We start from the raw sequence: 144179 nt of genomic DNA on the forward strand, positions 1-144179 counted from the left end.
CTATGCTTATATCGAACGTAATGCACTATATTAAATCTTATTCATTGAATAATTTATTTACTTTACATCCCAGATGCAGCTTCCCCTCTGTCCACCAAGTCCCTCTCTCTCATCTCCCCTGCTCCCAGCCATTTCTCTTCCTCTTCTTAGAAAAAGAGAGGCCTTCCATGAATATAACCTTGGCATATAAGTTGCAGTAAAGCTAAGTGCATCTTTTTTTTTTTTTTTTTTTTTATTGAGGTTAGACAAGGCAGCCCAGTCAGGGGAAATAGATCTAAAGACAGGCAACAGAGTCTGAGACAAGCCCTGTTTCTGCTTTAGGAGTCCCACATGAAGACCCAGCTACAGAGCTGTTACATATGTGTAGAGCCTAGATCTATCCCATGCATGTTCTCTGGTAGGCAGTTTAGTCTCTATGAGCCCCTTTGGGCCCAGGTTGGTTGGTTCTGTAGGTTTTCTTCTGGTGTCCTTGACTCCATTGACTCCTTCAATCCTTCCTCATGCTCTGCCACAGGATCCCACAAGCTCTACTTAATGTTTGGCTGTGGGTCTCTGTATCAGATTTTGTATCAGGTTAAGCCTCTTTGAGAACAGTTATGCTAGACTCCCGTTTTGCAAGTATAACATATATATCATTAATAGTGTCAGGCATGGGCTCCCTCTCATAGCATGGGTCTCAAGCTGGACCAGTCATCGGTTGGCTCTTCCCTCAAGTTCTGCTTCATCTTTTACTCCTGCATATCTTGTAGGCGAGACAAAAATGTGGGTTTAAGGTTTTGTGGCTAGGTGAGTGCCCCAATCTCTCTGTTGGAAGATTTGCCTGGTTACAGAAGATGTCCAGTTCAGACTCCATATTTGCCATTGCTATCAGTATTAGCTAAGGTTACCCTCAGAGATTCCTGGGAGTTTCTATTGTTCTAGTTTCCTAGCTCAGAGATGTGCCCCCGAATCCAGTTGTCTCTCCCAGCACTTTCTCCCTCTGTCCTCCACCCAGATCATCCTTCCAGTTTCCATCTCTTCCCCTCCCTCTTCAGTGCCCTCTATCCATCTACTCACCTTATGTCTAATACACTTCCCCTTCTTGTTCCCCTCGAGACACCCTGCTACTTGGGCTCTTTGGGCCTGTGGTTTACAGCATCGCTACCCTGAACTTTATGACTAATATCCACTTATAAGTGAGCACATACCGTGTTTATCTTTCTGGGTCTGGGTTACCTCACTCAGGATGATCTTTTCTAGTTCCATCTATTTGCCTGCAATTTTCATGATGTCATTGTTTTTAATAGCTGAGTAATACTCCATCGTGTAAATGTACCACATTTTCATTATCCATTCTCTGCTTGAGGGACATCTAGATTGTTTCCAGTTTATGGCTATTATGAATAAAACTACTATGAACGTAGTAGGGCCGCTGTCCTTGTGGTAAGGTGGAGCACCCTTTAGGTATATACCCAGAAGGTTGTGAGAAAGATCTAGCCTCAATTTACTGAGAAACTGTCAAACTGATTTCTAAAGTGGTTGCACTCCCACCAGAAATGGAAGAATGTTCTCCTTGCTCCACTTCCTCACCAACATGAGTTTCTTATCTTAACTATTCTGACAGGTGTAAGATGTAATCTCAGAGTTGTTTTGATTTACATTTCCCTGATGACTAAGGATGTTGAACTTTTCTTTAAGTGCTTCTTGGCCATTAGAGATCACTCTGTTGAGAATTGTTTAGATACGTACCCGTTTTTAATTAGTTTATTTGGTTTGTTAATGTCCAGTTTCTTGAGATATTTATATATTTTGGATTTCAGTCCTCTCTCAGATGGGGAGTTGCTGAAGATCTTTTTTTTTTTCCATTTTGTAGGCTGACGTTCATTCTTTTGACAGTGTTTTTTGTCTTACAGAAACGTTTCAGCTTCTTGAGGTCCCATTTATTAAGTGTAGATCTTGGTGACTGAGATGTTGATGTTCTGTTCAGTTCAGAAATATCTCCTGTGCCAAAGCACTCAAGGATATTCTCTACTTTCTTCTTCTATCAGATTTAATATATCTGGTTTTGAGTTGACGCCTTTGATCTACTTGGACTTAAGGTTTTGTGCTGGGTGATCGATGTGGCTCAATTTGTACTCTTCTACATGCTGACATCCAGTTAGACCAGCACCATTCACTGAAGGTGCTTTCTTTTTTTCATTCTATTGTTTTGGCTTCTTTGTCAAGAAGCAGGTGTCTGTAGGTGTGAGTTTATTTCTGGGTCTTTGATTTGATTCCATTGGTCAACCTTTCTGTTTCTATACCAATACCATGCAGTTTTTAGTTACTATTTTTCTGTATTACATCTTGAAATTAGGGATGATGACACTTCCAGGAATTCTTTTATTTTTCAGGATTGTTTTGGCTATCCTGGTCTTTTGTTTTTGTTTTTTTTTTTTGTTTTTGTTTTTGTTTTTTTTTTTTTTTCATATGAAGTTAAGAATTCCTCTTTCAAGGCCTGTAAAATGCTGTGTTGGAATTTTAATGGGAATTGCACTGGGCCTGTAGATTGCTTTTTCTAGACTGGCTGCTTTCACTATGTTAACTCTTCCAATCCATGAGCATCAGAGATCTTTTCATCTTCTGAGATCTTCTTAAATACCTTTCTTTAGAAATTTAAAATTTTTGCCATACAGATGTTTCACTTGCTTGGTTAGAGTTACACCAAGATATATTATTTGTGGCTGTTGTGAATGGTATTGTTTCCCTAATTTCTTTCTCAGCCTGTCTATTTTTTTTATACAGGAGGGATATTGATTTTTTGAATTAATTTTGTATCCAGGCACTTTGCTGTAGAAGTTTCCTGTTAGAATTTTTGGGTCACTTACTTATACTACCATATAATCTGTGAATACCAATATTTTAATTTCTTTCTTTCCAATTTGTATCCTCTTGATTTCCTTAGTCTTATTGCTTCAGCCAAAATGTCAAGTGCTATATTGAATTGATATGGAGAGAGTGGACAGCCTTGTATTGTCCCTGGTTATAGTGGAATTGCCTTAAGTTTCTTTCCACTTAATTTGATGTTGGCTATTGGTTTGTTGTATGTTGCCTTTATTGTGTCTCAGATCTCTGATCTTTCCAAGGATCTCTCTAACACTTTCATCATGAAGGGGTGTTGATTAATTTTGGTTGGAAGCCTATTTTATTAGATATTATAATGGTTGCTTCAGCTTGCTTCTTCCAATTGCTTGGAAATCTTTGCCAGCCCTTTTCCCTGAAGTAATGTTTATCTTTGATGATGGGGTATGTTTTTTGTATACAGCAGAATAATGAATCTTATTTTCACATCAATTTTCATAGTCTGTGTTTTTTGATTGGGGAATTGAATCAATTGGTATTGAGAGATATTGAAGACCAACTTGATGTTGGTGATGATAGTGTGTGTGTGTCTCTCTTCTTTTGGTTTTGCTAGTGTGATATTATTTATTTTCTGTGTTTTCTTGGGTATAGTTAACCTCCTTGGGTTGGAATTCTCCTTCTAGTATCTTCTATAGGGCTGTATTTATGGATAGATATTATTTACATTTCCTTTTGTCATGAAATATCTTGTTTTCTTTATGTATGGTGATTGAAAGTTTTGCTGGGTTAGTAGTCTGGGCTTGCATCTGTGGTTTCTTAAAGACTGCAAGACATCTGCTCAGACCCTTCTGTCTTTTAGAGTCTCTGTTGAGAAGTCAGGTGTAATTCTACTATGTTCTGGATTTTCCCTTGTAGCTTTTAATATTGTTTCTTTGTTCTATACATTTAGTACTTTGATTATTATGTAATGGGAAGATTTTCATTTTGGTCCAATCTATTTTGTGTTTTGTAAGATTCTTGTATGTTTAGTGGTATCTTTTTCTTTAAGTTAGAAAATTTTTCCTCTATGATTTTGTTGAAAATATTTTCTGGGCCTATGACCTGGAAATCTTTTCCTCCTTTTACTTTTGTTATTTTCTTCTTAGGTTTGGTCCTTTCATAGTGTCCCGAATTTCATGGATTTTTTTTTTTTTGTCAGAAACATTTTAGATTTAACGTTTTTTTTTTTTTTTAAATCAGTGTATCAATGTCTCCTGTTGTATCTTTTATGTCTGAGAGTCCCATTTCCATTTCTTGTATACTGTTGGTGATCCTTGTGTCTGTAGTTTCTATCTTTTTATCTTGGTTTTTTATCTCCAGGATTGACCCAGTTTATACTTACTTCATGGCTGGTGCCAGAATGTTCTCCAGGAAAGCAGGCAGAGTTGTTGGCAAGAAAATGGAATCCAGGGGGTGAGGTGCAGTTTAAGGCTGTTGGGTGTGTTTTAAGGTGATCTGGTAGGCAAGGGCTTCGGTTAAAATTTTATGGAGTCAATGATCTTTACGCCATGAAGAGCAGTAAGAGGACATTGATGGTGCCAGTTATCTGGCATAGCAGCTGCTGGATAGAGGGCATGATGGTGCCAGTGATCTGGTATAGCAGCTGCTGGATAGAAAATCTTCATAGCTGCTTTTTCTCCTAGCTTCTTCCTCTTCTTCTTCCCTCCCTCTCCTCCTCTTCTTTTTCTTCTTTTTCCTCTGCTTTACTTTTTTCCTTCTTCTTTACTTTTTAAGAAAATCATTCATCAATTTGTTTTTCTAAGGAAGTTTCTAAATAAAGGCTATTTCTCAAATTTTAAATATATTTATCAGAATATAGGCCATGCGGATAGACTATGGCGCTGAGGAATGGGTCCACACTGGTAAATGTGTAAGCTACTTCTGAGGCTGATTCTGACTCAGACAGTATACAGTTATAGGACTACATGTAGGATATTTCTCTGTTTGAGCTGCTTTTCCCATCTAAACTATGAAGGATTTGGTCCAGAACATAATTTTTAAAATAAAAATAAATTTTTAAAATAAAAATTTTAAAATAAAAATAAAATGTGTACTCAACAGGGATACTACTGTTGGGATACTGGGTGAAATAATTTTTGACTATGGGAGGACTGGTCCTAGTGTGAATTGATGCTTAGGCTCCTCAGATTCCAACATCTAAGAGCCAATGGATCTTTCACATGGTGAAATGGTTCCATTGATTTCAGACATATTCAGGCTGGCAGTACTGACAAAGTCAGACATCAGTCTTCTGGACAAAACTCAGTTTCAGTGAACCAGTAGGTTTATGATATATCTCATGAATCAAAACAGTATTGAAATCTTCTGTGTATGTATGTGTGCATGTATTCACGTGCAGATGTGTGTGTGTGTGTGTGTGTGTGTGTGTGTGCGCGCACGCGCACATGTGCTCGTGCACTGTGGAAGCTCTTTAATTGTTATTCCACAATTGGTCTTCATCTTGCTTTTGAGACAGTATCTCTCTCTGTCCTGGAGCTGGCTGCCTGCACATGTGAGGACTGTGAGCATGTGCACCACCACACATGACTTTTTAACAAGTGTTCTGGGAACTAAACTCAAGGCTCCCTGTTTGCCTAGCAAGCCCTCCATTGCCTGAGCCATCTCCCCAGCCCCAGATTTCTTTGAGTATGATTTCTCTAGAACCTTCACTGTGTGAATATACACAATGGATGATTCCTTTTTTCACTTAGTTCAACTTCTTCTCATATCCAAGCTTGAGTATTCTAAATAAGAGTCTTGTGTGTCCTAAAGAAACGATGTTTCCTACGATCAGTCTGAGCATTATAATTATGCACTCACTCTGTTAGTGTTATCAACTCACTCTGTGTTGCAACTTCACAGAACAGTCATTGTCTAAGAGAATTCAATAATATTTTCCTGTTAGAAAATCCAACAAAAGAAAACTGGCTGGCACACCACTTTTAAAAACCTGTCTACAAATAACTCGCCCACAGAGAAGAAGAGTATAGGGAGAGAAAGACAAGTGGAGAAGCCAACTGGAAGCTGCAGCTTCAGAAACATGGGCAGCCAGCTTGGGGATGCCCAGCCTCCATGTCTCATTTAGATTTTGATATTTAAACTCATTGAGGCAGCCACAACAGAAAAGCAACCCCCACCATTCCCCCACGATGACTACACTCATCTCATAGTGTACAACCAGCAAAGATAAAGCTTAATATTCCCAGGTCTCACCTGCTTATTCAAATGTAGCTTTGTTCCAAAAACACACAGCTCAGCAACCATGGAGTCCACAGCTTCATTGCAAAGACTGGATTGAAGGTTAAGAGCAAACCTTCCCTGATTACCATGACAACTTAATTAAAACAACCTCATTGGTTGGTCCTTTCCTGGCTCCTGGTTCTTCCTGTGACAGCTTGTTTAAATAGCAAAGGTGAACAGATGTGGAAGACTACCAGAAAGGTACGTCCCAACAGAAGACCTTGAGGGACTTTATGGGATCCCCAAAAAGCCAGGAGCAAGATGACAGAGCTCAGAATTGGGGCAGACTGTGACCAGTCATCTTAGTTTGCTGGGTTCTAGAAATACCTTTGGTATGTTTTCACCATATTCTTTCTTATTAGCGAATTAACTTACTTGTTTATTGAACAAATGTATTGTTTGTTGGAAATGTACTGTGTGCCAGGCACTGCTTTTGATACTAAAAAGAGTTGCAGTCCTGTTATTCAAGGTCCCTGCTATGGTGCAAATATAAATAAAGAAGCATAATACTGAAGAATGAAATGTCAGAATGGATACATGCTGTGAAGGAGAGCAGAGGAAGGGGTTAGTAGACAGCAAGATGGGGCTAGGAGTTGACTGCTTCATACAGAGTGTTTGAAAACGTCCTCCATAAGAGGGTAATGGCCACAGAGAGGCACAGACGAAAGGGAGAAAGTATGTTCTAGGCAGATGGACTCATCAGTCCAAAGGTCTTAAACAAGAGGGGTGTGCTTGTACTCAAGAAGTGCTTAAAGTCCATTGTGCTCAATGTATGGAGCGACCCAGGTTGGAAGTGATAGAAAAGGAAGTCAGAGAAGTAGGAAAAAAACCAGGTTGTCTAGAGTCCTGGATGCTCTGGGATATTGGGTTTTTTAAATAACTGGAACAAAGCAGTGTTACCATCTCTTTTGTATTGGACATGTCCATGTTAGCTGTGAGTTGGAAAGCAGACAGCAAAGTGTTGAAAATGGTGCCAAAACACACATACAGAGAGTCCTTGGCAAGATCGAGAGATTCATTGGTAGATTTATCCAGTAGAAACTGGGCTTGCTTCAAATTACAGACAATCCAAATAAAATAAAACAAATGACAAAAAACAAAACCTAGCAATTTAAACAAGATGGGAGTTTATTTCACCTTCTATATAATTAAAGCCAGAGCCAAATGCTTCAGGACAGAGATTACAGCTGTGGATACCAGGTCTAGGGACCTCCAGCTTTTCAAGTAATATGTCCAGCTTAGCCACATCCTTTGAGCTCAAGATGGCTTCTAGATTAAAATTCTTATATCAGTAACTCCAAGGGCATGATAGACTGATAGGAGGCAAGAAACAGACAAACTTTGGAAAGAAAGCCTTTCCAAAGTAGTACTAAGTATTTCAGAATATTGCTTAAAGACAAAGTAGTTGCTAAGTTGAGCTAGTTCACATAATATCTGGCTGCTAAAGAGGCAGAGACATGAATGTTTCATGTTACTCAGCCTAACAATGAGATGAGTAGGAGGAAAAAAAGCATGGGTATCAGGGTAGACATCTGGTGGTTCTTGTCATTGTATGTCATTGTATGACTGGTTATCTGAGATGAAGAGTGAAGAAATCCTGATCTCTCCAAATCTTCCATAGAACAAAGATAGAGATTTTATACCAAGATAGGCTTCAGACTGGGCATAGTGTCAGTGATGTTCCCAAATCCATAGTGAAAATATTCCCACACATCTATTCCATAGGAAGCTTCTATTTCAAGAGAATAGCAAAAACAACCTTTTGTACTGCACAGCCAGTGACTTTGGAGTTCTTAGAACTGAAATTTGGCAATGAGCTGTTACCTACTACCGCTGAGCATTCCAGACCCTCCAGATTCCCAAACCTACCAAGCCCATAAGCACAGGGTCTGCAGCTTGCTCTAGTAATGGCCATTTGAACGTAGTTACATGACATCTTATTTTCATGAATTAATAAAAGATTTAATGAACAAATTGCCTTTGTGAAGAACAGCTAGTCACAGTGGCACATATTAAGTTCAACTTGATGGTTTCAATGATTTCAGATGAGTAGAACCTTCTATCAAAGCTTCGTGTGGGCAACAGATGCAGCTGGGTACAGAGGGAAAATATTAATTTTACCTCTAAAAAAGTTAGAGACTCCCTTTAAGAGATATTTCTCGGTGCTTCACAGAACTCTACAAGTCATCGTGGAAAACTGACTAAAGGCAAATCAAAAGTTAAAGCATCAATATAGCATGATCCTAGAGATTAATAATACATGTAACATGTTTGAGGCTCAGAGACGTTCACAGCAAACTTGCAAGGAAATTAGTGCTTAAGTTGGTAGACCAGAACTCTTTTCAACATGCAATGAAATTGCTGTTATTCAGAATGCAGTTTGGGAAAAAATACCTTGAGGTTAATCATCTTATAGTTACCTTGTCAAAATGTTAGGGAATGAGGCTGGAGAGCAGATGGCTCAGTGGTTAAGACTATATCCTGGAAAGAATCCAAGTTTTACATGCCCCTGCATCTGCATGGGGCAGCTCACAACCTCTTTGACTACAACTCTAGAGAATCCAATGGCCTCTTGTGGTCTCTGGTGCCATGTGCAGTCACTCATGTGCATACTCATACACAGGGTTCTAGTTTGCTGAGTAGTTCTGTGATAAACCACCATGAATAAAAGCAACTTGGGGAAGAAGAGGTTTATTGACTTACATGTCCCAAGCACAGTCTACATTGAATGATGCAAAGGCAGGAACAGAAGCAGAAGCAATGAAGGAATGCTACTTACAGGCTTGCTTCTGTTGGCTTTGCTCAGCCTGCTTGTTCATACCATCTAGGACTACTTGCCCAGAAGTACAATTCCCTCAGTGGGCTGGGCCCTCCCACATTATTTCTTAATTAAGACAATGACCTACAGACTTGCCACAAGTAATATGATGAAGGCATTTTCTCAACTGATGTTTCTATTCCCAGGTAATGCTAGCTTGTGTGAAGCTGAGAATAAAAACTAACCAGAACACAGACACACACAGAAACATGCATGCATGCACACTCATGTATGCACACACACACATACACATGATTAAAAATAAAACAAATCTTTCAAAACTGCTAAGAACTCTTCTCACCATTAATTTTAAGGTTAAAAACTGTGTACTTCAGAGAGTTCTGTGGTAACTTCATTGTGGACAGGTAACATAGACTGATGGTGACCTGTGTTCATACAACTGCCCACCTTTCATATAACATTCGCACATTTCTGGCGCCTAATGTAGGCATGCACAGTTTCTTCCTAATCTTGCTTTAAAATGTATGCCTTGTGATTTCTAAAGTCCAATAATCCAGTGCAGTATCAAAATATAAGTTTATAACTCAGGCTGGAGCCAAATCAGAGAAACCCAAGATTAGGTTTTGGAATTTTTTTCTCTTAATATAATAGAAATATTTCTTTTTGCTTGTAAATGGGGATGAGCTGTCTTCTGGTAGGCTTACATATCCAGAGACTGAGGGGATTTTAAAAGAAGAGGCACTGTAGACAGCTCTGTCCTGGGATCAGAGTCTGTCCTGAAGTTCCTGTGGATGAGTGTGGAGCCCCTGACCACCCAGGGCCCCATCCTAAGCCATGGGGACCTTCCAGACTTTGAAGATAGTGTTAGAAGAGCACCCCAATTCCTTCTAGTTCTTTGGAATATAAAAATGCCAGCTTCATTTACTTAGAAACATAGAGCATGCAGGCTGATCACCAATCCTAAGATGGGAGGGGATGGATCTAGGAAGACTTCCAAATATCAAGGATGAGATAGACAAAGAAACTGTCTTGGAAAGAAGTTACATTTCAATGGGGGCACTCTAGGTGCCAAAGGAAAATAAATTGCAGAGATAGGCAAACAAACAGCCCTGTTGGCTATCTCTTATCCTTTGTACCACAGGCACTAATGAATGGAGTATTGTTCTGATATAGTACATATAATAAATGCAAAGACAGAAAGGTAAAAGTAATAATTCTCAAGCTTCATTCACAAAAGTTAAACAAAGGAGGTATATGTAAGGGAATAAGTGTCTCTTCTTGAAATGCATTTTTCCATATTGAGAGATTCCCACTAGGATAATACACATGGCTTAGGTACAGATGGAGAGCTTGGAATAAAAAATCCTATGTGACTTGTCTCTTCCCTTCTTTAGGGGCATAAACTGTTCTCAAACACCCAGTCCAGTTCCTAGACATCTGAGGTAGATGATGATTGTCTTCCTGGAGAAGGGGTGCACTCCCACTCAATTACTTTCTTGTAGCCACTTAACTGGGAGTTTGTGGTGTTAGGAAGTCTGTTATTGTCACAGTTCTAATCTCTGTTTCTTAAGAACTAAATAGCATAATAAAGACATCTGACTCCATAAGTGTGTGTGTGTGTGTGTATGTGTGTGTTTATGTATGTGTATGTATGTGTATGTATATGTGTATATATGTATATATATTCATTTTTTTAAATTTTATTTTTTCCCAATCTGCTTTTATACCATTTTAATTACATGCAAGTACTAAGATCAGTTCTAGGTTGAAGAACTAGCAATACAATAGATGAAAATAGTTAAAGAACAAGCAAGACAATAAACACAAATATTTAAAGAACAAGCAAGGCAATAAACAAAGTCCCATGATCACTCCTGTGATCACTATTTCTAAGGGCTTTTTCAGGATGACCAAAATATCTGAGCCTACTTCCATGTCCTAGTACAAAGTCATTTTCATGCCTGAAGCCTACTTCTTTGTTCTAGTCTAAGATTTAGATTCTTGCCTGAAATGACTTCTTTGTTCTAGCCTAATGTTAGATTCCTGCCTGAAGTCCACTTCCTTGTCCTTGGTCAATATCAGCTTTCTGCCAAGCAGCCCTTTTCCTTGTCCTTGGCCAATGTCAGCTTTCTGCCAAGCAGCTTCAAAGGCTGTCTACATCTTCCACTTTTTTATTTCATAAACAAGACTGAGCCTGTCTTAGGTCATTCTGACAAGAACGCCTTCCTTACCCATCATAGAATATGCATTATTAAAAGCAATGCACTTCTGTCTTAGGTTGGTAAGGCTCTGTGCAGAATCTTACCCATCCTTGGCTTGCCAGCCTGTTGAATTAATAATATATATTCATCTTAGGGTATGGAAATGGGAATGTTACAAACCAATCCACTGACACTCCCAAAGAAGTTGGAAACTTACTTTGTTTTTTGCTTTGCATCTTACAGAGGATGGGGTAGTATTCTTGGTATGACCAAGAAAGCCTATCTTGTAAGGATGTAAGATAATTCAATCAATGTTTATGAAGATAGTTTTTATTGCAGAATAAGATACTAATGTAAAAAATGGAGAACAGTGACAATGGGGATGACCAGATGAACAGAACTTGTTCTCCTGGTCCCTGCATTGATCCTGAGTTCTTGGTGTTCCCTATATCTTTGCATCAGCCACTGAATCAGTGATGTACTTGATGCCCTTAGGCTGAACCATTTCAAAGTCTATTATCTCTATGGGGCTCAAGTGCTCTTCTGTTTTCAGTTCTAGGAAATGTGGAACGCACTTCCTGAGAGGACATTTGGGGAACATATACAAATGACATTTGGGGCTGTGAAGATGGTGTAAGCACTCCTAACAAATTGAACTTTTAGGAAATAATAAATGGAATGCTGCTGGAGTATTTACTCGAGTTCTTAAGAGACTCCAAACACACTGGCTCTGATAATCTCAATCAAAACAAATGTCTCCATGTCTTAAACAGATCCTTGTATGCAGAACCTTTCCCTTTACTAAGAAGAAAACATGGTGGTTTGAGTGGTAAAGTTGTGTTGAAATTAATGGTGCTCAAAAGAATGAGCAATTCTATTTAGACGTTCCTTCTAAAACACATCTTCACTACCAAAATTTTCTAACCTGTAAAATAGTGGAGAGATAATAAAACAATATTTTCTTCCCCACTGCTGCTTTGAAAATTAATGAATTACAATTTATTAAGTGATGGCTGAAAGGCAATGTGTAAATTATCAGACTGCACCCCCTTTACTCTGTTCCAGTGCTCATCTGCCACTAATAAAAGTCTGAGCCTCAGGCACAGTCTTTTGTATTTTTGTCTTTAGAGAGAATTGCCCACACACTTGCCTTATCCTGATGATCAAACATCATTAATAATTCATTCTTTCTGCTATCACATACATGGGGCCAAGGATGAGCCACCATAGGTGTTGGCAATCTCTATAATGTTTTATCTTACCCCATATCCTATTATTTGCAGTATAGAGCTGAGTTCCTATGAAAGGACAATCCATGAGTTCTAAGAGTGAAAGGAGAGACTCTATTAGCTGTTGTGAACCCTGGCTTTGAGAGACCTACTTGGTACCTTCCCTGTTGAGACCTCCACCAGAGGCATCCATAGATGGAGAGGAAGGAAGAGGCAAAAGGCCAGGGGATGAGAGCAAAGGTGAACATTTTTTTCTAAATCATCTGCTCTGGTATATGGAGGACTCATTTTTGGGGTCTGAGCTTCCTGTGGCACCTGGTGGGCTCTGTGTGACTGTCACACATCTTCTTCACCCAGTAGGGACTCCATGAAGGAAATGATGGTCAGAATTTTTCTCTGTGAAACCACAGGTTGCAGGTGAGGGAGATGGTTTCCAGTCCTGAGTTCTAAACACTAGAACCCACATGGTAAAAGTAGGGAATGGAGTTTTTCAAGCAGCCCTCTTATTTTCACATGTGTGTACCCCCAAATCTACCAAAATAAATAAATGCAAAAAATGAAAGAGTGCCTCCCACCTAGAATTTAGAATATAGAATGGGAAGTCCCAGGGACTCATCATGACCTTGTTGCTACCATATCCCTGCATCTACTTTTGCCATAAGCAAGTATCTGTTCTTAGGCCAAGACTTGAAACAGTGTGTGTGGATCTAGGGAGAAGGCTCAACTGTTTAGAGCATGTACTGCTATTGCAGAGCATCCAGGTTAAGGTCTAAGCATCCACAGCAGGAGGCTCACCAAGTCTTTTAACTCCATCTCTAGGGACTCTAACTCCTCTGGCCTCTAAAGGCACCAAAATATATACACATACACTGACTGTTGTGTACACTAATTAAAACTAATAAAAAATAAATATTTAAAAAATGTCCTGAGTGTGCTAAGACAACCCCAAAAGGGAAGCACCAGGACCAAAGAAGCCACTCCCAATCCAGAACTGCAGCAAACACTGACCTAAGCTTCCTGCTAAGGGCTGGTCTGTGGCCAGACTTCAGCAGGGAGATGGCAAGTAGACATCCATGTTGATTTACAAATATCACAGTCAGAGAATCACAGGTTCTGTGGACCTCTGGAAGGCGACTTTATACAACCTCTTTATTTTATAGACAGAAACTGTTTAACTAGAATTTCATGTTTATTGGTACCAAAGACAAGACTCTCATGACATGGGGGATCCCCACTAGCCCAGTTTGTTCATCTTGTGTCCTCCCATATTGCTATAAGCTACATTGTCTCTAACTCTGTCATCATTCCACAAAGAAAAGGTCAACACCATCTTCTGTAGTCCCCCAAACCTAACCCACGATGCTTCTTTTATACTTACAATCCGCAGGTAAAGTAAGTTGTCAAATGTCTGCTTGCCTGCACTAGCCCTCCAGATAATGTCTCCTCACACAGTAGGCACTTAATGGAATCTCACATACTTGAATACCATCAGTCATGTTATGTGAAAAGAAGTCAAAAAACCCAAGCTGTGGGAAACATAAAGCCTTTGAAATATTTCCCTTCAATGGAAAATCTGGTTAAACTGCTGAATCTCAAGAGATGTGGTGAAGAAGTAACATGTTGGTAGCTGTAACATGATTAACTGCTTAGTGTTTGTGCTGTTGCATGGCATTTCCAATTTCAGTCCTCTCATGTGTGGTTTGTTTTGAGCTCATCCCCAATTTTTCTGTGTTTGGGGCCAATTTGAGAGGAGAAAATAAAATCAACTCAAGATTGACCATTTTTGCCATAGTGTGAAGTCATCTCGGCACGTACCCACCCATCACACAAACACGGAGGCAGTGTTACAGCATTGAATGAGAGCCTGGTTTTCAACATGGCGCTTAGCCACAAAGAATGTTGGTAAGAGCGGGGGGGGGGGGGGGGCAAAAGGAATGGTGGCTCTGTGGCTGGGAAGTGTAAGAGAACACAATGACGATGAGCATTAGCCAGGGTCAGGATCAGAGACAAGTGTCACTTTACCAACTTTAGACCCGTGACCTTAGAAAACTCTGGAACAACATGAAAGCCCAACTTTGCATTTTATTGGTTTCTCTTTTTTTTGAAAATACAATCCTAGCATATGGCAAACATTCAATCCATGAATGCTATGGTGGTATTGTTTGTAATGGCAGCAGACATCACAATTGAACACTTTCTTAGCAGTTCACATATCCTGTTCCATCATGCTCTTGTTCCTTTGCCCACCAAACTAGGCAAAAACCAATCTTAAACTTGCTGCTATTTTGATACCATATTAGGTCTCCAGTCTATAGCAAAACCAACAGATTTTAACTCTTGGCTCTGCCACTCATAAAGTGTAAGACCAAACAATTTGTATAACTTCTCTTGGACTTTTAGTTTCCATGTCTGAAAACAGAAATGCTGCTAAAACCTACTTTGTACTGTTGCACAGAGATCAAGTTACTGAGTGGACTAGTGAGTTTGAGCTGTTAGCTGGACACAACTCAACATCAATTTGGAAGAGCATTTTAATGAAGAATTATCTAGATATGGATACCGGTGGACATGTAAGTAGGGTGTTATCTCGACTGCTGATTGAATCAGAAGATTCGCTCTGAATGCTAGGGGTTACCTTCTCATGGACTTGTCTCTGGCATGCAGAAGGATGAAGAAAGCTAGCCATGCAGGCAGCATGGGTGCATTTGTTTCTTTCTGCTTCAGACTGTGAATATGGTATCTAACTGCTTGAGTTCAAGCTTTAACATTGCCCTAATAATGGATTGAAGCCCAGGACTGTAAACTCTTTCTTGTCCTATTGCTTTTAGTCATGATGTTTTATCAGAGCAACAGAAATAAAACTAGAACAGTTAGCACATGTTTGATTGGGGAGGGGCATGATTGAGTTAGAATAGTTTTCCCTAATAATGTTAGCTAGATCCCATTTTCTAACTTTGAGACAACACAGAACTTCCTATAGTGAGTGTTTCTGTTCTTCTCAGTTTTATCCATTATGTATAAAGATTCATGCATAAGCCATGACAAAAGTGAGTTTCCATGTGAAGCACTCACAGAAGCAAACATATATGACAGAATATATGGGGACAGTTAAACTAAGGCAAAGCTACCCAAGGGAACATATATAAGTTCTATTTTCAGAGATTTTCCAGGGCAAGGCTCCAAATAAAAGCTATGCAATCACATATAGGAGACAAAATCTATTGGTAATTTTTTCTTTTGTAGGTACTGAGAGCTTGTGAGGTACTGAAAGCACATTTAGCAGTGTGTCACATAGACAAACTCCCCTGCTTTCATGCTAGTCAATTTCTTTAAAAGATGTATTCACAAAAGAACACATTTCCAATGGTAATGTGTTCTTTACCAATGGAAAGCACAATGCCAAAGAAGAAATGAATACTGTATAATTGACTTACTCACACCTCTAACCCATGCAGTAATTTCTTTTCTGTGTGTGTATGATGGGAGGAGTAGGTTCACATGTGTGTTCATATGTGCATGTGTGTGTACATGAGTACACATAACAGAAGTCTACCTCAGGTGTCATTCCTGAGGACTATATCCACCTTGGTTTTTGAGGCAGGGTCTCTCACAGGGCTGGAACTCACTGATTAAAGTAGACTGGATAGCCAGCAAGCCCCATGGATTTAGCAAGTCTGGCTTTTTTACCCCCAGTAAAGATTCCGAGGACTGTCTTGTTTCACATCCTCATGCCTACATGGCAAGTACTTCACTGAATTATCTGAATTATCAGAAAAATGGGACATTATTTTAAATGCCACCATGAATGCTCTCCAATTTTTATCCAAAATAAACTAGTCACCATGAATAACAAAATTTTGTTTTCCAGGACATTGCCCACCAAGTTCTTACCAAAGATGAGTTTAGATACAGGGTGTCAAGTCTTTGACTATCAACACTGGCCACTCTTAGAAGATTCTGCAAGTTAAAGACCACAACCAAGACAATTCTTGTAGGTGACAAGATGCATAGGCTTAGAGGTAGTTCTGGCCCCTGCAGCATTATAGAGACTTGACATGCTTACTTTTCTTGACCTGGTCAGTATCCCCATACTCATTCCCAACTAGCTTTCCAGTATCCAGCCTGTAATTAGAAAGGGGCAAAGTCCAAGTCTGAGGCTGTTTTCTTGTATTCAGATGTCACCATTGTCCAAGAATGACCACTGGCTCCCTAGAATCTCTAAGTGATAGTGTGAGACTACTTTGGTCTTTTGTGGATTTGGTGAGAATTTCTGATTTTTCCTAGTTACTATGGAAACCCCTTTCCACAAATAAATATTTAGATAAGGATGAGAAACAAGCCTCCTTAAAGATTGTGTGTATCTTATTAAATGTTGAAACTATTTAGTTATAAGAAAGTTTAGCTTCTCTGAAAGTGGCCAAACCTTCACAGGAGTGTTCCTTCCCTGGCCAAGCAGGCACCTTACTTATCCATACTGGGACATAGGGTCTCCTCTCCACCATCCTCTCTTCTCCTTCCTTTCCCCTTCCTTTGCTCCCTCAGAAGTCTTTTCTTCATCCTTGTACCTCGTTCATCTTCTCCATTTTCCAAATTTGTCTTTTCTATCTTCAAGGCAAAATAGACAATGAAATCTGTAGCTGTTTGATCCTCTGTGGTCCTTGAGATCATGAATGACAGAAGACTGTCCCTTGGCCACCTGTCACAGGTTAGGCCTGTGGCCAAGACCCACTTCCGGTGCTTGCTGGAGATGCTGAGAAGTCCTCCTGGCACGTGGACAGATGGTGGGTGATGGAGTCCGGATGCCGAGACTTAGGGCGGGTCAAAACAATGATCACTCAAGTGTAAACTGTGCTAATTGCCTGGGACAAAGGGAGAGCCAGGTCCCAGTGGAGTACATGTGAGGGTGGAGAATCGGAAGCAAGGATGGTTGACATTGCTCACAGATTAATATCCAAGCCCCAGCCTCAGCTCTAACTGTCTTCGTTTTGTTTTCATTTTATTGATGCAGATGGGCACAGAGGTGGGTCTCTACCTTTTAACCCAGTATATAAAAAGTAATCTTGATGCTTTATAAACCCTTCTCAATGTGAAAGATACTTTCCTTAAACATCTTTGTTCAAGGTAATGTCCTTGAGTATTACAGACAGAAAGACAGATACATAGATGACAGATGCTTAATACATGCATACATACATACATATATATACAGAGACACAAACACATGCATTTATATACATATAGATTTTATTAAAATATAGATGAGAGAAATAGAAAGTATTAAGTGTATAACTTAATGAGGCACTACAAGGGAACTACTTTTGCAAGTACCTAGGCCAAGCACTCCCTGGTGAGCCAGGCTCCTGTTTGCCTTTTGCTTTCTATTAGTCTGGTGTGGATAGGTCTTATGGCCATTGGTGATTGGACCCATCTACTCTGCATTATCAATTAATTGTAGTGTAAGTATTGTTTATGCAGTTGTGCTATCTAGTTACTTTAACTCTATTCAGTGTAGAAAGTTGGGAGGGGACAGAAATTATGCGGCTGCCACTTTCATCCTTCTAAATTTCAACAATTGATTTTTTGTTACAGGTGATCAGTGAGTATGTGTGTGTGTGTGTGTGTGTGTGTGTGTGTGTGTGTATTTGTGTGTGTGTGAGAGTGCATAGGGTGTGTACATGCATGCTACTTGATGACATAATGACATACTAAGGCCTTGAGAATTTGTTCTGATGAGTTGTTTGAATTTTCTGGTTGGAATAACATTTGTATTTTTTGAGGGGGGTCTTACAGTTTAGCCCAAGTATGCAATCAGTGGTGGTCAGGTCAGAGAAACTAGCATCTCCATGTCCTCAACTGTCTCTATGTGCTGGAAAGCTTTAAGGTGTTCTCTACTTATTTTGAAATGCAGTGGAACTGTCATATGGTGCTCTACAACATAGAACTATGTCCCTACCTCCAACTGCTCTTGATTCCCAGAATCTACTCTCTAGCCTCCTTCTTGTCCCTTAGTGGCCTCTGCTCTACTCCCAACTTCTACATGATGACTTGCTGACACTTGACAATGACACATTCCTATATTCACCACCCAAAGCTCTTTCTTTGTGCTCATATCTCCCAGGCCCTTTCAAGAATTCTCACTGGCTCTGCCTCAGCTCTCACCACAGTAAGCCATTTTATGAGTTTTCTAGTCGTATATTAATTTTTACCTGTTCTTAGACTTTATAAATGGAACCATATATCTTCTACTTCTAAATTATTACTGCTTGTTTTTTTAATGCCACAAATCAATATTAAATTTTATCAGCTGCACTTCCCACATATATGAGGCAGTTATGTAATTTTTCTATCCTCTATTCCTTTAGTGCCCTGAATTATACTGATTTATTTCTCAATCCTTAACCCAATTTGTATTTCTGGAATAAATCCCACTCATCACAAGATATAGGGTTTTTTTTTCTTTATTCGTCTTTGACTTGCAAATGCATTTCTAAAAAAATTTCATTTGATTTTAAAGGATATCAGTCAGTGCCACAACTATTGAAGTATATTTCTCAGGCTGTCATGTCAATATAACTTTGTTCTCCTAAGAATGAGTCAGAAAGGAATTATTCCTGCTCTGCTCTTTGAGCTTATGTGAGGTTGGTGTCACACATTGTAAACATGTTAAACATCTTAGCTCAAATCTTATTTTGTCAAAAGAATTTTAAATTGCAGATTCAATTTATATAAAAAAGATATGACTATTCAGATGTAAACTTTTACTTTACAAAGATTTTTCTACTTTATTGTGATTTATAGATCCATAAAATTATGTATACAAAGATTCTCATTTGTGTCTTAAGTGTGCATATGACAAGAATCAGTTATAGTTTTTTTGTGATATTTGTAACTCATTATTTTTTCTATGCTTGCTATAGCTTTAGCAATAAAGTAATTTAGGGCTGGTGCTTTCTTTGGGGAAATTTTTTACTGGAATTCAATTTATTTAGTAGATTTAAATATTGTTTTATGTGTTTTTTTTTCTGTGTTAACTTTGATGGTTTCTTCCTTACATAAACTTGTCCAACTAATTCAGACTGTTTAATGTATTAACACACCATTTTCACCGAGTTCCCTTGTGCTTTTAATGTCCCTAGATCTACCCTGATGCTTCTTCCTTAATTATCTTTATTGGTAGACAATACCTTCTCTTTTTTGTTTTATTTTATGATTGTCTGGATAGTGCTTTATCAGTTTTATCAACATTTTCAAGTAACTAACTCTAGACTTATTTAATTTCTGTGCTGTCTTGTAATTTTCTTTCTGCTGCTCCTTTTTTTCTAATTGCTGCATTCTTTTTACTTGTCATTTCAACTAGTTAAAAAAACTTTATTAATTAATTAATATTATGATTCAAGGGTTTGAAAAGAAGGCCTCAAGCATGGTAGGCAAGCATGCCCTCTAACACTGGGCAACATCCCTATTTTCTATTTTCCTTTCCACTTCCTGTGTAAGCAACATGAGATTATTGACCTGGCTCTCCTTTCTTTGTATGACAGCTGTGTAGTTACAGACAGCTTGGTTTACAATGAGGCCGATGGAGGCATAGGAACTAGTGCTTGGTTCCTTGGAATAATTTGCTGGAATGATTGCTTCTCTGAATTCACTATGTCATGTGCCTATTCTGAAATCTCTAGCAGTCCATCCACATGACTTTCCATTATCTGAAACCTCTTCCAGGACACTCTTCATATGTGCCTTAATTTTGCATTTTTATTTTTCTTTTATGTACCCCCCCTTTGGATATTTCTACACATTCATTGTGCACACTAAGTCTTTAGTTATAGGAGAATGTAAAAATAATATATAAATCTACCATATAATTTCATTCTCCTCATGAGGGAAAAAAGCATCTAATCATATGGCTTTAAATTTCATATTTATAGGCTGATTGTCATACTAATACCAGGTGATGATGAGTCTTCTTTATAACATTGCAGATGGTGAGATTTATCAAACTGTTTTGAACAACTGTGGTAGACCCTTCCCCATCCTAACAATATAGTAGACTCTTGACGATGTCTCAAGTCTAGGCCATTACATGGTTAGTAAACTGTAAGCTGGACCTCTCCACAGCTCCACATTATAAGTGCAGTGCAGAGATGTCAGCAACTGACACTCAGATACTCAGGCCAATCAAGTGCTAGAAGCTGACCTGACAACAGTCAACTAAAATCCTGTCCTTCAAGGAAAGTCTCAGGAGAGCTCTGCTCTCTAGGAAAATCTCCCAAATGCAAGCTATGGCTCCAGTCTACAAGGTGGCTAAGAAGTAAGAGAGAGAACCAAGACAACATGTTGATGAGCAGGGGTGGGTTTGAATCCTGAATAAAACCTCTTAGATCTGTTGTGTCTTCAGCAATTTCTCTTGTGTTCCTTATTCTTTGTTTTCTCTGCTTGGAGATGGGGGCAGGGGTTGGTGGTGATGACAACAACCTCACAGATCTTCAGGGAACTCAGAAAATAATGAATGAGGAAGTTCCTGGTTCTTTAAAGACCCGTTGACTTTCTTTATCCACAACTCTGGCAGGTGGTCTTCCCTTTGGTCAGCTCACCATCATTGTCGATGTTCTTCATGGTGACCAGTTTACAGGAGAATTTGTAACGTTTGAACAGAACGGGTGATTATTTGGCGGCTACAGTATCTGGCATTGTTGACAAGCAGTGCTGTCCACCATTTACTTTGTGGGACTTGAGAAACAATTTTAGATCAAAGAAGTGGCTTTGGGATGTTTTTATGCTTGGAAGCAATTAAACTGGTGTTGGTCAGCCTGTGGTTACAGAGGAGTTTCCCAGTTCACACACATGCATAGGATACACAGCCTTTCTCCAGCCTCCTAAGCTCTGCTGTTGGCCTGGCATCCCTTTCTGAGAAGGGAGTGGCGAGCAGCTTACTCTCAGAATCCTTCCTTGCATCTCAGTGGAAAGCTGCATGACGTGCCAGCAGGACAGCAAGCAACTTACAGTCACACTGGTCTGCATTCGCCTAGCTGGTTATGGTTGATGAACTGGATCGAACGCATGGAAGGAGAACAAAGCAAAGCCATTTTTTTTTTTTTATGAAGGCCATTCCTGAAGCTCACTCATCTGCCAGACTCTGGCTTTTGACTATGCTCTATAAAGAAACTTTGAAACACATGTTCCAGCTATATCTGCACAGAGGCAAAAGCTGACATAATGACAAGTTCATCACCCATTTTGACCGGACCACTGAGCTAGCTGCTTCTCATGTCTTCACTGGATCATCTGTGAGATAGTGTTCCATCGCCCTTCCCACTTTTGAGCTCTAAAAGAAACAGCAAAATAGAATTATTACTATTTTTATTATGAACTTACCTCTTAGCAAGAAAAGGAGAGACATGTTATATGTAGACATATAAAGCTTGGAATAGATAGGCTTATAGCTGTGCACACTCAGGTTGCCTTTTGATGCACCTAAGATGATGCCTGGAGCCCTAAATCTACTCTTGAATTCCTTTTTGAGTTCTCACTTCTTCAGTGCCTTGAATTTGTCGTTGCATCTAATATTGATCAGTCATTATTACCACTGTAATTTTGAGTACACAGTCTGTATTACTAGTAGTTGTAGTCTCGCCACCTTCTATTCTTATCAAGAACATAGATGCATGCTAGAGAACTATGGTTGTTTATGACACCCAAATGCTAGATGGTTTTTCCCTTGACCTGGAAGGAGGACGTTCTATGAATGTTCACAGCTTTCAAGGAATTCTCAGAAGTCTTTGGAAGTTCTTTTCTTTACATTTCAAAAGTCTTTCTTGTAGTTTTACTGGTAATTGCCTTTCTACTTTACATGTTGCTTGTAACTTACTGAACAAGCCCTGACTCTATAGTGTCCTAGTTTAAAGTACTGCATTTTCCCTAACTTTCTGTCTGGTTCTCACTACCTTGCATGTAGGTTACACCGTTTTTCTTCAGCAAACACTCACAAGACAACCTCAGTACACTTGGCTGCTTCCATCATGTGCTATAAGTGGAACTCATTCATTTTTTTGGGGGGGTATTATGAAAAATAAATGAAATGGCCTTTTTATACAATTATTTGTTGGCTTGATATACAACTTTAAAATAGTTTTGAGTGGCTGGGTGGTGGTGGTGCACACCTTTAATCCCAGTACTTGGGAGGCAGAGGCAGGCAGATTTCTGAGTTTGAGGCCAGCCTGGTCTACAGAGTGAGTTCCAGGACAGCCAGGGCTACACAGAAAAACCCTGTCCGAAAAATGAAAAAAAAAAATAGTTTTGAGTGGGCCTCCATAGATCCTGTGGTCCTCAGCTTTGTGTTATGGATCCCTCTTATGACATGCATGATCTCTAGAATTCAGTATTCAGCCACTGTACCCCTACAAACACCTTCAGTGACTTTAAAAGTTGTATGATACCAAACTTTTATCCCTAGCCTCCCAAACCATATCACTCATTATCTGACACAGCTTTATTCATTTTGAAGGTGAGCATTTTGTGTCTCTGGGGAACATACTTGGCTAATAGATCCACTTGTCATTTATCAATAGCACCAAGTACTCCACTTTCCATCACAGAATCAGCCAACTGGGAAATGATGGGTGAATGAGATTGAGCATGGTGACACACACCTAGAATCCTAGAATTCAGGATTCTGGAAGCAGGCAGATCGGGAGTTAGGGTCAGCTTGTACTACATATTGAAATCTTGCTCAGATGAAAGCAAGAACAGAGGAGAGAGTGGTGTCAAAATTTTCAGACAGAATTGCATGGAAACTTGGTGGTGAAAGAAGAATACAAAGCATGATGGGAAGACAATTACTGTTCACACTGAGTAAGTCGTTGCCATTATTTTATGTCCCTGGCCCCAAACTTTAGATGGTACCTTGAATGCTATCTAGCCCCACTCTTGTTTGTAGATGAGAAACCAGTGGCTCAGGGACAGGAAACAGCTTCTGCAGAGTCACATTTACAAGGAATTTCTAGGACTCCAGTCCAGATTTGCTGTGGTCTAGATGTCGGTTTAAGGGTGAAGTCACTCATTCTCAGTTCCTGGGTCCTTCCCTAGCCATTTCTCTAAGCCAAAGAACAGCTCCCGGTGCTTTGCTACTATGCTTGTCCTTAGAGGAAGCCCCATCCAATGACTGGTGGATGAAAGACCACAAAGGCCATCTGTCCCCTGCTTTTACTTGATCATCTCTAAAGTCTCACTAAAACTCAAGAGCCCCTGTAAGGGGGACTGGTACCTCCACTGCCCCTATTTCCCCAGTTCAATTTCTGCTCCATGGGGCTCCCCTTCAGCCCCATTAGACCTCCTCCCCATAAGTCTCAGAACTTAGTTCCTGAAGAGACTCGACAAGGTGATCATTCAGCAGGATGTCCTTCAGAAATGATGGATGGACATGCACATCATACTGTACCTCTAGTTAGCAAAGTATAAGGGGTAACTTTGTTTCTTTCCTTTCCTTTCCCCATTTCCCTCTCTCCTCCAATAAGGGGTTTTCAGACTAGTTAGCCTAGTCCTACATTGGTTGTCTCTTTTTGAAATCTTCAGAAAGCATTTTTATTTGTTTTTGTGTTTTAATACTTCTGTTGTGTGTATGTGTGTGTGTGTTTACATGTAGAGGTTAGAGGGGAACTTGTAGGAGTCAGCTCTCTCTTTCCACCCTGTGGGTCCTGGAGATTGAATAGTTGTCAGGTTGACGGCAAGTGCTTTTACCTACTGACGCGGCTCACCCAGTGTTTGTATTTGTATCATTCAGAATTGCTTTTACAGGAGTGGTTTGGTCAAAGTTGGCTTATGAAATACTACTAACTACTCTATGTAATGCCAGAGTCCCACCTGCTTTCCAGGGCTGGACTGTCTCTTTTTAGTTGTCTTCCTCATTTCATTAATGTGCTGACCCCACAGAGCCAGAAGATAAAAATCAAATGTGCTGTTTTTCATCTTAATATAGGTCACTTCTGCAGAGCCTTCTGTAAGTAGCCCTTGGCCACAGTCTTCTCCCCGGGATAAGAAAAAACACAGACATTTACGAACTATAGTGCCAGGGCAAGAATTCAGGAAGCTACAAAATCATAGGTGAAATTTCTCTACTGTCCATTAAATGACTTCAGTCATCTTCTAGACATTTCAGTAGATGACCATCTTTGTCCAGAAGACTCTGGTGATTCACCTCTGGCCATTGTATAAATCTGCAATTCTATTTCTGTCTTGCAAGTTTGCTTATGCCTTTCTCACCACCTGAACAGATAGAAATAATTAGCTGTGGAGATTGCCATCTTGCACACACATGGACATGACTGCTAACTCTAAGGGCAAACTCCCAAGTTGATGGAACTAGTATTGTTTAACTGCCCAACTCACCATCCCCAAGGCTTGCAGTAACTCACCGGCCCCCCACCGCCACCCCCTCAGTGCTACTCTCATCTTAAAACTCTCCTAGCATTTTCCTCTCTCTTTCTTTTCCTCCTCTTTTCCTTTCATCCACTTCTTCTTCATAACCCCGTTTTCCTAACGAGTGTATTCCTTGGAGGGTTGGGACCAAATGAGTCACCTTTGTATCCTATCTATGCTGTCCCCACTCTGTTGTCTCATCTTTGCTACACATTGAATACATGCCCCAAGAAAGTGCTTAATGAATATTTAGAAGGCAAAAATTAAGGTCTCATTATCAGGAAAAGATTTCTCATCAGTGAACACCATGGACATTCAAAGTCATTGATCGAATAAGGTTTGCTGCTCTACTATTTACAATAGGTTAGATAGGACAAGCCTAGATGCCCATCAACAGATGAATGGATAAAGAAAATCTCACATATAAACACACACACACACATACACAAAACTTTTCAAAGATATAAGGAAGAAGGAAGTTAATACATTTTCAGGAGAATGGAACTGAAAAATTATTATGGTAAGAATAAATAAGCCAGACTCAGACAACTATTACATATTTTCACAGGGATTCTCAGTTTACATTCCTGTATATGATTTGAAAACAGGAAAGGGACGATGAATGGGAAAGTCTAAAAGGAGGAGAAGGGGAATAAGTAAAGGCAATGTCACTGAAACAGAAGGAGGGACTCTTGAAGTTGGGAAGGAGAACAACAGGAGTGGGGATAGGGGATGAGGAAGGGCAGAGAGATAGAGATAAGAATAAAGGATAATAATATATTCGGGCATGTCCAATATGAGGCCTATGGGTTAGCTATGAAGGCAGCCCGACACATCAGTAGATGACAATATCATGTTGCAGTGTCAAAGGTCAAATGTTCCTGGATGTGTATTGCAAAACCACGATGACATCCATTACTTCATACAATAACTAAAAGCAATAACTTAAACAGTGATATGTTGGAAGCTAGAAAAATGGCTCAGCATTTAAGAGTGTTAGCTTTCATACAGAAGACGTAAGTTTCGCTCCTAGCTGTGTCATTATCACCTATAACACCAGCTCTAGGGGATCCTATGTCTTCTAGCCTCCACAGGCACTGGGCTCATGTGTATACACACACACACACACACACACACACACACACACACACACACACACTTTAAATTAAATCTTTTTAAATGGCATGTCCCACGTGTGAGTTGTCACACTGCTAGACTTCAGCTCCAAGGCTTCCAAGTATAATCACATAAACCTCAGTCAGTAAAGTATGGACGCTCCCTAATGCTATGTCAAATAATCTTACCTATAACACTTCATGACCCCTCTAGGTCTTCAGATGCTTTAATTAAAAACACTGGAACGCACACCACCCAGTCTACAAGTAGTCACAGACGCCTATTTCTGAGCTCAAAACAGATGTGTGGTAATCTCCTACACAAGAGTAACATCCTCACTGGTAATCCTTTCAGAGGCTGAACTAAAAACCCTAAAAATCATTGTTCATAATAGTACACAGGCTTTGGTAGTCACTTCAAATCTGAGATATGCAACCCAGCAATTATCTTCAGAGTTTATTGCAAGGCAATAGAAAGGACAGCTATGTCTGTATTTTATCTGTCAAGTTTTCAGTTTCCATTACCTTCTCCCTGTCAAACTAATTTGCAAAGTTCTTGAACAAAGTGATCATTGCCTGTCTATTAGCTTGGGATTCTAATTAGTACGATGTTGTGTAGTGGTTTCCTCTGAGATTAAAAACTTCCATCTTGGAGTTTCTTCATTAAGACACAGAATATTTATAAGAAGAAAAACAAAACCAGCAGGATTTCTAAGTGGAAGTGAAACATTCCATCCTGTAGGAAGTGCCTTAAGCTCAGGAAGTAAACACCTCAGTAGCTTCAGGAAGGTCCTAAAATTAACAGGATTCACTAGACCTTTTCCCCAAATGTAAAAGCGGAGATACATTCTCAGATGGACTCTCAGACAGGACAATGTTTGTGGCAGAAGTGGAAAGCAGCCAAGCTTCCTGAAAGAGGCTCAGACCTACTGAGTTACCTGCAAAGACCATTCTCCAATCTATTTATGTGCCTACAGTCTGTGTGGTGCACTCCAGGTTTCCAGCTTTCACAAGCTGCCACCCATGCTTGGGTGAGCATTGGCAATACAGCAGTCTTTGAGTCTACATTGCTTCTATAAGTTACACCTCACCAATATTCCTATAAGTAACCCCAACCAAACTCACTGATTCATCAAATTGGACTTAGGTAGTATCTTGCTTTTGTCTGTTGTTGGTTCTCTATCCTGTTTGAGTAGATATTTGTATCCCCAGGAATACTCATACATTGTGAAAAAGAGTGTCTCATTTTAGATTACAGAAAAAAAAAATCCTGTAGGAGCCACAGGAGTGCAACTGTAAGCAACAGCATTGGATCTAAAAAAACAGGGATGCTGAGTCCTCAGTGCTTGTTATAAAAACATGCAGGAGATTATAGCAAAGCATAGGGGTTTTGTATCAATATTGCAATTTGCATTGGATTACATATGTTGGATACAGCCTTTTATGAAGATGTATTGAACCAATAAGGAGTTGGTGAGATTTTCTTAGTTATAACTGCCCTCTATAATAGCTTGGGCAGGTTGTTGCAACAAAACATCGCATGTTATGGACGTAGAAACAGATTTATTTTATTGTGGTTATCAAGGCTAGGACACAAAGTTAAGTGCTGTGAGGGTTCATTTCTCTGAGGCCTCTCTGCTTGGCCTGCAGAAGGCTACCTCTCTCTGCTCACATGACCTCTCTTTTGTGTGGCTGTTGGAGTCTCTTCCTCTTCTTCACCTTGTTTGACTGAGGACTTTCCTATGAGCACATTCAACCTCAGTGGCCTACTTAAAGTCTGTTTCATGCTAGAAGTTAGTGATTCCATCGAGAAATGAAGGGGAAACAGTTCAGTCCGCAGTACTTTTCATGCCTTGTATTTTGAATGAAAACCATGAAAATGAGTGGGCTAAACTGAAAACCCATGGAGTCACCACAGCATCCCTTATTCCAGAAATAGATTGCAGAAAGGATTAGACTCCACTGTCAATCAAGAAGTTGTTTGTGCCTAACCTTAGGTAGGATTTTTATTTTTCTCTTGTTTGGGACCAGGTTGAATTTTCAGATAAGTTCCCTGATCTGGCTTCCAAGTCTATATCAACTTTTCCTCTGGCCTAAATAGTCTTCTTTCTACTGTTTCCAAGATATACCTTGGTTTAACCTGGTTAATTCAAACCAAATGGGATTATAAGGCACCATGACGTTTTTTTTTTCTTGTCTCAATTCTAACAAAGCCTAAAACAGCATAATAACTCACCATGCCAAAATAACTTTCTAGCAGAAACAATCCTTGCAAAGTATGCTAAATCGTTGATGTGTTTTAATTATTCAAGCAAACCCAAACCCAGACAATCTCCCCATCAAAATAAAACTGTTCAGCAACAAAAACACCTGCTGCAAATCATATTAGATCTTTAACTTTTTCTCATAATTTTAAAGTAGAAACCAATTTATTTCCCAAATTTAAAATCTTTATTCTTTCTCTTATTATGTTTATTAATCTTTGATAATTTCTTGTCAGACATTTTGATCATATTTATTCCTCTCCCCAACATCTCCCATATCCTTCCTGACCTCTTTACCCACCCAACTTTATTTTCCCCCGACTCCTTACAGACACATCAAGTTCAGTTTGTGTTGGTTGACTATTCTTGAGCATGGAGCCTATTCTGGAGTATGGTTGATATATGAGGTGTTACACCATTAAGGAAAGCAGACTTTCCCTCTCTCGGAAACAATCAAATGCAAATAGTCCTCAGCTAGGAGTGGGAATTCAACATCACCTTGCCTCTTTGTTAGAATTTTGTCTGTCTTGAGCTTGTGCAGGCTTTGACATACCTTCATGATCGCTGTGAATTCATCTATGCATCTATGCCCTGTTGTGTCTAGAAAAGTTTCCTTGAAGTCATTCATCACCTCTGGCCCCTACAATCTTTCCACCCCTTCTTCTTCTGCATTGCTCTCTAAGCCTTGAGGGGAGAGTATGGCACAGATATCCTGTTTAGGGCCAAGCACTGCAAAGTCTCTTTTTCTCTGCAGGTTGATGAGTTGTGGGGCTTTGTGTTAATTGCCATCTACTGAAAGAAGAAAGCTTCTCTGATGAGGATTGGGTGATGTACTGATCTGTGGGTCCACCAGTAAGTCACTAGGAGTAGTTTAACTTCTGTGTCCATCTAGCAGTACAATAGTAGCAAGTGTCTTTCCCAAGCCCATGACCTACCCAGCCACATTCTCGGTCTCATTGACAGTAATGTATGGATTATGGATTCTATCTCTTGGAGAAGGCCTTGAGTCCAATCAAAATGGGTTGTTTATTTCCATAACATGTATGCCACTATCTCATCAGTGGTCAGCTCTTGTCAGGAAGGTCTTTGTTGTAGCCCACAAAGTTCACACCTGCGTGAAACTGACAGCTGGTTTTCTCCTCTGTGGTAGTGTGTGCATGGCACCTTCCAGCACTATGAAAGCTAGACAGTAGAAATGAAGCATCCATTTGAGTGGCAGCTAGATTTCTCCATGTTCATTCCTCAGGTACCTGATGTTTTCAACAATAACGTCTGTGGTGGTTTGAGTAAGAATGGCCTCTATAAACTCCTGTACTGTGTTTGAATGCTTGGTCATTGGAGAGTGGCTCTACTTAGAGGAATTAGGAGGTGTGCCTTGTTGAAGAAAGTGTGTCACTGGGGGGTGGGCTTTGAGGGTTCAGAAGCCCAAGCTAGGTCTAGAGGTTCTTTTCTGCATGCTTAGCTGATCTTCTCAAATCTGTTAGGAAATACTGCAATGGCTTGGAGAACAATCTAGAAGGGAGACGATTCACTGGACCAAATCCAGCTTTTCTGAAATACAGTCAATGCTTTTCTAAAAATTATTTATTTATTTCATGTATATGAGTACACCGTAGCTGTCTTCAGACACACCAGAAGATGGCATCAGATCTCATTACAGATGGTTGTGAGACAACACATGGTTGCTGGGAATTGAACTCAGGACCTTTGGCAGAGTGGTTGGTGCTCTTAACCACTGAGCCATCTCTCCAGCCCCAGTCAATGCTTTTGAGGTATCACACCTGGTCACCACGAGCACCAGCCTTGCAGACACGGATATGCTGCAGGGACACACAGCATGGCAGGTGATTCCTCTACTCAGCTCAGCCCTGCCTTGTCTGCACTCTCCCTGATGTGCCAGTTCTTACTTTATCTCTTCTGACTGTCTTCTCAGGAATCTGCTGGGGCACCCCTGGCATCTCCATATGTGACTAGTCACTAGGCTCACGTTGCACTTTCTGTTTCTTATATGCTGACATTCACCTTCTCCCTGCCTTATGCCACTCTTCCAGCCCGACCCATAGTTTACTTCTGGTGTCCTTTCCACTCACAGATAAGCCATTGCAATAACCCTTTGATGAACAGTCCTGTGACTCTCTAATGTGGCTACTCTATAGGAAAAGCCTGTAGTCCTCAAATGATCTACAAGGCCCAAGCCCTTTCATCATCCTACTGTGTCCAGTCAGTAGCCCTTCTAAGTCATGTTTGTTTTCTCATGCCTTGGTGTCTTTTATGTTTGCTGTTCTCTTTCTATTATATGCAACATTCTCCCACTTTCTTTATCCTGTAAGCCCTCATTTATCCTTTTAAATATCAGCTTGTCTTGGGTTGTCCTCCTTAACTCTAATTCTTACTAAGTCTTTCTTTGGTGTTTCAATAGTTGAATGTTTACATTTGCATTATTTTCTTACCTTACTTTTGGCTAGCACTGTTTTTCAAGTCTGTCTGTTTAGACTAATTTATTTTCCCCTGGTAGTAGAAAATATTAAAGATCCCGGCAAATGGTTTCTACTCTGCCTTCAGTTATTGGTTTCCTGGATAAACACACACACACACACACAGCCTTTATATTTACAGTGGGCTGTAAGCAGCACAGTAGCTGGGCAGCTGCTTACCTCCACACTGTTGAATCTACTTTCCTAACAAAATACCAGAATTATTATTTACTATATTTCATCTTGGCTGCTCCTAGCTTCAATTGTGCCACCCTCAGGGCTATGCTTTCCTCACTCTTAACCCATGGCCACTGTCCTCTCTCTTCTTCTGCATGTTCTTCCTTTATTGCATGGTGGCATCTTCCTCCTCCTTCCCTCCTTATGGTCTTCTCTCTCCCCCAAGTCTGCAAAAAAACTTAACCCACCTATTTCTTTTCTGCCCAGCTCTTGGCTGTCTGCATCTTTATTTACCAATCACAGTTAACCGGGGTGGGGGGCACAGGGCCACTCAGTGTCTTACAGGTGGATTCTCTGGTCTTTGGAGTAATCCCTCTTAGGGACCCCAATTTACCACTAGAATACAAACAGCATTAGGCCACCCTACTACATTCCTTTATTTGTTTTCTTTTCTGAGAAGTCAGATCATGGACAGGCATTTAACTTGTGTCAAAAAGAGTTTGTATAACATGAACCATATTTAGAAAGATGTACTTGGTAGTTCTATGCAAGACATTTTATAGTGAAAGTCTTCATAGAGTACCCAGAGGTGAATACCATGTCTTATACAAGGGTTACACTAGACCTAGTGGGTGTGAGATCCCAGAGCAGAGCAGCCCAAGATGATTTTGGGTAGGAGTGGTGAGAGAGAAAAACATTTAAATTGGCTCAGAAATTTCTAGTGTAGGTGTCAGGAGAATGACAGGCTAAGAACGGGAATAAGGAGGAAGTGCCCTTGAAGGAGAGCCATATTGGGTTCACAATTATCAAAGACCTACAACTTCCAAGTCTCACTGGGATGTACTCTTGGGAGCCCAGCCAGTGCTGGGGTGCAGAATGAGCAAAGAGGAAATGGAAGAGTAAGATGAGAGGCAGAGAAGGTTACTCTAGTAGAGGAGACACAGAGGAGGAACCTTCCGTGAGAAGCTACTTCATGGGACACAAAGCAATAAGGAGAGAGAGAAGAAAAGGCCAGAGAGTTGGCATGAAGCAATTTAATCATCCTGGAGCTGAACTTCAAAGAGTAAAAGGTCAAGAATATTGAAGTTGAAGTTTTTAAAATGGGCTGAAGAAACTGCTGATTTGGTCAGGAGAGGGCCTTGGTGACCTTCAAGAGAGCCATTTCTGAACAGGTTGAGGGGGCAGGGACTGCCGGATGTGAGGAGAAGGTGGGCGGGAGGAAACAGAGGGGGCAGGTGCTCTCCATTCCATGGAGAATTTGGCCTCGTGGGAAGGGTAGGCAGGCAGAGAGGCAAAAAAAATTATGCCATGTGTTATAGAGGAAACTGCCCTGCCTCTCCCTCAGCACCCAAACAGCAGACCATCCATGCCAGTTAGCACCCTCTTCTCAGCTCTGTCCCATTTTCCCTGTTCTCTGATATCCCTGAGTCTGTTACTTTTTTTTTACTCAGAGAAGACTGCTGATTCTCTGTCCCTTTTCTCTCTGTTATGGCTCCTTTGTGCTGAGAACAAATCATCTCAAAACATTTTCCTCATCTTCTATGGTCAAAGATGCAAAAATGCACAAAATTCCTCATGCACAAATCTCAAAAACTCTCAGTTTCTGTCAGGCAGCCCACCCCATCCTACCCTCGTACTCCACCAAGCTGCCCCTGTGACCACTTGTCCATTCTTACCTTTCCTCCCAGCCTTCTTCACTCCAGGAAACCACTGAGCTCCCATGTCAGGGGCCAGCTGAGCCACGCCCAACAGCCACTCTTAGCTTCACTTTCTAGACATTCTCACAGGCCCTTTACTCTCTATGCTGAAAGCTGGTCTTCCCGAATTAGTTTCTTTGACAGGGCATACTTCCTTGTTTCCTCTGTGTAATAAGCATTACCTTTCGAAATTAGGGCATGAACAGGAATCATGGAGAAATCTGCACCCTTCAGCCGGAGAGTGAACCTGATATTCATCTTTGTGTAACTGGAGCTTATCCAGAAATTCTGACTTAAACCACTATAATACTCTCTCTGTCTCTGTCTCTGTCTCTGTCTCTCTCTGTTTCTGTCTCTGTCTCTTTCTGAGTTTTTTCTATATATACACCTTATACATACACACAAAAGACAGATCATGAAGAATCAATAGAAGAAGAAGAAGAAAGAAGAAGAAGAGGAGAAGAAGAAAAAGGAGGAGGAGGAAGAGGAGGAGGAGGAAGAAGAGGAGGAGGAGGAGGAGGAGAAAGAGAAGGAGAAGAAGGAGAAGAAGGAGGAGAAGAAGAAGCTTTCTATATCCTTGTAAGCTCTGTGAGAATGTCTCTATGTGTTATCTACTTATATTCTCTGAAGCCTACTGCAGACCTATGTCTAAAGACTTAAACTTGGATTATGAAGAAAATGAACCTCCAATACAGAAGTAAGCTGAGAGGGTTGAGGACATGGGCTGACTGTGGAGACATGGAGTTTTCCATTGCCCAGACAGAGTGGCTCCACAGTAGGTGGTGGGACCTCCGTTTGCTCTGGAGTCACATAGATGATCTGTTGTTAGTATCCTCCAGCAGAGTTGGAGCCAGGTGACGCTGTCAGTGCCCAGTATTCCATAGGACATAAAACACAGTACTATCTAACCCACGGTTCATTATGCACACTTTGAATTAAATGGCAGGCAAATGTACCTTCTTGCTGCTGGGTGCAGAGGAAGAAAAACACCATTCTCTCATTCCTATCAGTGCTCGGTGCCAAGCTAAGCCCCTGCAGGTGCACGGGCAGAGCTATAAATACTTGCTGCATTGTTCTTTTTGTCAGTGCCAAACAACACCAGCTCCTTCCCCAGGGAGCTGATAAATAAATGAGAGATGCCACCCAAACAAAGGCAGGCTTTGCTCAGGGCCATGCCCAGGTGACTCTAGTTATTCTGTGGCCTTTATGGTGAAAGGAATTGGAGACCTTGACCAACCTCATCTGACTACATATACCCAGCACAGTGCCTTGGTCAAATGGAAGGTAGTGGCACTGGCAATCAACCCTGAATGCCAGTCTTCAATGGATGCCACTGAGATTGGCCTCCTTATTGTCTGAAACACCCCATAGCATCCTCTTAGCAACCTATGGAGCAGTGTGCCTTTTTTTGTTCTAGGACTGTAAAACTTCCTAATCTTTAACTAAACTCTATTGTTTGCAGAGAAGTTCCAAGATCTGTAATGAGACAACTGTTGTATACAAGTGAGAGTATGCGTGTCTGTGTATGTGTATGTGTGTGCATATGTGTGTGTGCATATGTGTTGCATGCATGTATGGGCGTGTGTGTGTGTGTGTGTGTGTGTGTGTGTGTAGTGTTGACTTTACAACAGAGTAGCCAGACTCAGGGAGAAAAATGACCCACCTAAAGACATAAAGCAAGTGAATGTGAACCTAAACCTTCATCTTCTAGCTCTAGGTCCAGACCTCTGCTTGGTTTTCCTTCAGTACCTCACGTAGGAAGAGGTTTTTGGAGTGCATTGGTAAGCTGTGCCCTTTTGATGAATCTTACTATAGAAATCCTGTACATCTCTGATCTTCCCAAGAGAATGGTGGCTACAACTGGGCCATCACCAGGAGAAGTAGACCTCTTACCACCACTCAATAAATAGAAGAAATTTGGAATTTCTGGTAGAAATTTCCATGTTTCTGGTGAAACCATGAAAGGTCTCAGGAATATCTGAGTGTCACTGAGCAAGGAAATAACTATCACTCAACTCATTTCTGAAGTTTTGGAAACCACTTAGAGGAGAAGGGTCTACACTGCCTTACAAATGGCTGCTATCACAGAACCTTCTTTAATTTCTAGGAGAAAGTAAATATCACCTGCTTTGCATATATGGACAGGGTAATAAGATCAGTATTAAAGTAATCTTTGAGGGCTGGGATTAACTTGGGCACATACCTAGCACATATGGGCCCAGAAGCTCAATCATCAGTACTGCAGAAAACAAGAAAGAGTAGGAATCCTTAAGTTTATTTTTGAGGTACTGATTTACACTTGGCCATAGTTAGCTCATGCTAAGGCAGGCAGCTTGACCTGCCTCTGCTCTCTGGTGAATTCTAGCTTAAGAGTCTTAAGGAAAGCCTCAATCCTTGGGAAACATCCTTTCTGTAAAAGGGGTGTTCTGTCCAGTACTGTGACTCCTCTTACTTACAACCAGACAACAGTAGGAGTGCTTTAGAAGTCATGTACAGGGCAGAGTCTGGCCTCAGCTGGCTCTCTCATGAGCTAATTTTGCTGCTTTTTCATGCTCATGAATCGATGCTGTCCACAAATTTCCAGTATGTCTCCTGACTCTTGGAATCAGATGTTCGGAAAGGCCGAGGTAGAGAGGGATATTAGGAAGGAAGCAGAACCTGAAGGTTTGGTGTTTAGGGGTTACTCTGTCCAAGAACACTCCCACACACTCAAACAGGCCCTTTATCCCCTACAGCAGAGAAGGGGACATCTCCACTCATTCATTTGACTGGTATTCACTCACCTTACTACTTATTTTATGTGTATCTAAGATGCTAGAATTGTTTTGTCAGTGTAAATACAGCAATGAGCTAGGCAGACAAAATCCTTCCCCTTGTAAGACTTATGTTCTATTGGGACTATCTTCTGTGTCATGCTCAGGGTCTAAATACTAAGTCTGAAAGCTAGGGAAAGGTTGTAGGCAGAAAAGCTGGAGGGACAGAGTCATCTAAGACCTTTGACATAAACATGGAGCTACAGAAATTGGAGTTTGTCCTGCTGGATTTGGGCCTTGCTTTGGTCCAGTATTTTCTCACTATGCTCTCATTCCTCCCTTTGGGAATGGGAATGTATTGTTTGTGCCATTAACTGTCAAGCATGAAATTTGCTTTTTCAAATTTTACAGGCAATCATAGCTAAGATGTTGCCTTGAGTCTCAGAATAAATGGAAATCTATTTGTCTTTAGACAAAGTCAAAAGACTTTGGACTTTTGTGCAATTTTGAGACTGCTAAAGACTATGGGGATTTTTTTTTTGAAGTTGGACTAAGTTACTTTTGTGTCATGAGATAGCCACAAGCCTATGAGGACCAGGGGGTGGAATGTGGTAGTTTTAATAAAAAATGCCCCCCCCCCCAGGCTCGGATATTTGAATATTTGGTTACTAGTTTTTCTCATTCAAACCACCTTAGAAACACAAATACAATAAGTTGTAAGGATGCTGAATGCTACAAGGTTGGGGATGCAGAACATCCTAACCAGGGCTAAGCATTTCAAGAAGAGACAGTAATCTTAAGTGCAAGAAGTTAGGATAGGTCTTTCTAGGAGGGGAATTCAAGTGAAAACTTAAACCATAGAGAGGAATAGACTTTGCAGGTATATAGGGATAACAACCCTCTAGGCATAGGCAGAAGCTGGAGGCATATTTCTAAGTTGGGAGCATACTGTGTGTTCAGGCTATGGTGTAGTGTTTGGCATGGTAGAATGGAAGAATAGTTTGGTAAAAGAGACCTGAAGCAGGTGGTCAGAGGTCTTAGAGAAAACCATCCTTTTTAGGTCATGAGAACTGTTGTCATTGGCTATACTTTTCCCTTCCAGAAAATAAAGAATCCTCTTTATTTTGAGGATGAGCTGATGGAACCCTTTTGCAGGCTATCCTTCAGGCAGGCAGTTGAGAAGCACTGTAGATGCAGAAATTTGATAATATTTTTCAGGTACTCTAGGAAAATGGAATGGAGACCTTGAACAGGGAGGGAATAATTTGAGAGATGAGTCCATGTCAGGATCAGGGAGTCTCCTGCCATACTAGATGGAGACTATGAAAGAGAGAGGGCAAAGTTTCCATTCTGAGGAGCTGCGAGGGTGGCCTCGCCATGCCTGAGACAGGGACGCCTGGAGGAGAGGCGGAACACTAGCTCCATTTGGAACTTGAGTATTGAGAGGCAATCAATGTGCAGCAGAAAAGGAGTCATGACCCCGTTACCATCTAGCTAAGTATCTGGGCAAGTCAGTTCCTTTATCAGAGCCCTACTGTCGTCATCTGCAAACAGCAGTGCTGTCTTTTGCAAGGCAAGTTGTGGGGGCTCAAAATCATCTGGAGTCTATGTAGTACCTGGAGCGAGCGTAACTGGACTAACTCAACAGCGGTTTATGGCTCCTATTGACGGCAAGGCTAGGCTCATGCTGAAGACCAGTCAGCATTTTCCAGTCTCCAGAAAGCAGGGTGTATGTGTGTCAGGCAAACACCTTCTTTGAAGTCGGAAAAGGTCAGCGCTTTGCCAGCTGCCTGCCACAGACAAAAGACAGCGTGGTTTTCTCCACCACTGTTCTTTGTGTCTTCCTCTCCTACCTCAAACAAATGACCTGGAGCCAACCCCCTTCTGGGACCATTCCAGAAAGAAGTGCCTTCTTACCAGCAGACTTGAGTCTCTCTGGTGCAAAGAGAAGTCAGCCCCTCCTGAAACCCACCCATGGGCTCCCTTAGATGATCTGCATGGAAAGGATTGTAACATTGGGGTCAAAGTCTTGGGTTCGATTCCTAGCACTCATTAGCTTTGCGGCTTTAGGAAAGGTATGCTATTGTTTCGAGCTTGTTTTTCTCTTTTGTGGAACTAAAGATAATAGAACACTTGCTCCAGGCCTGTTACAGATGTGAGTCATGCCCGGGGGCTGGAAGTTTAAATTCTAGCTCTTCATTTCCTAGATGTGTGGTCTGGTATAAGTGACTTGAAACTTATGAGCCTCAATTTCCATATTTTAAGATGGAATATATCATGCTGTACATTTCTCTGTGTGGTTGTGAGAGTCAAGTGAAATAAATAAGCAAAAAATGTTTAAAGCAACGCAACGCAACAGATTCTTTTCAAATTTTGACTATTGTAATCACAGATCAATGCATTTTATATACATGGCATTATGGTTTTATGATTGTCTTGGCCTTATGATAGTTTCTCAGTCTGGTTTTGTCGTCATGGAGTCTGTGCTCCCTAAGGTAGCTCACAGGAGCACCTAAACTCACTCAAATCAGTACGCATTTGGTTTGGAACCAGAAAATGCAGGGCATATGTAAAGTAATCTCAAGATTTTACACCCAATTTTTCAATGGAATGAAAATGAACCCCCCAAATCTTCTGCTTGTGTATACTGAGCTGTTGAATTTATTTTGTTTAGCACAGGGGAGTGCCACTCTTTGTCTCTAGACTGTCTCCACAGATTGTGATTGCTATGAAATGAGGGTGTGTGTGTGTGTGTGTGTGTGTGTGAGCTGGTAGTTTATAAATGACATGTGTTCAGGCTGAGCATTGAAAACATGTGAACATGTGTCAAAATGGATCTTGAGAACAACAGAAGAAGGATCTGAGCAGCGCCGAGATTTGCAGTCCCAAGAACACTAAAACCTCAGTAGTCAACAAGCATTGTAAACCAGGACTCATGGGTTGCCAACTATGTGTCTTGAGGCCTGATTAATCCATGCTCCAGACAGATGTATATGACATACCCCCCACAGGAGGCTGCTGAATGCAGATGCCTCTTTGCTCATCCAATTTGCTCTTCAACTACTGAATTTGCAACTTATGTAATCGGGGCCCAGGCTGGCCTAAGATAGACCCTTGGTAGGCTTAAGCTGAAGATATCTGTTTCTGTCGGTCAAGTTATGTGCACTTGGGTGGAACTTGGCCCTGCTGCCAAATACTACCATCTACCAGCTATGTGACATGGAGCCAGTTGTTCACATGGTCTGAACCTGTTGAACCTCGACTCTGCCACATATAGACTCATAATCTTACCATTTATTTCTTAGGGTAATTGAGAGGGCAGTGAATGCAATCAAATAGCCAAGCCACCATCATGGAATGTGTGGCAACCCTGATTGTCCTTTGTTGTTCCACGTTTGTTAAGATGCTGGTCTGTAGACAAATAGCTTTTTTATAATCTAGAACAAAAAGCCATCAAAGAACTTCACAGAAACCAAGGCTTGTATTTACTTGTTTTATTTAAAAAAAAATAAAACTACCTATTTAGCTTTTAGGGCTGTTTGTAAAAAGAGCCACCTGGGAAAAGAGAGAAAGCAGTTACCTACCTTTTAGCCACACCACCAGCTTCCTGTTATGATGTATCCTCTGTGACAGTGGGTTCTGACTCAGTCTATGTCACTCATTCACGTAGCCCCAGGTAGACCAATGCTCTCTGTTGGAGTTGTCAATTCCCTTTCTATGACATAAGAAAATCTTTAGAAAATCTCCAAGGTCCCTGCAAGCTGCAGCCTCTCGTTGCTACACTGTGAACTCCTGAATCACTATCTCAATGGCAAAATATTTAGTCAATCAAATCAAAATAATCAGCTGCAACTGTGACTCATTAAAATGACTAAATCCTTGGCCTCCCCAGGTCTACACGCCTTAAACACTTTGGCAGGATTTTTTTTTGTTTTTTTTTTGTTTTGTTTTGTTTTGTTTTAAGAAAATCAACCTGAGGAGTCTCCCCTCAGCCATAGAAACACTCCCAATGGCCTAGTTCGTCTGTCTGTCCCGTGGACTACCTCCACTGTCCTTCAAGCAAGAAGCACTTGGCTTAATGAAGAGAGAATGAGGAATCTAGGAAATCCAGAGACTGGCCATTTATGGAAAAACAGACATGAAGCCTTGGGCTTTCTAGTAAGCCCTGGGTCCTCCTGGAAGGCAAAGGAGATCTGCGTGTAGGAGAGCAGTGGATGCAAGAGGAAAGAAGGGCCTGAGAATTTCCTCCGCTTCCTACTCTCCTCTTTCTGAGCCTAAGCTACACAGATGAGTTTATGTTTGGAACTCAGTCCTCTGTTTTCTACTTCATGTTTCCCATGGAAAGCTTTTGTTTGTTTGTTTGTTTGTTTGTTTGTTTGTTTAAGTGAGAAACTGACTCAAATACACATCCATTATGCATTTTGTTGTCATTAACTAGTGCCTTCTTTTCATCATACTGTAGGGTTCACTATGCATGTATGTGCCTATACTACTTTAATTCAGGAAGTCTTGTCCCAGTCTCCACAAAAGTCTGGCTCAATTATGAGATTTGATGCTCCAAAGATGTATACTATCTTTGCTTATTGGGAAAGTCTAAGCCCAAACATCACACACTTGGGAGCTTGTGCTCATGTATACATGTCCACATGCACCTGCATCAACATATTCATTCAAGATTTTCATGAATGTTCCCAAGATTCCATTGGAAGTTGACGTGAGTTTGTGGGTTCCATAACATATCAATAGCCATAAGAGCTGCTCAGTTTCCCAATGGTGGGGTTCTGAACTTTATGGCCATAGAAACTTGGTGTCATATTGTAGTGGAATTTTCTCTTATTTGATTAAATAATAAAGATAAGAAGTCAATCACTGGATGAGAAGGAGGCAGACTTTCCAGATCCAAGAGAGGAAGAGGAAAGGCAGGAGAAGGGGGCCTTCTTTTGGTTGGTAGGAGCAAGGCAGACACAATGTAGACCAGGAGCTATTAGTTCAGTGGCAGAACTAGAATCTGCCACTGGAAATTTTCTAACATAGAATAGTTGTGAATATAGGATGCTACATTCCACGCCCATCGATTATGTTATCTGTTGATTCTAAACTAAGATGGTCTGGTGTTTTCCATCTCGAGGCACTTCAACCAAGCTTCAGGGAAAAGTAACCATGGCAGAGCGTGGGTTTACAAGAGTGTGTGGCAGCTAGCTGTGGAAATTTGGGAGTGCTGAGTGGGCTTGGCAGTAGCCAGCCTTGAGGAGGAGAGAGCAATCTCGGAGATGGGGAGAAGCCTTGGCAAGGGAAAACATGGGATCTTGGACTTGATACCAGGCTGGGAACAGACCAAGACCACCAGCTGGTGCATAGCCAGCAATAGCGTGGATTGCTTTTTAATATTACACACTACATATATCTAAAGCTGGAAGTGTGGTTCTTTTTGCAGTAGAATACATGAGGATTTCTGGATCTCTGATAATATACAGCAGCTTTCTGATGACAAGACCAGACCAGTCATACTGTTTTTGACAGTGATCTTCAGTGTGGAGAGCACAGGGAGCAGCTTGCAGAAGAACATAGGTTTGGCGTGCAAAAGCCAGAGGAGCCAGAGTGTGACATCAATGCATAGCAGAGAATTGCCAAGATGAGTAAATTTAAAGTGATTGCTCCCTAATCTATGACTTCTGCTAACTATTTTAGAGGCAACATGTTAGGTCCAGAGGGAACGCGATACTAGATTTTCACAATGGTAGAAATTTTACCATTTTTAACTCAGTTTTAAAAAGTACGGGTACATGTGATGAATTCTGAGCTGGCATGTAGATATATAATGAGCTGTGAGATACTAAGAGGGAAAATAATTCTTTGGATGACTTTCCCTTCATATTAGCCCAGGATTCAGTCATTTGAGGCAAAATACCTTTGGGGTGGATCTTACATGAGCTCCACTGTGTGGAGCTGAGAAGAAGCCACACAAATAACCCACCTGAAGGGGGAAAAGGACACCTAGAACACAGAGTTGAAGTCTCCTGGTTTCCTTCATCCATCCACACAAAATTGCCTGGACATAAACATTATATCAATTAGTGGCTGGACTTTCAGGAGATAGTCTACAGATAAGTAAGAGAGGTTTTTAATATTGTTCTGTTCAGAGGACCTTCCCTGTCAGAGTGTCTGTAACCAACAGACTGGCACCAGCAACACAAGATGCTATTCACAGAACCTACCTAAACCAAGCTTAGGCATGCCCAGCATGTCACTTACTTTCCTGTTCTCTCTCTGATTAGCTTTGACAATAGATCTTTTTTACAGGTCTTTTTTGGCTATGTAGTAGTAAGATCTGATAAGATCTGTAGCCATTCCTGGCTCCTGACTTAGCCAATTTTTTACTGTGATTTTTAGCTTGGGTGTTGAGTTTAGACATCTTGTGCCATACATCTCTGGACCTCACTCTACTATGTGGTAAGAGCAGTCATATAGAAGAAGCTCCACACAGGCTGGAATGACAGACACTTTGCTTGCCTGTCACCTGCAGTTGATTAGCCATGTCTGCCTAAGGCAAGCCTTGTGAGACTGGTGCCAGGCAAAGGGTGCAATGAATCCATGCTGTGCTCTCTGCTGGGGACTTATGAGGCAGAAGTGATTTTCTACATCATTAGCCACCTGTGAATCATCAAAAGACAAACTATGTGAATTGCATGAGCTTCTAGGAATCTTATGCCATATAGGACCTCGTAATTAAGAGAAGATTAATATTTCTCATTATGTCCCATCATGGCTAAGATTGGTCTCTCTTTACCTAGCACATATAACAAAGCAATCTTTCCGTGACAATGGAGAAAGCAGTGGACCTTCCATGGTTCTCATCACAATTAACCTCCTGGAGATTTTGCCTTCCAGCATGAGTGTAGGATGAGGCCTTGGCTGACTTGTTTATGTTTCTTCCAGGCTTCAGCTTGGAGCCTGGAGAGCAAGTAGCAGTAGAAGGCTTAAGGCCCCTTTCTTCCCTAAGAATACTTAATTAGAACACTCCAGCCTTCCCTAAGATGTGGTTTTGAAGTATGAGCTCCTCAGACAGTGAGCTAATGAGGAGGGAGAAATTTTTGCCTTTTCATGGGGCTGATCCAAGAACATATCAGCAGAGTTTGATGGAAGACCTCAGCCCCTTTCCTGGCTCCCTGGGTCAGGTCGTCACAGTGTAGTGACTTACTGTTAATTCTGTATGTGCCAGATGGTCCAGTGTTCAAACAGAGCCTCAGCAATAGTAAAATTGCCTTGTGGAGTAGTGGAGTATTTTACAGCACACAAAGAACTTTCATGTATTATCTCATATGAGCCATGGAAACCCCAGACATAAAACATTGCTAGTCTCATTTCATGGATGAAAAAGTCCAGAAAAGCTTCAGTGATTTTCCAATGGCTATATACTCACTTGGTGACTAACCATGACTTAGCCTTAAGTCATCTACCTTAAAAGGCCCCTTTCACTTGATGTGTACTTCTGGCCAACAAGAATTTTTTTTTTTTTTATTGTTAGGGCTCTAGAATTGTCTGAATGGGGCATAGAGCTGCTAAAGACTGTTGAGGAAAAAGAAGCACAAATGAAGTTCTGAACTTATGGAAAAGTTACCCTGAATTCTGAAAAGTACTTTGGATATTGTGTGACCTATTGAGATTAGACTGCATCCTGGATGGCGGTGCCTGTGGCTGACCTCAGTGTGGGAGGAGAGATAAGGTGGGCATCATGCTCTCATTCAATGTGGAAAGGTCAGAATTTCTTCTTGGGATTTTATGCGTTAACTCCATCATGCTCTCACTTCTCAATGGTCCCCATGGAGGTCACCATGGCCCCTTATCATGCTACAGTGTGATGTATGCTTTCCATATAAGAGGAAGGTTTGAAAAGAGAAAGAAAATATAACCTTTGCTATAAAGAAACTTACACACACACACACACACACACACACACACACACACACTCACTCACTCACTGACACAACCTGTTTGAAGTCAGTGTTAACTCCATAACATTACAAGTGGGGAAAAATGGTGTTGTATGTCTAGGCTATACAAAAATATTACACATAATTCTTTAACTTCACTCAAGAAAACACTAAAATGTAAATTTAGGCTAATTTAATTGTTTCTGTGTTCTAGGATGTGAAGTATTTGACACAAAGATAACTAAAATTAGATGTTAGAAATAATAAAAAATTTTTTTCTTTAAGAAAGAGATCCTGGGCCAGTAGGCAGAAGAACAGATGCTCCAATGTTTTGAAGTAGAGCGAGTGTCCAGGTGTTCAGAGGTCTCTATAAATTGGCTAAGTTTTAGAAGCTATGCTTTGTGCTTCCCACAATTATAGTTAACTCAGTCATTCTGGATTTCTGATGGGGTTGAAAACTTATAGCTATTTACCTTGAGAGAAAAGATTTGAGTGGATGGTTGTCAGCTGACATTCATCCTAAAGCCAGGTTCAGAACTAAATGTTTTAGTTAGGATAGATGACAGAGGTGCTGGTTAGTCAACAAAAGGATGGACTGGGTATTAGGACTATTTTGTACCTCACAGGTACAAATTGGCATAAATATGTTCTAATTGTATTTTGAGAGAAAAGTTTCTTTTTAACAGGAAGGGTGATGTGTAGGAGGAGCTAAGGTAGGAGGAGTACTGAGAGGAAGAAAAGGAGTAAGAAGAGGAGAAGAAGAAGGAGAGGAGAAGCCAGGTGATGAAAGAGAGAAAGAGGGGGGAGACAGGGAGGCAGATGTTCATGTATCTCCACCAGCCAAAAATAGTTGCTATATCTAGGTTGGGTAGTGGGTTACACCTCTGATTAAACAATACCAAACTTATAAAGCCTATGATTAACATATTTTTAAAAAATGTATAAATGCAAAAAGGAAAAGGTGGCATGGGATAGGGGTTTTCTAAGGGGGGGATGGGGAAAGGGGATGGCATCTGAAGTGTAAATAAAATATCTTAAAAAAAAAAAAAAAGAAAGAAAGAATACTTGCCAATGGCCAATAGTGAGTGAGACATTCCTTATACCCAGTAGTGTAGGAGAATTATGTTACATTTAAACACTTGAAGAAGTTAATATGAGATTGTGATGTAAGCGTTCAATATTAATTATTAGAAGTAAATGAGCAGAGGCCAGGTTCCTTAGCTACATTGACAATAGGGACTGAGGTACGGAGGGAGCAAAAACGAGAGCTCTGTTCCTTTTAGGTGTTTGGTGGCATCCTTGCAGACTGTTTATCACTAGAGCCTTTGAGATACTTTACTCCCTAGCTCCACTTTTTTTCTGGAGCCACTTTATCAAGGAGTCTTTGAATCATTGATTACTGTCTAAATGTCTTTTCTACAAAAGGAGCCTTGCTGGTCCAGAGATGCAAATGAACATCTGGTCTACCTTGAGAAAATATCTGTTGGTATGGATAAATAGACATTGTATCTTGTCCTTTATTCTCAGTGAGTTTGGGGTAAATCATTATTATCTAGTAGATTTTAGGGCCTTTCTGGGACTGAACTTCAGCACTTTCACAATTTAATGAGAGACAATAAACCTTACATTTGAAAGCTCTAAGAAACTTCTGCCTTACTGCCTTCTAATGCTTGTTTATTATGATATTCCAAGCCTGTTCAAAGTGTAGTGGGTTAAATCACAGTCATTGTGCTGACCACAATTCTACAAAGCAGAAATTCTGGCAAGAATTCTGGCAAGGCTCAGTGAGTATATAGTGTTTCTGGGGTTACTTGTATGTGATATTCATGCCTAGAATCAGGAGGATGGGGGTGACTCAGTGATCCTCCACTTGGTCTTTTTTTTTTCCTGTACAATGCTCCATGTGTCTTCCACAAATCTTCCAGATCAAAAAATTAAAAGTGTCTATATCTCTTAAGGCTTAGTCTTGGTAGTCACTTCTGCTACATACCCCTGGTTAAAGCAAGTAAGACGCCAACTTGGATTTAGTCAGATGTAAAATAAACTAAATCCTCATGGGGGGGGAACATGTAGTAGATGGGCTGGGAAGGGCTCAGTTGGTAAAGTCTTTGCCATATGAGCATGAGTACACTCTGGCCTTTCTGCTCATGCATCTAAGAGGTCTCATCTACTTTGGAACATGATAGAAATCACAAATGTACTCTATTTCGAAAGTCCGTGTTTGAAAAAGCCCTGCCTAATGGGAAGAGAGAGCACATGGGAAGGCATCGAGACATCTCAGCAGACCCATGTGTTATGGTAAAAGTTATTGTAGATGTTCTACTCCTGATGAGACCAGTTCAATACAAAGTAGGACACACTAAAAAACAAGCCATTTCTTCTGAGTTTTGCCCAAGTGAAGAGTCATTGTCATGAACAAATTGTCATTTTAAGGCACTGTGCCTTGGGACAGTTGATTACATTAAAACAAACAATATTAAAATACACACAGATGCCTTTTCCTTAATACTTTAAAAAAGCACATTTTAACTGTAAATTTGTAACTTCAAGGCAGGGCCTTGGCCAATCCATTGTTGAAATAGTGCCTTAAAAATCAGATGGGGCAATGATGCCACTGACACAATGATAGGAACTGAGCAGACCAACAAAGACAGAGACGTACAGCTGACAATAGCCTCAGATAGGCACAGAGTACTGGCAGGTTGAGATTGCTTCTCTACCCTCCATCAGGTCAAACCACAGAGATGTGATTCTTGAGGGTTCACTCCTAATCTTCCATCATTTTTTTCCACTCCAGCAAAAGACCCCTGCCCTGGTTACAATTGTTGGTGTCCTATCTATTTCTCTTTGCAGGAAGTTGTCAGAGTGTTCATCTCACAGCAAAAAAAAAAAAAAAAAAAAAAAAAAAAAAAAAAAAAAAAAAAAAAAAAGACTATCAGCTATCTTCTGGACTTGGGAAGGCTCATCGTTATAGCTCTGTGTTTACAAGAGACTTTTGAGTGTGTCTTAGCCTCTGTTGCTGCTTGTAAGGAACCAACTATGAAGTAGTATTAGGATCAGGTCACTGAAAGCCAAAAACAATTCCTGTTATATATGGTGGTATTTATTCCGTGGCAAAAGAAGGGAGTCAATGGGTGATGCGAGGGAGTTCAAACTTGTCATAAGATTAAGAGAAGTCACTATGTTGAATGGCCAGCTGATTTTTAAGTTAGGACAGAGTCTAATGTGAGCTCCTTTGTATGAGAGTTTAAATCTTTATTATAAATAGTGTTTCAAATACCCTAACTTGACATAGACTAAGGTTCAGGTCAGAAACAAAGCAGCCATTCCGTGAGGATTTCCAGACCTGTGCAGACATGGATGACTTGTTTCAGAGTCTTACAGAAAACAGAAGGACTAGAAATAAATGGTGGGGAAATATCAGTAAGACTGCAACTAACATCCCAATACAGCTATTGTCTCTCAGGAAGCTATAAACCTGAGCTTGTATCCTAGTATTTTCTAGATAGCTTCATGTCTGCTTTCATGTCAAATGTGCTTGCATTATTTCATACATGTGTATAAAATCTAGGAACCACAAATGACAGAAAACAAATAACATTTATCTTTTGCAGAGAGGCTTAATTTGCCTAACAGTATTATATTCAACTGCATCCATTTTCCTGCAAATAACAAAGAGTTGTTCACTTTATGGTTAAAAATAAATTCTGTTGTGCCTGTATCCAACATTTTCTTTATCTGTTTCTTTGTTATGTGGTCCCTAGGTTCATTCCATAACTTAGTTTTTATGAATATTGCTGTAATAATCACTGATGAGCAAACAGCTCTGTGATGGTTTGAGTCAGACCTCTTTGGGTAAATACCCAGGGATGGTATAGCTGGGTCATATGAAAAATCTGTTACCTTTTGGAAAGGTTCCTACTGACTTCCATAGCTGCTGGACCAGTTTGTATTCTCACTACAGTGTAACAGGATTTTTGTCTGCCATCTTCCCAGCCCAAGTCGGAGTCTTCCTTACTTTAACCAAGGGTATATAGCACCCAGCAGTGGCACTTGTTTGCTTAATGACTGTCCTTCTGGCCTGGGTCCTGTGGTTCTAAGCCCATCCTCTGCTCTTCCTCCAGCACTTTCCTCCAACTGATGTTTTCTTTATTTTCCATGTTTTTGTCTTTTTTTATTCTCTTGGCTCTGCCCTCTGACACAGGCAACCCTAAGTCTCTGTATTCCTCATAGAAATGTTTTGTTGTTGTTTGTCTAAATCCTCCTTCAATTACAACTACTCATCCTTGTCATGGAAAAGTAAATAATTCTCATGCTCCTGGAATAAATCACTATATTCTACTGCTCATATCCCGATCACCTTCTGATCCCTCTTGTGATTGAAAATCCTTTCTTCATTTAGTGTTGAGACCGTGGACTCCCTACTGGTCTCAGGGAGTCATTTGGTTCACCTTGCACATCTCCAGTGGTCCTCATTCACCTATGTGGGGCAGTCACCTCTGGTGTCTCCTTAAATATCCAGTCCACAGGAATCAAGTTATGATCTTATCAAGCCCTTCCTATAGCCATTCCAGAATGACTCTAATACCCACTGAACCAAGTATTCCGTGAGTGTTAAGAAGCATTATGTCTCTATTCCCAGTTCTGAGAAATCAATGTTCCCTACTTGCGTCTCAGTTTTCACTTATAAATAAGCAAGGTTGTACATGTTTATTAATAAAAAGTTTTTTTCTCCCTAAAACAGTCCTTAATTTCTGGCAGAGCAGACTTGTCTTATTATCTCCTTAAAAAAAAAATTCTATTGTCAAGCTACTTCAAAGGCTGAAACAGGACTATCTCAGTTCAATTCTTGCCTGGTCTATAAAATAAGTTAGGCCAGACTCGGCAACTTAGTGAGAATGTATATCAAAACAAAAAAGCAAAAGAAAGGGTAAAGCTACAGCTCAGTGGTAGAGTAAATGCCTAGCAACCAAGAGGCCCTATGCTCAATCTCCAGTACCACACAAAAGAAGAAAAATTAGTTCATACTATTGAATACTATTAGTACAGACACTATTGAAAACCCTTTGAATGTCCTAACACTTTTGATACCTACACTATAAGTAGGAAATCTCATTTTACATGTAGAAAAATAGAGGTACATATGTCATACAAGTAGGAAAGGGCAAAGGAAGAATGCACATAAACCCAGAGTATCTATCATGAGGGTATATGCTCCTGATCATGGCAATACAGAGCATGGATATGCAGACATACGCATTGAAGGCAAGTCTCCTAGAGAAAGGAGAGCTGAATATTGCCCCGATATCAGAAGGAAGAGGGGTGGAATTCATTCCCTGATGCCCACAGAAAGCCTGCCTTAGCTCAGTACCTGGAGAAGCAGTCACTATGTGGCATGTGAGCCTCTCAGTGTTCAAGGGTTGTGGTTAGGGATGGGGAATGGGGAGTTTGTAAGACTGCTCATTTGTGAGAGGCCTTTGAGCATAATGAATTCTTCGTGCATTTGTCATCATACCACTAATTAGGCTACATTTTGTGGGCTTTAAAGTGGCTCTGGCCAGAATTTCCTAGATATTTTATTGTAATTTAGCATTAGTCAGGCTTGAGTTAATGGACACAGGCGGCTTTATTCACCCTGGGCTGGGCCTCACCATTGCTATTATATCTTTTGATATTCATCCTCCTGACAGTAATCAGTGAGTATTGATTTGGACATGGTACATCTCCATAGGAATTCCATTTTAATTCAACATTAGCGTACCATTAAAACCTAAAGGAAAGGGCAGACGAAAGTCACCTTAAAGCATTACTGGCTGGAAAATTCAGCTGTTTTGAGTCATCTTGCTCCATTTGGGGTAAGACAAAGACCAGGACATATCAAATCACCTCTGTTTTGACTTACTGCAGGCCTGTAGCTGCTTTATGGCATAGCCTCTTGGTCAGAGTTTCAGGAGTGTTGCTGAGTAAGGATGGTGACTTAGAGTGGGGATGCTCCTTTCTAACTTGGCCCACTGAGAAGCCTTTGGAAGCCTGCACCTACTTGCAGCATCCTCGGAAAAAGATGGGAACACAGACAATATACCTAGCCTGAACTTTAGCATAGTAGGAAGAACAATGGCGTCTAACTGGGATGCTGTCACATGCCGAGAAAGTCTTGTATCCTCCTTCCTTCAGAGAAGAGTCTCTCACAGAGGCCTCTATCCTTTTGACGTCATAAATGTTGTCTTTATCTACATGTGGTTAACCACATTCATGATGATTCTAAAATACACATGACCTGTAGACTGCAGATTGGAAATCCATGCATCTGGGAAAGGAGTCTGAATAAGTCACATGAGCTACCTTCTTACTGCTCTTGATTTATTCTCTAATTCCTGTTTGACTGACTCCATATACTGTGCTCCACATTGCCAATTTCAAGCCCACATCTCTCTTTCAAGGCCCATGTTTGTGCCTGTACCCATAACATCTTCTGCATCTCTCACTTGAAGGTGTCATAGGAACTTGGAATTCATTGTGTACAAGACTGACTTGGTTATGTTTCTTGTAAATTATATTCTTGTTCATCTTGGTTAACTCCTTGTCAATTCCCCATTGACCCAGGAAAGACCCAGAGAGAGTTTCTTAGACTCCTCTCCTTCTTGTTCTATGTATTGAATCATCTCTATGCTATTGGCTCCACCCTTCAATACTCCTCCTTGTGAAGTTGCTGAGTTCAACAGGGATAAGCACTGCCAGTACATGCCCTACTTAGGGCTACAACCCATAGTTAAAGAAACATAAATTTAGGGGCTGTAAAGATGACTCAGCAGTTAAGAGCATTTCTTGATCTTCTAGAGAACTGAAGTTTCATTCCCAATATTTGTATAGGGTGGATTACAGCTGCCTGTAACTTTATCTCCAGAAGATCTAACACCCTCTTCTAGCCTCTAGGTACCTGCACACACAGACACAGACACAGACACACACACACACACAGACACAGACACACACACACACACACACACACACACACACACACGGAGAGAGAGAGAGACAGAGAGGGGGAGACGGAGAGAGAGAGAGAGAGGGAAAGAGGGATATATATATATATATATATATATATATATATATATATATATATATCTGCATCTCTCACTTGAAGGTGTCATAGGAACTTGGAATTCATTGTGTACAAGACTGACTTGGTTATGTTTCTTGTAAATTATATTCTTGTTCATCTTGGTTAACTCCTTGTCAATTCCCCATTGACCCAGGAAATATATATATATATATATAGAGAGAGAGAGAGAGAGAGAGAGAGAGAAACTGAGAAATAAAGCTTTGGTTTTGACTCCTTGTTCACTTGCTCCCAGGTGCCACATATGTAGCAGGCATTCAACACTAAATATATATGTATTACATATTTATGTATATATAAATATATATGATGTATACATACATATCAAGAGAGAGAGAAAGAGAGAGAGAGAGAGAGAGAGAGAGAGAGAGAGAGAGAGAGAGAGAATAGGGAAGAAAGGATCAGAGAGGAAATTGAATGATAGAAAAGTAGCTTGAGTTAGGTGTCAAGCATGAAAAGGCTATAGACAATTTCATCCCCAGATTCACCACCTGTCTCTATAGACCTTGACTTGAAACCTGTGGAGATGGACAGACAGAGCATTTCTCATAATTTAGCAATACACAAATCTCCAGAGTCCCGATGGCTTCAGAAACACAGATCCATTTAAAAGTTTTATTGAGAAGAAGAGTCTTAGAAAGAGAGGTACTGAGTAAGCAACTGGCTGTGTAGACGGACCTCTTAGGTAGCCACCACAGGATCAGCCTCCTTCATGTAATGTACATGAGGACAAGTATAGTACCTTTGTCATCATCAGGAAATCATCACATATCTGGGATGCAGCTGTCACTCATGTTACCATAGTGATGTTCTTTCTATCTTTGTTCTACCCTCCCAAACACCTTTGACAGAAGAATAAAAGTATTGATCTGGTGCCTTATATTGCATTATCTTGCAGTAGTAGCAGTGTGTCCCAGTAAGAGCACTGGTCTAAGCAGCACAGAGTTCTGGAGTTGAGATCTGGCTCAGCCAAACACATTCTCCATGCCTCTAGGTGAGGTCCACTCCATCTTTACTGGCTAAGAGATCCGGAAGTCTTTCAGGTTAATGGTTCTTAGTGAAAGATGTTAATGACTAAGCATTGTTCTGAAGCCCAGAGAGTTAAATATATGCATCATACTGAGCAGCAAGGAAGCCAAAGAGCTAACATGTAGCAATGTATTTGAATGCCTGGTTCAATAAATCTCAATCAAACATAATGAACTGATTAATATTAATTGCCTTCTCTTTCCTTTCCAGGCATGGGGGTAAGGGTGAGGCAGAAAGGGAAAGAGGAAGGGAAGCAGGAGCTCTAAATTACTGAGTAGTGTGATTCAATTATCTCCAAAAGATTCCCAAACAAGCATGCAATTACTACTAATTGCAAGCACTACCACTGATAATGATCACAATCAATCACCTAGCTTGGCACCATTCTAAACAAGACTGTAACCATTCTCACAGATTGGCAGCAAGAACAGTTGACATTAGGAGGCCTTGCTTTGAAGGATTTCACATTCTGAATAGTGGAGCCTACCCACAATTCACCTCTTATTCTCCCCACAATCCACTTTTTCATTCTATACCACTGCAGTCAACCTATAACCACCACTGCCATCTTCATACAACCAACCTCTTCTGTCTACCCACAACCCATCTCTTCAGTTTACCTACAAACTACCACTGCAGTCTTCCTATAATCAAAAAAAAATATTTTTGGTCTACCCACAACTCACCTCTGGAATCTATCCACAGTTGGCCTCCACAGTCTACCCAACAAAACAACAGCCTTACTTATGGTGACCTAAACAACATTTTTAACTCAGGCTTCCAGGGTAATTATATTTGAAATTTGATTTTTGGTGACCAATGCAATGATAGAGTTTATACAAGAACCGGGGCCTACAAGCTTGAAGAGCAGACACAGATGCTAGAACACACAACTCTGTTTCCATCTCTGTGTATCTAACCAGTAAGAAATGAGACCTTAATGTTCCTGCCTATGAGACAAAATGATGTTATTATCATCTCTTTCCCTATTGTTCTGTTACAGTGGAACTTACATGGGAAACCCATAATCTTTGAACACACTGATGTTCTGGAGTTGAGATCTGGGTCAGCCAAACTCATTCTCCATGCCTCTAGGTGAGGTCCACTCCACCTTTACTGGCTAAGAGATCAAAGGTTATTCTGGTATTTCTTCTGGGATTTGTAGGAAAATCTCTGACAACTATTGTTTTCAGGAGACTAATGAACTCTTCAAACTTAAAGCAATCCTATGCAGACTTTGAAATTTACACATCTGTGGACAAGGGAAAACATGTAAGCATCTTGTACCATGAAACATGCAAAGACAGAGATCCCAGAGGGCAATTTCTTCAGAAGTGTTGCCATTATCACCACAATCAAGGATGCAAACATAGAGTTATCCCCTCACCACTCACGTGTAGGGCATCCCCTCCTCTCCTCCAGGGAAGCTTCAAATACCCAACTCATTTCTTCCTACCAATGCCACATCAAACACTCACATATCATTGTAAAACTTCTAAGTGTCTACCACATATAAAAGAAATAGTCACACGAAAGCAAAGAGATACGTAGTTGCACCAAGTAGGTTCATTTCTCTTTGTTTTGGGTTTCAATTCAACATTCTGAATATCAGTGGAGTTTCACCTGATTCTATCAGTTGTGGAGCACCAATCTACCCCTGAGTACCTGAATACCTGAATACCAGGTTGTTCCTCAGTTGAATAGAAGATGATCACATCGTTTTGTCTCGTAGGTGGGAACATCAAGGTCTCATTTCTTACTGGTTAGATCCACAGAGATGGAAACAGTTTTCCTTTCTACCATCTGTGTCTGCTCTTCAAGCTTGTAGTCCCCAGTTCTTGTATAACCTCCTTGTGGGAAATAGAAAACTGTACTGGTGTGCATTATCTCAGGTGATGCTCTCCTGTGCTTTGGTCCTGAAATCTGGAAGCCTCATAAGAGGTAAGAGCCAAATGGCAGAGGAGTGTGCCAGAGCCACACCTGCAATTCTAGGGACCCAGAGAGAGTGATTTACTGTCCCATGTCACCTCGAGCTGGGCTTAGGCAACCTTTTGACATTGTGACAGGATATTGTCATCTCAAGTTCAGATTGAAGACCCATGACATGAGATTACCAAAAAGGAAAAAGAAAACAAACTCTTCCCACGTTTCAAGTAAGTATGAGATTTTGCATGAGGCCTCATCTTAGCTGCCCTGGCTTGTGTACAGGCTTCAGGTTAAATATACTTGGACCCAGATCACCATTGCTAACACTTGCCTTTGTGCACACATTTATGTGTGAATGTGATCTCCTCTTCTTCACAAAGCATCAATTGGGATAGGTGTTCTCAAGATGAAAAAAAATGAAATAATTACAGGCATACAGTATGCATGTACATGTGAGCACACGTGAATTCACATGTCTGCTTGTGAATATGTGTGCATGTGGATGCCGTGGAACACAAATGTAGATTAGAAGGGTAACCTTTGGTGGTATTCCTCATTGTCTACCCTATTTAAGATAGGATCTCTCCATTTGATTCTGTTTCTCGATTTTCAATCTTGTCTGAGCATTTTCTTGCTGTGTGTACTGGGCTGGCTTGCCTGCAGGCTTCCATGAATTCTCATGTGTTCGCAGGAAGGTTGGGATTACACATACGTCAGTTATATAACCAGCCTTTATAAGGACTCTGGGATTCTAATTCAGATCATCATGATTGCACAGCAATCTCTTTAACCCACTAAGCTATCTCCAATCCTGACCATAAATAAATAAATAAATAAATAAATAAATAAATAAATAAATCACTTTATATCTATTTCACAGGTGCTAATATAAGCACAAAAGAACATTTTAAAAGATAAAGCCTAGTATTGAAACAGTAGCCTTCTGTGGTACTCAGGAGTCCTAACAGCTAGCTATCTTGAGCTCTGGAGGTAATCCCAGAATCTGTGGATAACATTTTTCTAAGCATCCAGTCCAGTCCTCCCAAAGCCCTCACTCTTCCAACCTCAACTCAAGCCTGTGGTCAAAGCCATTGCACACAGTTGTTATTCTGAAGCCACCAGGAAAATTGTGGTGATGGAAAATATCTAAGGCTTTATTGCAGACCTGAACATAGCTTCTCATGCAACCAGGGGCTGGAAGACAGCGATTTGGTGTCTGTCTTCACCCCACCCCAGTTCCACTCAGATTGTAAACCTATTCTCCTGGCATACTCCAACACATTGCCTTCAGATCCACTGTCTACCTCAGTGAAGGTTCCCAGACTTCAGTGATCAGGAATTACCCATTGAGTCTGTATGACACATGCTAAAATCTCATCCAGAGAATCACCAGGAAGGCATGAAATGGAGAAATCTGAACTCCACCCACTTTCCCAGAGGCTTAGACACAGATGTGGGCCCTACAGTGTGGCCTCAGTTGAATCCAGCCTGAAGAGATGAGAGCTCATTCTCTTTTGTCCTTCTGTGTTCTTCCCAGGGTTTGATGCCTTTTGTTTGTAGAATGGGAGAGGCCAATCCCTCCCCTGTAGTTCCATTTATCCTGGGAATAACATGCTTGCAATGCACTGACTTTTATATCCCAGTTCCAAAAGAGTACCTGAGTATTTATGGGCAGTTAATAGACACTTGAGAGGGAGAAACATTTTCTTCAGTGGTATAATGACTGCTAGGGAGCCCATGTTCCTGCAACCAACCACTCTCCCAGGATTCTGTGCAGAATGTCAATGAAGCACACAGGTCAGAGAGGAAAATCAAAACATGAGGTAGAGAAGAAAGTAGTTGGGAAGGGGAAGAGAGGTCAGTGGGGGATGGAGAGAAAGCATAAGGATGGTGTGAATATGCATAAAAATTTTACAATGAAACCTATTATTACAGATAACAAATAAATGCTAATAAAAAGAACCAGAGCAATATGCTGGAACGCTAAGCCTCGGGAACATGGGTACCACTGTCTGATCAGCACAGTATTCACAAGAGGTCCTCAACTTCGCATGAGGTCATTGGGGTAGGAAGTTATTCAATAAGACCAATATCCTATGAAAGGAAGTGGAAAATTGGGCTCAGGTAAACATGACCCTCATAAGAACATGCTCAGCTACTGCAAACCAAGACTGTCAGAAGCCAGGAAAGGAGCCTAGAGCATGTGAATCAGCATTCCAAGCGTCCAGTTGATGAATCTCCATGACTTAGGCCACCTGGCTTGTGTCCCTGTGTTGTGTCAGACCCAGAGAAGTAATACAATGCCTACTCTCCTAGAGCAATTGGGCCTGGTGAATCTTCCTACCTGCAATGCTGAGTTGGGCTGTGGAGTCTTGTCTGGAGCCAAATGCAGTCAATAGACTATTCAAAAAAAAAAAAAAAAATGGACCAGGAATGAGTCCCTGCCTCAATCCACACAGCACGGAGATCTGTTATTAGAAGTTGCCTGAGAGTGGTTTCCTCCCAGTTCTGTTTGTTTGTTTATTTTTTTGTTTGGGTTCCTCTGAATAGAGATATCTACTCTGTTGCTCTGACGTTGACCACATGCATCAGCATCAGATCCGAGACATGACATGCATTCCTGCAGGAGCTAGGGAAGATGTGGCCAGTCAACATCACTGAGCTCCACTTTAGGCCACACCCTCACCTTGCTGTAGGCAGGTTTCAGTTTTGTGTGGAACTTACACATACTGAGGCAAAGAGAGGGGAGATAGTATGTGTAAGGTTACCTACCCCCAGTGAAGCCAATGTCAAGCAGGGGCACTTGTCATTGAGTAAGTGATAGCATGTAAAACAGGGACCCATTTATGAAAGGCTTGAACTAGTTCGTAGCAAGAAAAAAAGGTTTCTAGTGCCTAGGGAAGATGGGGCAGGTGTCTTTCAGGTGGAGGTTGGAGTGCCTTCAAGAAAATATGCCATTTGTCCTGGAGAGAGGGTAACAGGAAGCTGAAATCAAACCATATACCCCGTCCCTGTTCCTTCCTAAAGCTTGTCACCACAGGGATGAGCCAGTGTCATGTGGCAGGCTGAGTGGCATCCTAAGATGTCATTGCTAGCACCAGGATCACCACCATGTCACTCTCTGTAGCATTGATACATTGTTTTACAATCGAATAAATATTTTTCTCAAGATTTGGTTTGACTATCAAAGCACCACGAAAGAACTTTAACCCAGACCGGACCAAACAAACAAAAACAGCCTATAGAAAAGTTCACTGATTTTTTTTTCTGTTTTTGAGGACCACGTTGGCTTCTTTTAGAATATGCTCTGAAACCCAGGAGACTTGACCTGCTTTGCCTTTCCAGGTCCTTCACCAACACCCACCAAAGTTCTCGCACTCTAAGCTTGAGGCTGCTATAAACTGTCCTGCAGGGTCCTCTGTCCTGAGCCCTACCCTCTTTGCCATGTTAATTATCTCCAGGCTCCCTCTCCAGAGGAATTTAGAACATGCCAAGGTTATTTGTGGAACCTTTTGTTTCTGGGAGATGGGGGCTTACACAGCCCAGAAAGAGCAACACTTGCCTACACAGACAGTACTGCCTGTGCTATTAATATCCAAGCACAATAGCTTTAGAACGAGGTGCAATGTGGCTTACCCTGGCCGCAAGTCTTCTCAGCCCCAGAGACAGTATTATTTTACAGCAGATTTGCTAACACCCTTGTAGTAAGCCTCCTGCCCCACCTTCTGAACCAGCGTGAAAGGGAAACGGGAGGGAAGGATTCTTGGGACTGTAATTGTCTCCTCTACCATGTATATGGGAGATAAGAACAAATAGAGGTTCAAAGTCTCAAAAGAATATTTAAATAGTGCCCTCTCTTCTCTTAAGCATGCCAAGAATTCTGCATTTGCTGTCTTCCTCTGTCTTTGTTATCTTTGTACATAATGGGTAAATATTTTTAATGTTTATTCATTCATACTATGTATATTATCACCAAGTGCCTAAATGTTCAAAGCTCTGATGATGCTAAAATGAAGATGCAGTGGTCTCGTTCATTCCCAGGAGCTCAGCATTATTTGTAGAGAAAGTCTGATTACTTCTGTCAACAGGCTAAGCAGAGGGCTATAATCAGGCAAGAGGCAGGAATGCCAGCTTAGTCTTGAAAGGGCTAACTCACCGAGACTTCAAAGAGGAGAAAGTCTTAGGGAAGAACGGTTGAGTGAAGCATGAGTTACTGAAGCATGAGTCTTGGGAAAACACAGTTTAGTGAGTCAGGGAGGGTACAGCAATGTGTAGAGGGAAGGGCAAGTTTGAAAGCAGGAAGACAAGGATTCTGTTGGTGGCTCATGTAATTTCAGTCTAAATGGGCCCAACAGGCTCCTGAATTTGAACACTTGATCTCCAGTCGGTGGTATGTCTCAAGAGACTGTGGAACTTTCCAGAATCTTGGAAGCCATATGGTATCCACTGTTGGCTCTTGTCAGCTTTCTGGTCTGGCTATCATGTGAATCTCAGACATCTCTTTTTCCATGGAGCCACTCCATCATGACTGTCTCCCCCTGCCACCACAGTTGACTGTGTAATCCATGAAACAATGAGCCAAGTGAGACCTGCCCACATGGACTTCAGTTGTTTCTGTCACATACTTGATCACAGCAACCTGAAGATAAGTGGAAACCAGCTGAAGAGCTTTGAGTAAATCCCAGAGGTAGAAAGGGTGGACAGGGACTTGAAGATCACTTAATCTTTCAGGTGTCTGAAAGGATAAGATTGTCTATTGTGTGCTCTGATGTATTCTTGTAGTTCAGTACCCTAAAGCATGAAGGATCTCGTTTGCTTCTGTCTAATACACCCCAGAAACCCCGCTGCTATCTCTGCTTTCAGAAATGAGGGTGTCATAATGATGGCTGAGGCAAAACCAGTATGGGGACAGTAACAAAAAATTGCCAGTTGTGACTAATGAGTCTCCAACTGTTCATCTGCTTGGGAGTTAGAAGGCTGAGAAGGGCCCTCTAATTGGCAGACTAGCCTTGGGGGCCCACTTGGTCATTTGTGAAGTTTAGGGACCCACTGACAGACCAACATGTTATTAGTGCAAATTACCCAGTCACCTGGAACCCTGGATCTTTGTTCCAAGAAAGATAAAAGGGCCCGAGGGACCCCCCAAAAATTGAACCATGAAATGTCATTAGCTAAGTCATGGTCCTCACAGCTCCCAGAACTAATTATAGAGCTAGGAGTGGCTGGGGCCAGACCCCTCTGATATAAAAAGATTTTATGAAAGGCAAAGTGGGGGGGGGGGAGACCACAGTAATTCTCACCCTATTATATTCCTTTCAATTATTTACAGGAGTAGACACTGGTGGTGAGCCTATATAGAGCCTGGAATCCAGTGAGGTCACACGGGCATTCTGGAAGCTAAGGAGGCCATGTGGAATCTGGGACACAATGAGGCAATGATTCAGCTGCCCCTGCATTCCACACCACCCAGGGTCCTCTCTCTGTTCCCCTCCCCTAGCTCCCAAGTCAAGAGCACAGACCCCATGGCGATTATTAGCTTTACTCTTGCCCAGGAGATGCCAACATGTTCCTTCCATCAATGGTTTCAATAATATGGTCACCTTAAACTCCTAACTGAATCCAGTGGAGAAATGAATCCGAAGGTCACAGAAGGTAATGCCAGGGAGTGCCACATCCAGGTCATGTGGCTGTTGTGTGACTGCTGGGTAAAGTCAAGCAAAAAGTCTGCATTCTCAAGGATCCTTACCCAGCATGCCTTGTATTAATTAGGATGCAGCCTCAATTTACCTATTCCTGGCTAATAAAATGCAGTCTATGTTCTGAAGTGCTTGAGGCCTGCTTCATGGAAACGTACTGCATAAACCTCAGGTCTTCCTCAGCCAAAGGGGCCAATGGTGCATGTGCCAGGTGATGTAGGTACAATATAGAGAAACTTCCTAACAGACAAGTTGTCAGGCTTTGCCAACATCATGAATCCATTCCATGTTTGACTCTGTCACATGTAGCCATAGTATTGTCTCTCTCTCTCTCTCTCTCTCTCTCTCTCTCTCTCTCTCTCTCTCTCTCTCTCCTTCCTCTCACTGTGAGAGGATGTATGTGTAGGCAAGAGAACAACCTTAGGAATAGGCCCTCACCTCCTATCTTGAGACAGCAACCTTTATGGTTTGCCTCTTTAAATCCCAACTTTGTGTGTATCTGGCTCCTCATGCTTGTGTGGCAAGTGCTTTATTCATTGAAACTTTTCTGAGACCAATTATCTTTTTTTTTTAAATCAACAACACAAGTCCCTTAGAACACTGGCACTAGACACTGAGATAAATGTTTAAGAGTGTGTGTGTGTGTGTGTGTGTGTGTGTGTGTGTATAACATTAAATAATCTCTTTTAATTCCTGACCCAGTTATGCATACTTCAGAACTACCTTGACCCACAGGATGAAGGAGAAGTTATGATGAGTGGATGGTGGAGAAGGGGCAGGCCCCTGCATCATTTTCTCAGAGTAGTTTAACCCACTTATGGGTAGTAGGGACTGCAAACATCTGGTAGGCCTCCGGCATGGTCTTGAGAGTTCTATGCAGTCAGCAATGGTGGGAAAAATTACAATTAACTTTGCCAATGATTTCAAGTAGGTACACATGCATGCAAGGCACACATGCATACAGCACACATGCATACAGCATGCAAAACCTCCTTGTAGGAGTCTTGTCATGTGTGTTCATCATTGGGAAGTTATCCAATAGAAAGAGCTGGCTGGAATGAGCAGATTCCTTGGCAGTGGTAGATTGTGTCCATATTCTTACATGGCCATAGACAAAGGTCTAAAGGTCCCACAGTTATATATTTACTAATGGAATTATTTTTTTTCACCTGGCAACCCTCTTCTGTTTGTGTCTTCCTATCCTCCTTTCCTTATCTCTATCATTTATTCATCAAGCTTTCACCTCTGAAGTCCATTCACTAACTGCATTTCTGTCTCATTCACTTTGTGAGGCTCATTCTGTATGTTAGAAACAAAGATTCCCGGGATAGCAGCCTAGCAAGACAGGCAGAGCAGTTTTAGGAACCGGATGACCCTAATGGGAGTGTAGGACTTCCTTCAAGTCCAGTATTTGGATGGCATTTTATCATCGAGGTCTCAGAGGCAGAATCAACAGCAGGATAACACTGCCTGTTCTGTTCAATTTGCTCGTCTAAGCACTGGCTCGGGGTCGTTAAGCCCAGGGACCGCTGTGTAGATGACTTTCTGCCATGCTGCCTATCAACAATGTCTTCTTCCTCAACCATGGCTGCCACATTGGTGCAAGGGCCCATGTACTGTCTCTCTCCTTGACACTGCAATAGTTTTCTATCCATCCCTCTCTGGCATCACTTAATTCTTCCTTTCAGAGTATTCTGTCAAGACTCATCATTCCTTGTGCCCCTGCTTCTCAAACCCCTCTCATAGCAGAGCTTCAACCAGAAGATGAGTCTTCCGAAATCTGGTCCTTCATTCTTCTCTTTTCCTCCATAGTCCAGTTCCCCATGGAAGTGCATCTCCTGTATCTATGCCACCTCCTGAAACACTACCAAGCCCATCTCTATTTGGGAAAATTACACAAATTGTCCAATATCTATGGACATTGTCTTCTCTGACAGACTCCAAGCTCAACTCATTGCCCTGTATAAATGGTCTTTTAGTCCGAAACAGCACTACCCTTTGAGCTGCCCATGCGCATTTAGCACAATCTGACCTTGTGTTACTCATTGCAAAACACTTTGTTTTCTACCGTGTCCCTAAGCATCAGCCATGCCATGTGCATTATTCATGGTTATTTCTTTCAGGGTGCTTGCCTATCTCTTTGCAGAGAAGTTGCCCTATAAATATATGGGCCAGTGGATTGAATATAGTGCCGCCTGGCATAAAAGTTTAACCAGGCTATTATCCAAAGTGGGAATCAAGAGTCCATTGGACTTTCTTGAAACTTGATCTGGCTCATCTCTACAGAATAGGCTTTGCTGGAAAAAAAATAAAGGGGGAGAGGAAGCATGCAACTTATCTACAAAATGAACCGTCACATGGCAGATCTCCGCCAGTTTATCCACCTATTAAAAAAAAAGAAAAGGTAAATCTGAGGCACACTTTCCAGATGGCAAATTGTAAGCCTCGGGTTCAAAAAGTTGTACAGAAAGAAACAGTGCATCCTAGACTTCATTTCCCAACTGTTCTGTAACTCCTTGCACTAATCAGGAATCTCCACTAGAAAATGACACCAGGTATATGTCACAGAGGTTGGCCTACTCTCAAGCATGCTGGTGCCTCCCAGGCTCTTTGATCTTCTGTGGCCATTGTCCCCTGAAACCAATCCTTTCCATTCTGCATTTTCCCCCCTAGATCACCCGATACGTCCAAGCAGCCAGGTGTTCCTTTCAGAATCGAGACGCTGATAACCTGTGCCTTTGGAGCTGACCTTCAGCCATGTTTTTTGCCATGGATGTAGCGGGTAAGATTCTTCCCACTGTGTGCAAAAGCCAATTAAACTCATCTAACATCAAACTAAGGAGGGTCCTAGACAGGATGGACATAATAGAAGCAGCAGAAGAATAAGTAAATTAACCCAATGGTAGAATTATCATAAAGATGGAATCTCACTTTAATGGACAATTTTTAGATTGACTGGGAGGAAAAAAATGGGGGGGGGGGAAATCTAATTAGTGCTATTCCTCTGTAGATGTCATGTGAGTAGTTACCTTCACAGATTTGTCATGAATGCCTTGGGACAAAAGCTATATTTTATATGACTTTTGTGTCTCACAGTGTTTCTAGCCTTGAATTGAAAACACATCCACCTTTGTGGATCAATGGTTCCTACAACTGTTTCTGAAAGAGCCACTTTCTTAGCTTTCACAGCTGATCTCTCTCACTAATTAAAATAGCCAATTAAAAATAGTGGCTGAGAATGTGATTAGTCACTACAATCCTGTTCATTACTCAGTGGCCACGTTGGCTTGCTGCCATCATTCAGATATTTGGGATCAAAAGACTTGTGATCCAGGCCAGAGAGTATAAGTAATTCAACGGACAGCACCCAGGGATAGAAACTTCTCAGTTGGGGACAGACATGTCAGAGATATAAAAGTGTTTATCTCCATGGCTGGCAAATAAATTGATAAACATCCTTTGGGTGTGTATGTGGGGGGTGTAGATTTTGCCTAAATCCATCTTGATTCCAATTGAGTTCTTTCGATCTAAAGAGAAACAGGTATAAGAATGAACAATTGGAATTTCTTACACTGCTCCTCTGATTCAAATGGACAATCCCTAAACACCACCACCATGGATCAACACCAAGAGCTATGGTGGAGGGATAAGGCAAAAGGGAAACAGAGGGAGCTTGAGGCTTGGCTTGAATTAATGACCTGTTTGTTTTGTTGTTGTTGTTTATCTGAGCACCAACTTATTCCTCCATGTTTTACAGAACACAGGCAGTCTTCCTGTGGCTTGGGTAGGGCCTATCTTTAAATTAATCCACAGCAAGTAGACATAATCATGGGGTGGCAGTCAATGTCCTGCTAAGTCATTTTAGGCAGTAGGATTCTGTGAGTCAATATCCACATTGAAGAACACGTATTTCATTCCCACAGAGGACTGCAGAGTCCTCCAGATAGCCTCAATTAAAATCAGAGTATATCTGCATCCCTTGTTTAGCTGGTCCTTGGTCCTACTGCCCTAGGATCAGAGGCAAAAACAAACTAATGCACTAATTCAGGCATCTTTCAGTCCATGTTGCAATAAATGGGATGATGAACTCACACATTTAAAATGTCTTTGAAGTTGGTGTGCGGGCAGCAAAGCTTACTGCTACATACAACAGGACTTTCAAATTGCATCTTCGCCAGTAAGCCAAGAGGGCTGGGTTTTCCCTCCAGTAGATCCAGTGAAGAACCCAAGATAGAATTTCTCTCAAGCATGGATGAAGAGGAGGACTGAATTTGGGAACAATTGTGCTGGGTGTAGTTGTTTATTAATTGTATAATCTGGGACAGATTTGTTTCTTTATTTAAGGGATATGAACCTAATACCCACTTCACCCTGGCATGAACATTAAGTGGGAATAATGCTTGCATAAGTGCTTGGAAACTGGTAAAGAGTGCTCCCAGTGAGCTGTCCTCGCCCCAGGCCTCCTGCATCTACTTAACCCACTCTGTAAGAGCTAGAGTCAGATTCCCACCGTATGGAATTATCCTCAGCACAGCAGATGGGTTTACAAGTGTCTTGGTCTCTTCGTGTAATTAGCAGCCAAGGAGTCTAAATCTTGCATTGTTTACACGGAGAGTGTTTCTTGCCCGTTCCCACGTCATACCATCTGACACTGTTACCTTTTATAACTGGTGAGTGCAGTTTCTTAACTTTGTGGGATCCTCCGCATACAAACTCTGTTGGACCCGCTCCTTAGTGTGGATGGCTACTGTTCTATGATTTGAGCTCGGTGGCTTACAGAAGTTTCCTTATTCATACCCACTATTTGAATACAGAGGAAGCCCTCTGAAGTACGAAAGGCAGATGCCATAATTCTGTTTACAAGTGAGGAAACAGAGGCACAGCCAGTCTTACCTTTAGGTGTTGCCATAAAAATCTAAATGGCCCAAGCTGGGCCTGGTGCCTTATGGTTATAATCACTGCACTTGAGAGGCTGAGGAGAGGGGACTGCCATAAGTTTGAGACCATCCTGGGAAACACAGTGGCCAGCCTGGGCTGCAAAATGAGACCTTGTCCCAGAAAAACATGCAAGCAAACAAACAAAACTCACATGACACATAGGATTACCAGGGCAAAGCTCCTTTTCTTTGGCTCAGTTGTCCTTCCTCCAGAGAAGAATAGTGTCCCATCCCAGAAAGAGATTCAAGAGAGCTATGTACCTCACAGCAAGTTAAAAAAGAGCCAGAGGGTTAAAATGAGTTTAAAGGCCTTCCCCAAGGCAATTGTGCCTGGGCCATGATCCTATGTGTCCATACAGAGCTGTCTATATATACACCCTGAGTGCTGGTGAGTGGGTGACACAGGCATTTGAGATGCTACCTCTGATCTTAAGGAACTCATTTTTGAAGCCAGGGAGATGAGGCTAACATACAGAATACTTTAAAAAAATAAAGGTGATCCTCCAATAGTACCACAGATCTTACCCTTTGAAGGAAAGCCGGCCGGGTGGATGCCCTTACTCAAATTCCCAATAGCTTGATTTAAACCCAAGCCTCTTTTAAAACTATCCAATTCTCAACTCCCACAGCAATCACTGGAGTAGGTTTCTTTGCTTGGAGGGCCCATCCTTATTTTTCAGTGAGTAGGAGAGTGTGTTAGTAAGCCTTCCCTTACTGTGATAAATAGATGAACACTGAAACAATTGTTTCATGCCAGGAGCATGTGGCCAATCACAATTTCTGCCCCCATGGCTGGGAAGAGAAAGAAAGAAAGGAGGGGACAAACACTGAATCTCACCATCCCCTCAGTGATCTAAAGAACTCTCAGTAGCCTCCACTTTCTTAAGGTTACACCATTTTCCAACAGCACCACACTGGGGACCAAGAATTCACCACATGGGCTTTTGAGGGACACATAAAATTTGCAGTGGAACAGTGAAGAAGGAATAGGAGAATTTATGCCTTTCAGTAGTAGTGTTTGTAGGCTATACAGTCTTCTTCACAGAAGATGGCTTCTTGGAATTGCTTTCAATTCTTTCTTACTTAATTATGCAAGGACTTCTTTTAGAGGCTCTTTTCTATAGAGGAATCAGCTGTTAAGCTTGGGTGGTTGAAGGAGCCTGTGCCTTCTTTCTCTCCATCCCTGAAAAGAAGCATCCTGCCTAAGTTCTTGACTTCACAAGGTATTTGTTCTGGTCTCACAAGAATCAACCTATCAAGGCAAGGCAGCCATGTTGCCTGGTCCTACTGCCCTATTCACCTTGCTCTTAGACAATGCATAGGGAATCCATGGATTGGAATACAGAATCTCAGACATGGGACTTTCTTATGCTGCCCTGAGTGGAGTAGAACTGTCTCTCTACTGTCCTGGCTCAGCTATCCCATGTCACATGAACATATAAAAGTCCAAATAAAACAGAGAATTGCAAAGATCAATATAGAGAATAAGGTCAAATAACACAAATCATGAAGATGTAAAAGCTGAAAGTAGGCTGCCATCTGTTTTGCAGCATCATGGCTGCCCTCTGGCCTCTGGCGAAGCCCAAGATCATCAAAAAGAGAACCACGAAGTTCATCCAGCACCAGTCAGACCAATAGGTGAAAATTAAGAAAAACTGGCAGAAACCCAGAGGCGTCATCAAGAGGGTGCTGAGAAGATTCAAGATCTTGATACCTAACATTGGTTACAGGAGCAACAAGAAAACCAAGCATGTACTGCCCAGCAGCTTCTGGAAGTTTCCAGTCCACTATGTCAAGGAGCTGCAAATGCTGCTGATATGCAACAAATCTTACTGCACTGAGACTGCTCACAGTGTTTCCCTCAAGAACCAAAATGCCATCCATCATAGAAAGAGCAACACAGCTGGCCATCAGAATCACCAATCCCAACATCAGGCTCTGCAGTGACGAAAATGAATAGATGGCTTGCGTGCATGTTTTGTGTTTAAATAAAACCACAAAAACTGAGAGAAAAAAAAAAGCTGAAAGGTGAGGGTTGGCCTCACCCTTAGCTCTCCACTGCCTTGTGAGCTAACCTGGACTTTAATGTCTCTCTCAGTTCCCTCTTCTCCTGACAGTTCCTTGTCTGCTACATATAGAAGATCTGTGAGGGACAGACAACTGTTCTCATGTCCAAGAGTTCTAGGACAGGATGGAGATATGATGATTTTTACATTTTGGCGTGTTACTGTCTACACCCCCCCATAGCCCATCTCTTCACTTTTTAATTCTTTGACACACACACACAAACACACACACACACACACACACTCCCCACACACAATTGGTCATTTTCCCCATTACCCTCTCACCCTCCTCCTCTTCCTGTCTCTCCCAATGAAATTCTTCCCCTCAACAAGCCCCCTTCTTCTTTGACAATTTGGACCCTCTCAGTTAAGGTTGCTTGCAAGGGCATAAGTGGAGGGCTGCTTACTATAATACAGATACCAGTGGCAAATCACTGAAGAAAAATGACACCTCCTCTTCCAGAACCCATAGACAGCTCATTGTCCCCCAGTGACAGATGGGGCGGTCTCACCAGCCCTGCCCCCATGTGGGATGAAATGTTGACAGGGCCCAGTCTGCTGTAGGTCTTCTGAAGGTGACAACAGCTGCGGTGAGGTTCTGAGTGAGTGTGGTGTCTGTGTCATGTCTAGAAGACACTGTTTCACAACATGCACAAGCACATGCGAGCGCGCGCACACACACACACACACACACACACCCTAAAGCCTTGGCTCTTATACTCTTTCTTGTCCCTCTCCTGTGGGTCTCAGAGTGGGTGAACATTCAACTGTCACTTGTTCTGGGCACCTTGGCCAGTTGTGAGTCTTTAAACCCCACACACTGCTTCTCTGGGGATGCTGAGAGCAACCTTCACCTCCGAGTGTAAACAACCACTTTAGAGGCTGTTTCACACCTAAACACCTAAAACAACCATAGTAGGTCTTCCCTGGCAGTATGGGCATGGTTCTCCTCTTACTACCTAGACCCTCAGTGTTGTGTGGGCATTTCAACAGTATCAAACACCAGAAAGACACTTTTATCACATATGTAAGAATATAAGTCCAATCCTGTTCTGAGGGATAGAGGGGAGGCAAATTAGAAGTTTAATGACTCCTGGAAGGAGCCCACCTCGATGCACTCTGGCTGCCATGGTGTTCTGTCATTAGGCGTGCTGGAGGACTCAATGCAGCCATTGGCTTTCAGTGACTCTGCTCTGAATCTGACCACTCCCTTCTGTCTGTATTGACTCCCTTTCCTTAGGCAGATGCTGTTTCTTTTAAAGATGTTCTCAAACAGCTGCCATGTTTTTGGTTTTTTTTGTTTGTTTGATTTGGTCTGGTTTTTTGTTTGTTTGTTTTGAGGACAGAAGTCCTCGAATGTTCCTTCAGTTAGTCCAGGAATTTGCCTGTAATGGGTACTAGAGTCCTCCCTCACGCCAACCCACCAAGGAGAATGTCAGGACTGTGCTGGCAAGATGAGGGGTGTCTATAGACCACTTGGCTATTCCCCTGCAGGACTGGCTAGAGAAAGACAAGTACTCCCATCTTGAACTTAAAAGACTGTGAAAGAAGCAGCATCCCGGGGCCATGACCAAGGCATCTCCATGCCTTGGTCAGTGAGTATTTGCTACAAACATGTGACTAGAAAACAAAGGTCAAGGGTGTGGACCATAACTAATTTGGTTCTTCCAACAGCAGCCTCATCATCTTTGTGTAGGACAATTGGTCTATAGAAGTCCAGCCATGTAGGGCCCTCTTTTCATAGTCGGTCTCCCCGAGTCACCCAAAGAATCTGAAATAATTTGTGGCATGTAACAGGTTTTCAAGAACCTTCTGAAAACTAACTTTACAAAATTCTATCTTTTGGAAATCTACTTTGCATTGGGCACTAAGGTGAGAGTTGTGAATCTAGAGTCTCAACTAAGGAGTATCCTTTCCCACAAATGTGTAGAGTTTCCGTATCCAGGTTGATGCTGAGAAAATCAACACAATTTGACATGCTAACTGCTTATTGCACAGCAGAGGCTGCTGTGGCTCAAAGTAGGTGGGATGATCCAAGGTCACAGACGCGGTGATAAAGTTGTGTTCAGCCCCTGGTGTCCAGCTCATTCATGACACCACTTCTCCTCCCAGTACGCTTGAGTGCATTGGCAAAAAAAAAAAAAAAAAAAAAAAAAAAATGAGCAGCAAGTTAGAGAAGTGATGGGGTGAGTCTTGACACACCTAGGCCCTCAGGGAAAGTTCCAGAAGGAAAGGTTATATACCCAATGCCTCTTTCCCTGTTCACTTGGGGTCACACTAATCTGAGAATAAACTCTGTATCAATTGGTGACTGAAAGAAACGCTGGCTGTAGACTACAGCCAAGGATGCTGTAAACAATGGGTTTGGGGGGTGTGGGGAATGTCCAGAGAAGATGGTGGGTCTTTATGCTGATGGCATCATCTAAAATGCTCTCCTCAATAGAAGACTAAGAATTACTTGGAGAAGTAAGCAGTGGTTGAAGACATGCTCTCAGTATGCATGCACAAGAGTGGTATGAACAGGACGCTCAGCCTAACACAAACTTCATTCAAAGTGCACCTCTCCAGCCACCCCTAGATCAACCTCAACCTTCTATAAATCTGCAGAGGTTCCATGACACACAAGTACACGGAGGTCTTTCATCCTCCCTTTTTACCTTCAGACAAGAGGAAAGGAGCTGTCACCAAGATGGAGCCTATGGCAGAGGTGAGGAGTGGCTCACTGTGAATGTGGCACTGCTCCAGCCTCCCCTACACGGTGCTCTGCCTGCTAATTAACGCATCCGTCCTTCCCCACAGGTGGAGAAGTGGCCTGTGATTGCTGTCTGGCTGCCTGGGCCAGCAAGACCTGACCCTGCTACCCACTCAAGGGACACACTTGGGACTGGGTGACTCCTCAAGAAAAGACCCCTCTGGTCCAGCACCAAGCCTTTCCCCTCCCTCTTGCAGTGGGGGAAGGAGGGAGAGGGCAGGCTGTGGATGGCAGAGAAACTCAGGGGCTGGTTTACGGCAAACAGACTGAGCTGCTTACGGGCTGGTGATGCTGCCAGCAACCCCAGATGGCTCAGAACCTGCTGCTCTTGCTGAAAATTGATTTTGGAGGCAGCGAGGGAAGGAGGAGGGTGGGCAGGGGAAGGGGCTGCAGGGCAGGGGTGGGGGGTGGGAAGGGTTGCCAAATAGAGGGTGGAATGTATAAGCTCTGATAAAGCCCCTGAGCCTACACTCTCTGGGCAGAGGAAAAGACCTATGCAAGGAGGACATTTGGTTAGGATTTCTGCTTCTGTGTGTTCTGTTTCATCTCTGTGTGTGTGTGTATGTGTGTGTGTGTGTGTGTTCTGGTATGTATATGCACATGTGGAGACCACAGGTTATCTTCCTCTATATTATCATCAACAACAACATTATTATCATTATTATTTAATATTAGATAGGATCTCTATTGAACCCGTGGTTCATTCTTTTTGGCTGGCCACTGGTCCTCCAGTCACTAGGACTCAGCACTAGGACTCAGGTGTGCGTTACCACACAGAGATTGTACATGGGTGTCTAGAATCCTAACTCAGGCCCTCATCCTTGCACAGCAAGCACTCAATCCACTGAGTTGTCTCCACTTCCTTCTGTTTCCTCTTTACCTTGCTGCCTTCTCCGAATCTCTTCTGGACTTCATGGACACAGGGACAAAAAGCCATTCGTAACAGAGAGGAGAAAGGGATGATTTTATCCTTTCTAAAAGAATAAAATGTGCAGGAACCAAGTGGGGGCAATAGACTCTTCCATCCAAGTGGCCAGGAACAGTGTCACCTATCAGACAAGGGTATCAGCCAGGCAAGCAGCAGCCAGCCTTGGATTCCTATTTATCCCTACGTATACATAGGTCCAGATCTCAATGGCTCCTCCAAAGAATCTGGGAGAGAGCTGAACCCTTCTATATTAGAGGCAGAGGATGAGGGCCAGATGAAGGATCAGGAAGAGAGCTCAGCTGTATACAGTCTATGGCTTTCCCCATTTCAGATGGCATGAGGAGCAGAGCCCAGCCCTGGACATTTCTCACCACTAGGATGATTGAGTCTGCCTGAACTCTCTCAGTGGGAGGCCTCGATCCCCAGAGAAACAAGGACCATCATCCCAGATACTGGGACTGGATTGCTTGGCTCAGTGGCATGGCTTTCTTCCTTCCAGTTATTCTTGCCTAGACAAGATCCCACAGTGTTAAATAGCAAGAATCTCTGGCCCTAGCCAAGTCCCCAAGGAGGAGGATCACAACCTTTCCTTGAATAAACAGGTTTTGTGTGTGTGTGTGTGTGTGTGTGTGTGTGTGTGTGTGTGTGTGTGTGTTTATAAAAGACACAATTAAGAGTTATTAACAGTTACAGAGTTACAGTGAAGCTTCAGACAGGCCGCTTTCCCCAGAGACAGGCTGCTTTCCCCAGAGACAGGCTGCTGCTTGTCTCCAGCACTTGAATGCAGGGAACCAATTTTTAAATTTGTTCCAGGTGTCAACCTCAATCCTAACCAATAAGTTTTTCTCCCTCCCTTTGGGCTCAGCTTGATCTTCGAAAGAAAAGGGAAGAAGGAATCTACAACGATCCTTCTGCATGATTCAGCAAATATTATACTTCTTAGGTCTGAAATGACCTCCTTCTTAGCTGCTCAGAGCCCCAGAGAAGTTTCTCAGGAGCTGAGTGTACAGCCAATCTGTCACCCAGCTTGCGACACCCACCCATGCTAACTTCAGGGGCACATAGTAGAGACAGAATTAGGTGTGCAGAGACACTAGCTTGGGTAGTTTCTCATCCACTGCCCTGCCTCTGCTGAGTGTCTGACACCTGGAGAAAACATTCACACCACTGAGTGGCAACCTGACTGAACATCATCCAAACAGGACCAGTAAGACGAGTGTCTTTCTCCACTCTGGTGGAAAGCAATGTGCCAGAAGGTCACAAGCAAATGGCCTATGTACAGAACTTCACTTTCTGGACATTTTGTACCTTAATATGTTCCAGGTTATTGACTCCATCACTGATTCTATTAAAACTCTCCTCTAGAATCATTGGATGAACACACGAATGTTCGGCCATAATGCCTATGGTCATCCTGTAACTGAGAAAGGGAACACAATAGTGTTGAGTTTCCTTTGAGGAAATGGTCATCAAGAAGCTGCCTCCCAGAGTACAACAGTGAGGAGACTGGGTTCCTGAGAGGATCTGGCTTTCTAGGAAAATCAGCTATGTGCATCTCCGTTCCCTCCACGAAATAATGTGATAGGCCAACTTCCCACTTGGACTCAAAATGGAAATACGTTAAATATTTCAGACTATGCCATAGAGAAAAATGTCCATCCTGTCGACCCAAATTCACAATAAACCCCACTGTTCAGTGTAACAGCATTTGGAGATGGTGCTTTTAGACAGCATATGAGATCTAAATGGCAGAAGTCGAGCTCTTATATAAAGAGATCATGGATCTCACCTGCTCTTTCCACCACGTGAGAACACAATAGGAAACAGCCATCTATGAACTAGGAAGTGGGCTCTCACCAGACACTGCACCTCATGGCATCTTGATCAGGGCTTCCCCAGCCTTCAAAATGCAAGGAAGGGATCTCTACTGACTCTATGTTACTTCAGATGGGAGTTTTTGTGATGGAAACGGAAGCCCAGGCCCACCCACACAGCTTATCTGTCACCTCCATGTCTAGCAGGCCTTGTGCTTCCCTGACTCAGTTGCTCACAAAGCCTTCTTGCAATCTGACCTTGAATCTGAGTTCCCCCTCATGATACACCATGTTCTGCTGTTGTCCATATTTCATATTCAGCTCTTTAGAAAACTAGAACTCCTAAAGATCCAGGGTGGAGGATTTTCCTGAGGAGTGGCTGAAAAAAAAAAATTGGGGTAGAGAGGCTGAAAAGAGGGAGTTGAAGATTAATCACTTTTAGGTCTCATCCCTGAGTCATTGAAGCTGTTTTTAGCTTTTTCCAAAAAAAAAAAAAAAAAAAAAAAATGCCTCCTCAATGACCCCCTTAGGAGTGCTGCATCTACCCACACCTCAGCCTTCCAAAGGATGGAGTTCAGGAAGAGCTGGACAGCAGACATCTCAGCACTCTGCAAAAGCTACAACAGAAAAGTTGGGCAGCCTGAGGCAGTGGAAGGGGACTAAAGCCGGTTATCCTTTACCCTAGTATCCATGAAAATTTTTAAAAAGAATCACCTAGAACATCATTGGTTTCTCATTTTAAATTAGCAATGATGATGTATTAAAAACATTCATTCTAAGGCTCTGTTGTTGCTGTCAGAGGGTTTCTAAAGGTGAGATATCTTTATAGTCTTCTAGACAGACTACAAGGCACTAGCATCTCTTGGGTTTTTGTTTTTTTTTTTTGTTTGTTTGTTTTTTTTTTGACATGTAACTAGAATTGCATTTCAGATTCATTTTCAGACCCTGGCTTCCCCAGGCCAGCTTATGCCGACACTCCTCCACCCTTTCCAGATACCTGAGCAGTTGGAGAACATGGCCATCCGGCTAGGTGGATACAGAGCCTGAGTCTTTGGAGCCAGCAGAGAGGATCCCAAACAGAAATCATTAGTGGATAAACCACATCCTAAAGTCTTAGCTTTTCTTCAGATCAAAGTGTTCTTAAATTATTACTTTTCTGTAAATCTGAATTGCACTTTAAAGACCATTTTCTTCCCTAGAGTGTGTGTGTCTGCGTCTCTGTGTGTGTAGGTGCTATTTGTGTAGAGGTCAGAGGTCAACCCCAGTTCTTATTTTTTTCAGGAGCCATCTACCTTGTTTAGGAGGGACATGATCTCTCACTGGCCTGGTTAAGCTAGGTTGACTGGTCAGAAAACTATAGGGATCAGCTTGCTTCCACCTCCATAACTCTGAGATGAAAAACACACACCATCGTGAATAGGTCTCTCATGTAGGTTCTAAGGATTGAGCTTGGGTCTTTGGGCATGTACAGCAAGGACTTTACCAACCAAGCCATCATCCGGACCCTCAGACACATTTAAAAAAAAAGAAAGAAAGAAAACCAAGTAGCTTTGAGGAGAGGATGCAAGGCCACTCCATTTGCACCAAACCCATGTCTCAGCTGTCACACTATATCTAACAGTGATTTCTTTGATGTCTGAGGCTGGTCTCTTTCAGAGAAATTCTGTCACAGTGCCTGCTCCAAAGACTCTGAGATTTATAGCATCTCTCAGGTCTTCTCATTCAATTATAGCTTCAAGTTTTACTGGTGATGTAAAGTGGTTCATTTTTCTGCAAACTCTGTGCTCTGTAGCAGGGTATTGGGTTAGGGAAAGACCCACCAACAAACAAAGAGTGTGTGCTGTTATCATTGAGGATGAGCAGCCAGCAGAGGTGGCCCTGTCATGCTCTGTTCCTCTTGGGTGATTAGCATGCAGTCTGCATCCCTTAAGACAGCATGAGCTTCAGTCTATCTTTGAGTGATCTACGAGCTGTCACTTGAGCTATTAACAGACATTCTTCATTTCAGCACCCTCAGCACATTTAGTTCCTCTTTTGTGCGATCGCTGTTCTGGCCTTCATTAATAACCACTTCCAAACTCTTCCTGAGTCCTCCCACAGTTTCTCTTGTGTTATCTTCATGGCCCGCTAGGGCAAGACTCTGGCTAGGGTGATGAAGGGCCGTTTTCTGTCCTAGAAGGAAAACTGCTACCAAGTGCCTTGTGAAGCACAGGGCCTAGGGTAGTTTCTTTCTATATCAATGATTTTCCATTGACTTCTGTTATTGAGTGAATTGTTAGGAGAGAGACATGTAAGAGGATCTCGTGTTTTGGAGGGTGTCCATTGCTGAGAAAGGTGTTGTCAGTTCTTTGGAACAGACTAAAGAAGAAGAAGTAGATAGAGATGGAGCAAGCTCTGCCTTGCCGGTGCCTTTGCTTAGCAAGAATAAGGAGGCTCAAATACCAACATGTAGTAAAGGGTCCCAGAACAGGGATTAACCTGCTACTCAGGGATGATTTTAGGCGTGACAGAGCCTGTTGGAACATTTCAAAGAATGTCAACAAGTAATGATGACACCTCCTCCATTCTCCATGCTCTTGCAGTTAAATACTCTGTGTCTAGTTACTCCCTGCCTGAGTCTCCCATCATTATAGAGAGGAGCACTATGCTCCCCACAGTGGGTTTCTATCTTATTCTCCTGGTTCCATGGGCTTTTCCACTGACTACAGATGGAAGATGGGATGCAGGGGAAACATCCTTCCAAATTGTTCTTGATTAGTTAACTCTTGCATGTCCCCACAATGGCCTTGCCAGCTGCATTCTGATCCAGACCATTTCTTGGCATTTGAAACTCTCCGTTCACATTGTATTAATCCAGCCTTTGTTCTTAAGAGGCTGCCACCATGCCCACACTTGGGCGTTCCTGTCTTGGGATGCTTCCCTTTCATCCCTTCTGTATCAAGCTAACCAGAAGCCTCTCTATCTTCCCTGGGGAGCCTTCTCCCTGTATTCCATCTCACATTCTTCCTTTTGATACGTTTCTACAGCATAAATGGAGTGCCATTCTGAGTCAGACTCTTTATGTTCCTTACACTGCCCTGTCGCCATCAGTGCTGTGGTATACCTTAGCTGTCCCTAAGACAACACAAAAGGCAGGTCACTGAAAAGGGCATAAATGAGTGTTCTACTGGTGACATGGGAGAGGAGAATCTAGAAAGAGAGACAGAGAGACAGAGAAACAGAGACAGAGGCAGAGAGACAGACAGGAAGTCAGAAAGACAGTGTCAGAGACAGAGAGACACAGAGACACAGAGAGAGAACCTGAAGAAGAGAACAGAGCTTAGTCTAGTTGCATTCCTCACACCATCCATTGGGAGGCAGTGGCTGAGCCAGCTCTGGACCTCTCAGAAGCTCCAGTGGCATCAAGAACATAACTTGAGAGGGGACCTGCAGGTGAGAACTCAGTCACCCAGCTTTCCTTGTGGAAGGAATCAGAGCCACTCTACGGCACTGCATTTGATCTCCCTTTTTAACTGCCAGATATTTTTCTTGCAAACAATGTCCAAAAAAAGAGATAGATGTATCCATGGACCAGAGGAAAACAACAAGCCAATTTGGAGCCAACTTTGGTCAAGGAAATGGTACAATCTCCCTGTAATGTGATTAAGTCAAAATTACTTCCAAACGGAGATGTAATTATGACAGCAACCTCTTTGGGGGCAGACTGAGATTTATTCTTTTTTGGAGAGCCAAGACCGGATTTAGCTTTTCATGAGCCTGGGGCAGCAAAGATATGGGGCAACTTGGAATGTTTTCTTTCACAGAGAAACATTCCAAGCAAAGAAGAAAGCTGAAGATGGTCTAAGGAAAGTTGTGCTGACAGGGTAGCTTGGGAAAATGAGCTGTGGTTCCCACCCTTCAGGTGCAAGGAATGGGCAACACAGGAAGAATTCTCTTCTGTGGCCAGCCCTGAAGAGTCAATAGTTCTGAGAACAGATGCAATGATATCATCATACATAGGCTGTGTGAAGAACATCTTCAGAACCACTGTACCAGCTGGTGTGACATTATATTGATGCAAAGATATAGGGTGTCTCCAAAAGGAGCTTCTGATATGAAATGCTTATTAGGAACTTGGAACTAGACCAAACATGTATCACTTATGATCTCATCCTCAATCTCATCTCAGTGGCTATGTGCTCTATCCATTCTACAAAAGGAGAAACAACCTCAGAGAAGCAGTAGGTGACTCAGAGCAACCACTATATAAAAGACAAAGGCAGAATGCTGTGCTGCCCCGACATCCTGTTCTTGTGCCTCCTGAGCCAGTCCTTCAGACCACATGGAAATAGACCTAAAGCTCTGGGTCTTTTGTGCTATGTGTGTGCCTTTATCTCAGCATGCATTAGACTTGACTACAATTGCTTATTTGCTTGTCTTTTGTCTGCCAGACAGTGAGTGGTCTAAAGTCACTGAACCCTGGCACTTAGCAAGATGATTGCTCTCCTGTGTGAGGCTCTACAGAAACAGACCTGAAAGAATGATCTGTGTACTATTGATTTAAGAGTAACCTTGGCAATCTGTTAGTGGAAGAGGACAAGTAGGCAGAAATCCAACAGTCAGCATTAGTCAGACCATGGAGAGAAAGAAAGAAAGAAAGAAAGAAAGAAAGAAAGAAAGAAAGAAAGAAAGAAAAAAAGAAAGAAGGAAGAGAAAGAAAACTGAAAAGAAAGAAGAAAGGAAGGAAGAAAGAAAGAAGAGAGAGAGAGAAAGAAAGAAAGAAAGAAAGAAGAGAGAGAGAGAAAGAAAGAAAGAAAGAAAGAAAGAAAGGAGAGAGAGAGAGAGAGAGAGAGAGAGAGAGAGAAAGAAAGAAAGAAAGAAAGAAAGAAAGAAAGAAAGAAAGAAAGAAAGAAAGAATCTTTGGAGTGAACATTGTAACCCAGAATTCATGGCCCCTGGGGGAAGGGAGCTACAAGCTGCCCTTGGAGAAAGATAGGACGGGATTTTAAGCTTTCAGGCCTTCCCAGATCCTGCCATACAAGGGTAGCCCTATAAGGGGTGAACAAATTTTTAGTGACAAAGCAATCAGAAACCGGGAGTTGGGGATGCAGAGCTACATGAGAGGGGCACTGAGCTTCCAGGTGTGGATGAAAAGCTTGATACTGAGCATGACCACAGTCACTGTTTCTTTCCTCCTAAACTGCCTGCCCTCCCAGCAAGAGTGGCATGCCTCACCTGATTTTGTTTCCTGATCCTCTTCCTATCCATATTCTAAGATTCACATTCACACCCCGCTTGGCAGTGTAATTACTGGCCAATATATAAAGAGCCCAGGACAGTCAACTAGCAAGGAAAGTGAAAGCAATTCTCTTACCCTTGAGAAGGTGTCAGCATCCCATGGTCTAGAAACCAAGTGTGCCCTTGAGAAAACTCAAGTGCAAAATCCAGCTCTGTGGGAGTTCTGAAAATGTCCATCCATCCCCACTTTCTTCTTCTAATACGGGCTCAGAACAATGGCTCTGGAAGCAGTGACTTGTATGCAGGTAGCCTGTGTCAGGTCAATGGTCTCAAGTAATAGGTGTTGGGACTGGGGATAGAGAAACAGGATTGAGAGGAAAGCAGGACCAGAGTTTGTGGCTTTGTCCTGCAAGGACCTTCCCAGTGGAATCAAGTCGTGGAACGTTATCTGTCATTCCCTTCTCCATCATCCTGGGGGATAGCCATGCCTTAGTCTCTGAATTCTGAATAGGAATCTCAGGTCATACAGAGTATATATTTCCAGGAAATGGTTGCCATAGCAGGAGGTCTAGGTCATGTGGTCGGGGACTGGAGGCATCCAATGGACAATCTGTCGATTACTTGAGAATCTATCCATGTCTAAGCCTTTCATTTCTGTGTCTGGAGTTCACTATGAACACAGCAGAGAATTGGCCCACTGACTTGGCTGGTTTAGAGAAGCCAAAGGGGCTGCCTCACAGAAGAAGAAACCAGATGGGTTGACTGACACTCTGACACTTACCATGGAATCTGTGTTTGGAGACTCAGCCACTAAGTTTCCAGGACTCTTAAGAAAATCTTTTGCATGCCCTACCCTTCCTGAACCCCAACCCCAAGAACCAACCTTATCCTCAAATCCAGTTATCCCTAAAGCAGACCATTCAACCATTTTTTCCTCCCATCTCACTGTACTCACTGCAACAGAGTGGACCAATCTTGGGTGTGGAGGAGGCAAAGGGAGGCCTGTATCCCTGGGTGAGTTCACAGAGACTGGCTCAGCTTCCTAAAACATTGGGAATTGGGAGCAAGAGCAGGGAGGTGGCTCTGGTGAACAGAGTGGACTTGGTCAGATAAGTTACCAAAGAAGAGAACAAAGGAGTATGGAGGGTCTCCTTGGAGGAGACACTGGAGGATGCTAAAGCCAGGTCTCCCTCCTGGGGCGGTGGGGGATTACAAACCTTTTGAACTGGACAACAGCCAAGCTGCCCCCTCTGCCTAACAGCTTTGCTTCCCAGCAGGGGTTTGGCAACAGGAGTAGGCTCTTCTGCCTTTTTCCTGGCACCATTAGCCTATATCAATAGGTATCTTCCTCCAAGACAGGAATCGGGAAAGCCCCTGAAACAAAGCCACTTGTGTGTGCAAGGTCTCGGTTCTGCCAAAGTTACAGTTGATCCAACAATCCTGCAGCCTTCACCTACTCCACCTTTAGCCCCAGCATGTCCACCTGCTGGCCTTGGGAGCCTGAGAGTTTCCTTTCTTTCCTGCATCCTCCCAAGCCTTCCCTTCCAGCATCCTGCAACCGCTGTGTGACCATGCACTCTGTATCCACCAGCCAGAAGGAACTGTGTGTGCTTCCTGCCTCTCATCCCCCACCTTCCTCCCTGGCAAGATGCCTCAGAACCTACAACAGTTCATTACGATCTCTCAGTTCCAGACCCAGATACTTAGTTGTAAGGTTTTGTCTTGAGCTCTAGACTCAGAAGCTGGCCTGTCTGGAAATGGATAAAGACTAGTAGGTAGAATCAGGCTTTTGTTCACACAGAATGGAGCCATCCAGGTCTTTTTTTTTCCTGGCCAATACTTCCTAAAGTGTTTATGTTGTATTGGATATTATAGGTAATCTTTAGATGATTGGAAGTGCATATTAATAGTTTCCACCAACAAGTTTCTTGTACATCCACACTAACTGCATTACTCTTCACGACAAAGAAAGTATGGAATTGATTGGCCTAGGTGTCAGTCAACAGATGAGTGGATAAAGAAAGTGTGGCATGTATACACAATGGAGAGGTTTGGAGGGTGGGCACTAAAAGGATGTTATGTCTGTTTCTGGGAAATATATGCAGCTGGAGATCACATTAAGTAAAAAATAACGGCAGACTAAAAAAATAAATGTCACATACTTCTCTCATTTATGAATCCTGGGTTTCATGTAGATTGATAAAGCCATTTATATACTCATATATGGCCGTATATTTCTATGCCTGTATCTAAGGAAACGATTGAATAGAGGAGGCTCATAAGGAACAAGGAAGGGAAGGAAAAGAGAAATGAAAAGTGAGCAGAGGGAAAGATGGCCGATACTCATAATACACTTGAAAGAAATGACCATTACAAAGCCTATCATTAAACACAATGATTATGTATCAAGAAACATATTTTAAAATATGTAAAAGTGCATAGGAGGGTGTATGTAGCGATATGCAAACATCACACCATTTTCTATGGGGAACTTGAGTATCTATGAAGTTTGGTATTTACACAAAATCTTTAGAAGCAATGCTCACAAGATACTAAGAGGCTGCTGCCCTAACAGATGATCCAGGGGATGCCAAGGAGGTAAGAGTTATTAATGAGATGTATGTACCAGGCAAAGGATGTAAAAGAGATGGAGAAACAAGAATAAACAACTATGGCCTCAGGTATGCATGCCAAATGTAGTGTACTGGTAGAAAATCGAGGCAGGATAATAGATCAAGATATGGTTGCTATAAAAAAGAAACAAATTTATCTTTAGTTCCCAAAAGGAAGAGGGTGCCAGGGCATCAGAATCCAAAGGAAGGTTGTGGTCAGTCCAGAGACAGAGGAAGAAGAATGTTGGACAAACATTTATATTCTGTTATCTGTTATTCTGAAAAGGAGTGTGCAAGCAAGGAAAGACAAGCAGGTTCAAGATTGGCTAGTCTGAGCTCTTGGGCTTTGAGGTTGTCTTCCATTGTCTGGAAGCTAGTTTTGGCATGGTTAGAGCATGTGAATATTAGTCCACATGTAAAAAAAATATCACAAGAGAGTTGGTCGGGGTGTGGGCTATGGTTGGGTTGACAATAGGAACTTTTAAGCGTGATGTCTCCAGGGCCAACAAGATCTTGGATGTCAATATACTGAAATGTATAAAATAAAAGATATGGATAATACAGCATGGCCAGTAACGAAAACAATGAGGGCATTGCTAGAGGAAGCCATAGGAAGCAAACCATTGTGTGCTGTGTTGTGTATAGTTCTATCCCAGGATGAAAGATCACAATTCATTGAAACTGGAGGAATCAATACACCACAGGGGAGAGCAAGTGAAAGAAAGCCTTTGGAGTTCACATGCATCTGTGAACATAGAGCATAATAATGTCTGTAATTAGTACTTGCATGGATCAATACCCTTGATCCAAATGTAATTCCAGCTGTCAGAGCAATTCTAACCTATGAATAGCGAATATGCTAATAGTGTTCTCTTTTATCATAAATTGAATTGTTTAATGCGAAGGACAAGCATTCATGGGAACAGGACAAGGGGATGAACTCCCTTTTCAAAATGACAAGTGTGTTACTAGTAGTACACCCCATCTCAGGTCATAAGCAGGCTTCTCACTGATATGAACTGAATGGTGACAGCTGTCTCCATTTGATCCTTGTCTCCTGATATCCCTTCCACATAGGAACCATAAAAAAAAAGAGTGTGACCTATAGCTCGTTGAAAACTGTAATATAAACATATGGGTGAGGTCTGTGCATCATATATAAGATTGTATGACATTCTGCAGGGCCATCTTGTTCCCATAGATTAACTCACACAGTAATATTCCAGTCTTTCACCTGAATTTACATAATGCAGGAATACCATGCCTTAGGAAAGCAGCGCTGCTTCACCTTTCCTGAATTCATACTTCTCACGGGGAGATGACATATCCTCCTTCCTGCTCCTGTGCAACTCATTTTACCCTTCTGTGTGCTCCTATGTATATGCTCCTATGAATATGCATGTGTGAAGAGCTTGGGTAGAGACTGGGATGTCTTGCTCAATAACTGTCTACCTTACTATTCAAGAAAGAGTCTCTACTGACCCTGGAGCTCCCTGATTAAGCTAAGGTGGCTGACCTCTGAACTCTAAGAACTCCTATCTCTGCCTCCCTAGTACTGGAATTCCAGGCATGAGCCATTGCATCTGATTGTTTATGTATGTTCTGCAGCTCTGAACTCAGCTTCCCAGGCTTCGACAGTAGCACATTACTTCCTGAGCCATCTCTCTAGCTGCTTCTTCTTCTTCTTCTTCTTCTTCTTCTTCTTCTTCTTCTTCTTCTTCTTCTTCTTCTTCTTCTTCTTCTTCTTCTTCTTCTTATTGGAGTATATTCATTGCACTCAGTACTGGGATTCACAGTGGCAAATGCCTTAACCACATTTCATTTTCTCACATTTCTCCCTTGTCCTCTTCCCTCACTACACACGCTACTTTCTATTATTCCTCTAGCATCCTTCTGATTTCATTATACACATATTTGTGCATGTATATGAATAAAATGTGGTTTGATGTATCTATAAATGATTCTAGCTCATTTGTGGGTAGAGAACATGTTGTGATTTGGATATTGACCAAATTCTGCAGGTACCTTATGAGATTAGAATTCAGCCTACTTTGGAGAGGTAGAGTATTAAAAGTGTAGATAGAGCCAGTTTCTTCAAACCTTGTAAGAGGAATCATTGGTGGCCCAGAGCCAAGGCCATTTGGCAGCCATTGAGCCACTGCTCAGCATGCTTGACAGGGCTAGGGGTTGTTGAGGGGTGTAAGGAGTGAAGCAGGGGTGGAGCTCAGATTGTTCATGCTGGGCAGTTGGCAAAGACACTTTCCAGTCTGTGATGATGCTCCTTGATCAATACAAATAAGGAACAAGGGAGAAAACAGCTTGCCTGCTGACTGGTCCAGCCCACAGTGCTTTGGGAAGGTGATGATTGTATAAATATGTCTAGCAGGAATGGTATAACCAAAGCACTGGAAAGCACGCTTTCTGTCATTTTGTCATGCTGTATGGGCACTTACCTCTCTCTCTCTCTTTCTCCCACAGAGAAAAGAGATTTGTCTTCTGGGTACACAGGATGTGTGGATGTGTATCTAAGAATCTGCAGGTAGAGTCCAGTCATGAGATATTGCAGCCCAAGTGTTCTCCAAGATCTGGGGATCATTCTCAGCTAGACTCTAATTCTTTCTCTGTAGAAAGCTGAATGTCCATGGATGGAGCTCGAGGCAGAGTGCGTCTCCCGTGCCTGACTTTCAGTGGACAGGTTTTGCCAACAATGAACTTACAGGGATTCTAAATGCCAGGTCTTACTTTTGACAACTAAAAACATCCATCTCTAGTTCCTTTTCAAGACATGAACTTTCCATGGTACATATTAGAAAAGTCTCTGTAAAATATTTAGGAATCTTAGCTAGATCTCCACAGCATAAAATACAGAGCTGTCCCCTAATAACCAAACTCAGTTTATAATCCAAGCTGAAAACCCAGATGTTTGTCCTAATAAGGCCTAAGAGTCTCAAGGGAGGCAATGCACAGGCTGGGGAACCAGAATGGCAAGATGGGGACCCTCCAGGAGGCTCTATGGGGAGGAGCTCCTGACTGCACCCCTGGGCTCTGCCCAGCTGTCAAGTGTGGGTGTTGCTAGCAGGAGGGCCCTCCCCTCTCAGTTGATTGGCACATATAGAGTACATGGAGCCAGCTGGTCCACCCCACCCATGTGGGAAAAATTGGAAAGTGTGGTGCATGTTGAAGGAACCTGGTAATGAACAAGGATGTCTTTAAACGTTTTGCTTAGGTTTTCTCAAAAATGAGGATCTGGACTGAGCTGACAATGACCTTTGGGGCTAGGAAGAGTTTTGAAATGGGATAAAACAATATCTCAGGGATGGAGATTTGCCTACATACTGTTAAGCCTAAAGTTCACAGATTTCTCTTACTCATTCCTTTCTCTGTGGGAGTGAAAAAGATAAGAGACATTGTGGCTGGTCTGATGGCATCACCTATGTAGATATACCAGGTAAATATCACATCCATTTCCTCAGGTTCCCCACTTTTCAACTGAGGTGCTTTGACATGTATTTTCCTGTCATAGGACATATCCTCAACATTTCTACTCACAGCGCCTCTGCTAGGCCAGAAGCCATGAGAGCACACTCTTCCCCCATATGCTCTTATCATCTCTGTTCTCCTATCCTTGAACCTCGTCTTCCTATCAAATTCCATGAAAGCCTCCCCATCCTGTACTTCTGTGGCATTTGTATAAATCATTTATTAAAATCAAAACTAATGAACCACTCTCTTCCAAGGAGCTGTCCCAGTTCTACCCCCAGAAGAATAGGAAAAAAAACCTGAAATGTCTCACCCTTGCTCAAGGAGCCTGGCATTTGTATGTCTTTAGCTCTGAGTTCCTGTCTTCTATGTTGACAGCTGGCTGTACATACTTTTTCTGGGTAGTTAGTATAATGAAAGAAAGCACCAGTTACAGCGGTCTCAATAAGATGTCTCCCTAAGTTTGGAACATTTGAATACTTAGTTGCCAGTTGGTGGCTGTTTAGAGAGGATTGGGAGGTGTGGCTGTGCCCAAGGAAGTAATGTCACTATTGGTAGGCTTTGAAGTTTCAACAGACTCTTGCCATTTTGTATTATCTCTCTGTGTTTCCTATTTGTGTTCTAAGAAATGAGCTCTGAGCTGCTACTTCAGCTGTCCGCTGCCTGCTACCTTCACTTGGCTGTCATGAACTCCTACCCATAAACTCTTCCTTTTAAAGCTTCCTTGGTCATGATGTTTTATCATAGCAATAGAAAAGTAATTCATAGAGAAGTTGGCACCAGAGAATGAGATATTACTGTGAAGAACCTGACCATGCTGAGTTTTGGGGGAGATGATAAAACTTTGGAACTAGAAAAGTGGTTGAACACTGTATGTAGAGCCTAAGTCAATGTTCTAGTAGGATCCTGGAGGAGAGCAGTGCTGGAGGCAGTGTGGGCTATGGAAACCAGGCTCAAGAGGTTTCATAAGGGAATAGTTTTAAGAGGTAGGCTAGAAACTGGTCCTGTGATGTTTTGGAAAAAACACAACAGCTTTCTCTCCTTGTCCTAAGAACTTGCCTGAGGTTACAGCATAGGGAATTTCAATTAGCTTGATGTTGACACTATTGAATGCTTGCTAATGATAACTCTTATGCAGGCTTACAGTGTAAAGGAGCAAGTAAGGAAAAATAAATACAAAATGTACAGTTTGGCGAGATAAATGACACTGGTAAGGTTAATGCTAAAGCCAAGGCTTAATGCTGGAAGAGAGGCTGTATCTCTTAAGGATATTAGAAGATACCAAATCCGAAGTGCAGCAAAGAGAAGAATACCTCCAGGGAAAGACCCCATTCAGCTAAGCTTCAAGCTTGTAAAAGTAAAAGGACTATGGAATTGTCTACTTTTAGGAAGGAACAACAAACTAAAGCTAATGCAGTTGTGATTCAAGATAGATACAGTCCATTTCAAATTGGCAGACAAACTTGTAACAGTAGTCATGACATTCAGACTCACGAAAGATATAAGAGTAAAGGTATCTTCCTAGGTTTCAGAGAGTTGCTGAAGTCAAACAAAGTGTTATAGAGAAGACCCTGTGTGAAGGCCATGAAAGGGGAAGAGACCAAGATAAGCCATTGCATGAAACTATAAAAGTGAACCCTGGATTGTGTAGAAACCCTAAGATGCTGGGCATGACAGGGTTGTAGGATATCTGCTGAGGAGAGCTGTAGACAGGGAGTGGAATAATCCCAAGAAAGAGAATGTGGTAGGTACCAAAAGTGGAAGGGCAGATTTCTCAGCCCTTTGATATTGGACATGGAGTTGGAGGAGGATTTGGAGTCTGCCCTGCTGGGTTTCAGTCCAGGATCTCCTCGCTGTGTCCCCATTGTCCCTTTGGAAATGATAATAAGTATTCTGTACCAATGTGTGTTGAAAGTATGCAATTTACTCATTACTTTCACAGGCAGTTCCAATTAAGAGACTGCCCTGAGTCTCAGTAGAGACTTTCAACTTTGAAATGGTGTTGAGACTTTGAAAGACCACGGGGACTTCCGAAATTGGACTAAATGCAGTTTGCATTATGATATGACCATGAGACTTTGGGAACCAGGAAGTAGAATATGGCGGTTTGAGAGAGATACCACTTATAAGCCTCAAGCATTTGATGACTTGGTCTACATTTGGTGGCTGTTTGGGGAGGATTAGGAGGTGTGGCCTTGCTGGAGGAACTATGTCACTTGGAGGCAGGTGTTGAGGGTCCTAAAGACTTATGCCATTTAGAGTTAGCTCTCTGTGTCCTGATAGTAGTTTGAGATGTTAGTTCAAATGCTTCTGGTTCAGAAACCAGAAGTTTACAAGGAAAGAACAGAAGCTTCAGGTAAAAGGTAAAAGATCGGGGATAAAAGGTAGGGGACAGAGAAGGCTCTACTGAACAAATAAATCAGAGTCCTTCAGTGACCTGTTTTGTTTGCATGCCAAAACAGGACAAAGAGACTGTGACACCTGAACAAAGAAATAGCTCTTTTTTGAGGGTACTGCAGAATGGACTGGAGAAGAAGTTGAGGAGAAAACTAGAGCACTTAGCACTCATAAGCTTTTGGCAAACTCCAATAATTTCAAAACATTCATAAGACTGCCAGTGAGAGTTTTCCCCTGCTGTCTAGAGATGTGTAGGCTGGGGAAGCATCATTTCCTTAAATGCTTACCAAAACTCAAGCCATGGCCCTGTCTCTTCCTTAGACGGGTTGCAAGGAAAGGAGATAACTGTTGTCTCAGTACTCAGAAAGCCCCATCTGAGAAGCAGCTAAATCTTTCAACATACACACGCACTGCAGGCACAGGAGAATGAACGGCCAAGACATTGTAGCGGAGTGTTGAGTCACCCATATCTCTCTTTGTCTATGAGGTTTTCCCTGCACTCTCCCATTTAAAACATGGTAGAAAGTCACTCTTTTCCTGCCTGCGGGACTGTGGATGAGAAAATCCGAGGACGTGAAGTGGAAATAAGAAACAGACAAACACAGGAGATTACGGTTCCCTAAAGGATGACACAGGGCCTTCCCCTCATCCTGACAGCAGGGCCTGAGTCTGCACCTCCCACAGTCGCTTGATTTAGAGATCCTGTGGAGGAGTCCTTGCTGATCCCTCGAGACCCACGGGGCTATTTACAGCCCTCCGGTTGTCTCTCCCAAGGCCAGGGCTTGAGCATCAAAGCAAACAGGGAGCCTTGCTTGCTTTTTTCTATGTTCCCTTTGGAGCTTAGGAGCCAGTTCCCGCTCCCAAAGCCTCTTCCCTCAGACAGTGGCTCAGAGATGCATGGATATTCAGAGACCAGTGGCCTCACGGGTCATTTCTGATCTCCACCCAAGCCCAGATAATAGGGTCTCTCAGCAACTTACTCAAGGTAACACGACAGACTGATGGCCAAGGCCACAGACAGGTGGCAAAGCACTACATAGTGCACCGGTTCGCATGAGAAATGTCCTCCATGGGCTCAGATATCTTGAACCCTTGGTCCCCAGTTAGTGATGCTGTTTGGAGAGGTTGTGGAACCTTTGGGAAGTGAAGCCTTGCTGGAGGAAAAAAATACACTACTGGGGTAGCCTCATTTCCCTGACTGGTCCATTCTCTTTGCTTCAGGTACATCCTCAGCCTCCTGCTCTGGCCATCATGCCTGCCACTTGCTCTTATGATTTCCTTCCATGATATACTCTTACACCTTTGGAACCATAAGCCAAAATAAACTCCTTCTTCTATAAGTTGCTTTCGGACAGTGTTTATCCCAGCAATAGGGAAACCTAGCTAAGACAAATATACGTGTGTGTGTGTGTGTGTGTGTGTGTGGGTGGGTGTGTGTGGGTGTGTGTGGGTGTGTGTGTGTGTCCACCCATTGGTAAATAACCTACCAACCCCAGGCAAGCTTACAACTGTGTTCCAGAGACCTTCTGCATTCCAAGTAAGCACTAGAACTGACTTTGGACTCTTCCATTGTTGCTCAAGTAGTCTATTGTTTTGTTTTGTTTTGTTTTGTTTTGTTTTGTTTTGTTTTGTTTTGTTTTTTTCTTATTTCCCCTGTTTCATAAACCAATTCATCCCTACCCGTGGCCTACTACACGTTACAAGTAAAGCTTGTGATGAACTCCTCGGAAATGGCTAGGATATAGGATTTGACATCAGAAAAGCCAAGGCTTCCTTGGCTGTGTGAGTGACTACAATTAACTTAAATTGCTCAGGAAAACAAAATAACAAGAGACCTTGTGCTTGTGCAGACTGCACCTGTAAATCGGTTGTGCAGAGAAGTGTTAGAGACTACAGCGTCATGATTGACACTTCTGTTTTTCTTTTACCTTGTCCGCCAAAGGCTAGTTTCACCCAAATGTTGAGATTTCTTGTAGAAATGAGAACACGAAGGCAGTGGTATCTGGATGGCGGCGGCATTGCTCATTAACAGATAGATGTTGCTGTTCCATCCATATTATTTGTGGAGCTTTGACCCTAGGAGAATAGAAGGAGACAGTTTTCCATTGTTCTCAGGAGAATATAAGCTGGAGAGTTGGCACGGCCTTGGAGGACCTCAGAATATCTGCTTTCTGTTGGCCACTCGCTCTTGGCTTCCCCATCAAGGTCTTGTTTGCTTTGTTTCTGGCTGCAGTTCTAGATGCCTGGGTCAAACCCACTCTGTTATTTTATGGCAGGAAATTATTGATGCATAGCACAAGAGCATAATAAATAGCTTCGCATCCTAAAACACAAGTCCACCACAGCCACTCCTGCATTTGGAAAACCCGGAGGCATTTGGGACTTGCTGTCCAGAATATATTTGGTATCTTGCTGTTGCCTCCCCTTCTTGAACAGCACAGGACACAATCCAGGCAGGATAGCCTACCACCTGGCAGGAACCTGGTCATGTCACCCACAGACTACCCACTCAGGGAGGCCCAGCAGATTGATTTTGCATTGTATGCTCACTACCTTTTGATGAGATGCTGAAACTAGTATATTTGAAAAACCATGTCACGCAAACAAAAAGGGGCAGCTTTCAACAAACCGAGTTGCAAGTTTCCCAAGCAATCAAGATTGCAAATAGATCCCTCACCATTATCAACCAGGGCAAGAAAGTCAATGTTTCCCCCGTGCCAGTGTGCCCTGTGGAATTTTCTTATCTTAGTCTCCAGCCCCAATCTCTAAAGCTGTGTTCACGGGATGAGAGACAGACCGGTGCATGAGGAGACAGAGCTGCAGGGGAAATGGACATGCACCTCAGACCCAAGCTCAGCACTGGCCATGTACCCTCCTCCTACCAGTGTGACATGTGTCTTGGGGATGCTTTCTAAGAAAGCCTGCTTCAGAGGTCAGTCAGTCACATGGACTTTTGTACAGTCATTGTCTTAATTAGGGTCTCTATTGCTTCAAGGAGACACCATGACAAAAACCAACTTGGAGAGGAAAGGACTCATTGGGCTTGCACTTCCATCATTATAGGAGTCAGGAACTCGATTAGGGCAGGATCCTGGAGGCAGGAGCTGATACAGAGGCCATGGAGGGGTGCTGTTCACAGGCTTGCTTCCCATGACTTGCTCAGCCTTCTTTCTTATAGAACCCAGCACCACCAGCCCTGGGATGCCACCACCCGCCATGGGCTGGACCCTCCCCCTCTTTATCAGGAATTGAGAAAATGCCTTACAGCTGAGGTTCTTTTCTCTAATGAAGCTAGCTTGTGTCACGCTGACACACAAAACCAGCCAGTACAGGCACCATCTGAAGTCTCCCAAAGTCTCTCCTGAGATACTGGCCAGTTTCACTTTGCAGCCTTAAGTCCTTTTCTAGTCAAAGATTTTTGGTCATACTCTTCTCTTTGTTTGGTTCTGATGGCAATGGAGAGGGGCTTCTTCCCATTGTCATTGTCATGGTAAGCACTCTGGGTCAGCACTTACTCTAGGGCATGGCATGCCATGCAAGGAAGCAAGTGACTCTGTTCCCTCAGAAACCTGATTTCACACAACCTGAATCCTCTCATGAGCACTGCAATCTCTTTCCGGAAGGCTTGCTGTCTGCTGGTTGTGATACAAATCCTTCCGAACAGCATAACATTGCCAGAGTATGCACATTTCTAGTATGGATCCTGGCAGCAGGGAAGGAAGGGGGCAAGACAGGGAAAGCCCTAGGGCCTCTTGTTGGGGGAAATGTGAGTTTCAAGTAAAAGAAGACTGCTTAGGGGAAAGTATTGGAAAAGTAGGAGAGAAATTTTGCATGGTTTGGAGTGAATATTCAATTCCAATTAGATCCTAGCACTACCTCTCAGTTAGTTATGGTTCTTTCTTAGCCTCTATTTTATCATCTATAAAATGAGATTAATTATGCCTACCTCACTTGCCTGCTTCCCAGGGTAGGCACAAGGATGTAATTGAACAACAAATGTGAACAAGCATTGTGAAGTGTAGGAGGCTCACCAATGACCATGGTTGTCATCTAGAGATGGTCCCTCCTTCCCTGACAACCCAGCTCCTGTTATTCCATTGGTTTTTTCTCATAGCTGCTATTGGCCAAGCTGTAGACCTGCAGAGAAGCTGCAAATCACACCTCATCTCCTGCATCCCTCCCACCTTCCAGCATCAGCATCCCCTGCCCCCTGGACATGACCTGGTGTCTGTCCTAACCCCATAAGAAAACAACCAGTGGGGCCTCCAATGTCAAATTAGGGGCAGCAGGCACTGCTCCTTGTTGTTGCTGTGCAGAACAGGAGGGATGGCAGAAGGGAGCCTCGAGGGGCGTAAATGCCTTGGCCCTGAGCCCTGCCTCTCCAAAGGGCCTGATCTATGTCTTTCTATGGCAATGGCTGCAGAACAGGGCCAGGCTGCCAGGGCATGATGCTAGAAATAAGAGTCTGCCAACCTCAACTCAAGCCAGTCACGTTTGCCATCTCTGGGAAAGGGGAAGGGATGTGTTCTCACAAGCGTGTTATGCCCAAGGGCTGAGTAGAGAGGCTGGGGACACGGGCTCTTTCCTTGGGCTTGTCTCTTAGAGTCTAATTTGTGAAACAAGCTTAATATATCCCCAGCATCCCTGGACTATTTCCTCTTTTTTACATCACTGGTGATGATATTTACCGCCTCTGACATACATATCAATTGATGTATCACAGAACCTCAAGGCATTAGTACACACACACAGAGACAGAGAGAGAGAGAGAGAGAGAGAGAGACAGAGAGACAGAGAGACAGACAGAGAAAGAGAGAGGGGCATACAGATAGACACACACACAGACACATACAGACAAACAGACAGACAAACACACATACACACACAGGATCTTTTGTGACTCTAATTTAGATACATAGTGGGTCAAAGAGAGGATCCAGCACATTGTGTTTGTCTTAGGAAGACAACTTTTAATTACTTAACCCATCTGGAATTTATTTTTGCATTTGCCATGTGGCATAAATATAGAAAAGATAGAGAGCTACCTGATTTGCCATAGAAAGGTACGTTTATCCTGCTCTGGAACAAACAAGAAAATTGTACATAAGCATAGAATACCAGTTTCCCCCTAGGTTTGAAAAAGCCTCAGACAGTGCTAACAAAATTTAGTACTGAACATTTAATTTTGCTCTCTGACAATCTCATAGGGAAAGGCCAAGATGCCAAGAGTTTGGGAATCAAGAAAGAGAAGCAGATGTGGAACTGATGGGACAAATGCTTCTGTAGCCCTGTCTTATCTTCACATCAGTGTCAAATAACTTTATATCCTGAGTCTCTGACCATGGCTTCTGTGGCTTTATCTATTAAAATCTGTCACAAAGCAGCCTCCTTAATGAAGGACAACAGGCCTTTGTTCTCTGGCCTCTGCTCCCATCTCTGGAGTCATCTCCTATGTCCCCCCTCCCCTGTGGTCTTCTCTAATTGTTCTTTTAGAGTATGCCCTGTTCTTTCCTACCTTGTTGCTTTATCGTGTACTCTATGGTGTGAAGTTCCCAGCCTAAAGCAATTGTTTCTTTCCTATCTTCTTGACTGGGTCAGCAGCCTTGTCTTAAGAGTGGTCACTGCAATTGTCAACATTGATTCATATTTCCTTGCGATGATCACCATCCAGGGATGGCGGACATATTTTTTCTAGTTGTGTACTTCAGCTTCTGGTGCAACGCCGGGGACATGGCAGGTGCTCACTTGGTATAGATCGTCAGACTTTATTATCTTCAGCATTTAGAGCTTTCCCTGAAAAACTCCATAGCATACTTAGGGAAGACAGAATGGGGGGAAACTGCTAATAGTCATAGGTCCAAAATGCCAAGGCCTTGCTAGGAAAAACAGACATACAAAAAGCTGTGGTAAGCAAGGCAGTGAGTACGAACAAGAAATCATATTTGTAGTTCTACTCCTATTACTTGTCTTAGCCATTTCATTCATTCATTCATTCATTCATTCATCTATTCACTGACCCATGTTTTAAAAGTAAAATGTAATGAATATTCTGGCCACGGGGATCAGTTACATTATGGCTGCAGTAACAAAGAGTTCTAAACACCTCAAATATAAAACAAAACTCATCTAAGTGACATCCCCAGCTTAGGTTAGTGGGTGGCAATAGTCCATATATATGATCTGAGGAAAATTCTGCCACCTTACCTATTCTAGATCACGGGACCTTTGGTTGCAGAGAAAGCAGTGATGGGAAGGTGCCTCACTAACTCCTCTATGGTTCAACACAGGGGCCGCACATCATATCTACCTCCCAGCTCAGTGATCAGACCATTCACCCCGCTCCATAGGAGCTAGGAAATGAAGGGTGTATGATCAAATGCTTCTAAAGGTGCGTTAACGTTCTCCATGGGCAAGATATTGCACTAAGTCTAAAATCAACGAATATGTCCTTCACTTTCTCACAAGGAACTTACAGTCAATTGGGTGATAAGATTAACAATGTGCCTAAGGCAGTATAAGGCAGAACATTCTCTGGGTTTCTTATACACACTGATTGTCCCACTAATGACCCTTTCTTCAGTGAAGCATATTTCAGAACCAGGCACATAAGGGTCCCACATTGCATTCAGCCCTGTGCAATGACCCTTAAGGTGCATTTTTTTTTTTTTTTTTGCAGTGGATTTTTAGTCTAGATCCTGAGAAGTCCTTACCCTGCACACCCTGCCCTGCTGTAAATCCTCACCACCTTCTCTCCTCCTTTTTTCTGTAGGTAGCTATATTCCCATTCTCAAGACTGCACTTCTCTATCCAGGGCAGCTGGCTGCCTAATAAGAAACCAAAGCATCTTATTATCATGATAGGCTAAGAATTAAACCAAATCTCTCTCTAGTATTGGAGAATAAGACTCAGAAATACCATGACAGAAAGTCCAAAGTGTCCTGAATATATGCAGATAAATCTTTCTACATTTGAATTTCCTGTGTAGAGGCTAATGATGAAATAAAAAGAGGACCACAGCTCACTCAAGGCTGCTTCCGTTATGCACACAGCTTCCGGTTCGCACCCTCTGCCAAGTGTCTGGTGTCCTTCTGTTACTGTACTTCCTTCTAGGCTTCCACCCATGCCTAACCCTCCAGAAGGCTGCTTAGTTCACACACAGCCAGTCCAACCTTCCAGTTCCAAGTGAAACCTACCTGTACTGAGTCCTCGCTCTCCTCAGATGACCTGTGCACAGAATAGGGAAGCCAACTAGCCTGGCCAACTGGTAAAACACCGAGAGGTAAAAGATTATTTGTGAGGGCTCCAGGGTCCAGCCCTGTTTGAAGTAAGGAGAGGGAGGTCTGGCCAAGAGAAGCAGCCAGCTGGCTCTCGTGGCCATGTCTTACCATCAGCTCTCCTCTATAGAGTGGTCTGTAGACGAATGGACTTTGAAGTCATGGGATGAAGGAAGGAAGGAAGACCTTTTGGGAGCTACCTTGTGCCCTTCTCAGAGATCAGCTGCAGACAAAGAGCTGTGCGATAGAGATTTTATTTTATTTTTTACTGCCAACTTCCTCATTAAATGTTCTCCTCCTGTGTTTCTTAAACACTTAATTTGTTGCCTGCCAAAGGGTGGTAACATTTTTTTTTTTACAAAGAGCCACTGAGAAAGAACCATGGAAAATACAAAAGAATGAATGCGAGTGATTGAATCTTAGGCATGTCAGGCATCTGAGATTACACCTGTGAAAAATATCTTTTCATGAATGGGGACCTCCCAAGACTAAAAGCACAAAGCATTCAGCTAGCCTTAACCTGTCACGAAGCATACCTGAGGTTTCCATTGAATGCAGTGCCATGCTTTGTCTGCTCTTGCTACGGTTTGGGGGGATGGGCAATCCTCAGCATGAGCTTCTGATTTACCTGGGGAGTAAAGTCAAGGCCAGTTACTTGGGCTACTAAGATTCAAGTATTTAAAGTTCAGTAATCAGAATAGGGAAGCAAAATGAAAATGGCTGACATATTACCTAAACCAACTCTTACTTAAAAAGTTTTTAAAAGTTGGGCATATTACCTGCCCAACTTTTCTTTCCGTAAGTCTTTTTTGAGGAAATATTTAAGTGAAATGAGACCTTCAAAATGATCCAATGGCACATAACTGAATAGTATAGGAATCAAAAGAAGAGTATTTTTTTTTCTGATATGTGTGGGATCCGTCCACTCTGTCTCTCTGGGTCCCACTCAGAACGGTATGAGTCACCCATACCACTGGCAATCAAGGTAGCCGAGTCATCAAGCTGCTACTTGGACCATGGCCCACTCCTCCAATTTAGAAATTCGTACCTCCTTTAATTCATCCAGGTACATACTGAAGAGATTGTAACCATTTTGCTTAAAAGCCTGCTCGGAATCGCATGGTTGTTGTGTTGATGAGTGAACTCCTTTCCCATAGTTGCTCATCCCTTCTCTAGTCCCTTCTTTACAAGCCATGGCTCAGTGTGCTACCACATCACAACTACAGTGTCTGTGACCACCCTTTCTCACGTAGCAGTCTGAATCCCATGTTGACTAGAATAGACTCTCCTTGCTCTACAGGCTCACACCGACACTCAGCTCCCTTCCCTTCTGCATCTCTTCCTGGCCAATGTAAGAGGAAACTGAGTTCGCATTCAAGAATGCAAGGTAGGAACAGACAGTTATTGAAAGCAGATGAGGCAGGGATCACACACCTTAGTCTTGCCCACATTTCACTGGTGAGACTCCAGGCCATGCCTCGTCACCAGGAGACCTGGGAGTCTGATTCACAGTGGGTGAGTACATGAGTCCAGGAGACTTTGAAGGAACAATGATTAGTGTCCTACATATTCTATGACTCTTCTCCGTCCTTGTCTTTCTTCTGACTTCTACTTACTTCTTTTTCATTCCCTTACTGCATTTTCTTTCTTCTTAAACTAGCCACAGTGTGGAAAGTGTATGTACATTAGAGAGAGAGAGTATGCAAGCATGTATATACACATAGAATATATATAAGGGGAAATATATATATATATGTGTGTATATATATATACACACATAGGCATACACATATGTGTATGCAGTGTGCATATACATACCAAAGTACCTATATGACAGCATGTGATATATATATATATGTATATATGTGTGTGTCTTTTTCTACATATATGCTTTCTACAGATGTACACACCAAAACATGCATATATACAGGCTGAACTGGACTTACAAGGTACCCTTATCCTGTGGAGAGCACACACAACCCACATAGCCTCCCTGTGAGCTGTTCTTCTTTTCTGCTTCATGGTCTGTGGTTTTGTTTCTCCAGCACGCTTCTCCTCTCTACAGGTCCCAGGTGCAAAGAAGGAGGGGAACCTGTTAGCTCTAAGTTAAGTATCCTGTTCAGCTTCTGAGTGAATAGGCTCAAGGCTCACTCTAAGGAAGAAAGAAGCTCGGAGGGAAGAGCCAGCTCAGTACACACTCTCTCCTTTGTCATATGAGGGATATGATCCTTGCTATTCATCCCCACAGCAACCAGGTTGGACCATCTGACAAAATCTGTTTATGCTCAGACGAGCCTAATCCCCTGGGTCAAATCAGCAGCTCCTGCCACTGAAATACCACTTGAGAAACTAGAAAGTGGGTGCCAAAGAGAGGGATGGTGGATTCCAACTTGGAAATCCAGGCAGTAGGGAAGAAGTCGTATTCCAGCCATTATGCTTGCAACAAATGTCTGAAATAGTTTCTGAAGTTGTTTTGGAGGGCGGCAGGGAACAGAGCACAGCAATGGCTTCTTTTTAAGTTCTCCAAAATGTTACCTGCATAAGGAATGAACAAATGTCAGGCGAGGCACATCTTGGATTGAACTTCAAGTGAACTGATGATGGCAGGCCTCGCTGTTCTGAAAATACACAAATTGAGAGCTGCCAGGGCTCTGAGCAGACCAAGCATTTGCATCCTATTTAAATAATGTGTAAGAATCTTTGGTTGAATGAGGAGTTTTTAGCCTTGTCAGAGAACTTTGGAAGTACTGAGAATGGAATTGCCAAGGATACCCATGGGCCATGTCACTCGACAGCTTGACGCCAGCCCAAGCAGTCACAATGAGACATTCACAGCCTGCTGGAGAAGGTGCTTTGCTATTCCCAGGACTGCTGAGGTACACCTGGCAGAAAGCTTCCCCAGGTGCTACGGCTCCTGAGTGGTATTTTCTGGGACTTGAATTAGGAGACAGACCCTCTCTTTGCAATCTGGCCAGGGTTGTTCAGCTGCTGAGGTTCACATTTTAAGGAAAATCTGCTCTGCCACAGTGTTCTCCCTCCCCCCAGCCCCGTGCATAATCTGGGCCCACCTGCAGTAATCCAAGTTTGAAGCCAGGAGTGACAGCTGCATAAGTCAGTCTGAAGAAAGCCTTATACCAAGACCACCATGTGTGTCAAAATTACTTTTCTATTGGGGTGGTTAAAATACATAGCACAGATGACCTAAGGAAAAAGAGGTCTGTTTGGACTCATGGATTCAGAGGGTCTCAGTCCATAGCTGTAGACAAAGAATGGTGGAGCTTTTGATGATGGGAGTATGTGATAGAAGCTGGTCCCATAGTGGGGGCGGAGATGAACCAGACTTAGGGCTGTGTGAAGGACTAACCTTCAAAGGCCAACCAGCCCATAGAGGTCTACTTCCATCCAGAGGCCCCCATCTCCTAAAGATACCACAGCCTCCCAAAATACCTCCACAAACTGACAACCATGTGTTCAAATGTGACCCTGAAGGACATGCGTCATGTTCCAACCCCATCTGTGTTGTCCGAGCTCACTGAACATCTGCTGAACAAAAGGGGAAACTGAGAATACGATCTAGCAATTGGGCTTCCAGATCAATTCTACACACAAAGCATGCTGAGCAAATAAAAGAAGTAACGTATTCAGCTGAAGACCTAAAACATAAAACTATGATAATCTCACCTGGATACCTCAGGTAGGGGGACAGGCCAAGGTATTCATAACTCTAATTACTGATGGGCATTAAAGACCGTGGGGTTGTATTTTGTTATTTTTATGCCTCTATCATTGCAGATACTTTGCACCACCTTATATGGCTTTTACATAGCTCTCAATGCACTGGTCTCCTAAACTTAAAGGCTGTTAAGAAGAGGTTTGTATTAGGAGTGCTGGAATAGTGCCTAGGAAAAGACAGGCATCCCCTCCTTCTCAGAGATGGATCATTTCATTGGCAAACGGACCTGATAGCAGATTGGTAATGGTTACAAATTCTGTAGTGCTCTTGCTGCTGATCAATAGTGTCCATCTATTCCTTTTCCCTGTAAGTGTGGGTAGCCTGTAACCATTTGGAGTGATAGACAATATTGGAAGTGATGCTGGGCTCCTTTGGGGCTGGCAGTCATTGCCTTTCTTCTCTGGGCCCCAAGCTGCCAATGTAAAGGGTCCAACTTCATTGTGGCAGGCGCCACATGGAGATGCCCTGAGGATGTTGGGGAAAGACAGGTGACCCCAGCGTTCTAGTCACATGCAGACATCCAAACGCTGGGTGTATGGTGCTGGGTGGTCCAGGACATCCCACTGAATGATCCTAACAGGAGGAGAATGAGCTCCCAGCTCAAATTCTCCACCCACAAGGTAGCTGTAAGGACTGTTGTTTTAAATCCACCAAGTTTTAAGGGAGCATTTTACATAGTGATAAATAAATGCATGTTGTGATTAACATAGTATTGAAACCTGACACACAAGCATACTGACGATGTTGTTTTCCCTTTTACAGCAGAAGACATGGAATAAGTTTGAAGTGCTAGAGGGAGCTGCTCCAGAAACCAAGGAACCCAGAGCATCACAGCAATAGGTTTGGTCATTTGACAAAAGGGTAGTCGAGAGCACTGGTGCATGCGAACAATCCTGGCACTCAGGCTGAGGCACGAGGGTGGCAAGTTTGAAGCCAGCCAAGACAGTCAGTCGGTCAAATAAGTTCTGCCACAAAATACCAAGTGCTAGGAATGTAGTAGCTTTGGGGTTATAGCATGCTGAAGGCTCTGGGTTTGATTAACAGCAAAACACACATACCCACCACCACCAACAACAACAACAACAGCAGCAGCAACAACAGCAACAACTATCACAACCAAGAGAATATAGGTCTTCAGGTCAGGTCCTGTCACATCTCTCTGTTATCCTGACTGTAGGCAGGCTCACTCTTCATCCACACTCCCCGGGGCTCAGAGCTCTCCCACCCTGACGCCTCCAAGTGTGAGAGTGTCATCCGGCACCCTCAGCTTTTCTTCATTAGGACGTGGCCAAACAGAACACCCTCAAGGTTCTGTGAGGAGAAGCTTCGGAGACCTTCACCGGTGTTCTGAGTGACAGAGCACGCAGCAATATTAAAATGAAACTGGGATAGGCCATGGAAGGCTGTGTGAGCAGAATGGAATTACAGCGGCTCATTTTCTAAAGTGCCAGGAGACCTGGGGATGAACCTCAGGGAGAAGGGAAAACCACAACTGCAGGCCCCTCCTCAAAGCCATTTATCTTAGGCGTGAAGCGCCAGCCTGTCATCAATACGGGCTCTTTGCCTACGATACACAAAAGCAATTTCATCATTGCCTCTGAGTTGTGGCCGGAGAACCATTGGGATCCTTCAGACCCCGCGGGTGTCAGTAAAGGACCAGCCCTTCTTCCCCTTCCCTGGGAGACATGAGGGTAGCTTACATATGGGAACACAGACAGAGGCAGGCAAGAGTCCCATTACTGACCCCTGACCCATACTTGTTCTCCATAATTAAGAGCACAGATAATTTGTGGTGAGGGTTGTTCGCCACAGAGTAAGATCCAATTATCCTTGTTATTTTCCAATGCAAGTGTAACTTAAGACAGTTTTTAAGGAATGGGGATATTCTTACTTCCTGGTGAGCTGAAGCCAAAATGCTACCTAGCTAAGAGACCAGGCAAGGCACTGGCTGCCATGCACCAGCTAGTCACCTTCCACCTAGAGAAGTAAACCCTTGTGACCCCACGGAGCCTATAGTGCCCCAGCAAGGGGCACTCACAGACATCCTCTAGTTACTCCTCAGCCCACTTAGGTCTGTGTCAGCCCCCGTGCCAGGGATGATGTCCCTTTGGACATCTAGCTCCTTGGATTTAACCCATGGTGGAAAGAGGACCCAGTGTGCCCTGCTGGGGCTCACAGCTATGCTGTGCTTCTAAGCTGATTTGACATATACTTATTCTAGAAAGAATCATTTATTTTTATTTCTATTTTATTTTATTCTATTTTGGTTTTTTGAGACAGGGTTTCTCTGTGTAGTTCTGGCTGTCCTGGAACTCACTCTGTAGACCAGGCTGGCCTCGAACTCAGAAATCCGCCTGCCTCTGCCTCCCAAGTGCTGGGATTAAAGGCATGCGCCACCACTGCCCGGTGAAAGAACCATTTAAAATAAGAGTTGCATACCCTACCTAAAATTTGTGTTCTGGTCATCCTCAGGATTCCAGGGACCTTCTGAGTGGCCCACTACTTGGTGGCTTCCCAAAGGTCTCTGAGCTCTGATGTCCCCTTCTCTTCCCTGGCAATAAGCACTCTGCCCTTTATCATGGGTCACATCAGGAAGCTTTCAATAGTCAGTTTCAGTGTTACTGGGTAGTTCCTCTACAGACATCCCACCCTTATACACACACACACACACACACACACACACACACACACACACACACTTTGCATGTGGTGGAGGCTGAGCACCCTCTAGTGGTCACTATTTTCAGCCTCGCTGCCCCTGTTACATACACAGTATGTTGGTATAAAGAAAAAGGTGACTTATAGGAGCTGGGGTTAAATCCAGAGGCCAGAACCTTAAAAGAGTACGATGATGCTGATGCTGATGCTGATGATAATGATGATGATGATGTAGTAGTAAGAAGAAGAGTAGGAGAAGGAGAATTTTCACTCTATCTGTGTCTCTTTCCTTCTTTCTTTTAGTAGAACTTTTTCTATCCCTAAGCTCAGGTTGCTTCCCATTTCCTTAATGCTGTGTCCACACAAAGAGTAAAGACCTGGGTAATAATTTCTCTCTCTGGGCTGGAGATTATCTACTTCTTACAAGAAGTGGGGAAAAGTCATTCTGCTGTGATAGTCTGTGCTTTGAATTATTCATTTCTATTTCCTAAAGATCCCCTGTTTCCTTTCCTCCTGGATGTCCCAGTGACCAGTAAGATGCAAACCTCATTCTCTTAAAGCTCCTCTGATCTAGGCCAAAGTCAGGGCATGATAGGTGTCATCATGTCAGTGTGAATGGGTGGCATGGAGGGAAATTCCCAGAGATGTATGATACAGTCCCTCCTCGCTCCCTCCAGCCCCTCCTAGCTTCTAGTTATAACTGAGTAGTTTTCAGAGTTCACAGATGTCTGTGAGACTACAAGCAGACACATATTGGTTTGGGTTTGCACCTTGAGTTGCCCACTGCCTCTACAGTGAGGCCATCTGGTTTCCTGTGCCCCACCCTGCCCAGCTTCTACAGGAACAGCCACCATCCTTTCTCTCTCTCTCTCTCTCTCTCTCTCTCTCTCTCTCTCTCTCTCTCCCTTTCTCCCTCCCTTCCTCCCTCCCTCCCTCCCTTGCCTTCTCTTTCATAGATCTTTCCACATGGAACTTCACTGAGCTACAAGAATATTCCCCCAGGTGGTGGGGATTCCTCTCATCTTCCTGGTTCCAGACTTTGTACCTTCCTCACCCTTTTCCAGGTTTGCTCCTGCTCTCCCTTTGTGCTCCCATGGAGAATCCTCATTCAGACTCTTCCCTGCACATGGTGGAATAGCACTGACCATCTATCTCCACTTTAACTGCCTGTGTGTCTGCCTGTCTTTCGAGGCACATATGGAACACATCATTCATCAAAAGGTAGACAGGAGCCCCCCAAATGCATGCTAGTCAAATCAGTAGTTTCCAACCAAAAACCTGCCCATTATAAATAAACATACGGAAAAATCTGGCCTATAACTTCCAGTGTAGCACTCTGTATGTCTTACAAGTCTAGTGTTGCATCCATGCAACTGAAACCCCCTCACTGTCCACACTCAAGTTCTATTGCTACAATGGACCACTGTTTAGACCATCTTCAACATCCTGATTGAGCTATCTATCATTCCCATACCCACACATGGCCTCTTATTCCAGCAACATTCTTCCGTTCCTTCTAACGTTAACTTTGGTATCACAGACACTGGAGATATCTTTGTGGATTTTTTTAAGTTGGATATTTTTGCTTAAGAACACCATGCCCCTGTATTTCTCATTTTGTCTATGAGATCATTAAGGAATAGAGCAGTTTGGTACATATGAGTAACGAAGGAAGTCCTCGGGCGTGTGCTCTGCCGAGGATGGAGAAGCAGGGAGAAAGATCAAAATGTGGTTTTCTTGGTGAAGAGAAGTCAGTGAGAGAAAGAAGTGTGTCTGCTTCCTGGAAGTAGTCTTACATCCTCTCCGATGATTCTGGGGGCTGGGGGAGTCTATATACTCCAGCCTTCGATCGTTAGGACAAAGAACTGCCTTGCATTAGATCATGACAACCAGGAGTCACAGATCCAATGAGGCTTCAGATCACTTGTGAGCTCCAAGTACTTCAGCTTCTGGAGCTCTGTTGAGCTGCAGAGCCTCAGCTACAGTGAACAGACCCCACTGAAAAGCTCTGAGTTTTCTTCCTTCCATGGTTACATCTGATGTGCCAGGTGGAGTCTGGAAAACAGCCTTTGATGCTTATGGATTAATCAAGCAGTTGCTTCAGAGTTAAAAAAAAAAAAGTCACAAATCTGAGTTGTGGTCCTGAGCTTGGTGGAGCTAGGGGAGGACCCTAAAGATGCCCTAGTAGTCTTTTCATGGCCTTAACATGTCTACATGTTAGACAGAAAGGTGAATGTGGATAGAAGCAACCAATTCTCTCTCACTAGGGGAAAAAAGTTCTTGACTACTTACTTCTGTCACACAGCCAGGTAAATGCTTTCAGACTTTGGGGCTATGCTTGGAAATGTCAAGATGCCAAGATTCTGTGTTCTGGTCCATTGAAGAATAAGTGATGTACAAAATAGGTGGGTGGCCTTATCACGTGTCATTTCTGCATCGGAGATTCGGGCGTTGAGAAACGGAGACAGTACGGCTTAGTGAGAACATCATAAAACTTATGCAATTCTCTCCTGTTGGTTCAGATGCAAGTGCGCACAGGGCTGCCATGAGTCAAAAGCTTTGTTGTCAAAATGCAGGGAGTGTGTGGTGCTCTCCAGAGCCAAGCACATCTGCGTCAGAGAAGACAGCATGCTGAGGGACTCCCTGGAAGCCGAGGGTGGAGGAAAGGGGTGGGGGTGATGAGTATGTCCCTCAGACGCTGAGGACATACTGAAGAGCCTGCTGCTCAGGGTTTACCAAGATATTTGCCCGGAGGAAGACCCACATTCCTGTGGCATGTGTCTGCATGCATCCTGCCTCCCTCAGTCTCTTTTGCCTGAAGGGAGAAATAGACTTCATCAGAGGAGACTCTGACAATTCCACCGGGTCCTGTGAGCAGATTCTTTCCATGGGTGGTAAAGGCATAGGGACTGCAGGGAACCAGAATCTGTCAAGTGAAGGACAGATCTGTCCTCGTTTGGGTAGACACTTAAACCAGTTATTTACGAATGACAAATATTTGTGTAATTTTTCTTTTTCACTACAAAAATGGTGTCTCTTTTGTTACTTATTTTAGGGTGTTGTGTGTGGTTTCCTCAAGAGAGAAAAATTAATGCCACATATATTAAGAGAAAGTCAAATTTCTCTCTCACTTGCCCACTCTCTTGTTCTCTTACTCTGCATGTGTGTGTGTGTGTGTGTGTGTGTGTGTGTGTGTGGTGTGTCTTTGTCTCTGTGTGTCTCTGTCTCTCTCTTTCTCTCTGTCTCTGTCTGTCTCTTTCTCATGCACACTTACGTACACACACAGTCCATGGGCTCCATTCATGTTGGCTAAATGAAGAAACAACAGCATTTCTTCTCTGGACACTCCTACTGAGCTGTGGTACAATGGACTGTTGACCAGTCGATGTTTTATTCGGATTCATTCAGGCATTGATGCTCTGTGGTCTCCAACTAATTTCTTCCTTCCCTTTGGTGCAGTGTGTCTTTTCATGGCAAGAGGGCCTTGAGGGTTACTTGGAAGTATCACAACTTCTGTTTGATTTTTTTTTTTTTTAATGTAGCAATATCACCTGGAGTATTGAGAGAGGCATAGGGGTAGAGTCCCCAGAACAATTGCTTTAGGGAAGCAGAGTCATCCAAGGCCACACATTTTTATCTAGGAACTTCCCAGCCCAGCTGCGGCTCCAAGTGAGTCAAAGCCTTCCATTTGGGTACACAGATGGCAGATTTGAGAGACCCAGGGGAGACTTTTATCATAGTGGAATAAATATCAGAAATGATGAAGGATATGTACTTAAGATTCAGCTTCATTCTGAAACGTGCTGCCGGCCCCAGTGGAACTAAATAGGAGTTCTGCATAAATTCTGAGCCATATCTAAAATAGATGTCCGGCTTTGGTTAACCACAACTATATTCAACAGCTAACTCCCAGAATAAGGCACCTTGATTTGATCGGCTAATATCAACACACACTGCTAATGTCACTATTGTCTGACTACAGATTCACAAGTCGTAATCAGTCATTTGAGTGACCATAAGAATGGCTAGCTAGTCTTTACTTCTTGCCCACAACACCATAATGCAATGTACCTTCCTTAATTTTCACAAAAGTTCTTTAAGGTAAGCACATGTAGTACTTCTGCTTCCTAACTGAGACTCGTAGACACTGTATAATTTACAGGGTCACTTACAGCAGACTTCAAACCCAGGCAGACTCCAGAACAGAGCCTGATTTCTAACTTTTAAGTTACTCCAACCTTTGCCAGCTTAGAGACTGTAGTCACAATTCTGAAAGGAACCATAACTCTGTCACTCCATGGATCTTATTAGGCCATTGTAATAGTCTCCTTAAGGTTAGAGATTAGCTTCTCATCTTCTTCCCTTTCCCCTCAAAACACTCAACACAGAACTGTGCACAGAATGAGCTAACTTACGTCGCCTCCTTTATTCAGTGGGGGAATGTGGCCAACAGTTTCACTTTTATCTCCTGCCATCTTTGCTAGCTGTTGGCAGTTCTGCCTCACCCTTAACTGCCACTTAGGGCTGTTAAGATGCTAAAGGGGGGTGGGGAGGATTGGAAACAGGATTGCATGTTGATAATTATTTCTCCCAGATAGATAATAATATTAAAGAGGCAAGAGCTAAGAATAGGTTGTTGAGGGAAATGAAAACAATAAGGGAAGGTGGTTCAAAAAATAGGAAGAGGAAAGAGACAGTGGGACGGGAGAAGGTGGCAGTGGAGATGCACCAGGTCGATAAGAAGGCTCAGGCAGGATTCCCACTATGGTATGTTTATAGGGATGCCACTTGAAGTTTTTTGATAAGCAGACTTCTGACATTTTGTTTGGATAACTTAAGCTTACAACAACTTGGCTCTGAATCTAGGCAAGAGAATAAAAACATAGCGAACAAATTCAACACTAGGAAATCTGGGGAAAGAATGAAGGGATTCACTTTGTGGTCCCCATATGCTTGCAGTAGAGACTAGTGAGATGGGTTTCACATCCAGCCCCCATCCAGTCTCACATAAGGAAACCCTTTTCACCACAGGGATAGAAGAATTTGGCAAAAGCTCTTTGCTGTCACTCTACTGGGCCATATTCTCTTGACATTCAATGACAGTGTTCACCCATACATAAATGTCAACTAGACAGTCCATGCATATTTATCAAGTACCTGCTTAGGCTTAGCATAGGAAGAATCAAAAGACATTCATTCTGGTACCTTCCATAGAATCTAGTTGAAAGACCTCAAGACAAGGATGGTGAATGAACAGTCCACATCTCAGCTTTGTTCTTCTGGTCCTTGCAACAGAATTTAAAGCAGATTGTGACATACACTCTCAGTTATTTAACATGCTGCCCGTGAATCTCTCATCTTCCCATTCTACACACCCATACTAAGTATACAGCATTGGACCATTAAAAAAAACAGGGGAGGAGAGGAGAGGAGAGGAGAGGAGAGGAGAGGAGAGGAGAGGAGAGGAGAGGAGAGGAGAGGAGAGGAGGAGAGGAGAGGGAGAGGAGAAATCATTGGTAATTTGGGCTTTGGGCTGTGGTACACATACAGGTCTATCAAGAGACAGAGGACAACCTTCATGGCCCCTGAAGATTCAGCGTACAATCCTAAGTAAGGCCATATGTTTGAGACACCCTTCAGTCCACTATGTGATGTCTTACAAGCTGTCTCTCCTAGCTCCTTCATCCTCACATGTAACCACCCAGATGCTCATGGTAGTCAACAAGAGCAGAAAGAAAGCAATTGGCTCACAGACGTGGAGTCTCTAAATACCTCTTCCTCAGCCCGTGCTGCTGGCAACTCTTTCTCAGAGGTGGTCCCTCCTCTAATATGAGTGGATTCTACAGCTGGAAATGAAAGAGCTGAGTGGAGGTGACACCAGTTGTTTGTTTGTTTGTTTGTTTGTTTGTTTTTTTCCACAAAGGACATGTTCCTACATTGTGCTGAAGATGTGGAATATAAAATACAGTCAAACACCTTCGATAGAGCTGGTGATGCCATCTGATCTAAACATTGTAGTCAGGCCTTTGTCTAACATAGACTTTGAACCCTGGTTTTCCCAACCAAGGACACAATGGGGTGTAATGGTTAGTTCAGATTCTTGGATTTCTGTTCCCAGTCTTCATTTAAAAATCTTGAATAAGGAATTTTAACTTCCTTAGAACTCTATTCTTTACTATGACATTGGGCTAAAGACCCACATAATTATCTGAGTGGAAAGAGAAACCTATTGGGCTGACAGAAGAAACAAGGGAAGAGATGGGATAGGAGGAGTAGAGGAAGGAATCAAAAATTATGGAGTATTGGAGGCTTGGCCACTCAGAGTCTGGACACCTCGACAAACTGTAGACGGAGGCTCAACCAGCAAATTGAAGGCAGATACTGACACCAGGAACAGAAGGAAGACCCCCAAAAATATAGCCACAACATGACCAAAAATATAGCCAAAACATCACAAAAATATAGCTGTGACATCACAAGAATCACAGTCACAATGTAGCTCTGGAGGGAGATGACTGGATTCTAGATGGAGAGGGCTCTAAACTGGCAGGAACACGCTCCTGCGCTCTAGGAAGTCATAAGAAGACCTGAAATCTATGTTTCTCGAGCTATTCCGATTGCTTTCTTTAACAAATACTTATTTGTGTGTATGCATATTTACGTTTTATGTAACTCAACTCAGGTGCTCATAGAGGACTGCAGAGGATGTCTAATACCCTGTACCTAGAATTATTAATTGAGCCACAGAAGCTGTGTGCTGAGAACTGAACCTGGGTCCTCTGTAAGAGTCATATGAGCTTTTAACTATGGAGTGTCTCTCCATGTCCTCTGATTTCTTGCTTTCCTAAAGGGGGTGGAGAACACGAAAAAACTGCTGCTTACAGAGGAACGACTCCAAGATGTACAGAGTACAACTAGGTTGCCCTAGTAAGTAAAGATTCAGGGACCTTCTCAGAGGAAGGGAAAGGTAAGTATTGTAATTCGCTGGGGAATACTTTCTGCCCTTGGCATTAGGAAAGCAAATATTCCAAAGGGAACATACAAAAGAAGATAGGAAGGGACAGAACCTGAAAGCTGGACCTTGGGGATTTAAGAAATTGTTAGGCAGGGCCTAGGGAGATGTCTTAGTCAATTGAGTGCTTGTCACAAAAGAATACATGAAAACCCCAGAACCTATGATAAGAAAGGGGGGCATGCTAGTGCATTCTTACAATCTCAGAACCTGCAGGCAAAACCCTTGAGCTTCCAGACCAGTCAGCCTAGCCACATCATGGAATTCTGGGCTATCAACAGATTCACTCACAATCGCCCTGTATTGTGTTCAACCTTGTTCTTACGGGCACACTCTCTACTTACTCTGCATAGTGCTGAATGCTCAGACGTTTCCAGAGAAGATTTGTTTTATTGCTGTTGCTGCTGATGATTTTCTTACTGAGACCCAGTGTCTCTAAGATTCCGTCATGAAATAGGGCTCAGGGGCTCTCCAGAGAATGTCCAGAATTCCAATACCAGAGAAGGACTACTGAGACATCCTACCTTGCAGGTTGAGTAACTACTGGTTGTTGCCCTCAGTGAAAGATGACTATTGTGACTATTGAGGCATTCAGCCTCGACAATCAGGTGACACTAGGTTATTTGCTTCTCAGGTGTGACTTGGCTATTGTTATACATACATATATACATACATACATACACACAGAGACACATATATACTTACATATATGTACACATAAATATACATAAATATACATATATACATACACATATATATCATATATATCATATATATCACATATATCACATATATCAATCATATATATCATATATCTCATATATCTCATATATCTCATATATATCATATATATCATATATATCATATATCATATATCTCATATATCTCATATATCTCATATATCTCATATATCTCATATATCTCATATATCTCATATATCTCATATATCTCATATATCTCATATATCTCATATATCTCATATATATCATATATATCATATATATCATATATATAATCAATCATATATATCATATATATCATATATATCATATATATCATATATATCATATATATCATATATATCATATATATCATATATATCATCTCATTGACTAAACCTCTAGGCAACCCATCAACCATTTTGATAGATAGTTGAACAAAATGTTTGGCAGATGTTTCTCTCAGCTTTTTCTTCTGTGGGGTTACTGTGTACATCTAATTAACCCCACTCATCTTGTGAATGGTATATGGTCCTGAAAGTAGGTTCACTGGGGAATAGGTAGGAGTATGTATGATCTTTAGGGTCACTCTATACCCCAACCTTCTGTGGACCACATTGTTCTGTCTTAAGTCATGAAGACCTCTGCTGGGCAAACTGCCATCTCTCTGTATGAATGTTTATCTCAGATCCTGTAGCAGCCCCTGCCATCTAAAGGCAGATGGTAAAACACAAAGGCAGCAAAGGGAATGACGGGACTTCAAAATCTCTCCAATTCGTGGACATCTGGAGCTCCTGTTGGACCAGGTGTGTTGTTTCCTGTGTAAACGTCATCACAAATTTAAACTTAGGATGAAGAATGTGTCTAGATGTTCAAAATGCAAACCCTTGCAGAGCTCTGGTCCTTCCACACATACTAGCGGAGGATGTTCCCTGCTGTCTTTATCTTTGGGAGCCACCCTGGTCTTCTAGGGTTTGTGGTGGATGGCTTGATCCAATCCCTGCCTCTGTCTCTGTATCATCCTTTCTGTTTGTCCTTTGCTGGAGCCCTGCTTTCTAAATATAAAAGTAACTGTGTCTAGGGAGTCTAAAATGGCTCAGGTAATCCAGGATCGGCTCCTTCATTAGACAGCCTTAGCTTAAACTTAACGATGAACCCTCTTTTGTATGTAATGTTCTGGGTACAGGATACAGAGCCTTGATGTGGACATCTTGAAGGAACTCTGTTTTTGATCCACGTGGTGAGAACAAAATAAAACTTAATTTTGCATAGCTCGTGATAGCTCATATTGCCTTTAGTACTCTGTCTGGCAGGTTTGAATTTTTATTTGTGTTAGAAACTTTAAACTCAGGGACACTTGCACATGAATACTGAGACAGAAAACAGAGCCTCCTCATTCTGTCTGGCTCCAAATTCACTAAGTTCTGTGGGCCATGGAAGGTTGGGGGACATTACACTCTTACTAACTGTGCTCTGGGAGAGCACACTGCCTCTTTGAGGCTTAGAGCATCCCTGGGTGACAATGTCAGCCACATCTACGTTGTTTTCTTTGTCAGCACTCTAGCACTGAGAGACATCTAATGCTCACGTGGAATTGCAGTATGCTTTGAACTGTCATTGTTGGATTAAAAAAAAAAAAAAACTCTCTTTGACTTTGATGTCACCTATAAACACTTCATAAAAAATATTCTGCTTGTGGAAGGAGGGGATGCTTAGTTCAATCCAACTGTGCATTTCCCAGCCCTACTGTAAGCCATCATTTCTTTTGTTAAGGTTTCTAGTACATAATTTGTGAGTATCTGCTATTGCTTCCAAGAACTTCACCAGCATGTAGCACACTCTATGCATTCTTGTGGAGGATGGGGAGTGGCACTGGGATGCCAGAGTATACCATTGTTCTTCAGTTGATAATATATATGTGTGTGTGTGTGTGTGTGTGTGTGTGTGTGTGTGTGTATACATACATATATATACACACATATATATGTGTGTGTGTGTGTATGTATATTCATATGTTTACATATATATGTATTATGTATGTATATTTGTATATAAAACAAGATCTCTCACCAGGCTCTACTACTTGGTCCATGAACTCCAAGGATCCCCCTGTTCCAGTCTGTTCAGTCCTAGGATTATTAAAACAAACAAACAAACAAACAAACAAACAGTCCTAGACTTCTTAATGGGTATTCTGAGATTGACCTCCAGTCTTTGTACTTGAAAGTTATGAACTTTCTTGACTGAACTGCCTCCCAGTCCATGCAGTACTCTTTTAAGTGCCCAGACTTACGGTTAACAAAATGACTCAGTGGGTAAAGCTCTCGTGGTACAAGCATGATGACTTGTGTCTGATGCCTGGATCTCATGGTGGAAGAAAAGAAACAACTTCTGGGAGTCGTTCTTTGATTGCCACATGTGAGCCATGGCATTGGCATACTGTCTGTGCACAGATGAAAGAAAGAACAAAAGAAAGAAAGAAAGAAAGAAAGAAAGAAAGAACAAATGAAAGAAAGAAAGAAAGAAAGAAAGAGAAAAGAAAGAATGAAAGAAAGAAAGAAAGAAAGAAAGAGGGAGGGAGGGAGGGAGGGGGAGGGGAGGGGAGGGGAGGGGAGGGGAGGGGAGGGGAGGGGAGGGGAGGAGAGGAGAGGAGAGGAGAGGAGAGGAGAGGAGAGGAGAGGAGAGGAGAGGAGAGGAGAGGAGAGGAGAGAAGAAGGAAGAAAAGAAGTCTTATTTAGAGTTGAGTGTGAATCTCAGGGGTGGAGTGACTGCCTGGGTGCCCTCCAACACCATAAAAAAATTTAAACAATGAAAAGAATGAAGGAAAGGGGGAAGAAAGAAAGTAAAATAAATTTAGCTCAATAAGACTAAAGAATTCAACTTTGACAACACGCATTAGTTAATTCAGGAAAGCAGGAAAGTGATGGTTCTCAAGTATTGCTGCCTATGTCAAAATCACCTAGATAGTTTGTTATAGCCGAAATTCTTATTCGGAAGGTCTGGGGTGAGTACTGGGGATTTGCATGTCTAACAAGTTCTGGGTAATACTGATAGACAGCCCAGGGATAAAACTTGGAACATCCCTGTTCTGGGCAAGCAACCTCTTAACTGGGGGATTTGGGACCTCTCTGCTGCTGTGGTGTTTTATGAGCAATGAGCATAGTCTATTGGCTGGATAAATACAAGTAAAACTATCATTATGTGGGCTTGTTTAAATATTTTGATGTTGAAAAGAAATCCTCACTCTTAGAAGATTTTAGTAATCCTTGAACAGAAGCCAGAAAGCCAATCAGGCTTCAGCCTGGCTGCCAGCGCTGCTCTATTGGCAGGAGTTTCATCAGTGTACTGCTGAGAGTGACTCAAACTGTGCACTTTGGTGCGGTGGAAAAGGCTACAGTGTATCAGAAGTATTTGTCTAGACAAGGGCAAGAGACGAGCGGTGCCTATTTGTCCTGCTTTTCATTTAAATATTGAAGCCATTGCTGTCTAAGAGGTGCGTTCCCCTCTGGCAATTCTTGCACTTGGGTTGTTTCATTCATCCCTTGGCTCTGAAGATCCTCTGCAGGCGGATGATGCCCTTCACACCTCCTGCTCCGTCACCCCTCTGACTTCCAGAGATGCATTTCCAACTGTCTTTTTGACACCTCCCAAGGATATTGCACCTGCAAATTCTACTTAGCACTTCCAACAATGGGTTGTTGATTTTCCCTGCTTCAACTGATCTAATCCCATCTTAATAAACGTTCCAAACAGCTACCCTTGTGTCTGAGGGAAAGTTTAGGAGTGCTCTTCCTAGCTTGTTTGTGATATCCTACCCATCCTCAGATAAGGCTGGAGAACTGGTTTTGAGCAGTTAGCACTGGCTACTCAGCCAGAGAACCAGGATTTGATTTGCAGCACCCACATGCAGGCCTACAACTGTCTCTGACTCCAAGATATAAAAAGACCTATTGATCTTATGCTCAGCGCACTCCGCACTCCGAATGCATTTTCTTCTGGCCATCATCAGACTTCCTCAAAATCATTGTTATGTCTAATCTTTGTTAGGCCAGCATCCTCACAGAGGGTGTCCTTGCTTCTATTCTTTCACTACTCCAACATGAAGCCAAAGTCTTACCTTAGCACAATAAGACCATCTAGTATTTCCTATTTTGCCCAAGGTAAAATTCCAACGCCAGTGGTCCCACGAGGTCCTATACTGTATAGTCACTGCCTGGCTCCCATCTCAGTGCTTCAAGTCTTTTGCTAGTTCTGTTCTTTCTCCATTTCTCAAAGGTCTCAACTACATCTCTGCTGTACCGTTCCTCTGATTCTGTTTCTTCCAGGCCTCGAGTGCTTGCTCAACTGATGCTGGGCAGGGTTCACGCCAAGGTGGCTGGTGCTCACAATGACGCCAGCCCCTCTGATCCCAGGGTAGGAACTCTAAACCACCCAGCTGCCCTCAGAGGCCTCAGGAGACCATCCCTCTGGCTACATTGGCGAGCGCTGCGGTATGTCATGGAGGGATTGTATTGCCTCTTATTCCAGACCACAGTGTACACTGTGGGAGAAGGGAGCTGGCTTGAGGCAGAAGACTTGGGACTATCTCCATGTCCTGGATTTGTTTGGGGTTTGCACATCAGAAGCTTTATGACTCTCTAGGCATTTCTAACGTCATCCACAGTTTGGTTGCATATTCCGTAGCCCAGCTTTGAGAGTAAAAGTACCTTTTATTTTAAGATAAACACTGCAACAAAGGGCAAGGGTGGTATGGTGATCAAGAGTGTTGTCATGGGACACCAGATGATGAAGACCGTCATCGTGGGACACCGGAAGTCTGGGTGGCTGGAATGGAAGAGGGTAGAAAACATGGACAGTGTCCCAGGGCTTTGCCTGTGAAGCAGTGAATGACGTACAGCAGTGGCCTGCTGCTCCTACTTCAGAGACCAATTCCTGCTCCTCTCCTGTTCCAGGCTCTCTGGGTGTGGGCAGAGGTAGTCGTTGGAGTTTCAGCAGTGCATTTTGAAGTGGTTGTTCTAGCTCTGGAAATTCTGTTCACTCTCAGGGCAGGTAGAGAAGCTACGACAAGCGTGACAAGAAAAGTCATGCATTAGGCCCGAGGTCTTAGATATTGCCTCTTCCTGTTTGCTATATGTTTGGTTTCTAAGGGCGTCAGTGATTAACAAGCTGGGCATTTAGCCCTGAAAAATGGAAAATATAAATAAAAGGCTTCCACTGCAGGGAAGCCTTTACCCTCATCACCAAGATTGCTAGAATCCAGGGAAGCTGAAGTTTTAATCCTTAGTATAGCTGTATTGAAAATGGGGCCTCAGAGAAAGTAATTAGAGATAAAGGCAATCATGGATGATGTCTTGATCCTGTGTTTCTAAGAGGAGACAGTAGAAAACTAATTTATTTGTCTCTCTCCCCACCTCAGTTTTTCTCCTCTCCTACATATTTCTTCTCTCCTTCCCTCCTCTCTACCCTCCCCTTCCTCTCTACCCTCTTTTCCTCTCATCTCTCTCTTCTGTCCTTTTCTGTCTCCCCCTCCCATCCCCCACACCCTCTCTCCCCTCTCCATGCACATAAGGGAAAGGCCAAGAATATATAATATGCACTGCTGAAAAAGAATAAGGACATAAGTTGAGATCTTCAGAACCCATGTGAAAGCCGACATGGTAAGGCATGCTGTAACCTCAGCACTGGAGAGAGACTGGCAGATTCCTGGAGCTTGCAGGCCTCTGGTCCAGCCAATCAGTGACCTCCAAAATTAGTGAGTCTGTCTCACAAACAAGGTAGAGGGTGATAAAGAAAGACATTCAGCACCACCTTAGTCTGTACACATGAGTACACACATGTACCTACACACACATGTACAAATATACATTGCAGATATGCAAACACACACATATACATACACACACACACACACACACACACAGAGATGTCGCGGCCCGTACTGCCCGGCTTTGTGGGCCAAAATGTTGCGGCCTGCTCCGCTCCACACTTGGCAGCCACTGTGTCTTGGCCCAAGCTGCCGCTCCGGTCCGAGGGTCAGGGTCTAGCAAGAGAGAGAGTGGGGATAAAGGGAAAGAGACGCGAAGAATGGAGACAAGACAGAGATTCTGATCAAGTCTTGTTTATTGAAGGGAATTCTGAGCTATTTATACGTTTTTGCCACATGCCTTGCAGGTGTTGATATGACGTAAGCCTTACAGGCGTGGATAGCGTGGACAGCACGTGCACCGCAATGCCTTGCAGGCGTGGATAGCACGTGCGCCTTGCAGCTGGGGGCAGTGAACAGCAAAACAAGCTATGTGGGATAAACAATATTTTTATCAGAGTGTGCTTCAGCTGTTATAGGCTTTTGAAAACCAAGTCTTTCGTCAGGGTATATGGTTCCAGATGGCTGCAAAGTTGATCTAGCCGCTTTCTACTAAAGTCGGCTCCTGAGAGAGAGAGAGAGAGAGAGAGAGAGAGAGAGAGAGAGAGAGAGAGAGAGAAGAAAGGCATAGGCAAGGAAGAATGTCTTCATCAGAAAATGGCCCTGTTGGTAGCCTGACCTTGAGTTTGTAGCTTCCATAACTTCAGGAAAGTGGGTACCTTTGTGGAAACTTCCCAGTTGGTGGCTATTGTGGCTTCCTAAGAAGACCAGTAAAAAGAGTTTACCAAGCTAATTAATATAGATATAGTTCTTGGGAACAAATTTCAATCCCCTTAATCTCCCGAGAGACCTAGCAGGACATAAGGCTCTTGACACTTATCAACTCGAGCAATGCAGGGACTAATTGCTTGTCTATTGCACTATGGCACTGGATTGTTCTGGGCTAGCTTGGGCTACTATAGAGAAAGCAAGATTAAAAGGTGGTGAGAAATGAAGGATAGTAAACACAATTTGAAGACATCCATCCATTCATTTACGAACATGTTGTGAGCTTAGTGTTTTGCTAAGCACTAAGAAATCCTTGTCCCCACATTTAAAGAAGTCATCTACTGAAAGGTGAAACACTAATTGCTAGTTACATTTTTTCTGCTATCTATGAAACTTGACTTATAATAAGTCTAAGTTATAATTTTCTTCTTTAAAGTCTCAGCTATTATTCAAATTTTTTTCTTTTTTTTTCAGAAGACAAAGAGAAAGAATTTCTTTAAGATATTCTACCTGGAATGGAGCCAAAATTAGCTAATGAGAAATCTTTAGGATTCCAAATGAAACATCCTGTATAGCTATCTATCTATCATTCTATCTATCTTTCTATCTGTCTACCTTGTCATGGGGAAGCAACATGAAGCCAGTAAGCAAGCATAGCAAAACATGTGTTCTTAGCAGGGTGAATAGAGAGAAGAAAGGGGAGAAACAGAGAAAAACATCTTATATTCAACCAACTTTTCCTTCATGGTACTCCTGAGATCTGGGGACAGGGAATGCTAACTTCAAAACTACACGAAGCAATTTCCAACCCAACATGTTCAGGGGAGCCTGGATGTTTCTCTGTCTCTAACCCCAGCTAGGAAGCCATGAATCTGTCAGGAAGAGGCTTGGCTCTATCTCCTATTTGTATGTCTTTATAGACTATGTTTTTAAAAATTTTATACAAAAACTTAGTGCATTTCTATGCTTAATTTTGACAGCAACACCAACGAGGATAGAATGGAAAGCAAGAGGAGCTGCAAGAGGAGCTGCACGATGCAGAAACCAAGGGAAACCTTCCAAGTTAGAGCACACAGTTGCATCTACAACAACCTTAGAAGTGAGACTGGACTTGACAGAAAATACCCAAGCCCAATAAGGAAAGCAGGGTCTGTCCCTGAGCTTGGCTTGGTGAATTAAGAAATAACAACAGGTCACACTTGCCTGCAAAGCAACACCTCGTGGCCTAGGAGAGTTAACATTCCCTCAGTGCTTCTTCCTTATATCAGCTCAGGGATTTTACAGAATGGGCCTGACTTATCAGGAGAGCAGGAACCTAAAGTTTACATTTCAATTTAGAATTTCAATATAGAGGCCTTGGTAGGATATAGATGGTGGAGGTTGAAGACAGGGTAGAGGAAGTATTATAGGAAGGAAGAACTGGAAAATTCTCTGGAGCACTGCAGAATAAAACCAAGTATGGTTCACACCACTTCATCAAACACCTACATACAAGTTTGTCTGAAGACGAAAGAGGTTAGCAGTGCATGGGAAGGTCAGAAATGGAAACTCTGGCAAGCAGCTGGGCGTGTGTCTGTCACACCACACCTGAAGGGGAGATGCTCTGTGGCCAAGAAGAGGGACATAAAGAGCCTGTTATTGGTGCTTTGAGGTTGTCTGAGTCTGAGAAGATACTTCCGTTAGGGCCAGGAGGAGAAACTCCTTCCCATGTGTTCTGAAAAGGGAATCTGAGGAAGTTAGCTGTGAGAAGAGTCATGATGTAGCCGAACACTCATGGTGGACTCCATATTAAAAACTGTGTAATGTTCATAGCACGGATGGGTCTAGTTTAGCCTCTGGTTCACAGGCAAACGGTCTCTAGAAAAGAACTTTGGACTAAGAACTGAATGTTCAATATGCCTTCATTAATCGACCATTTGGTCCCATGAGCCAGACTTCAGTGCTCTGTGGCTCTCGTCTCTGTTTCATCCCCAGAACCCATGTAAAAGAACAAACAAATAAACAATCAAACACCATCTGCACATGGTCTTTAAAAGACAATGGTGGGTTAAACAACAACCCTAGAGGTTGTCCTCTACACATGCATAAGTACACATGTATAAATTCACCTGCACCATGTACGCACATACATACATGCGTGCACACACACACACATGCACACACATATGCAAGAATGCCAAGAAGGTGACTGAAGAGCTTGGTGTTCCATGCCTCTTGGCATGAAGCTCTGTACAACCACATAGCTGCTCTTCAAGATGTCTGCCTAAAATGAAACCACGTTGTTTAAGCAAAAAATGGTTGTCTTTTGTTATTTAGAGCCACAACTTTGAATAATAGAGAAATTGGTACTGGGTAGTACTGTACAAGAATCTATAATTTGGAGAGCTGGGCACATTAGGACAAAGAGCAATGCAAGCAGTAATGATTTCCCAATCCATGGCCTGGAGCATGGAAATGAATGTCAGGATTATTGTCCATACATTTTTTTTTCCTTTTTTTTAAAATTGTGCTCATCAAAACCTTTCAAGGCTTTGGGAGATTGAGTGACTACTGGTTTAAAAGAGTATGGAATGTGTGAGGATATGGGAGAGTGTGGGGTAGAACTCCTGTTTCCAGGCTTGGGGTACACAGTGAAGTTCAAGGACTTCCCATGACCATGTTAAAAGAATCTTCCCATGAAAACAGCCTCCCAATGTAAACATACAGGATGGACACACACAGCAGCTGAATTCACATTCTTATGATGTGCTCTAAATGGAAGTAGTCTCGGGACAAGTTATGACTGACTGACAAGCTGGGAATTGGAATGGGACATAAGGGAGGGAGCCCTAAGGGTCTTTGGAGCCATTCTTGTATCCATGAGCAGAAGGCTTTCTGTCATCCCATGCATCAGTTAGGCTTAGCCTGAAAACCATGTAACGCCTTTGACAAGTCACTTCTCTCTGTGTCTTGTCCCAGTTGACCAAAATTATCTGCTCACCTATAACTACACACAGATTTCTAGATACCCCAAGGGGTCCTATTCCAAAGCAGATTCAGAGGAGGGCTGGCTTGCCTTCCTTATTTGCATTAAATGCATCTGGGTAATATACAGAGAAATAACTTGGAGGGTTACAGATGAAGGAGACATAGGTTCACTTGGCCTCTCTTGTCAAGACTCAGTATGCAAGTCTTAACAGCCAAACTCTATTCTTATATTCTTGGTTGGCATATGGAAATCCATATTATACTGTACCACAAGTAAAATACAGCGTATATGCCATAAATTCTCTAGTGTGTTGAAGAAAAGAAGAATCTGAGAAATTTGAGAGATGGAAATGCTGAGAAAGTTTATCATGGGTGAGTGCCTTCACTCTATAATCTAGAGAAATTGGAAGCCTAGTGCACTGCTGTCAGGAATGTAAAATGGTACAATCACTGTTTTAAAAAGTACAGTAGCTCATCGAAATCTTTAAAGCAAAACTATCCTAAACTCACCCAGCAATTCCATTTCTGCATGCATGCCAGAAGAATTGAAGTCAGGGTTTCAAACAGGTCACACATGAACGTATTGTGTGTTTGTAACAAAATTAGCCACAGAGGTGATAAATTAAAAGCAACACAATCTGTCTTCTACAGATGAGTCAACAGAATCCGAGGAAGGTAGATACTATGCACACATATAATTATAAAGCAATATGTTCATTTAGTGTTTAAAAAATGTTCTAACACATTCTACAACATGGATGAATTTTGAACATTTTACAAAGTAAAACACAAGGTCTATATGATTCCACTTTGTGATGGACCAAGAGCAGGAAAACTCACAAGGAGAGAAACTACTGTAGAGATATATTGGGGTGAGTGGAGTGGCTAGGTATTATTTAACAGGTGGGGAATTTCAGTTTTGGAGATAGAAAAAGTTCTGAGAAGGGGTACTTGCTGATAGAGGTCTAATCATGTGAACGTGCTAAATCCCACTAAACTTCATACATAAACTGATTAAAATAGTGATTTTACCACAATAAATGGAGTTAAAAAAAAAAAAGTCTAAAATTAAGATTCAAGTCATGTTTTTTTTAATAGACTCATGGCTGTTTTAGTAGGATCCAGTATAGCCATGTGTCATGAGGGTGGGCTCTGAGAAATGTATCCTTGGGCAATTGTGTCGTCGTGCAAACCTAGTGTATGTAAACAAACTAAGATGGCTACAGTGTCATTAGGAAATATAATCTTGTAGGACATCGTCGTGCATGTGGCCCATCACTGGCTGAATGGTCACGCTGTGGTATGGACTGTATTCACTGCTGGGTTTCTAAGACTACAACAGTATTTGCCCAGCAGTGGTTTCATGACCAAGTCATGAAATGGACATTTTTGCTATAGGAACCATTAAGTGAGAGAAAAGGTCAAATTGCAGGTCTGGGAAGTTCATTTCCTTATTCAAATACTGGGTCATTAGCGACATCACACCCCAGAATGAAGCACAGTTTTTAACACTACAAAGGTGATTCTGACAAATCCCTCTTTAGTACGTGCACATGGACCAGTTCATTGGCTACTTTCCCATAGCTGGAACAGAATTTCTGCCAGAAATAACTTAAGAGGGGAGGATTTCCTTTTAGCTCACAGGCTTGGAAGTTTATCAGTTCATCATGGCTAGAGCAGCTCAGCTCAACATATTCACATCTCTGTGGATCAAAACTGAAGCAGCTCAGAGCAGAATCCAGAGTATATGTCACTTTTAAGGCTTATTTCCCAGAGACCTATTTCTACTAACTAGGGCATAGTCTGAAATGTTTCGCAGCCTTCTAAAACAGCAGTATCTACTGGGAAACTAAATGTTCTAACACACAAGCCTATGCATAAACAGCTCACATCCATATCTCCCAAATTAAGAAATGAAAAAAAAGAATTTTCGTGAAAAAGAAGGTTGAGGATGTCGTCTTCTCAAGGGATCCTATTTATCTTGTCCATTTGGGGTTTCTGCTCATTTGAAAAAATATCTAGACATTAAGATCTAGAATGTAGCTTTCTCTACTAAATAAAAATAAATCATGAAAATTAACGTGCTTTCCCCATAGAGGGACAGTAGTCCAACTTCAAAGTCTGTCAAATGCTGAGTAAATCCTGTATCTCCCTGTGGATTGCACGTTTAAATGAGGAGACACTTAGTTCCTTAATGCCACTGCTCCATCATGATGGAAGAGGCTCTTCTGTCACACTTCCATCCCTCCATAAATCATGGACCCCATGCAAGATCCTGTGTGCTCACTTGTCATCTCTGATGCTTATAAAAAATAATCTGTATGAAATTTGTGCCTCTCAGTCATAGAAGTTTTAGTTGGTCCAGGAGTCTGGATCATATTATAGTATCCATTCCAAAGAAGAAAAAACTGAAATTGCTCTCATGTATTTCTGAGAAGGGGCCTTAATTACTCTGCTTTGATTTTGTAGGCAGCAGAAACCCATCTGAGGATACAGCTCCAATCCATTGTCCAAGGGATCCAAATACATGCTTACTGGGATCCCAAACCAGACAAGTTATTCAGATAATCCAGGTCCATAAGAGTTTTAAAAGTGTTGAGAATGTCAAAGACACATAGCAGTTCATGTCAGACACAGTCCTTATAATGCCTATGGAGCCTCAGGAAGATCGTTGTTGAGGACAACCTAGAATTTGTTAGAAAAACCAAGTGATTATAAGCTTGATGCAAGTATAAGGTGCTCCCCATGCCTATGAGACTCCAAAATTGAGTGAAGGTTCTTTGTATAGAACCAGGGTCCATACAAGTAACAAACACACTTGTCACAAGTGTGGTCCTTCACATTCCTGAACACAAACTCTTGACTCACTGCCATCCCTCCTGAATCCTTTGACACACACTAGAGGTTCTATGTGATTCCATGTGATCCTGTGATCCACAATGAAACACCACTGGAGCCTGGTTTATGCCTCTGAAGAAAGTTCTGATTGAAATCTAAGCATGACAACCTAAATCAAGGGTGCCTCCCTTTTATTGAAAAGAAAAAAGCTCTGAGGAGGCAAACCATCACATTTTAATTTGTTGAAAATAAAAACAAAAGATCTGGCTTCCCGAGGTCTCCTTCTGGAGGGATCCAAGTTCTAAGAATAGAATGTCCCATGCCCCCAGTTCTTACCATGACCTTAGGAGACTCACCAATATATACTCTGACCTCATGATCAATGAGGACCTCTCAAACTTTACATTCACATCATAAGATAAGGAGATATGATGGCCTCTGTGGTGGTTTGAATACACTTGGCCCGTGGGAAATGCTACTATTAGGAGGTATGGCTTAGTTGGAAGAGGTGTGGCCTATTTGGAAAAGGTGTGGCCTTGTTGAGGAAAAGGCATCGCTGTGGGGACAGGTTTTGAGGGTTCCCAATGCTCAAGTTCTACTCTTTGCTGAAGAGGGGTGCTCATAGCTGCCCTCATTCAGATGAAGTTGTAGAACTCTCAGCTCCTTCTCTAGCACCATGATTGCCTGCATGCTGTCATGCTCCCTCCATGATGACAATGGACTGAACCTCTAAAACTGTAAGTTAATGTTTGCCCTAATAAGGGTTGCCTTGATAATGATGTCTCTTCACAGCAATGAAACTCTAACTAAGACAGCCTCCAAGCAGAAGACCCCAAGGCCATGGTTGTCTTCCCAAGTAACTAGAGAAAGCAACTCAGAAGAAAATCACTGCCCAAGGTGCTTTCTGAACCCAACGCTATGTCTTTGTTCTGCCTTAAACTGATCTCCTTCCTGTGCTGAAACTGGAGTCCTTATATCTTGTCGCTAGAGCTGCTGGTTCCACAAACTTGAAAAACCAGAAAACAGGTCAAACAAGTCTCTCTCTCTCTCTCTCTCTCTCTCTCTCTCTCTCTCTCTCTCTCTCTGTGTGTGTGTGTGTGTGTGTGTGTGTGTGTGAGAGAGAGAGAGAGAGAGAGAGAGAGAGAGAGAGAGAGAGAGAGAGGTGGCCATTGTCAATAGCCTTCATGTGAATAACTTGTCAGTAAAAAATGACAATTGGAGCATGTCCACTGGTTGGAAGTGGCTTATACCTCTGGAAAAAAAGACTGAAGAATAAAGCAATGTTTAATGGAAAGTTTCTTTGTGTTAAAAATATAGCGGCAGACTGAGCCCATGTTTCTTGTCAGAATGTAAAGGTTCATATATGGCTACATCATTCATTGCCATGAGACCCGAGCCAAGCAGTAACAATCATAATAAACTAAGGAGACCTTGGGTTAAACAAATCATTACAGTTGACAACTGAGGTGTAAACATGACCTTAATTAATGAATCTATAATCTCTCTTTTCAAGTTTCTGGCCCTTAGCCACACTTCTAATTGAACTGAGTGTGGGAGCAGCAGGTCACTTCCCGTGGTGGAGAGGCAACTTTGGATTCCTGGGCAGGCTGACCGCCCCGAGCTTAATGTTTAGTTTCAGTTTTATAATCTGATAAAACTCACATGTGGCATTCCTTGCTTTTTCCCCCACAGCCTCCATCAGTCTTTATCTTTATTCTGCTAGAATACACATCACACGTGTATTTACTATAGATTCATCCAGTCATGGACCAGAGAGACCAACAAGGGAGCAGGTCCTGATCTGTGCAGAGAAGTTACAAATGTATTCTTAAAAAAAAAAGAAGAGCAGGGCCTGGAGAGCTGCTGGCTCAGCGATGCAGAGCATGTTCTATTCTTCCAGAGGACTTGGTTTCAGTTCCCAGTATCCATAGAGCAACTCACAATCATCCCTAACTCCACTTCCGGGGGATCCAGTGCCTTTATCTGGTCTCTTCACACACCAAGCATGTATGGTAGACATAAATACATGCAGAGGAAACGAACATACGAATGAAAAATTTTTAAAAATCAGTAACATCTCTTAAAAACTATGAGTGAAATGCTGACACTGTGACACACACACACACACATACACACACACACACACACACCAGAGTGAGGAAAAAGTTAAGATTCTCTTGCAGGTTAGTAACTCTGCCCCATCTCTGAGTCCACGTATCTACTAATAATGTCTTTCATGCTACTGTTGTTGGAGACCAACGGTGCTCTGAGTCCTCCATTCCTGGCCTCCCAACCTCTGTTTGCAGAACCATGTTAGACTCTGTGAACCATGTGGGATTGAACAACTCCAAAGAATTAGTGGTTTTCTCACATACACTCCTTGGCATCTGTTCTCTAGCCTGACAGCCATTTTTGATGCTGAGGGAGGAGAGAGAGCTGTCTCCCAGACAGAATCCTTTGCCATACATCTATCCCATGGTGTTGACAGTCCTTCATGCAATGCCATGCGGGGGCACTGACGTCTCAGTAAAAATTCTCCCTGAGATCCAATGATTTATTTAGCTAACAGCTTAGTTAATTATGTCATGTTGACAATTTCAAGAGGGAATGAGAAAGCCACATGGTCTCGATGAGGAGTCTGACTGTCAGCGATATTTAATGGCATGGCATGGCTAGGGAAGCCAGTGAGTTCTTTGTGCAAAAATCTATCTTGAAGTGATCAGACATTCCCCTAAAATCAAAGGCCACTACTACATTTCCAAAGAAATGTGTTTTATCCCCACAACTGAGCACAGCAATGGAAACCCAAAGACCAAGCCAAAAAAAAAAAAAAAAAAAAAAAAAGGAGTCAAATATTTTTCAAATTATGTAAATTTTCTCTAGAAAGTAGAGAAGTGTTTCTTTTGGAATCTAGAGGCATAGATATTGAAAGAACTTAGGGTCCAAGCTGCCACAGGTTCTCTGTCCTATGGGGCCTGGCCTTCCTTATTAGTCAGGATGACCACAGCACCTCTACTCCATTTGAAATAAAGTATATTTTCCTTATCCTAATTTCATTCTCATACTTCATCTTCCCACCCACCCCCACACACACATATATTTGGTTGCCTGCTGTCAAAACAACACTGTTATCAGTATTAGGGATATGGGGGAAACAAAACAATCTGTGTTGTCTTGGAGATATCTAGGAGACTTTTAATACCTCCCTGTATGGAGAGAAAAAAAAAAAGGGCCAGGTGTCAGTTCTCACATTAGGGCTGGGAGACCAACTTCAGCACTCTGGAGGTGGAAGACAAACATAGCCTGTACACAAACTATGACAGAATCATTTGTAGGTTAGTGTGTAACAGAGCAGTGTCTGCAAAGCCCTTGTTCTCTAGCACAGTATGATAGTAAGCATAACTGTAATAACTAACATACGCACGGCACTCTGCAGCTCAAAAGTCCCGTATACAAACACTCCACCATTTTCTTCAACAAAAAACCTTTCGAGGTATTAGTACGCCATTTAATAGGTGAAGTTGATGAATGTTCGGAGTGTTTTAAATGACTGGCCCAAGATAGTGGTTAAACAGCTGAGCTGTGATGGACTCTAGTGTTTACTCAAATCCCAAACCCGTTCCATTATGATAAAACTTCACCTAACACTTCTTCTTCCATTTTCTTTCTTCAAGAACTGTTTTAGTGAACTGATGCTTGCCAAAACCTTGTTCTAACTACACACCATGAAGCCCATCCCCCCCCCCCACACACACACAGGCCATGAACTTGCAACCTGTTCCCCACCATTGCTTCTTAGAGATTGTTTTAGGCAATAGGTTTTTGCTCATAGGTAAAGCAGTCCTTTTAATGATAGAAGAGAAACTAAGCTAAGGAACAGATGATGACAAATCCCTCTGTTGCTCGTGGAGTGAAACCAAAGAGTTAAGAATTCAATTTAGAAATGTGCTCATGGTTCTAAGGATGGTGCATTTGGCAAACTGCTGTTAGGGACCACAAAAGATGCACTGTTTCATGTGCAATGAGGACGAAGGAAGATTGAGGTGTTAAACCTTCAACTCAGGGATGCAAATTTGAGACATAACAGGACTTCAGGACAGTCAGATCTGTGGCTCATTGGAATCCATGGATGACTTAAGAGCAGGCAGAACCTGCTTGACATGTGATTTCTCTACAGTGATTGAGCTGGAGGATCAAGAAAGGGTGGCGATGACTCAGATGAGGTCATGCTTCTACCTAAGTCATCACTGTGCAGTTTCAAAGCAAAATGGGGCAAAATGGCCGTACTGTAGAGACAATGGTGAGCGAGGACTCAGGGGGCCTACATGCTCTGGGCTCTGCTACTCTCCATCCCTGTACACTTGGGCAGGATAACAAATATCTGTCAACAATGAGTTCTTCATCTTGTTCATAAAAAGGGACTGCTGATTTTCCCCCCAGTGGTTACTGATGAGATAACCCCCACCATACAGCTCACGAGGGTAAAATTCTTGTTTTCATTTGTAGTGTGGCTATGTCCCCGAAAAGATGGCTTGGCTATACAATGGACCTGATACATGGTGGGCATTCAGTAAAGGCTTGGTGGATGGTTGTGTACACAGCACAAGTAAAAGTACATTGAAATGTAGGAAAAACTGAGGAATGGGAATTCCCATAGCCATGTCTACACTCTGTGGTGGTATTCACATGCAGGCCTCTCAAGCTCTTTCTTCTGAACAGCCTCATGGGAAAAATTCAAAAGGAAAAAAAACCAAACAGTATACTCTCTGTCTTACTAACTTTTCTTTTGCTGGGACAAAATACACACACAGCCAAGACAACGTATGGATAAAGATGTTGTTGGGAACTTACAGTTTCAAAGGGTGAGTCCATGACCATTATGGTGGGAAGCATGGCAGCAGTCAGAAATGGCACTGAAGCAGCAGCTGAGAGCTTCATTTTGGTTCACAAGTACAAAACAGAGAGAACCGCTAAACTGGGAATAATATTGGTTCTTTGAAACCTCAAAGTCCACCCTCCCTGACATACCTCCTCAAACAAGGTCACGCCTCCTAATCCTTCCCAAACAGTTCCAACTACTGAGCAGTGAACATTTAAATATTTGGGCCTATAGGGGCATTCATATGATACCACCACAATCTCTGAAATAGAGTCAAGGTGGCAGGTGTATGAAGCAAAACACAAAAGTTCCATGGCACAGTTGACGGCGGACGCAGTGCTACTGACTTCTCTTCTGTTTCCCTTGTGCTTGGTAGAAGGCTGGTGTCAAGAACCTGCCAGAGGTCGGTAGAAATATAGCCGTGGGCATGAGGAGTGAACATCTCCAAGCGTATCCCCTCTTGACACGTCTTCTTTTAGATCCTACAAGGAGTAGTATTATAGTTTGTGTTCTATTTCTGGGATAGACACCATGACCAAAAGCAACTTGTGGAAGAAAGAGTTTGTTTGGCTTACGTACCCTGATCACAGTCAGCCACTGAAGGAAATCGGAGAAGGGACTCAAGCAATCAGGAGCCACGATAAAATGCTGCTGAATGGCTGGCTCAGCAGAATCCAGGGCCACTTGCTCAGGTGGGCTGGGCCCCTCCCACATTTATTACTATTGATTAAGAAAACGCCTTGCAGACGAATAGATGTAATTCCTCAATTGAAGTCCCTTCTTCTCAGGTGTCTCCAGTTTAAGTTGACAAAACTAAACAGCACGGGGAGTTAGTTTGCAGCCCTGTTGACCATAAGCAGTTCCAGTCATATGACTTAATGAGCATGTGCAGTGTGTGGTGTGACCAAAAGAAGTTAACACCTAGCTCTTCCCTTGATTCAAAGTTAGCATTTTTTTTTTTATCAGAACCTCACTGCCTGATCACAGAGTTACCTCTCAAATATAAATGTCATGTGAGGCTGAAGAAATTAATTTAATATGCTTTATGGGCACTAGGTAATACCCAGAAGGCTAACAATGGCAGAAGAGAATTATAAAGGATTTGGGAATGAGGCTGCTTTATAGACTCTGGCACACTGCCCAGGGCAGTAGAGTAAGTGAGAGAAGGGAAAGACTGTTAATCGGGGTCAGTGGTCAACCTTTTCAGCATGGGTAGTTTTTAGAAACGTCAGGACTTTTCCTTTCTAAGACAGCCACACGCTTTTTTTAATGTTGCAGCTATCAGGTCGATAGAGATGGCAAAGAGCTGATGCTACCAATTGAGGACTTCTTTATGCGAGGACTATGGACAGAAGAAACTAAGGGCCTTCTCCACCATAAAATGGCTTATTCTGTAGTTAACTGTCTGCATCTGAAATTAAGTCCCTGAGATTTAGAGTGCTGGCTTTGTAAACTCAGATCTATGTTGGTGTTCATCCACCTCCTTAGGTTTTATATTTATAAAGTAGAACTAATACATCAAATTCACTGAAGAGAGGACCACATCCTCTGATGTGTGTATGTAAAATAGTTCCTGACACAGAATAAGGACTCAGCCAGAATTGGTTATAGTAATCGTTCTGCCAATGGAATGTGTGCAGTTTGAGCTTTCCAGCTGTAGACTGAAGAAGGCTGTCATTTCCAGCATCCTTCCATCTTCCTCAGCGTCCAAACACTGTGCCACATTTGTGATTCCATGTCCTTGTCCCCATAAGGAGATCTCAACCTTTGTCAATGAAGAACAAAGCTACACAGGCCTTTCTGAGAGGCAGAGCTCAGCTAATGCCCACTCTAAGAGTCACAAGCAGAGTCTCCCATGGAGTCTTGATTTGCTCACTTTTTTGAGGAGACCTCGGAAGAGGGAATGCTTCTGAGTCCCAGTGCTTAACACAGCTAGTGCCTCTTTGGAAGCTGGGCGGGTCACTGTAGGTGACTTAGCTCAGCATCTATTTTGTGTTGGGTTCCAGAAGCGTGTCATCAATTCTCTTTCCTCAAGTTACATTTTCAACATACTTTCTGCCTCCCACTGCCCTTCCACATCTCTGTCACTTAGCAACTTGGGGTGCCAGTGATAGGGGTAAGAAATGAAGTTTCCAGAGAGTAGCCACCGTGAAAAGGTCTCCATCCTCTTTCCTAGGCCACCCCTGGTTTTCTTTCAGCTTCTGGACCTTTCATCCCTCGAGCATATTGTCAATTTTGGATGACAAGTCACGTAGAGACTGCCCCATGTAGTCACAGAGCCATCATTTGTCCCTTAGTTTATCATCAAGTCAGACAGAAATGTAAAATCCCACTATCATGTGCAGTCTGCATGTGTATAAGATGTTATGAGGGTTTATATGAAATTATAACATGACATGATTCTTCTGTGTGTGTGTGTGTGTACTTCTGTGTGTGTTTGTGTGTGCATGTGTGTTTGTGTAAAAGTGTCCATGTGAGGGGAAATGCGTTGTCTGTATTTGTGTGTATAGGTATGAGTATATATTTGTGTGTAAAGGTGTATGTATATTATGTGCATACATGTTCTTCTAGTATATGTAGGTGGTGTGTTTACTGTTGAAGCATCTGTGTGTGTCAGCTAAAGGATTCCGGATAGCCTCAGGTATCAGTCATTTCTCCAGTATCATATCATTCCTCTCTCTCTCTCTCTCTCTCTCTCTCTCTCTCTCTCTCTCTCTCTCTCTGGCTCTGCTGGCCAGCCAGCAAGCCCCAAAGATCTGTCTATCTCTGCTTCCTCAGCACTGAGGTTACCTCTACATATTATCATACTTTGCCTTTACAAATGTAGCTTTTTGGAATCAGACTTAGGCCCTTGTGTTCTCAAGGCAAGAACTTTACCTAATGAGTCCTCTGCATAGCCACTATGACTTTTATGTCTTTTACTTAGGACTTTGACATACAGAAATAATACTATAAAGAGATTGCCAGTGCTCCCTGTCGACATCTATGTATTGATTAGCATTTGGTTCTTCTACCAATATATAAGTTTCATGAAGGTAGATACTATATTTTTATTTACCATAGCACCCCCAGGGTTGAACAGAATACCTTATAATAATGCATTCTCAGTAAGTATCTGTTGAATGAACAATAGAATGGATATAACTTATTTACTTAGAACCTATTATTGTACTCTTGGGAAATTCGGGGGGGGGGTGGCGGGGGGATCTACCAGGAGTGAATGGGAATTGTGTAAGTCAAATCCTTCTGATTCTTTATTTCAAATATCCTTGTACATGGCAAGAAGTTTAGCCTTGTGGACTGCACACTGCCTCCTCACTCTGCTAGTGAGCTCAGAGGACCATGTGCCTAACCAAAGGAACTGACACCCATGAAGATAAGGGACGTGTTTGAGCCAGTGTTCTAGATAGGTCATGGAGCATAGAGCAGCCAAAAGGCAGTTTAAAAAAAAGAACAAAAGCATGACATGAAAAATTAACCTGACAAAGTGGGGCTTATTCCAAGAATGCAATATTCCAGAGCAGTCAGTAAAATCCATCATGTTAAAATGAAAGGGGAAAACCCACAAGGCACACTGTCTACTGATGCCAAAGAGCATTTGACAAAGTTAAATATCCATCGGTGATATAAACTCTCAACACATTGAGAATGAAAAGGAAATCATCCCACTGATAAAAGGCATCCATGCAAACCCTGTGGGTCATATTACACTTAATGGTGAAAGACAGAACACTTCCTCTCTCCTATCAGACATGGCGAGAATGTCTGGTCTGAGCGGTCCTATTTAACATGTACTGGAAATCTTAGTTCAGTAACGCAAGAAAGGGGAACAAAGGCCATTCAAATTAAAAGAAAGACAATAATCCCAGTTTTGCTATATTCTAATGTTTCATAATAAGACATATAAACAAAATGTCTTTGAGCTGCTGAGTGAACTCTCAAGGTGACAGGACACGAGGGCAAAACATAGAAAGCAACTTCAGTTCTAGATCCACACCAACAACAACTGAAAACAAATCTAAAGAAAAAATTCTATTATTTACAATAGCTTTGAACTGTATGTGCGACCTCTGAGCCCAGCACACATATACAGAATGTGCACTTTCCAAAATGCAGATGGAAAGAAAGCAAAGGCTTCAATAAATGAAGAGATACAGTCACCAAGTAAAGGTGTCAATCCTGGTCAAAATGCCAGGAGGCTGTTTTTAAAAATAGAAACTGAGAAGCCAATTCTAAAATTTATATGGAATGATAATGCCATAAGAATAGACAAAACACTGTGTGCAAGAAGAACTGAGTGGGAGAATTCACCCCTCTTACCTCAGACTTATTATAGAGCTATAGTAACCAACACAGATATTTATGGGAACACTCAGAAATAGATCAATGAAACGGGATGGAAGTTTAGGAACACTCCTACACAAATATGGCCCACAGATTTTTGGCCAAGGCACCAATGCAATTCAATTGTAAGAGAATGGTATTTTTAGTAAACAATTCTGAGACAATAGGATTTGTATACCCAAAGAGATTAATTCTGGTCCATACCTCACGCTCAATGCAACTCAGTGAACTCAAAGCGCTTCACAGACCCAAAGGTCAACATTTATAATGACAAAAATTCTAAAAGAAAGCGTAAGAGAAATTGTTTTGAATTCTCAGATAACTACTGAAAGCACAACCCCCTAATATAAAATATTGGGAATTTGACCTGTAGCACTGTAGACTTCTACTCAAAAAAAAAAAAAAAAAAAAAAATCAAGACAAATTAAAAGGAACCACTTGTGAAAAAATCTAATCAAGGACTTCTGTAGAGAATATTCAACACTTCAGTAATGAGAAAACTATCAGTTTAGAACTGGGGCAGATTCCTCAAAGTAAAGTGGACCAGTAAGCAGGCACATGACAAGACATCCACCATCATTATTAATTAATTAAAGAAAATTCACAATTAAACACAATAAACTGTCCCCACTCCCCTGCTACAGTGGCTCAGTATTTTCCATTTGTTTGTTTGAGACAGGGTTTGGCTATGTAGCCTTGACTGTCCTGGAAATCACTATGTAGGTCAGTCTGCTCTCAGACTCATAGAGATCCCCTGCCCCATGACTGCTGGGATTAAAGGTATGCACTACCACACCTGGCTTCAGTATTTTCTGGACCGACAATGACAATGTCAAGTCCTTCCTGATAAGGCTGTCATACACCTGACACTCATGCCCTCCTGGTAAGAACCCAAAATATCACAGCTTCTCTGGTGACCAGTTTAGCAGCTTCTTGTAGAATTCAGTATGTATTAATTGTATGTCTTTGAAGTCCCTATTCTCTGTATTCAGTTGCGAGACATGAGAATTTGTCATCATAAACGTAATGGCTCCAGTCACAGTCACCCACACAGTGGAAGCTACGCAGGAAGCTTTCATCAAGCCAGTGCAAAAGTCACCTGACTAGTGTTCCTTAGCCCTAGTAATGATGACGAATGATGATAACAGATAACAACAGTCAACAAGCACAACTTGGATCACTCTCAAAAGACCTGGGCTGAGATACAGAAACTGAACTTAGAAAGTTACGGGCTGTGCGACTTCATTCATGCCGTAGGTTCCGAGTCGTAAAACTGTGATGCTAGAAAACTGGCTGTGTTGGAGGCTGCAGATCCAGAGAGAGAGACTGACTATGGAGGGTGACATACACAGGGAGTTGTGCAGTCACAGAACTGAGCTATTTTCCGATCCCAGCGAACTGATCCTCAGTGTGCTAAGTCCATAGGTCTGCAGCAACCAGCAATGCCCACTTGGCTAAATTTTAACTGTAAAATGAAATAGACACTGCTACTTCAAGCGAGAAGAAAACATAAAGTGTAATCAAAGCACATCGCAGGAGAGGAGGCGGAAGCAGAATTCTGTTTTATCAGCTCCCTGTGAAAGAGGAGTTTTGATTTCCTTCTAAAACAACCCGGAGAAAGCTACACCCATCTCAGGCCTTTGGCTGCCTCCTTAGGTCTGTGTCTTTCTCCTACCAACAGAGCAGGCATTCCACAGCAGAAGCTTTTCTGCAGGATTCAAGCAGGGGGCATGTCAAATTGTCTATCATACTACCAGCCAGCAACAGCAATCTCTTTCTTGCCCAGGTCCCTCCTCCTGTGCACCCTGGATGCCCTCTCAGTGGCACCGACCCAAACTAGAGACAGTCACTTGTCCACTCACTTCCCTGGTATTTACAGAGTCCTTGTTGGGTACCGGGCTCAGCCAGGGGCCCTGTTGCCAGGTTGAGGCCCACGGCATATTCTGTAAAGCAGCTGCTCACTTGAGGGCCAGCCATGGTATGCCCTGCCCTGTTATCTCATTTCCCAGCTTAGCAGATTCCAAATGCTTTACAGTACTTCACTCCTTTAGTGGGTGAAGATTTAAAGCAAAGGCAAATAGATCCGCAGCCAACTTGACAACAGCTCCCTTCAGACTACCTGACCCACCAGCACTTGCTTCTCGGCCCTCCAAGCAATCCAACCTGTAAGATTATGCAAAACTGTTTCTCAGCTTCCTAGCAGGGAAAAACATCCATCCCCTTTCAGCTCCCAGAAGTCCAACTAGAGGTGAGCAAAATTCAGTGGCTTCTCGAGGTTACGCAGCCTATTGATCTGGGACTAGGATTTAGAGTGAGAAAGCTTTGGTTTCATTTTTCATAATCACGCTACAGAGTGAGATTTGCACACACCAAAAACACTGCTACAATCCTTCTCTGAAAACTAGGCAGAAATGGAAGAAATAATCTCCTGAGTATCTGCACAAGCAACTTTGGACAGAAACGCTTTGAAAACAGTCGTGTCCTGGGGGCAAGAGATGTTTTTGATATAAACTACGATGACAGCAGTTCGTAATAGACCCACATTCAGGGAACTGTTCCAGCATGCCAGAGGTTTGGAAGCCTTTTAACTCTCATAATTCACCCTAACACACGACAACTAAGCTCAAGCAATGTTAAGGAGCTGACAAACCACAAAGACCAGGAAATGCAGAGCAAATACTGATCGGAAGAGCAATAGAAGGTAAATGCTTATCAAGGGGAGATCTGGGAGCACGGACCGGCCTTAGGGAAGCTCAATTTCCCAAGCACATAGAGAGGCCTCCAGGAGGCCTCCAGGAGGCCTAGAGGGGCCTCAAGGGGCCTAGAGGAGGAAGAAAAGAAAATGAACAATGTTGCCTGCTTGTCCAACATCCACTGAAAATGTGCCACTCAAGGAGCGTAGACAGCAAGGCTGACCCGAGGCTGAACTAGACCTGGGCCACTTCCAGCATCCCTTTGAATTAGCCTCCATTTCCTCTTTAAGAACAGAGCTGAAGGGACTGGATTCATTTGGGTCACGTCAGGGCAGTTCAATCACACGGGACAATTTGACCTACCCATTCTGAGGGCACCAATCTCTGAAGCACAGCCACCTGGATGGGTGCATCGTTCCTTCCTTCCCCTTATCAGCTTCAGTTTCGTGGGAAAAGAACAACAGAGTTTGTCCTTGAAAAATACTCCTATCTCCCTGCGGCTTTGTTTTCTAATAGTTTGCTGGGAGGAATGTCACCCTACAGATTAAAGACTAGGATCAGGTAGAATTAGAGGAGGAAGGGGGTGTCTTTCGTAGGACTCCATCTCCCACCCCACACCCTGGAGATCTCCAGGCAGTTTTGTTCTCTGCCCACTTCCTGTGTGACCTGGAATATCGGGCAGCTTCTGTTCCTCCATGAAGCATCCACACTTTTCCTCTGGCTTTTGATGGGATGAAGTCAATGCATGGACTGCGCATTTACCAGATCACTAATTGTACTTGTGGGACTAGTGTTGGGTGGGAATTAAATCGTAATGCCTCATCTGCTACCACCATACTCTGAGTGGTCAAGGAAGCTCTTGATGGACCCTGAGGGTAAACCTCAAAGGCAGTCCTAGCTCTCTAAAAAAAAATAAAAATAACAAAAAACAAACAAACAAACAAAAACTGATTGACCAGCATGTCACCTTCCGCCTAGGGATCTTTTTCAGATCCGGTTCCCAACCAGATAGTGGGTGTGCACTGCAACATGTCCTACCCAGACAGCCCTTTGTCTATATATCATCTAGCACCTCTCAGGCTTCAGGGCCCCAGAACTTTGCTTGAGTCCTCAAATGTCAAAGACCTAAGTTCTTTATTGTCATCCAATGAGACCAGATTCTCAGGCCTCTGTGAGCAAAGGACACACCAAACACATTCTTCTCTAGCATGCTGGTCATGTGACCTCATTCCCCTTCCTCCAGTGAATCCAAGATCTATTCTGTGTCTTTCCAGAGTACTGCTAAGGATTTCAGAACCAAAGGAAGGAAATACTAAGAGGCTGCTGCCCCCTTCTGGCTAGGAGACATCCAAGGGGGAAGTAGAGAAGGAAAGAGACTCAAAAGGACTTAAAAGAGCAGGAATTACCTAAGTTATTATGGATGCAAATCTCATGATGGAGGGAAAAAATGTAATGTGCACGTTCTGGAAATAGCTGGGACTATTCTTAACAAGGAGCCACCTGGAAGTAGAAGAAGATAACATTCATAAATCATAATTATGGACACCTTTGTTATAAGATAGATGAAAACGTGAAAGTAAAAACAAACTTAAAAAGTGGTACAGTCATCCCTCAGCCTGTGAGCAAGATGTCAAGCATGGCACTGTCCCCAGCACCCTAACTGTCAAACAGAAAACTTCCCTGTATGCAATTCAAGTTCACTTTTCCTCTGGGTCAGTGAGAAAGTGAGTGAACTGCAGTTGACTTTCACGGTCTGCAACCAAAGCATATGAACCATAGCGTATGACCATGATGTATGAACCGATCAGGGGCATTGCCCATTCAGACCTCAACTGCTTACCTACTGTGTGCTTACTTAGCTTGAAGACATAAGCTATAATCTTATCCCCACATGGCTGGTGGAAACCCTCACAGGAACAGAAAAAGCAGCAGAAGAAACCATGAGATGTGCTGTGTGTGTTCACGGAAGAGGGGCAAGGAGCACCATCTGGACCTGTGGTAGGATCTAGAAAGGCCTGTCAAGTCAGCCTTAGAGAACGGATGTTCCACAGCGAACCTGAAGAAGAAAGGAGCTGGCCTGAAGAATGTATATGTACACGTATGTGCATGGGAGAAGAAAAGCATCCTTAGTCTTTCTTCGTTCTTGGTGTCCTCCCTGTGAGAATGAGAGAACAATGGAGCATCTGAGAGCGAGCAGGACCATGTACTGCACTGCAGAAAGCAGTCATGGGTTGTCAGAGTTTACATACAACCCCTTGTCTATAAATAGTGCTTGCCTGCTCTTCCACACCCCTCTGAAAATAGTGCCTGTCAATCTCACAGTGACTTTGAACTTGGTGGTAGGGTGTTATATTTGGTTTACTCTTTCCTGTCTATTTATATTTCTTTTGTTTACACAAACATTCCTGTCCAGTTATTGCTGCCACGTCTGGGCACCTGCTGCCATTAGAAGAATGCATAGTAACTTCATTCTGTGCAGAGGACAACTTCCAACTTTGCCCATCCTACCCTCACTTTAAATCTGTTCTTAAGTGTACTCTGAATTCCATGTTCTTGGGGCTGAAAGAGAACATTTCTCTCTCTATTGCCTCCAGCTAGATTCCCAGAACTGCTCTGTTTATACTTTACAGGCATCCCAGGAAGGGAGCTGCATCCCACCCACTCTGTCATAAACAGGCTTTTTACAGGACCGGCCTGCCTTCTGATGGCTGAAGCATCCTTAACTCAGTTCTCTGATACTAAGGCCCATGACATAAGCACAGGCCTCATATCGATACTTGTACCCCTTACTCAACCAATGTCTGTCTTCTGTTCCTGGGTTCCCAGCTCCTGCTTTTAGCATCTCTCCACCATTTCATGGGTTCCTCTCAGAAACTCTCTTGTGTTCTACTTTCTACTGGGTTGAGGATTCAGAGTCTTAGTGAAACTTTGGTCTTGGGTGAAGAAAGAAAATGGTGCCTCTGACTCCTGGGATAAAGTGGATCTGGCAGTTTCCTCAGGGCATCAAGAACCACTGGAGGATGACTGTGGACCCCAGTCTGTTCTCTACCCATTCTCCCCGACATATAAGAAGAACCAGTGATTTTGAATGAGGTCCTGGCACTATTGCTCTGATGTTGGTAGTTGCATGCAAGTTCACAAACCTCTATGAGTTTCAGTCTCCTCATATGTGTGTGTGTGTTAATTTTATAAAGTTCTTTTTATAAAGTTATTATTTTAAAAATTACACACAAAAAATTAACCAGACTCATAAGCTATAAAGCTCAATGAACTTTCAAAAACAGAACATAAGCTATGGAGCTTCGTGTTAAACTTTATACTTTTAGTATAGGATATATTTTATAAACTTATTTACCAAAATCTTCAATAAAATGGAGACAATGACAGTTACCTTTTAAACTTGTGAGACATAGAGTATGGGGAGACCGAGTGCCCAATTATTAACTATCAAATAGCACTACATCCCTGAGAAGTCTTTAAGCTCTGCCACCCCCACACACACACACACACATCCCCTTGATCGTTTTTAAAGCTCTGGGTTAGTGAGAAGTTAGCATGCTCTTAAGTAGAAGCCACACTACACAGGGCACAGGGATTGTGTCATTGTCAGGGTCACCAGAAAATGAAACAGATACCCAGCCTTGGGAAGATGCTCATAATTGGAATCTCATGATGTGGTACTCAGCACCCTAGGTAGGCATCATTTCCATCTCTAACAAGGGATAAACAGAGAGACAGGGAGCCAAGAAAGAAGAGATAGGGTTGGGACACCCTATCATCTTCATGGAAGCATGTCAGGTGAAGGATTGGGAAAGACTATATCACAGAGGGAAGTCAAGATAGTGGCTATCTCTTCTCTCAGATGCTCTTCCTCAATTTTGGCTCCTATTGCATCTTCTCCTGGCTCCCTCTCACTGAGCACAAAGCCAGTCTGGTATTTACTGCAGGTAATCGTGCCTTTTATTGTAATCTCAAGCCAAGAGAGGAGAGAGAAAATAAAAAACTCTGAGGGAAAAAAAAACAGTTTAAAAGTTTCCAAGTTAAAAGCTCTTCTCAGTATGTGTCTTGGATACTATAAATCACCTGATAAAATGAGGCCTTCTCTGGCCCAGTCCAATTCTGGGAGGTAGGTGGGAATTAAAGCTGTAGTCACTGAAGGGATACGGTGGCTAAGGCAGACCTTCAACCAAGGAAAACAGATTCCCCTTCAATGGAGGCCATTCATCCTGAAAGAAGAGCTTTGGAGAGGCCAGCTTCATCTTAAAACTAGCCATTGACATGGGTTATGCTCAGCTGTCTCTTGTCCTTCTCTGTCACCTAGTGGGCACCTACCTACCATAGTTCCAAAGCAAAAGCGGCTCCTCACCCAGGGGAGTCTCATCAGGTCTCCTTGAGAGGTCAAGGTGCTGTCTGTCCCCTTCTCCTTAAATTTATGCTATGGCCTCTTCTTCCTCTACCCAAGGGACCTGTCACACTAGCTCCTAAGTCCTAATGTTCTCAACCTGGAAGTTGATCAAGAAATCATTGTGTCTTCATGTGTGAAGTCCTTACTGTGGTCCAGACACTGTAAGCAAGCTGTGTCACCCACTGGGGAAGTAAACATGGATGTTCTCTATGACTATAAAGTTCACATTGAGTTCTTAATCTGTGGCTGGTCATAGTCTGAGGATTAATAAAGCACTTTGGGAAGGTGAAGCCTGGCTGGAGAAAGAGGGTCACTGTTAGGCAGACCTTGATATTTTATGGTTAGCCCCTGCTTCCTGTCCCTTCTGTGATTCCTGTACCACTAAGATGTGAACACATAACTTCCCGGTGCCACTGCCACTGTTGAGAACAAAATTTGACAGCAGCATTGTAACAATAACAAAAATTCATGGTCAGCAAAGACCAACAATTTGTTAAATATAGTCATAATAAAAATATTAAGCCCCTGCAGGGGCAGGGTGATCCAAATGAAAAGGCATGCTAAGATGTGCCCAGATAAGCCCAAGTGAGTAATGGGCCATCTGGTGTTTACTTTTCTCTCCCCATTTCTGAGAAGTCCAAGGTTTCATGGTCAAAAGTAACTAGTCATCTGCCAGCTCGCACGTAGCCACTTCTGCAAGTTGCTGATGTTTGAAATATCCAATCATATGTAAGCGCGCCAAATTTTCCCACTCCCCCCAACCCCTACCCATAAATATTCCAAATTTCCTGGGTTCTGAGTCGGAACCTCTATCTCCTGCGTGAGATATGTTCCGGCCCGAGGGCCCTCGTCATTAAACCTCCTCTGCAATTGCATCAAGAAGGTCTCTCGTGTATCCTTGGGTTCGTGCAGTTCTGGACTTGGGTGAGGGTCCCCTTGCGGGGGTCTTACACCACAGCCATAAACTGTTCCCAATCCTGTCTTCCCTAAAATGAATCCTGAGGCAGAATAAATCCTTCTCCTTTAAGTTAGTGTGTGTAGGAAATTTGGTCATTGTAAGAAGAAAAGTAATTAACAAACTTATGAACTGCATCAAGCATTCTTCTTATATCCATCCCGTCACATAAAAAATGACTGGGCAATCCTGCTCACACCCCTGTCAGAGCCCAGATAGACAAGTGGACATGGCAATCGACTCCTGATAATGAGTTCAGTGCAATAATGTCAAGCTCTTTGGCTTACTCTGAGCTGGGAAGGCTGGCAGAAGTATCCAGATATAATGAATATGGTCAAAGCCTAGAGAAATGAATGACTTATTGAAAGTTGCTCAGCTCATATACTCCAGAGCTAGGTCAGGGTCCAGGCTTCTCTTGCCTGCTGCAATGCATAGGCTGTACAAACCTGGCCACTATGATTCCAAAAAAAAAAAAAAAAAAAAAAAGCTAAGAGTTGTGGAAAGGGCTTGTTTACTATTTCCATACTGGGGAATTCTGAAGAGTATCTATCACAAAAGGTGTACAATTATTACTTGGTAAAATGGCCAAGTAATGAGTTTTCCATAGTTCAGCAGCTCCCAGCGAGAGGAGGAGGCAGCAGAGATCAAAGGCTGAGTTAACAGAGATCAGGCTGCAAGCTTGTGGTTCTCTGGTACATAATGGTTTCTGGCTATTGGCATTACTTTCAGATGGACAGCATCTCAGTAAACAGCAGAGGTCACTTGAGCAAAGTCCCCATTCCCACATAAGGCAGCATCTGTGATGGTGTTGGGCAAACACCAGGTAGGGTAGAGGTAGGATTTCATGAGTAATAGGTATTAAGCATCCTCATGTCCCACCCCTGCCAACATAACAATGCATGCAAATTGGTGAGAAGGGATGCTGAAGGAAGCCAGACCTAAACACTGACATGCAACATATCCTGTAAGATGCTGAGATGCATGGTCTGTGGCTGGCTTGTTCACTGCTACATCTGTGCAGCTGCTGGTTAGTGTTTATGGAAAAAAATGTGATATACTAAAAAAAAAACCACAGGCTCACATCCTGATCCTTGGCTAAGTGGCTGTGGAACATTTTGAAGTCGCTTACCTCAGGGCACAGCTTTCTCATCTGTGAGGATATGAGATGCTTAGAATAGACAGCCTATAGTCCCTTGTATTTCTGACATGAGAGCCAGTCTTCTACATTTGACTTCTTTATATCACAGCAAATGAAAAGCTATTATGGATTCACATGGGTACACTAGTCTTGCTTGTCTCTAGGGAAAAAAATAAATGTATATAGCTATGGTTACTGATTATGGTTAGAATAATATCTAATATGTAGTGAGGTATTGGTAAATGTTTATGAAGTGGGGGTGGGGACAGGACAGGAAAGAAGGCAGGGACAAGAGAAGAGCATGGGAACTTAAGGAAAGAGGGAGGAGGGAGGAGGGAATAGATATCAGACCACTGGGAGGGGAAAGTGAATGAACAGAAATACCAGCAGAGGTCTACCATTGTATTTTTTCCTAATATCTACAGACTTTAATTCCCACTGAAATGCTAGAAGCTAATATTATTTTAGATCTTGTTACTTCAAGTATTTAGTGAATTATTTAGTTTCTGTACCTCAACCACAAGGAAGAAACACATGTCTTGTTTCACAGATGAAAAAATGGAAACACAGGAAGACTAAGGAGATGAGTCAACAGGCAATTATTGTCATGAAAGCATAAGGACCTGAGCTCTAACCCAGACCCCACAGTATAAGGCTGCTGTGGTGGTGTGCACCCAGAGCACCGGCACTGGGGACACAGAGAAGAGGATCCCCCAAACTCACTGCCCAGCCTATCCAGTCAAACCAGGGAGCTCCAGGTTCTGTGAGAGACACTGTCTCACAAAACAAGGTAAAGAGGAAGACATGCATCTTAATTTGCTTTCTATTGCTGGGACAAAATACCTTGAACAAAATCAGCTTAAGACGAAAAGGGTTTATTTGGTTCACACATCCCAGGTCAACAGTTCATCACAAAGGGAAGCCAGGTTGAGAGCTCAGCGCAGGAACCTGGAAGCAGGAGCTGAAGCACACAGACCATGAAGGAACTCCATGTACTAGCTGGGTCCTCCAGGCTTGTTCAGCAAGCTTTGGGATACAATAAAAGACACCTGCCTAGGGATGACACTACTCACAGTAGACTGGGTCTTCTCATATCAATTACTATATGTATGTGAAATGTGTATGTATATGTGTATGTGTGTGGATATGGAGAGAGAGAATCATTCTACAATTCTATAAGTTCTGTTACTTGAGAGAACCCTGATGAATACAGTCATTGAGAAAATGTCCCAGAGACACCACCACTAGCCAATCTAATCAGGCATTTTCTCAATTGAGGCTCTTTCCTCTCAAATGATGCTAACTTGTATCAAATTGGCAAAACAAACTTACCTGCACAACACTCAGTAACAACTTTGAGTGTAAAATTAACTTTTATTTTGTCCTGCTGTAATTGTTGTCTAGAAGGCTTACTGCCTCAGTGTACTAACCAAGGCCTAGTCCTAGAAGCTTCTAGCTTCTGTACAATCTAATCTAGGCCTAGAATGTTTTCAGCCTCTGAGACTTACTGCTGAATAGGCTTACCCTTTCTTGTTCTTTCTGAACTCTGGCTGGCTGGTTCAACTCAATTGTTCTGGCTCAAAATCCTCTCCAAGCTGATTGATTTAAACTGGCTTCTCTTAGCTTCTCGGCTTGGCCTCATACTGACTTTGGCAATATGTTCTAATCTTCTGGCTCCTTCTCATTCTCTGGCTCGTTCTGTCTTCACCTGTGCCTAGTTTGTTCTCGCTTCAGTCTGTCTCTGTTAAACTCTCCCAGTAAAACTGCCTCCTTCTCCCTCTCTGTGCTGCTCTACTCTCCCTCTCAGCTCTACTGTCCTGTTCTCCATGAACTCTACTGTCAGGGAGAGTTCACTGTACCGTCTGTCTCTGCTTCAAGGAGCTTCCCTTTCCACTTTCTTCTCATCAGAGTTGGGCATATTCTATTCCATCAAATCTTTCTCCAATTTGTCACTTTCTGCCACTCAGTTAGACATCACTTTCAAATATGGTGCATCTTTCTATGAACTAACTTTACCTTCATTGTTGGGAATTAAAGGTGTACACTAAGGGTGTACCTGTATTCCAGCCACAGGGATTAAAGATGTGTGCTGATGACTGAGCCACATGGCAACTAGAAACAGGGTTGGGTTTTTTTTTTTTTTTTTTTTTTTTTTTGATAAATAGCAAATTTCAGTTTCATAGTGTGAACAAATACCCTGCAACACTTTAGCATACACATGTATACATATGTGTACACACACACACACACACACACACACATACTTACTCACAATGGAAACACAGAAAAATTTACATCTTTGCCCCCAAGTTATCCAGTTAGTAAGTAATACAGTTTAGATTTGACCTTCCATCTTTTGTTGCACATTTGACCCCCACCCAATACCTACTATAATGTTGAGTAAGTAAATATTAGGAAAACAAGTAAAAGCGTTTTGTGTAAATGAATAATTATCAAAAGGGAAGGAAGGACATGGTAGTTTGAATTGGAATGGTCCCCTTGGCTTATATATTTGAATGCTTGGTTATTAGGGATTACTACTACTAGACAGAGATGCTCTTGATAGAGTAAAAATGACCTTGTTAGAAGAACTGTCACTGGAGGTGGGCTTGGGGGTTTCCAAGAGCCTAAGCCAGGCCCAGTGTCTCTGTCCTCCTGCTGCCTGTGGGACTAGATGTAGAACTGTCTTCAGCTTCTCCACCACTGTGCTGTTTGCATGCTGCCATGTTCCCTATGATAAAGGCAATAGTGTAAATTTCTGAAACCGAAGCCAGCACTAATCAAATGCTCTTTTTTATAAGACCTACCATGGTCACGATGTCTCTTCGGAGCAATAGAACAGTGAGTGAGACAAAGAAAGAAAGAGAAGGAAAGAAGAGTATGGGGAGGGGTGAATAAGAGAGGAGTGGGGGGAAAGAATATTGAGTTGAATTCTGGAAAAAAAATAAAGACAAGATAGTCAAGGCCATTGTCTGGCAACTGTCCAGTATCAGTGGTGAGGATATTGATGTCTCCTCCCCTACGGCTGTAGAGTTGCACTCACAGTCTTCCAGCTCAGTGGTGGGCAGCCACTTGGCAGTGTTTGGATCTCTCTTAGAGTCTGACCTTAAGGATACATACCTGGTCTTTTCCCAAATCACATCTTCAAATGTGACAGTATAATCTGCAGTGGTTTTCTAGAACCCACGTAGCCAAGAAGTGTAGTTATGTTATTAGAGGTTAGCTACATGTCAGCTTCAAGGCTGGGTGTTTTAAAATCCTTGCAATCTCAATTGAGGAAGCTGAGCACAGAAGGGAATGGGTAGTCCAAGAACACACACATTAAAGGTTTCCTAGCAGTAGGAGACATTTCCTATTCCCATGAGGAGCCTCCCTGTCTGACCAACTGTGGAGGCAGGTGGTACCAATCCACCTGTCATTCCTGCTGCTCAAGGTGTGAGCAAAGGGGACAAGATCCTGCAAGGTCTGCTGGACAGGGCCAGGTGGACAGAGTGGGTGATAGGAAGAACACTATTCTCATGAGTGTCCAACAAAGGAAATGTGAGTAGCCCATGCCTGGGAGAGACCTTACCAGCAGTCATCATTATTGAAGAATAGACCTTTGTTCTAAAATATGTGGCTTTCTACTTTGGTTTTTCTGTGATGATCCAGCTTTACTGGAATTCTACAGAATAGACAATTTCTTCTATGGCTAGTAAAAATGAGAGCCAGATTGAACATTGTTTTCTAAACAATTGTCAGGATCAATCAAAGCCCTCAAAACCCTCTGTGTATTTCCAAACTGTCTGTGAAATGCCCAACAATTTGTGTAAACCTTAACTTAAGATGTGTTATCCCCAGTAATTTAACTACAAAACAATCTCAAGGAAAAAAAAATACATACACAATGCCGGTGATTTAGTTAAATAAAGCTCACAGATACTATTAAGTGAAAAGAACATAGAGGTTGATGAAAGAATAGGTCAGGTGGTAGTGCTTGCCACACAAGTGTGAGAACCTGGGTTGGACCTGCAGAACATGTGTAAAAATCTGCCCTTGGTGATGCATGTGAGAAGTGGAGACAGGTGGATTCCTGGGATGGCTGGAGAGCCAGCCTAACCTAGTCAGTGACTTTCAGGCTAATGAGGCACCTGTCTTACAACAATAATGACAACAATGGCAATAGCTACACAAGGAAGTGATGTTATAACAGTATACATCACCTCTCCACAGAATTATATCTCCTACACACACACACACACACACACACACACACACACACACACACACACACAGCTGCATCTCCCCAACACATCCAACCCCTGCATGTACACTTCAAACATACCCAGAATATAGGGGAGAAAAGCTCAGGACATTTAAAGTGAAGAATAGTCATGAAAATGGCATAAGCAATGCCTATCCCATAGAAAGAAGCCTGTGGAAAGATGCCTACTTTTGTGGTGTTGTCTCCAACTGGAAGAGAGTCACTGTCTATGGGTTATTTATGAATCTTAGATAGTCTTTTAAAACTGCTTAACATTTTCTTTAAATTGATACTTTAGAGAGTATATAATACAGAAGGTGCCTGTCTTGATGTCACCTTTAGGCAAATATACATGTATTCATTCCCAGACAGTCACCCCCTCTTCCCTTTCCCTCCGTTTCCACTGGTTCTTTTCCTCACTGAGATAGCCTCCAAAACGCAGGTATTTTTAGCTTCCTCTAGCTGGATTGGAGCATGCTCTCCTCACATCTTTGATCAAAGAGCACCCCTGTGTGACCCAACAATTTCACAAGAAGCAAAACGTATATCACGAAAAGACTCATCCTGGGGTGTGTTTGCTGCTGCAGCATTCCCAATATCCAAAAAGCAGAGACAACCCCAAAATCCAAACAGTCATCAAACTGCATGGTTCTTCTATACCATGGAATGTTACTCACACGAAAAGGGACAGAATACTGCTATGCACCGTAAATAGATAAACTTCAAAAATTTTATTTTCAGTGGGGAAATAAAACAGACCAGAAAAGCACTACTGAGTGGCTCTTTATATGTTACCTCTCGAGACAGGCAAACCTATATGACTGAGGAAGTATATAATGATCAGGGGAGTTGGATGTGACTGCCAACGAGAGAGGTTTCTTTGGGAGAGGAGGAAAATGCTCTAAAATAAACTGTAGTAATAGTGGGCCTCGCCAGTTCCATGGAAACCCAGTTTATCGTAGCTTTAAGCCTGCTTTCTAATATATCTCAGAATGAAGTTTTTTTTTAAAAAGTATCCTTGATGATGTTGTACTTGAGAAACACAATTTTCTGAATTCGTGCATTCATTGACCTAATATTTTTATCTGCCTACAATACTCAGGTATTATTCTAAGAATATATATGGGAAAGAAGCAGAAATTATCACTGTATTGAAGTCATTTGTGCATCAGTTCAAATATTGGTGTTGACCAATAGACTAAGATACGTGAGTGGTAACTTCTTATGACTTTGTAACCCTATGATACCATTCTGTACTGATATATAATTGAGGACATCCCACACTCATTGTTATATAAATGAATTGGAAGACACAGAGTTTGATGGTTAAGAGTATGGCTACATGCATTCCCCATGCTGGGGTAACCAAGAAAGAGTAAGCCAGAACTATGGGTCAAAAACATGGATTTTCTGGCTTCTCTGAGCCAAAGTAGAGTCTCTCTGGTTGAGAGAATTTGACAGGTGGAAAGGTACGTGTCAACTCTGTCACGCCACGTGTTTAAGATCCTGCATAGCATTTTTCTGCCGATTCAAACATGAATGTTAAGAGCAAAGCCTTGGATCATCTGGGCTCTGAAGCCCAAGGCATTTCCCCATGCTCCCTTCCTTGGTATGAGGTTGTTTCATGGGTGTCTCTGCAGAGTTGCTCCATTCCTATCCTCCCACTTAGCACTGGCCACATGGTTCACAATAGCTGACAAAATCAGGGTCTCTCCACCTTCATTTTTGCCTGCCAGTGTCCAGAGCTGTCGTTTGTATGCTGTGCTATGCAAAGAGGGCCTCATGGAACTTGGCTGTGTTGTATGCATGTGTGTGCATACATGCATGTGTACACATGTACATGTGTGTGTAGCTACAAAGATTCCTATCCATGCCCCCATACCAGGACTCAATATTTTCTTTCTAGGAATGAAGTTGAAGAAAACAATAAAAAAATAGTAGCAATCTATTTCTAAATAAGATGGTCAGAGTCTCATTGGAGGCCAACCTAAACAAACAACAAGCAGTAGTTGTCCATTCAGCCATAGCATTGCTGAGGGATGATGTACTAGGCAGTCAGAATAACTATGCTGCAGATGGACTTCCTGAAAAGGCCAGGTTTGATGTCATCCACCAGTAGGAAAGCCATATCATGCAGCATGCTTTCAATAGTATCATTTCAGCTTTGCGAGTTTTATCTGTGTGTTTCCAGAGGGAGGGGACAACCACAGAACTTCTACACAGTAGGAGAGCCAGGGGAGTGGGTGGCAGAGATTCAGGCAGCTGGTGAAGTCCTGCACACACGTGTGCATGGACAAAAGAGCCAAGTATATTATTCATGAATACAGGGACAGCGACTGCCTCAGTTTGGTTCTGTTGTGGCAGGTTTTTATGCATATTTGTGCTCTGGAAGTTTCCAAAATTTTTACAATGAACAAATGACACCTTTTTTAAAAAAAAATTAAAAGCTAACTTACTTATTCAAAGCCAATATATATATATTAGTTATACAGTATCTTAAACACATGGCTTGACGGTGCTGCTATATACCTTACCACCTGTCAAGTGTTCGTGTGTGTGCGTGTGTGCATGTCTGTGTGTAGAAGC

General features: G+C 42.5%; 2 long non-coding RNA genes and 1 pseudogene across 2 annotated transcripts; 2 read left to right on the forward strand and 1 right to left on the reverse strand.

Annotated features, from left to right (window-relative positions):
• Positions 1-17534: 17534 nt before the first annotated feature.
• On the reverse strand, positions 17535-92602 carry LOC143443537 (uncharacterized). Its single transcript, XR_013112622.1, has 3 exons — positions 92490-92602; positions 87033-87180; positions 17535-21630 (listed from the first exon to the last, which is right to left on the reverse strand). It is a non-coding gene; the product is annotated as an uncharacterized LOC143443537 (long non-coding RNA).
• LOC143443536 (uncharacterized) lies at positions 58625-115420 on the forward strand. The gene is made up of 4 exons (XR_013112621.1): positions 58625-58857; positions 61575-61683; positions 96874-96951; positions 114112-115420. It is a non-coding gene; the product is annotated as an uncharacterized LOC143443536 (long non-coding RNA).
• Positions 65393-65798, forward strand: LOC117715462 (large ribosomal subunit protein eL32 pseudogene; annotated as a pseudogene).
• Positions 115421-144179: the final 28759 nt, after the last annotated feature.

The sequence above is a fragment of the Arvicanthis niloticus genome, chromosome 9 (genome assembly GCF_011762505.2).
Source record: "Arvicanthis niloticus isolate mArvNil1 chromosome 9, mArvNil1.pat.X, whole genome shotgun sequence".
Taxonomy (NCBI): Eukaryota; Metazoa; Chordata; class Mammalia; order Rodentia; family Muridae; genus Arvicanthis; species Arvicanthis niloticus.